Below are 144,179 nucleotides of genomic sequence, written 5' to 3' on the forward strand. Positions count from 1 at the left end.
AGGTGCTACAAGTGAATTCCCCAACCTCACAAATCAGATTAATCACTCTTACTCCTGTGCAGAGAGTGGCGTAACTGGAAATATTATTCTAATACTGTTCCCCCTTGAGAAGTGGAGCACAAGTCTGCTATTAATTTTCTAGGACTACTATTAGAAATTACCACCAGTTTCGTGTCTTAAAACAACAGTAATCTGGCAGCGTGGGCGGAAAGAGGCAAGCAATTGGCGCAGCGCCAGAGCAAGTGGAGCGCTCAGGCCCGGAGGGCCGCGAGAAGGAGGAAGCCATGTCCAGCTCTGGCTCAGGTCTCCCGCGCGCCCAGACCCAGGGCCCTTGCATCACACCAAGGCCCGGCCACCAGTGCCCAGCTCAAAGGGTCGCAAGAGGGGACAGGGGAGGGCTGCTGGGTGACCCTAGTGGACAGGGCGACGTGTACAACTGGGAGGTGGCCATTTTCGGGCCCAACACCTACCACGAGGGCAGCTACTTCAAGGCGCGCCTCAAGTTTCCCGACTACTACCTAACTCCCGCAACCACCGCCGGACTTTCGTTTCCTGACCAAGGTGACATCTACAGTGACATCTACAAGACGGTGACATGCGCGTCTCCAGGCTCCACACACCGTGTCGGGTGAGGAGCCCCGGGCGGGCAGCTGCCCTCAAAACACCGGAACCGCACCTGAGCCTCAAGACCACCCTCCTGCGCGTCACCTCCCTCCTCAACAACCCGACACCTCCTCACCAGCTGTCATGATGTGCAGGAAGTGGAAAGAGAGCAAAGGCAAGGAGCCGGAGCACAGAGGCTGAATCATCCCGAAGCAAATCCTATGACCCAGATGGACGCGGAGCGCGGCGGCACGAAAGTCTCTGTCACGCCGGCGGTGAGCGGGGCGTGAAGACCAAGGCGCACGCGCACGCGCACGCGCAGTCGCAGGAGGAGGCTTTGCGCTCTTACGCCCGCCCCGCTGCTGCGAGGACCGCGAGGCCGAGGCCAGGCCCAAGGCTGCTAACGGGAGGATGAAGATGACTCCGCAACCAGGAGTCCTGACTCTGAGTCCTCCACCAAATAAACTTACAAGTTTTACCTAAAACAAACAAAACAACAAACAGAAATGTACTTTGAAAGTTCTAGAGTCCAGAAGTCCAAAATCAAGGTGTCAGCAGCATTGGTACCTTCTGGAGGCTCTGAAAGAGAATCCATTCCTTACCTTTTTACTACTTTTTTCATGGTTGATAGCAATCCTTGGCATTCCTCAACTTGTAATTACATAACTCTAGTCCCTGCCGGCATCTTCACATGGCTTCCCCCTGTAACCCTGTGTCAAACCTCCCTCCCCTTTCTCCTACAAGGATACCAGTCATTGGATTCATAGCCTATCCTAAATCTTAGATAATCGCATCCCAAGATCTTTAATTTAATTACATCTGCAAAGATCCTATTTCAAAATAAGATCACATTCACAAGTCACAAAGACTTGGACAGATCTTTGGGGGGCATACTAAACAACCCTTATGGAAGCATGAGAACAGGATTCTCCCCCTACCTCTCTTTTATTCCAGGAACTGTGCCAGGTACCAGAGATCCATAAATTCCCTACTGCCAATGGCCTATTAGAATGGTCTCCTAATTTTTCTCCCAGCCTCAAGTCTAACTGATCTGTCAGATCTGAAACAAAATGAAGCAAGACAAAGAAACCCTATAATAGCAGAAACAGGCAAGATTTTGCTACAATAACCACTGTATCTCAGTGTCTTATAACAACAAAGATTTGTATCTTATTCATGTCTGTGACAAATAGCTGAGGGTTTTCTTTATGTCATTCTCACTCAAGGACCAAGGTTCATGCTTCCATAAGACCTAAGGCAGGAAAAGACTCAATGGCAAATCAGATAGTGTCTCTTAAAGTTTCCGTGCAGATGTGGCATACATTAGTATTGGTCACAGTAAGTTATGTGGCCATGCCTAGATTCAAAGGCAGATGGGGAAGTACAATCCTAATATAGGCTTAGAATTGGGAAGAACTGAAAATATTTGGTGAATAGCTCAAATAACTACCATAATCATGCTACCGTTTAAATATTTTTAATGGATTTATCTCACCTACCAGCTCAAGTTTACACTCTTTAGTGTGGCATTCCAGGCTCTGTAGAGGGATCCCAATCTCGATTTTCAGCCTCATTTCTCCCTCCTTCACTGCCACATATATATGCTTCAGCTACACTAAATTTGACTACTCACAATTCCCTGCCATGCCATGCTCTCTCTAGTCTCCAGGCATTTGTTCACACTGTTCCCTTTACCTGGAACAACCTTTGCCTTAATTCATTCTCCAAGTTTTTTCTTAAAGGTGTCTTTCTCTTTGAAGCTGTCTCCTTAGGTAGAATTAATCCCTCCATCTGCGAACACATTTCATTTTTACTTATCTCATTCCTTCACTGATTTATTTACTCAAGAAGTAAATCATGTGCCAGGCACTGTGCTGCAATAAGAGAAAAGTACATAGCTCCGGTCCTGGAACAGTTATCATGTAGTGGGGGAGAAAGAAAAGTAACAGGTAATTACAACTCAAATTTGTACATGCCACTCTAGGAGAAGTATGAGGTGCTATGGGAACCCCTGGCACAGTGGCAGTTTCCCAGAGGATAGGATGGTTGAAATGAGATCAGAGGTATTATAGTTAGCCAAGAAAAGGAGTGGGGAGGAGAAAGATCTGGGTAGAGAGAAAAGCCTGTATGAAGCTCAAGAAGAGAGAACACATGGTGAGTTTGGAGAACTGAAAATATGTACTTAAAAAATACAGGGGAAATATGTGGCATACGCTGTAAAGCAAATTGAAGACCGAACCACAGTTCCTGAATTGGAGAACAAGTCAGTGCCTATTTCCTACTTTTGTGATTCAACATGGGGATTGTTTCCTTAATTTAGCTTCCTTAACTTATCAATTTTTCTAAAAGAGATATTTCTCTTTGTCCCTTAATGCTACCTCCTACCATTATGTTTCCTTCTTTTTTCGCTTTGCATTTTCTTGCTTAGTATTTTAGTAGTATTCTATTAATATTATTCAATATTAATATTGTTACATCAACTTTTTTGTATATAATTCTCTTTTCATTTTTAATCATTCCATATCATTTTGTGTAAGACATACCTATAAATAGCTTATATTTTACTTTTTTAACCAGATTTTTTAATCCAGTATTAGAAAAGTGAGTTTAATCTGAGGCTATTTACTGTAATTATTGATATATTTGGATTTCTACCATCTTACTCTATATGTATATATTTTTTAATTTGGCTGCACCGGGCCTTAGTTGCAGCACGTGGGATCTTTGTTGCTGCATGCGGTATCTTTAGTTGCGACATGTGAACTCTTAGTTGCAGCACGTGTGATCTAGTTCCCTGACCAGGGATCGAACCCAGGCCCCCTGAATTGGGAGCATGGAGTCTTAGCCACTGGACCACCAGAGAAGTCCCTATGTCTTATTTTTTGCTATTTATTTATACTTTTTTGCTATCTTTCATTAAATAGATTTCTCAAACTTTTTTCTTTTTGCTTTCCAGTTTGGAAGTTATGCATTTGTGCTTTTTTTTTTTTTTTGCGGTACGCGGGCCTCTCACTGTTGTGGCCTCTCCCGTTGCGGAGCACAGGCTCCGGACGCGCAGGCCCAGCAGCCATGGCTCACGAGCCCAACCGCTCCGCGGCATGCGGGATCCTCCTGGACCGGGGCACGAACCCGTGTCCCCTGCATCTGCAGGCGGACTTTCAACCACTGCGCCACCAGGGAAGCCCCTGTGCTTATTTTTTTTAGCAAGCATTTATAATATGATGACAAAGCCAATCAGTATCTCTTTTCTCTATTGAAAAAAAGACCTTAGCACATAATAACTTCCTCTGCCTCATAACTTCCAAGTTATTATGTGGTATTTTATTTCTAGTCTGTTTTCAAACACAAACACAAATACGGTTATGCTTGTTACTTTATGGAAAGTATTTTTTATAATTATATTCTATGTTTTACTGCTTCCTTTGTTTATCATCACTTCTTTTACCCCATAGCTTCACTCTACAATCATTTTTCTTTTTCCTGAAGTATAGTCCACATGGCTATTTAGAGTACCACCCTCAGACCTAGGTATATGGCCCTGATGTCTGACCTAGCACTTTAAAGGGTCCCTCTGGCCCTCCCTCCAGTGTGCCCATCTTTAAGAACTAAGGAATCCAGGAGCCGAAGAAGATATGCCCATCTGGGCATATGTACCTCTTGTTTTCTTCTGGACCATTTTCCAAAGATTCAGGACCCTGGAATTTCTTGCCTGCCTGGGTGGCAAATGTTAGGGGCAGACTTCTGGTCCCCATGGAACTTTAGCTCCTGCTCTTTGTTACTAGTTCCTTTCCAGTTTCCAATATGTATAAGTTTTCCAGTATTCATTTTGAGCTCAGCTGTGTGTGTATGTGGGGGGGGGGGTGTATGAAAAATATGTTACTTAATAAATCTATATGTTTTGAGTAGAAGGATTGTGGAGGGCAAGGGGACACTGGACTTTGCAAGTGCTAAGTGCACTTCCTTAACCTTAATTTTAACATGTAAATTAAGTGTAAAATTTAAGTGAAGTAAAATTAATTGAAGCACATTGATTAATTTAAAAATTAAATTAAATTGCTATACATTAAGTAATCCTCTTACTGTGGCCCAAATCATACCTTGGACTAGGTATGATTAACTGTATGACTTAGGGCAAATTACTTTATCATTCTCAGCTTCGGTTTCTCTTTTCAAAAAGGAGATTGGTATGAGCTGCACATCATGACTTCCTTCCAAAGAGTACAGCATGGAAAGAGGGGACAAAGGGATAACTTTACAGCTGAAAAACCTGACAAACACTATTTCTACCAGGTGATCAAGGTTACCATCAAAGGTGATAACTAATGTTAATAATAGGCACTCTTGATACAACATGATGAGAATGGTACTTTACCTCTATGGTCTTCTTCTCCAAAACTGAATCTAATCATGAGAAAAATATCAGACTCCAATGAGGGACATTCTACCAAATACCTGACCAGCAACTCAAAACTATCAAAGTCATAAAAAAACAAAAAGTCTGAGAAACTGCTACAACCTGGAGGAGCCTAAGGAGACATGACTAATAAATTTAACGTAGTATCCTAGATGGGATTCTAGAACAGATAAAGGAATTAGTTAAAAACTAAGATAATCTGAATAAAATATGAACTTTATTTAACATATTAGTTCATTAATTATAGCAGATATACCATACTCATAATGTAAGATGTTAATAATAGGGGAAACTAGATGTGGGGTATATGGGAACTCTTCACAAATTTTCTATAAATCTAAAACTATTCTAAAATTAAAAGTTCATTTTAAAAGATTTTTAAAAACCAATAAAAAAAGAAAAGATTGGATGAAATAATAAAGTATGAATGATAAAGCAATTTTAGCCTGAATATTGGTATCAAAATATAAAATAAAAAATCTCCAAGGTTAGCAAGAATAGAAAGAAAACCTCTTGTTAGAGATAGGAAATTGGATGGTGCAACTTCAACAATGTTTGTATCCATAAATAGTTATTGTTTCATATGTATCAATTTGTACCTTGTCTACCCAGCATTAGATGTACCTATACTGATACACTAAGACACAATTCATTCATTTTGACTGGAGTATGGTTGTCCCATGTATGAGTATACTATAATGTACTGATGCAGTCCCTCAATGATGAGCATTCACGTTCTTCCCAATTTTTCACCCATATAAGCACAGCAATAAATATCTCTGCACGCCTCCTTGCACATATGAACAAGAGATTCATAGGCACATATATAATTAGGATAGCATACACACAAAGCTATTAGATGCTGCCAATTTGCTCTCCAGAGTGTTTGTACTTGTTTATATCCAGCCAACGTGTCCAAAAGCTTCATTTATCTGCATATTCATGAACCCTTTGAATAGTATTTCACTTTTTAATTGAATTCCCCTTAAATAATAATACAGTTAGACATCTTTTTATACATGTATTTGCCTCAGATTTCCTGTTCTATGAGTTGGATATGATTAAAACCTGCCCATTTTTCCCTTGGTTTGCTTTTATTTTTCTTAAATGATTTAGAGAAGTTTTTAGGTTTGTGATACTAATTCTTTGCTGGTTATACTTGTTAGAAATATCCTATCTGTTTACTGCTTATGCTATTTTATGTGGCGTGTCTCTTGACTGCTTATGGTAATTTTTGTCACACAATATTAGTAAATTGTAATCTAGTAGAATTCTTTTGTTTTTTTAATGATTTGCATTTTTCATGTATTTAAGGTCATTCCAACGTCAAAATTATATTCTTCTATATTTTATCTAAAAGTTTTATTTATTTATTTATTCTTTGGCCATGCCATACGACTTGCAGTATCAAACCCGGGCCCATGACAGTGAAAGCGCTGTCTCAACCACTGGACCGCCAGGGAATTTCCACTCTCTAAAAGTTTTAACACTACTATTTTCCACATTTAAATATTCAATCTACGTGGACTCTTATTTTTCTTCATGGTATAACTGCATTTTTTTCTATGTGGAAAATGAACTTTTCTCACATTATTTATTGAATAGTTTATTCTTTACTCATTGATTGTAATGCCATCTTTGTTACAAATTTATTTCTGGGTTCTGTGATACATTCCACTGGTTATGTCGCTTATTTAAATGCAGACTTCTGGGTTTTAAGCAAAGATTCTAATTCAACCCATCCAGAATGGAACTCATGAATCCAGTTTTAACAGTAAACCCCATGGTTCTGATGGCAACGGCCCACAAAATGCATTTTAAGAAGGATAGGGCTTCCCTGGTGGCACAGTGGTTGAGAGTCCGCCTGCCGATGCAGGGGACATGGGTTCGTGCCCCGGTCTGGGAAGATCCCACATGCCGTGGAGCGGCTAGGCCCATGAGCCATGGCCGCTGAGCCTGCGCGTCCGGAGCCTGTGCTCCGCAACGGGAGAGGCCACAACAGTGAGAGGCCCGCGTACCACAAAAAAAAAAAAAAAGAAAGAAAAAGAAAAGGATAATCCTGTACTTTGGGGAACAATAGAGAATGGCAGAATCCAGGACAGGGATTCCTTCCTCTTTATTTATTTTTAAATTAATTTATTTATATTTTATTTTTGGTTGTGTTGGGTCTTCATTGCTGCCCACGGGCTTTCTCTAGTTGCAGCGAGCGGGGACTACTCTTCATTGGGATGTGCAGGCTACTCAGCGCAGTTGCTTCTCTTGTTGCGGAGCATGGTCTCTAGGCCACGCGGGCTTCAGTACTGCAGCACACAGGCTCAGTAGTCGTGGCTCACGGGCTCCACAGGCTCAGTAGTTGTGGCGCACGGGCTTAGTTGCTCCGCGGCATGTGGTATCTTCCCGGACCAGGGCTCGAACCTGTGTCCCCTGCATTGGCAGGCAGGTTCTTAACCACTGTGCCACCAGGGAAGTCCTGATTCCTTCCTCTTTAAAACCTGTTCTTTTTCTATGTGGTATCTGAAACCTTTTCATAATTCAACAGCCCATTTCAAAGCAATTTGACTCACAGAAGTCTAATCAGAGGGAAAGGTTAAACCCTCTTTCCCTAGTTCTAAACTTAATACCAAGCAGGTGAGTATATCTAAATAGCTAACTTCCCCATGGTAATTAACCGTAGACTTACCTTCACCCTTGAACCACTGACAAAGGCTGTGTCCTTGACCAAGCTTGAATCAGGCTCCTTTAGGTCCTTTTTCTGATGAGGCCCCTGACCTTGGGCTCTGTCCTTGGCCTTTTTAATTCAGTTTTCACAAAACTCCAGTTTAGTGAAAACTCCCCATCCTTGATATCTAATCAAATTTCTCATCCCCCCTCCCTGTTCTCAGGTATCTTATTACCCTGGGCCACCTGCTGCAAAACTCCCTTCAAGCCAGCATCCCCCTACCCCTGCTGTTTTCTTAGTCATTCTACATCCACCAATCCCCACCCTGCTCCTTGGGTATAACTCCTCACTTTTCCTTGGTGTATTTGGAGTTGCACTCCATCTCACTCCCCTACTACAAAACTCCATTATAATAGCCCCCTTGAATAAAGTCTACCTTACCATCTTTAACAAGTGTCCTGAATATTTCTTCTTTAACACCACACTCACAAGTGTAATATTCTCTTTGTAGCTAGCCCTCACCAAAATAATGATATTGGTACAACGAATAAACTTTCAGACATATGAGAGCAACACACACACACACACACACACACACACACACACACACACACACACACTCTAACAAGGAGGGCAGGATTTGTTTAAAATAGTATTATCTCACTAAGCAAACTCAGAAATTCAATGACTAGATAGATTCTACTGGCTCTGACTTGCTAACTTAAGTATGGAAATAGTTAATGGAAAAAGTTAAAGAAAGCCAGGGTGGAGTCATTCTTCTCCCTCCTCATCCTTTACTTCCAAAGTTACTAATCTTTAAGTCTTTCATTGGTTACCCTTATGCTTCATATTCATCATTTACCTTCTGTAAACAGATAAATGACCAAATAAAATTTAAAGGAGCTCTCAGGTTATTTCAATCAAATAGGTAGCAACCATATAGGTATTAAGTTGATAAATTAGAAGTTGACTGTCCAAAATACCCAACAATTATACTTGTCAGTAGATTTTAAATATATTTTAGATATCACATTAAAAATTTATAACTGAAATCAACAAATTAACTCATTGCAAGGAATTGGAAATAAGACACAGTAAGTATAGATCATCAGTATAATAAAATCATACTCCCACCAGCAAAAAAAAATAATTGGGGGTTTGTAATTGACCTTTTTCCTCTGGATAAAACTGCACAGGAAGCCCCCAATCCTCATGATTCCTAATCTTGTTTATGTATCATCTATCCACTTGGATTCTTACTTAACCTTGCTGGCATATGCTTTCAATATAAAGCTGCAACAAAGGAAAGCTATAATTACCAAATCTCTTCCTTTCAGCTATTGAAATAAGGTGATTTACAGAAATGCAGGACACCATAAACAAAAGGGATTTTCCAGTGCTCACAGAGCACGGCTTCCAGGAAGATGCTGGAACAAACACACTTTTTTGCGGCCAAGACCCTGGGCCTGGAATCCAAATGGATTATGTTTCAGAGCCAGGTAGAGTTACTCATCTAGTCTCCATGTTCTGAGAACATTGCTTAAGCAGGAGGAAAATCACAGTATTATTCATAACCTTCCTGAAGATGGTCAAAAGGGACTCTATTCAAATACAAGTGCTCATATCCTGTAGATGGTAGTGACTCCATTACCCAGGGAATGATTATCCAGTTTGTTAATTTTCCAGATTTGTAACTTCCTCCAGGCTTCAATGGAATCAGCCTCATATGTAGGTGAAGTATGTAGGAGGGCAAAATTGCCTTAAAAACTAACCAAATCAGATAAACAAAACTTCCAGCAACATATTACTTTTAGCATATGGGCACTGTGGGCAGATATTAAAATGGCCTTGCTGCCTGAGAGGGAATATGTTTCAGACACGAGGACCAATCTGACTTTGAATTAGTTTACAAAGGGCTAGCTAAGGATGCTGAGGATTGGACATGGAACACGTGAGCGATGATGGGGAATGAAAGGTACAAAGAGGGCTGGGAACATGGTCTTGCCCAGTGTGACAAGGCTGCAGCAGTGGACCCTGGGCAGTGATGAGGAGGTGGGGGTGTGACTAGAAAGAAATGGGGTGCAGAAACATAGGAAGATTTGTTGCCAAAGGCACTCATTTTCCAAGTCCTCTAACTCAGCTTCAGCTCATCATATAAACCTTCACTCTGAACCATTTCATTGCATTGTTAGCATTTTTCCTACTTGGTAAGAAGGAAGAATGAAATGTGGGTAAAGTACCGAGAGAAAACCAGAAATGAGTTGTTTGCATTCCATGTTAGTTTTCGCCAAAAGGAATTGGAAGAGGCAAACCATGAACTGCAGTTTTCCCTCACGAGAATGGAGAGCAGAAAACTGCACACACCAGCTGCAGAACAGGGTGCAGCCACATGTTTTCACTTCATAGTTGTCTTTCCACATTTCATAGCTTGAGTCCGTACACAGCTGTTTGCTGAGTTACGGTGCTAGTGCAAGGAAGGGCCTAAATGCAAACCTCATTCTGGATGCTCAAACCAATTCACTAAACAAGCACTGCCTGGCCTGAGGGCCTCTTCTCTAGATACAAACAACTTAGTAAGGGAAGTCTGTTAAAACTAGGAAAACTAGGGCAGGGGCTTTCATAGGGCATTCTCAGTGGTTCCCAAATCTCGCACTATCTCTGAAGTTTGTTTAAAAGATACAGATTCCCTACAGCAGAAACTAACACAACATTGTAAATTAACTATACTCCAATAAAAATTAATTTAAAAAATAAATTCCCTAATCCTTAGCCCTCAAAAAAAAAAGACTAAATTAGAATACATGGTATAAGCAGATAAGGTAGGGGGTCCTGGGAGAAAGAGAACCAAGCATGGCTTTCTTGACATAAGAGAAGCCATTTTGGGCCTGTCATTTTGTGATCTGAGCCTGTCCACAAAGCTTGGCCTTGAACAGGTCTCAAAAATAATGAACTTAAGGGAACAAAAGAACTGTTATCAGGCAAGAGAAGTAACAACAGCAAAGCTAACAAATCAGTTGTAAAAACTCCCAGATTTGTTTCAATGGTGAAGACTAGCCTGAAGCACTTTCTTGAGTGTTTTGCAGGCATTAAACCCCTCTCAGGCACTCAACCTAGGTCAAGCGGAACCTACAGGACCATGATGTTGACCTTCTCTGACCTTTGTGACTTCAATTAAAGCTGGGGACTCTTGTCAGCCGCCCAAGCTTCTTCATGAATATGCATGTACCCTTAGCTTAAAACTTCCCCAATTTTGCTGTTGGAGGAGACACTGCTTTGGGAAAGATCCCCGGTGTTCTCCTTAATTGACTCAAGTAATAAAGCTTCCTTCTCCCATCTTTGGCTTGGTTGTGTCTTTTAGCTCAACACCCAGCAAGAGGCAAACCCAGTCTTCGGGTAACAAATTGCCTGGAAATCCGATTTTCTTTGTAAACAAAGCACCCAGGTTTGTTGGCTACTCTCATTTGATCCCTTTTGTAATTTTACAAAAGTATTAGTAGTCCCATTTTATATATGAGAAAGCTGAGGACCAGAAGTAGGAAACTACTTGAAGTAACACTGCTAGTAAAGAGCCTTAGGTGGCATCAGACAGAACACCCACCATACCTTCAGCAACGAACTGCATTAGACACTTCACTCTGTCTGGAATCTACTAACTACTCACTGAGCCATTTTCCTTAGAAGAAGACTGTTCACATGCACATTTTTGAAGGAAGCAACAAGTTCTGGCATGGTCTTTCCCTTGTGAGAACTCCCTCCTCCTCCGACCCATATGGAGCTAATGATGTTCCTTGCCTCCTGAGTTTGCAAAGCAGACATTCCCCCACATAGAAACCTATCTGGAAAAAAAAAAAAAAAGAAAGAAAAGAAACCTATCTGACCAAAGCCTTCCTCCCACAGGAACTAGGTGTTCTGATCAGTGTAAGCTGGTGGGAGAAAGTGGAAAAAGATAAACCTCCCATGCCCTCCCAGAGTGTACCACCCTCTTTCCTGGCAAGGACCAATTTCATTATCCCCCTAAAATCCACCCAGCCCCTCCCACCCCCTCCAAGAAGCTCATGTATTAAAAGGCTTTTGTGTACAAAGCAAATTGCTTATATAAAATAATTCATTCTACCTTAAAAAAAAGTAGACCTGCAATTGCCAATCAATACTTCGATAAATGTGAAATAACTAGGGTGAATGCAGTTCCATCCAAAAGCAAAGAAACTTATGTTGTTAGTCTGTGCAGCCTGATTGTGGCTTATTGTACATTTTCCTTTAAACTCCTTAAAATAATAAAAAGAACTCATAAGGATGGATGGGATTTCATTGTAGGAACAATTGTAGCCAAAGGAATAATTCAAACAGAATTTCAGACAGTGGAGAGATTTCATGGGCTCCAAACTTCTGCCCCAGAAACAGCCAGGTACTGTGTTGTGCACCAGATCTGCCCTGCATAAGTGACCAAAAGTTGTGGGGAAGACAGTGTAGATGGAGCTGTTCAAGTTAAAAAAAATAACATTCACATTTGTTCAGATGTATTCTGTTAAAGAAGGAGAGAGATAACAGGGGCTTACTGCATGCTATGGGATTCTCAAATGTTACTGCTCATAAGAAACACCTGGGGAGCTTGTTATACCATTATATTCCCAGCTGCAATTCCCAGAGATGCCAATTCTCCAGTCTGAGTTGGGGCTTGGGATTCTGCATTTTCATCAAGTACCTCAGGTGATTCTGATGGAGGTTTTTCCCTTAACTTTTTATTTTAAAAATTCTCAAGCCTTAGGAAGGTTCCAAGAACAGTACAATGAACACCAATATACCCTTCACCAAGATCAAGGGTCAGCAAACTCTTTCAGTAAAGGAACACTGTTCAGGCATACATAAGAGATACTTCAGGTCTGGTTCCACACCACTGTCATAAAGCAAATATCACAATGAAGCAAGTCACACAAATTTTTGGTTTCCCAGTACATGTTATGTTTACACTATACTGTAGTCTATTAAGTGTGCAATAGCATTGTCTAAAACAACAATGTACATTCCTTAATTTAAAAACTTTATTGCTAAAAAATGCTAATCAACATCTGAGCCTTCGGTGAGTAATCCTTTTGCAGTGGTTAACATCAAACATCACTGATCACAGATCATGATAACAAATATAATAAAAATGAGAAAGTTAGAAATATTGCAAGAATTACCAAAATGTGAGACACAAAGTGAGTAAATGCTACTAGAAAAATGGCACCGATAGACTTGCTCCACGCAGCACTGCCCCAAACCTTCCATTTGTAAAAAACACCATATCTGGGAAACGCAATAAAGTGAAGCACAATAAAACAAGATACACCTGTAAATATTTTCAGCTTTGTAGGCCATACAGTCTCTGTGGCAACTACTTAAACCTGCCATTGCCATATGCGAGCCATAGTCAGTATGTAAGCAAATGAGCATGACTGTCCTCCAACTAGACTTTATTAATGGACACTGAAATTTAAATTTTACATAATTTTCTCATCATAACATATTACCCTTCTTTTGACTTTTTCCAATGTGTTATATTTGAAGATGTGAAACCACTCTTAGATCAAAATTAGTATAAAACCAGTCTGGGGGACAGGTTTGTCCTACAGGTCAGTTTGCCAATTCCTGACTTATCAATTTTGATTATAAAGTCTAAGCTTTTCTGAGGATGAATTTTAAATCTGTTATTGCTTTTCATATCCAGAATAATCACAATATCCATCTTAGAAAATTTTTAAAAATGTATCTGTGAAGTTGCCTTCTGACCCACTATTGGATTTTCAGGTATAACATTTTCACATCTTGCTGTGGCTGATATTTTTGGATGCCCTGTGGGACACAGTTCCTCATTTAGAAATCATCATAGTTCAATCAGTCATTCTCTAATTTTATCACATAAAAATAAAGTGGTGTGTGCCCTTCCCTACAACACCAGTGCCTAATTAGCATCCTTTTTTCAGCTTCTCTCTCATACTGAAGATAAATATGAGTAAAAGACCTTCAATCTTCCAAATGATGCCAAGAGTCCAGCAAGATGTGAACAGCATTTTGCTATTTGTGAACAAGGGACTGGAGATGCCTTTTCTTGATTTTTTTTCCTCCCTGAATTTTTGTTGAAAATGAGCTCCAATCCAGAGTGTGTGCTCATATTTCTAAAAGACTGGGTTATTACCAAGTTAAGACCAACTATAGTGATACAATCTGTTACCCAGTTACTCCCATTCATGGTCTTCACTTCTAGGGGAATTTCTCAAGTTATTAAACATGATTTCATAAGTATCTGAAAGCCAAACAAGAATTCTGGAGGGTAAACTCCAACTCTGCATCATGAAATCAACAAACATTGTCACAATGGAATCTAAGTACTTACCTGTTAGGACCAAATGAAAAAACAAACAAACACGAATCAAGCACATTCCTGCTTATTGAAATGCCTTTCAACTGGACTTATCCAAACATTACTGCATCCCTTAAGGAATGAAAACTTAGTTACGTGAAGCATTCAAGTCTCTATCCATCACTTCATTGCGCAGCCCTCCTCCCAAACCAAGTACTCCATTTAATAGCATGAGGGTATGTTCTCTTCTGATCGAGCCAGAGAACAGAGAAGTCATAAATACCTCCTCCCCACACCCAGGTCTAAACATCAGTTTAGCGGCTGCTTTGGAGTCATATTCTACAAGACCATGAGCCTGCCTTTCATCTTCTCACAAGCACTCTCTTCCAGCCTCTGAAGATAATATATGGCACACTGATTCAGGGGGAGAGGCAGAAATCTCACAGGAAAGACTTAAAACCCAGGTCTGTCGACATATGAGAAGGCCCTGCGTTTCTCATCAGCTGGCTGATTTGTGCACGGCCACATTTCTGGAGCTCAACCAATTGCCTCCCCTGACGGAAAATGCTTACGAACTTATAAATCATCTTTGAACACATTTTCTCAGTAAAAATAAAACAGATTGCTAGCTCCCAAGTGCTGAAACGTGGCTATCAGCTTCGATAACCAATTTAACAATTTGAAACTATTAAGGACTAAAAATTCTATTTGAAAGTTCGATTAAAAGGAGACCATAGCGAAGTGCTTTGTTTAGGGCTGGGAATTCTGTAAGTAATATAGGAACCGCAAATAAAAAGAATAGATAATCTTAATTTTGTTTTCCTCACAAAAAAATTATAGACTGAAGTTAAACAGTGGGCCTTATTATATGAGTGCAGTGGTTCTTAAACCTGGCTACATGTTATTAGCATCACCCAGAGCTTTAAAAAAAACTGCAATGCCCAAGCTGCACCCCACACCAATTAAATATGAATGTAGGAGCTGGGGGGTGGGGCCCAGGACTTCACAGTTTTTAAAGCTCCTCAGGTGACTCCAATGTGCAGCCAACATTGAGAACCTCTCCATTGGCCTTATGAAGATTACTTATTAGTTTTACAAAATCTACTTAGTGGAGGACCATTTCCCTTCCTTATGTCTGCCCATAGGTTCTTTACAGCTGGGATAGGGAATAAAAAATGACAGATTGGGCTTCCCTGGTGGCGCAGTGGTTGAGAGTCCGCCTGCCAGTGCGGGGGACACGGGTTCGTGCCCCGGCCCGGGAAGATCCCACATGCCGCGGAGCGGCTGGGCCCGTGAGCCATGGCCGCTGAGCCTGAGCGTCCGGAGCCTGTGCTCTGCAAGGGGTGAGGCCACAGCAGTGAGAGGCCCGCGTACCGCAAAAAAAAAAAAAAAAAAAAAAAAAAAAGACAGATTAACTGATTGACTGCTTGCTAGATAAATAGAGTCACACACACATATAAAAAAATATACATGCACGCATATTTTTATTTATTTTACTTAGGCCCTGATCATTAGCATATAAAGCAGAAAAACTGAGTGCCTTAGAACGTACATATCCTCTCCAAATCTTTAAAGAGCCAAACTCTAAAAATCACACATAAAAGATATTGGTCATAAAACACACACACACACACACACACACACACACACACACACACACAAACTTTAATCACCTTGAGGAACGATGATCCAATAATATATTTAATAGGAGATTTCATTCATCGATATACAAAAAAAAAAACACCCCAAAACCTAAACTTTAAGACATGTGCCCTTAGCAAGAGCACTTACAGTTAGAAAGGTTTATCGGTAGCACTTTGAGGTAGCATATTTTATAAAGTAATAGAAGTCACAGAGCTGCTCTGCAGTTTCTCTTGGACAGAAAAGGACAGGCCATCAGCCATTGCTCTTGGTAGAGAAAAGTGAATTTGTCTGTACTCACTGCCAAAGTCAACCTGAACATACTCCCTCCCGTCTTGCCATGGCCATCCCTCCACTACACTTCATGCATTGTGGGTTTAGGAAAAGGTAAAGGCATTACAATGCTTCTTTCCTCTTGGTGTGGTGACATCCCAGGCTGTGGCAGCAATCTTTTTGCCACATGCAGTGCTCACTGGCAGGAGATGCATGCACCTAGGGGGAAGAAAAATATGGCATCACAGTGTCTTTTTTTAATTGGCTCTAACAATTTAGTTAAGAGTAACGGATTCCTCTAAGGCTAAAAAAAGGTTTCTGAATATTCCCTCCATGATTCTGGCCCTTAAAAGGCTCTCCTTTTTTTCTCCCCCTGAGTACAATATTTTGTGGGTATCATTAAGGTTTCTGCAATTGTCCTGCCAGGTTGGTGAGCAGTAAGGCTTAAAAAAAAATCCACACACACACACACAAAAAAAAACTGGGTGCAGGAGAAACTCCAAGAACAGACTTCCTTTGTGCAAGTTGAAATGACCCAAGTTTATAGTTCAGGAAAATGGCCTGCTTCTTTTTTAAAAAAATGTAAATATTTAGCTCAGCTCTGCATTTTAAATACAAATATACAGTCAAAACAGGCTAAAGATTAAAGCTGCAAAAATGGCCCCACCAACATCAGACCATGGTGCAGGTCAAATTTTTTCCCAATGGTCACAGATTAAAGGGATGTCTAACTCCTAAAAGCCCTTTGTCCCAATATATTCCATACTTCTTGTTTGAAAGTTGAACCCTTAGAAGGAATCATATACAAATGAATAAAAATAGCACATGTCCAGGCAAAAAAGGGCATGAGCTGGGCCTGAGTTGCCACTTAAAACTCTACCATTCAGTATCATACCAAATCCTCAAAGGCTGCCTGGAACCAGGGCCCAAGGCATTCCTGAACATGCCAGCCACGCAGGTCAACTGCTGACCCAAAGTCAACAACACAACTGAGCATTAGACTTCAAGTATCCAAGGTGCTACAAGAGCTGGTCCTCTCAAGGACTCAGGCTGACTCTCAGAAGCCCCCTCCCTCCCCCAAGACATCCCATTGTACAAAAGGTGAAGCACTGCTTATGGTCACTACAAAACACAGGAGTGGGAGGTGAGGAATAAGAGAACTGATCTCTGAAATATACCAGCCTAACAAATACAAATAAATTCTTTAACATTTTGTACAACTAGAAGGTGCGTGAGCCCATATTCAAGCAATCACTTTAAATTCTTTCTTTTCTCCCCTTTCTGTATCAAACAGGAAAATAGTTCCGTTGGGTTAACAGTGTCATTTTAAAATGCCATAAATTAAATAAGTTAGTTCACATTTTTTCCCCCAGCTAAGTTACAGTTAGTCTCTAATGTGCTTTTGAAGTTTGCTTCAACAGCTCCAAGTCTCTTCGGCGGACCGTGCCAGCTCTGGGACAACCATATCCGTCCAGCTGCAAAGGTACGAATTGTTCAAGCAGCCCAAGGCCCTCTCTAGCAGGACTAGTAAACAGCTTAGTCCATGATGGTTTGAAGTTTCCACTGAATCCCAAAAATATGGTACTCCCTTAAAAAAAAGAAAAAGAAAAAGTTCAATTTGTACCTCTACTAGTTCCATGCAAGATAATGTGGGAGGTGAAGCGGAGGTGAGCAAAACAAAGATGGCTGTGAAACAAAAACAAAAAGAACTGTACTTCCTTACGTCAGAGAATGAACTCTCACCACCCACCTCTTGCCCCAAATAACAAGCCACGTCCCAACACACTTCCTCTACAACTGTCTCCTGATTTAGAAATTATTTTCATGATACCCACCCCAGCCAAACAAGCTCATGAAAACAGTCTGGTAGCTATACTCCACCGTAAAAATGCATATGTTGCTGGCCTCCTAAGAACTTCACAGAAGAATACAAATACAAACCTTTGTTATAAAGATTGGCTGGTTTGGCTAATCCCAGAGATACTAACGAATCTGAAATATTCAACTGCTTTATCTCTCCTCTTGTGCTCAACAGGACAATTGACCTGTAAAAGTTAGAAAATCAGAGCAAATTTCAGTAATTCAGCATGTATTTACTGAGTACCGTTCTGAACTAAATACAGTATAGAAATACTAGATAAAAGCAGAACTCAAAAAAACAAACAAGGGCTTCCCTGGTGGCACAGTGGTTGAGAGTCTGCCTGCCGATGCAGGGGACATGGGTTCATGCCCCGGTCAGGGAGGATCCCACATGCCGCGGAGCGGCTGGGCCCGTGAGCCATGGCTGCTGACCCTGCGTTTCCAGAGTCTGTGCTCCACAGCGGGAGAGGCCACAACAGTGAGAGGCCCTCGTACCACACACACAAAAAAAACCCCACATTCCTTTTCATCCCTGCTATTACAAGTGTCCCCTTCAATGCCCCACCTAGAGCTTATGTTGCTATTACAAGGGGTCTATAAATGTAGGGAAAGCAAAAGTCATTTAGGTCAGTGGACCTAGTGGATGGCTTGGGACACAGCTCTGTCATGGAACAAACTATTTTAACAGAGGAGGTTAGTTTTGTTAGTTTCAGATGCTCTATATACCTACTTAAGTTCTATTATCTACTTACTAAGTAAATGGATAAATGCCAATTCTAAAAAAAAGTGAAATAAAATCTGTTCTCCATGGTTTGGTTTAAATTGCTACTTTTATTGTGAGTATATCAACATACACATTCAGATCTTTTTGTGGATTCTCTCTTCTGATCTCTCTATCCTCTGCCACTACTACACCGGCTTATTTACTATGGCTTTACGGCTTATTTTAATACATTTTGTGTCTGCCCAACAGAAAAAAAGGAAGATTTCTCTCCTGTGAACCTTTGTTCAGAGACTAACAAAGAAAAATGAATCAGACTAGGGCTCTTAAAAGAGAGACCACACACTCATTCACTTAAAAATCAATTTACTCCTGGGGAATTCCCTGGCAGTCCAGTGGTTAGGACTCCACACTTTCACTGCTGAAGGTGAGGGTTCGATCCCTGGTCAGGGAAATAAGATTCCGCAAGCCACATGGCGCAGCCAAATTAAAAAAAAAAAAAAAAAAAATCAATTTACTCCTTTCCAGTCACTTCCAAGTGACCCAGGTGACAACCTCCTATACCACAGTCATAGCACAATGCTGTCTGAGGGTTCATCAGTGGGAAAGATGGCTGCAAAGGTAAAATTGTCTATAAAACTATCTATAAAATTGTTTTAGGAATCCTAAATACCCTAAAAGGGTAAAAGGGCAGGTAGACAAACCAAAGCTCAGAGTTAACCGGATGTCATCTTTAAGGTACCTTATCCCTCATACAGAGCAAGCTTCACCTACCTTGGAGGGATGCTTGTTTTTAAATACTCTTCCATGAGACTGACATCAGCAAAAGAGAAAACCTTTTTCTCCATCAACCGGAAGGGAACACTGCAGGCATCCACAACCAGGAGGAAGACGCCCTCACTTCGGAAGGTAAAGTCAGTGCCGTTGATCTGAGAATACAAAAACATCTGCGGTCATCACCATTTCGGCATTTCCAGGATGACTCGTCTTTCCAGCCCCTTTCCCTCTGTCTTCTAAACCCATGAATCAAATAATAATTCCCAAACTCAAACTGTATATTCCATTACTCTTCCTCTGCCAACATTTGAGATTGAGCCTGTGTTCTCACAGACTTTTGCCTTCACTGGTCTTTTCTGACTGGCTAAGTTGCTACAAGCAAGGCATGGCAGCCCACACTCAGCTGAGCAGGGTGACTCTCTCTGCAGGCTCAGGGCCTTCATTCTTACACACGTAGTCTCTCAATGGGGTCAGAGCTTTCCAACTCAGTGATCGGGTGGCAGCCTCTATACTGCAGCTCAGATACTGTCACATTGGTTCAGGAAAAATACATGTATCTATATGAAATAGATATCTAGTCAGATAGATAGATAAATAGATAGCATGCTTTAACCCACATAAACCCCCCCATTATAGCTTAGATTTAGAACAACAGAGGAGCCAGATTGCTTCATCTCCTTTGTTCCATATATAGCTCTCCTTTAAAATCAAAATGGAAAAATGGTAATTTTACCAGGATTTAAGCCACAGGGTATTACTATATCTTGTTCACCATTACTGTGAACTGAAATTTCCAGTTGTCCTCTTTAAATTAATGGTGTGAGACCTTTTCAAGAAAAAGGAATTCCAGATACATCCAAATCTCATTAATTCCTCAACCAAAAAGGAAGGGAAAAAAACTTATTAGACTGAAAAATGATTTAACATTAATTTAAGTCATAGGCACTCTTTCTCTTTAAAATGTGTGAAATTATAAACTATGTTAAAAGCTAACAAAGGAGAAGGGCTTCCCTGGTGGCGCAGTGGTTGAGAATCCGCCTGCCGATGCAGGGGACACGGGTTCGTGCCCTGGAGCGGCTGGGCCTGTGAGCCATGGCCGCTGAGCCTGCGCGTCCAGAGCCTGTGCTCCGCAACGGGAGAGGCCACAACAGTGAGAGGCCCCCGTACCGCAAAAAAAAAAAAAAAAAAAGCTAACAAAGGAGAGATGCTCTCTTCACTACACCTGTCCTTCCTTGGAGAAGTTATACTTAAATTTTATTTCTAATCACTAATGATCTCATAGGAATACAAAATGGCTTTTTGCCTATATTTAAATAGCCCTAGTCTAGAGAATAATTCCAGAAGTGCTTGACATAAAGTGCCATTTTATATTTAGAAAGACTGAAAGTGACTCACTTATTTTTAAAAATCTGGATACTTAGAACTGAGACACATTTGATAAAACATATACATAATGATCCCTAACACACCCAAACTGTCCCCTTGAAAAGTACCCCCCCCCCAAAAACCTGTTACTTAAAGGAAACACAAAATTTTCCGTAAAAACTAAAGCAAGGCCATGTCCAGCAAAGACTCTTCAGGTAATGCATGTGAAAAGTATTGGAGGTAAATGTGACAAAACACAGTCCTCTGTGATCTCTTTTAGGGTCCCAGGCACCCAGTGTGCAGCAATGGAATCAAACAATGTCTACAGACCCAGAGGAATACCCTACCTGAGACAGTCTGGGCAAAACAATACCTTCTTTAATTATCTAGTGAGCTAGCAGAGCAGAGAGACTCGGCACCAACTTGCTTACCTTTGCAACTGACACCCACCAGATTCCACGCAAGTAGGCTGGGATGGGTTCCTCATACAGCTGACTGCATTGAGATGTTGAGCTAACAAACTTCATACCAATAAAATTACATCATGAACATACTACAAAATGAAGAAATGCTAATGCAGGGCAATAGGTATATATACTTGAGAAATCTTTGAGTTACATAGGGATCTTTCACTCTTTCTCTCTTTCTAATTGTGGTAAGAACACTAACATGAGATCCATCGTCAAACATTTTAAGTGAACAATATATTACTATTGACTACAGGGACAATGTTGTACAGCAGATTTTGAGAGTTTATGCATTTTACTCAACTGAAACTTTATGCCTTTTGATTAATAACTCCCCATTTCACGCCCCCCCCTTAAGTAGCAGTATTTTTAATTCAGGGTTGTTAAAAAGTTCTTAATTCAGAGTTAAGTTCTAGAGATGGATGGATAATGGTTGCACAACAATATGAATGTATTTCATACCACTGAACTATATAAACTTACAAATGGTTAGGATGGTGAATTTTATGTTATGTGTATTTTAACACAATAAAAGAGATTGGGAAAGAAAAAAAAGAGTAAGATTTAATTTTGCTCACATATATGGGGATTTGTGAATGTGTTGTCCACCACTTAAAAAAAACCGAGCTCCTAAGGAGACCACATGAGACTGAGCCCAGACCCTAGCTGGGTATCAGCTGGATGGCTAGATACCTCCTACCCAAAGAGCTCTTTATATAGATGCACTCGATTTTGGACAGGCCACATGCCTAGAGCTGGTTACCTTGCGGGCTAGCTTGGCTCTTAGCCCAAATTCCAGTATTGATATGAGGCTAAGGCTTTTAACTCCCATTAACCTACTTAAAAAAGACAACTAACACTTTGCATCTTCACTTTCTTCATCTGAAAAAAATGGGAACCAGGCAACTTCAAAATAAAATGCCGAGGAAATTTTAAAACCTTCACTTCCCATATTTTAAACAAATAACTGCGGAACTTCTTTTAAGCTTCAAAATCCAAGGTTAAAATTTCTGCATATTGATTATCTATGACAATTTTTTTTTTTTTTTTTTTTTGCGGTACGCAGGCCTCTCACTGCTGCGGCCTCTCCCGCCGCGGAGCACAGGCTCCAGACGCGCAGGCTCAGTGGCCATGGCTCACGGGTCCAGCCGCTCCGCGGCATGCGGGACCCTCCTGGACCGGGGCACGAACCCGCGTCCCCTGCATTGGCAGGTGGACTCCCAACCACTGCACCACCAGGGAAGCCCCTATGACAATTTTTTTAAACCAAAAACGCCTTGTCTCCTACAGAAAAGAAATCTGAATAATTACCTGAATAATTTTAACATTCGCCTAAAAGTAATCAATAAACATAACTGAGAAAAAAATTTAATAAATTTATCTTATTTATTTAAAACGCAAATGTTTAGGAGGTATTTACACCTCTACTGTATTGCTCACCACTAATAATCAAAATGTGATTATAAACAAGTGAATGTTGCCAGAGAGAATTCATGTTACCAGGATAAAATGTAAAACTGAGAAGCTGAGGCAATGTACACACCAGATGGTACTCACAGAAATAACAGACAGGTCTCCACGCTGAGTCTCTGCTTGACTGGGTGACTGGAATTGCACAGGGAGGTAGCTTTTATGAGGATCACTTGTAAACACCACCTAGACAGGGAAGAAGTTCCATATCTATGTCAACTGCATCTTCCTCCAAAAAGATCCTTCAAAATAAACTCAACTATACCAAAGCCAGTGAGTGGGTTTTTGTTTTTATTTCTGTTTTCTCTGAACTTTCTGTACGTATTTCATGACCTGGAATTCTATCTTTTGATACAGGCTTTATACGAGAACTGTATGTTCCTAACTTTCTGGAGCAATCTCAGTTTCAAATCATTGTAATCTTGTTAATAAAATCAGTTCTACAAATGACTACATAAATATGCTTTATATCTAAATCTTTGTAAACATTTCATGCAAAAACAGTCACAAATCTTTTCAAAGGTCCTTTTCAGACTAGTTATTCTGAATTGGGACTCAGTCACTCCAGAACTGAGGAAAGAAGTGTAGATGACAAGGACTACCCTGTTTAAAAACTTTCAGGGGCCTGTACATCACCAGGTCTAAATTCCTCCACCAGACCTGCAAAATGTTCCACAAATAGAGCCACGTCTTATACACTCAGGACCCTATTTCCCACTATTCTATCACATTCAACATGCAGGGCAGTTCCCTCACTTTCCCACAAGCACTTTACCTCCTCTTCTGCTACCCTGCCTTTTCCAATGCTGTTCCCTTCCCAAGAACACCCTTCCCTTTTTCCTTCTACTCCAAATCACTGCCAGTCTCCAAACCCCAACACCCACCTCCTCCCTAAAGGCTGTCTTTTCATTCAAAAGCACTCTTAACTCTTCACACAATTTAGCACGTAAAAGCATATGCCCTGGGGAATTCCCTGGTGGTCCAGTGGTTAGGTCCAGCGTTTTCACTACCATGGCCCAGTTTCAATCCCTGGTCAGGGAACTAAGATCCCGCAGGTCACGCAGCATGGCCCAAAAAAAAAAAAGTGTATGTCCTTATAAATCGATGCCAACAAGAGCAAATAATCATGGCAAGAGCAGATAATCATGATATTAGGCACTCAGAAGCTGGACATTGCTTTGAAGTCTCAGGTCTGAAGTCAAAAAATTCATGTGAATTTTCCTACTTATTTCTAATACACATGTGTTTTTGACATTCAAAACAAAAATTCCCCTCAAATTTCCAAGTAAAAGTGATGTCCCCAGATGCTTCAAATACTTCTCAACTGCCAGGTCACTAGTCGATACAGCTTTAAGAAATGAATCCTGATCAATGTTTTAAGCCCAAAGAATAAAGAACGCTAAATGTCAATGCATGGAACCATTTAACAAGATAGGCCCAGAATAGTTCTGAAAATGATTAAATTATTTTATAAATTGTAGTAATTCTTATAATAATTATAAATTATTTGAAGTCTTTTCAGTAATGAAGGACTTTCTTAACAAATTCAACTTAAGAATTAGGCTGGAAAATTTACTTCCCCACAAAGACTATCTGAAAATTTCACTTTAACAGTCAAAATATTACATAGGACAGGCAAGGATTCATGTAAACTTCTTCATGTACCTGGTTTATTTTTTTGTCTGTTCGTTGGTTGGTTGGTTTAGTTGAATTGGAGAATAGAGGTGGCTCAAGGGTATGAGCAACCAAGACTATGAGAGTGAGTTGTCATCAGAAAAATACTTATCATATATCATGATAGGAAGCATAAAACCCCCTTCCTTTCCCTGTTCTTACTGCCTCCAATGGACAGAAACAAGAAAAATTAGAAATAAAGAACCTGTGCAATGGAAGAATTTTTGTTTTCTCAAATCACTTATAATGATAAGAAATAAAGATTTAGAGGTTTTCTCCATATTAATAGCAAGCATTTCTGTGGCAATAAGGACTTTTTAAAAACTCCTCTAGGCCAGTGAAACTAAAATGTGAACATGTATCAGAATGATCTCCAGGGCTTGTTAAAGCACAGACTGCTAAGCCCCATCCCTGAAGTTTCTGATACAGTAGAACTGGGTGGGACCCAAGATTTAGAATTTTTCATAAGTTCCCAGGTGATGCTGATGCTGCTAGCTTGGGGACCACAAGTTGAGAACCATTCTTCTTGACCCATGTTTGTTTATATAGAGGTCAAAGATCAATTAGGGCAATATTAATTCTGTATTTCTTTTTCACCTGGAATTAGTCTGACTTCCTTCGGAAACCCCATGCCTGATTTTAGCTCATACTTTGGATTTACTTTCATTGCCATGTTTTCTCAAGATCTAGAAGGAGACCATCTCATTAAGAATATGTCACAAGGGCTTCCCTGGCGGCGCAGTGGTTAAGAGTCTGCCTGCCGATGCAGGGGCACGAACAGGACACGGGTTCGTGCCCCGGTCCGGGAAGATCCCACATGCCGTGGAGCGGCTAGTCCCATGAGCCACGGCCGCTGGGCCTGCGCATCCAGAGCCTGTGCTCCAGGGAGAGGCCACAACGGTGAGAGGCCCGCGTACCGCAAAAAAAAAAAAAAAAAAGAATATGTCACAAGAAGCATTTCACTTCTAGCCAAAGTCAGTTTGTACTTTTAATTACAGGTAAACATAATAGCACATGCTTCAAATTAATGACTTTTCATCTTGAAGGAAACAATTTTCATACAAGTGCCTTTTCTGAAGATAAATTTCACACTTCCAAGAAAACAAATTATTTTTTGATATCACTGACATGCAAACGAAATAGCGATACTGTAATGGAATCACATCTGAGAAAGAAAAGATGACAACCAATAAACCCACAATCATCCAGGGCAAACTGATATATCACAGGGGGAAGGTAGTTTTATTATAAATTTGGACTGGTTTGCTTCTTATGAGCATCACATTCTAGAATGGGCCAAAATTCAGGGGAAACCATGCAATATTTATAAATTGGCAGCACAGATGTTTCAAAAAAAAAAATGTGCTGATTACACAGAACCTTTTGACTTTTTCTCCTGGACCACAGACCACTTTTATTCCCTGTTTACCTGACGGGTTCCGCAGCCTTGACAGCGTCCCTTGAGCATGGATGGCATCGGCTTGAGTGCTGATGGCTTTCTGTAATACTGGGGATACGCTTTGGCCATGCAGTTACTGATGTCTTTGGAGTCTGTTGCTGCCTGGATCTTGACTCTTTCGCATCCCTGAGATGAACAGTAACTGTGACCATCCCTGTGGCTTTTGGCTTTTAGATACAAAAACAGCAACCTGCACAAAACAGAAACCAGTCCAACGGATGTTAGATTAACTCTCAAAAACTTACAAAAATTCCTCAAATAAACTCACGGCCAGAAGGGATATTCCTCCAATAAATTAAATTTTTTTTTAAAGAAAAATAAACTACAAAACCAATAAAGTTGCTTCCCTTTCCTTTCTACCCTCCTAGGGTTCTAAGTCAAATGCAATACCACTTTAGAAAATATTTTGATAACCTGATTCAGTCGTTATGGGCAGTATCAAAGTCGATTTCTGGTTTGAATTAGTTCAATTGGTAATTTAGGAGGACGGAATTTGGCTTGGCTCAAGAATTCCTTGGAAAACTTTACACTTGAGTTTAGGATTTGGTGAATTAGTGTGGTTTATTCTTTTTTTTTTCTTTTGGTTTACAAATTGTTTTGGTTTAAGGCACAAAACTGGAATAATTAAAACACCAACTGTGAGACTTGTTTGGTTAAGGCCAAGATATGGTATCAAATCAATTCCTGTGATATTTACTAAGAGCAGATGGGCCTGGGGTCCTTCTGTCTGTACTTTGGCCAAAGTCAAGCGAAATGAACAGTCCTACCCATTCTGAATTCTCCTCCTACTGCCAAGATGAAAGGAAAAGCAAGTTCCAGGCAGTAGTCCAATGTCTGTCAGCAAACCTAGGCCTTCTAAACCAAAGGAAGTCAAGATTCTAAAAAGCACTTGATCAAATGCGATTGATTACTGGAGTTCAAGAGTTCACATTTTATTTATTTGTTTGTTTATTTATTTATAACAGTAAACTTTTATTGAGGACGTACAACATCCCAGGCCCTATGCTGAATGATTTGCATGAACTGTGTGCTCTTCAACCTCACAACAACCATATAATATATAGCGTTTTTATTATTCCCAAATAACAGATAAGGAAACTGGGGCACAGAAATATTCACTAAATTGCCCAAGATCACACAATTAAGTAAGGCAGAATATTATATAAAGTCACACAATCAACTGCAATTCTCCAATTGCAGTCATGAAGAACCTTCTATTTATAAACTCAGCTCTGCTTGGCAAAGTAAGAACCAACAAAATAGAAGATCACCCTGGATCAGTAGAATTTCCTGGTAATAACTGCTTTCCCAGAGGGGAACCCACACTAGCTCAACTTTCAGAATTGAGGAAGGCAATGCAACATCTAAAGTGCCTGGTTTACTGAACCCTTACATAACAGCCCATAGCAGTCCTTTCTTTGGAGACATCACTCTTAAAGAGTTCACATTTTAATATGAGGTCAGTGAACAACACAAAGTTGTGATGAGGTGAAAATCAGCCACTGTTCCAACATCCAGTAATTTTAACATATATATAAGGAATGACAGGGACTTGATTAGGCATGGGACTTTTGATATATAATTTAAATCATCAAAATGAATAGAATTAAAAAAGAATTTGAACCTCAAAGGCTGAAGGACTCTAGAAATATCCAGATGAAGAAATACTTCCCATCCTTTTACATATCAATCATTAATTTGTGATCACCAGACTGTCCTTACAAATTTGGGCGTTCCATTTATTTTTGTGGAAAATCAACTGAGAATGTGGCAGTTCTATCATCTATAGAATAAAAGCCCAACTAGGTTGCTGAAGTTGAAATCAGAGATAATGATGATAAAAAAAAAAAAAGACTTAAGCTGATAACACTGGCTGCTGCACCAGCCCTGAAGGGCAAATGAGTTGCATCTTCTTCAAAGGTTAACAAGACACTTGACTGAACCCTAACCTCATTCCCCCACAGTCAATCTTGCCACCCTTCTCTCCAGTAGGAAATTTTGTCTTTCCCCAAACATGCCGTGCCATGTTCTTCATGCCTCCATGCATTTATCCACACTGTCCTTGGAACACCTTCCTCCTAGTCACTCCTCAAGAGTCAGCTCCAGTGTTATCTTCTTGGGTTGTCACTGGCCACCCAAGGCTGAACCTCTGGGTTACCTCAAAAGGCACACTATAGGACTTGCAGCATTTAAACCTTTCGCCCTCTGATTACTTGCTTTACATGCCCACATCCTTCAATGGACAGTGAATTTGCAGAAGAAATGTGCCTTATTTACATTAGTGTCTTTATAGTACCTAGACAATGACATAGAGTAGAAATGCCAGGTTAAGGGATGGATATTGAAGGAAGGAGCATGCTACTTTCTGGAAGAGTACAGGAGAGAGAGCCTACCATAACCCAAAGGCTGAGAGACTGTAACTGGATAAAAGCAGACAAAGCCAACAGGACCCCAGGTGAACAGGATTAGAACTAAAAAGTAGAAAGATGCAGGCTAGAGAAAGTTGAAAGCAAATATGCCATGGTTACACAGTGATTTTTTTTAAAACCCAAGGTCAACTTGAGAGATAGTCTTAAAGGAAGAGAAAAATGAGCTTTCACTAAAATATGAACTATATCATATGGAAATAATCATCTTTAGAGTCGTTATGGAAAAAACTATTTTAATTTTCAATTGGGCCTACTGGTTCTTTATTGACAAGGATAATTTCTCTTTCTAAATCGCCTTAATAGGTAAACAGCAAACATCTCACTCGATTCCTACTGCCAACTGTAATTACGAGTCATTCTAGTTCTCTTCTAAACCTCTAATGGTGATGAGCAGAGAATTACCCACATCAGCTGCTTTTCTAAGCAGCCGTCACATCACAATCTATTCTTAGTTACACTGAAGAACTAGTAATTTCACCACTAAAGAAAAACAGCAATAATTCTCATTCACTGGTTGCCCTGAATTACCCCGTGCTGGAGTCAAAATAGAATTTCCTCTCAGACTGTTTCCTCTGCAATTCCTCCAGCGAATGCAAGGGCTCATACTCTTCCATTTTGGATAATGAGCCATTATGCCGCTGAAGAAAGCCAAAGGTAACCTGAAAACTTGTGTTTGACGGATAGCAGAGCCCAACTCGAATCCAGTCATTCCTATAAAGGAGAGACAATAAAAACATGAATTCACATTTGAGCCAGTACATTTTGAGTATTACAGCATATGTAAATTTTAGCCATGGTCTTCTCCTTAAATTTCTGCTGTGTATGGAGCCACTAACAATGCAAGTCCTGAATCCTAACACACTAATGAATCATCGACTTTTACATGTTACCCAAATTCCGCTCCTCAATATATGTACAACAATGATATGGCTTATAAAAAATTCTTGGTTTCAACAGGACTTTAGGGAATGTGAAGAGAAGCTGGATAAAATGTACTTAGATACTGCAAGCAGATAATAAAATTGAGACAGTTGGGTATGGGTATACTAAGATGGAAGAAACACTAATAGCCTGATAGTGGAAGCGTACGCTGGTAAAATCTTTCCAAAGAATTTTTTAATTCATAAATATATTTTTATCTTTTATAATTACATTAGGATAAATTGTTAGTGGTAAATTTGCTAGAGATAAAGGTGTATGCATTTTTAAAGTCTTTGATGAATATTACCAAATTGCCATAGTGTTGTTTCTTACCTAATGTTCTAAGATATAAAATTAATACTTTTTGAAAACCATTAAGAATATTTTCCCCTTTTTTATCATTTCTTTTTTTGGCATTCTTTAAGTTATGGCAAAATATACATGTGGTAACATATAAAATTTACCATTTTAGACCTTTTTTCACTTTACAGTTTAGTGACATTAAGTACATTCACAAGGTTGTACAACCATCACCACTATCCATTTCCAGAACTTCTTAATCATTCAAAACAATTTTAAAACAATATGTAACAATGCCTTAAAATTGTTCACACAGATTTCATCCAGTAATCCCACTAAGAAATTAGAAATACAGACCAAAAATGTATAAGAAAAGATGCTCTATCCAGTATCATTTGTAATACCAAAAGGGGGAGAGGGGCAGGAGAAAAATAATCTAAATGTTCATAGGGGAATGGAGTAGTTAAATAAATTTTGGCATCTTTATATGCTCAGAGAACACTTGAGGGTGGAGAGACACGAGAACCCTATAAATGTTTATAATGCCTCAATTTGATTAGAAGAATTACAGGTTATTGTAATTTTTTAATGTTTTTCTGTATTTCCTTATTTTGTTTAATGCATAAGTACAGCTTTTATAACTTTTAAACTGTTATTTTCATAAGTGCCACTATGACAAAATCCATGACCTCTCTATAATTATATTGAATTTGGAAAAAAATTATCCATCTCCTCCTCTTGCTTCTGCCCATGATGTAACTTTTACAAACTTTTAGATAATTAAACAAGGAAAGTTGGACTGAATTTCAAGCCCATATAGAGTTTTGAAACTTCTGAGCTCATCCTTTTTTTCACTTTAAAATCTTTTTACTTTCTTAGTATTTATTCAAAAGTTATGCCTTGTATGTGCAGAACTCTGCATACCATTTGATTATAATACCTCACCTCAGATTCATAACCTGCCAGATATAACTTTTTGTATTGCGGATCACTCTTTCATATATCTCCTCCACCCTCTCTGACAATCGTTTGTTCCTTCATTGACTTCTAGGCAGCTCACTGATGGGGGTGACGATATCAGATTGGCTTTTAGAACCCACACCCTGGACACAATGTGGACCAAGGATTGAAGGTGGAGGGAGGTGGGGAGACCGAATAGGAGGCTGCTGCAGGGATCCAGGCAAGAGAGGCTAATGACCTAAACGCAGTCACAAGCAGTGACGGTGGAAAGAAGTGGAGAGATTTGAAAACATTAAGCACATAGGATCAACAGGGCTTGGCCACTGATAGGATGGAGAAATGAGAGAAATGAAAGAGGAAAGGATGAGTCCTGAGATTTTTTTGGCTTGGTTGACTCAGTAAGTGAAGGTGCAATTGTCCAGGAAGGGCATAGAGAAGCAGCAGCCAGTGTTACAGGAAAATAGTAATGGTTCAGTTTAGAGCATGTGCCAGAGGCCTATCATCTCAGAATAAAAGCATCTACCATGATGTTCAGCCATCCTTGGAGGGGAATTCCTATACGTTCTATGTCCATCTCTGTTCATTCCAATTGGGTATTTTAAGAGAGTTCTGACGAGTCAGCCTTTATGAACCGTCAGGTGAACAAACCAATTTTTCAGGTACATATCTGAGCAGTTTCATGGAGTCCCATGGGTTAACCATCACACGTCTAGATAGTCCCAGCTCTTGTTTCTAGTCTCATCTTCTGTAACTTCCCCCACCTACGCTTCCATCACACTCAATCTATCAGTCCCTGAGCAGAACTAGCCCTTTCCCAACTCTGCTGCTTTTGTAACAAAACTGATCGCTTGTTATCACTTCTCAGTGCAGCCTGGCCCAACTCCCTTAGGCAGAATAGCTGCTCTTATCTTTTGTCCTTTAAAAAATAGTACTGGTTTATTTACTTAAATTTTGTTCTACCTGTATACTGTGAGCTCCTGAAGGGCAAGTACTTCTCTCAGTCATCTTTATATCAACTGGCACACAGTAAACGCTTAAATAAATTAATGTAAAAATAGAGCCCTTGATTGAAAGTAATATTATTAGAGCAGACAACTGAGAAATCAAGAAGGGATAGAAAGGTGCTTTCACATTCTGGCAGGGATGGCAAATACCTGGCATTATCCATGCCACAGTTCTTCCACTTCTTGCCCATTGCTGACATGAATAATCAGTCATACTACTCTCCTCTGTCAAGTCTAAACTTGGCCTCAAAAATCTTTTTACTTTCTAGGTAACCGAGTGCTCAGTTGGAACACCAGATAAAATTTATTCCCATCCCAGCTACAGAGAATTAAAGTATTCAGCAGACGGTATTAAAACCTACCGTTAAATGGCTTTCTGCCCACAATTCCTTGACCATAGAGAAAAAGACATGCTTTTAATAGGACAGAATTCAATTTATACAATCTCTTAATTCCATCAATATAACATATATAGCCTCCCCACAGGAGGAACAAAGTACATAAAGTTGAAGTTCTTTACTTGCTACAAAGGAGATAGGTTGTTTTTCTCCACTAAATTATTAATTGCCCAACTATTTGAAATAACAGTAATAGAAGCATACTTGTTGAAGTTTATGAGGTATAGAAAAGCAGTCTTCGGTGCTGGCCCATTCCAATGGATGGTGTAGCCCTTCTCCAGCATGATCACAGGCTGGTACTGTGGAAAGGTTGCCTTCTGGTTAATTCCCCGGAGCACCATAGGGTAGGCTGGATACTCATCTCGTGTGATGGTCATAGTCAGATTCTGAGTGCTCCATGTCTGCACATAGACCTTCAAAACATAATTAAGGATTAAAGGGAAGAGAATGAAAATTTAAATAGCTAAAGAAAACATATCTAGCACAAAGTCAAACGTCTCTACTTTCAAAACAAAAGAGAGATTCTATGATCCGTGCCAGACTGACTGAGTAGTAGCCAACTTCATCCTAAGCTCCACTTACAATGAAGCCTGCTTAAGCTGAAATAGTAAGAACAGACCATGTGTTCTGGTAGCCAAGATCTTCATCATCTCTTCCACAACAGGCCAGCTTATTCGTTAGAATATAAAACCTTTGTGGGTTTACATAGCCTGTCAAAGAAATCCCTCAATCTGAAGTACACACATACAAAAAATTAGTACATTAATGTGAAAACTGATACCCTCTAGTCAAATCTGAAAGACTTTCCTCTGAAATAAGAGATGGAAATTTAAAATATCTCAGAGCTTTGGCTTTCAATTTTCCATGACCTACATCAGCCCAAGAAGTCATTTTCCACCCATTAAAAAAAAAAAAAAAGTTATAAAGTGTTCTGCAAAAACTGGAAAAACATACTAAACTGAGGCAAATTTGAAAGCCCTGAATTTATTCCAGTGGCATTTGAGCCCCATACTGTGCCAAAACAAAATCTTCCCCAAATGCATCCTCCAAAGAACAAACCTCAGAACAATTTCCTAAAACAAATCAGTATCCTGTAACAGAATCCCCCAGAAGTATTAAAACATTTGCAGAATGTTGCATTTAATCCACGCTACTTCTCTGTGTTTTCTGTTCCTCTGATTTCTGCAGTTTTATCCATATTGATTCCTCAATTATAAATTCTTTGAGCCAGAAAGTCTTCTTAACTCTCATTCATGTTTGACTATAGTACTCTTCTCTACTGACACCACTTAAAGATTAAAATAGAGATAGGAATTTATTGATTGTTTGATTGATTGATTGGTACGTGGGCCTCTCACTGTTGTGGCCTCTCCCATTGCAGAGCACAGGCTCCGGACATGCAGGCTCAGCGGCCATGGCTCACGGGCCCAGCTGCTCCGCGGCACGTGGGATCTTCCTGGACCAGGGCACGAACCCGTGTCCCCTACATCGGCAGGTGGACTCTCAACCCCTGCGCCACCAGGGAAGCCCAGGAAATACATATTTTGAGACTACATTTAAATATATATGCTTAATATATTATATTTATTTATTCTTTATTTAAATGTTTATATTTGATCTGTATTTCATTATATAATAGGTTAAAATATAATAGAATACACCCCCGCACCAAACACATACATATATATATATCCTGCCTTCTTCCAAATCCAAGAAGGATTTGAGGTGGCACATTCTCCTTATGTTACCACCTTTCTCCCTGAGCACCTTTACCCTTGGGTCAGCAAAGAGCAGACATCCCATTAAAATATATTTACAAATAGCTAAAGAATGATTATTCTATCTTGAGATCCAGTTGCTTCTATCTTTTGTTAAAAAAATACAGTATTATACATCATCCAAGAAATAACAAATGGCTACATATCTGGACTCCCAGCCCAAATTCTCAGGAGAAAATTTCTGTCCTACCATTCCCAGAGCCGCCTGGGCAGTATTAGACACTTTTTTCTTTCTTCATCTTCAAATAAAAATAGAATTACTACTTTGCTTTTTAAGTTAGAAGTTATCAGGTTCACATTCTCAAATACCTTAGAAAATCCAAAGACTATATAGAGACATTTATAATAAAATATAAAGTTTTCATGAGTGAGCACATACCACTTTAAGACAGATACATGTACCTTTGAATACACATGGCTAGCAATTTAACTAAAACTGTAGCTACTAAAGAATTAAAAGCTTTTTATCTTTTAATTCTAGAATTTCTATATCTTCTTAGGCATTAATGAGTCAACTTAATTTTAGAGGGCAATTCTGGTTAAGAATAAAACGAATGGAAGAAGAAATCACATTTTCAACCACATTCTTCTTTATTTTACTATAATTATTTCTCCATCCTTTTCTTGTCCTTCCCAGAACTTAGGCAAGTATGACTCCTCTCGCTCCCATGGGGATGAGAAATCCCACAACAAAGAAGCTAATACGCCATTAAAATAAACCAGAAAAAGCTCTCTAATCTTTACCCCTCTTAAGCCCTTTGTCTTGTCTATACCACTAAGCCACCAGGGAAGCCCCCCTCTATTCTTTTATCTCTCTTAACATCTATTATTAAATATGACCATGTAATTGTCTAAAATATGGAAATAAAATTCTGCTCTCTTCAAAATTCTGGGCAACTGGTACCTCCATTCTGCAATCTGTCATCCATCAAATACCACTATTAAAATCATCTTTGCAACTTAGAGCCCTGCTCTTCAAATAATACTAATTGCAGCAAGCACTTCACTATGTGCTAGGCCACGGGTGAAATGCTTTACCAATACTCGTGCATTCTATCCTCACAACAGCCACGTACGAGAGGATCTAATATTACCCTCACTGAGCAGAGGCACAGAGCAATTAATTAACTTACCCACCTCATATTTAAGGAAGTAACAAAGCCAGAATTCAAACCCATGCAATCTGGTTCTGGCATCTGTGCTCTTAACATACTACCTCCCTAATTATTCCATCCTCTTATACTGGGCATCCAGTTAATAAATTGCACACTAGCTTAATGTTTTCAAAGAAGTGTTTCCCAATCTATATCATCCCCTTCATATTTTCATAGACATTATATCATAATATAATTTGCAGAATTTCCTTGGATTCCTTCCTTGTCCACTCATTCCAATTCCTAATTCTGTTTCTGAGAACATCTCACTTTCCGTGTGATCTATTGATATTCTGCCTCACAAGTCAGAGTCCCTAATTTAGAGATAAAATAGAGATAATAACCCTGAAAGCAAAGAGTGAAACACTCTCTCAGGGGACACAGCTGTAGCACAGCAAAAAAACCTGGCCTAGGAACTCAGGAAATATGGGTTCTCACCCCAACTACAATCCAACCATATTTAACCAAGAGCAAGTTATCTTACTTCTCTTGGGCTTACTTTTTCACTTTTAAATTGGTTTGGAGTGGGGGAACTTTAAATAAAATTCTGTGAGTCTGTGATTCCTAATGAATTTTTTTCTTTTTTTTCCCCTAAAGAACCCCCCAAAAAACCCATGCTTTGGAAAGTATCAATCATCCCGAAGAGCTGAAGAGTACTCCTCACAGAAGCAGTGCTGTCAGGAGCTGGTAAGGAATCAGGCATCACGATGTGCTCTGGCCTACCTGGGCATAGTTCCCACTGCACACCACTGCATTCCATTTGGTAACATTTACACAGCTTGGATGGCGGATCAGGTAGTTGTCAATTCTTCCCACGTAAACATCCTTGTATCCTGTCACAGAGCCATCAATGTCATGGAATATGGAGTTCTTATCACCATCTAGCTCACAATCTTCAAACCAGGGACCAGGCTTTCCAAAGAAGACATTGAGAGACACCTGAAAACAATGAAAAACAGGGACATCATAAAATGAGGGCTCCTGCCATGTCAGCCAGCATTCCCTGCAAGGACCCAACTTCATATCCATTACAATTACTTTAAGGTTAAAGCAGTTCTGAGTCACAGCATAATTGTCAACCAACATTTTTGATTAATTATGACATGCACGGGGAAAAAAATTTCCCAAAGCCTTGTAGAGTTCAAGCAGCAAGCGTTCAATTTCATCTTCAGTGTTTTCCCTTTTTTTAACTTAAAAACTATTACCTATTCCCCAGATAAAACTAATCCATGGCAAGAGAAACTAGAATAGTTGTGGGAAGGGGAACTATGCAGTCATATGTATTTGTTAAAACTTATAAACTTTATACTTAAGATCTCTGCGTTTCCCTGTATGCAAACTATACCTCAATTAAATAAAAATCTATTATAAGTTCTATCTCCTGAGTTAATCATTTTATTTCACTCCAAATGCTTTAGTTAACTTGTTAATGACTCCTCCCACCAAAAAGTAAGTACAGTTCCAAACTAAAACACAATCTAAGTGTTGCCTTGGTATGGTTGCATGACTCACTACAACTTGTTGAAAAGTGTGTGTTATCTTCTCTCTCCTCAACGTAGACCAAGTCCAGCTCAGTAATTTTCATGTCGGGTAATGTTAATTCAATGCCCTTATCGAACACATAGTACACAGCTGCAAAGCAGGCTGCAGGTTACATGCTTTATTATCTTTAGCTGCTTCTTATTAGTGGTAAGTTATTAATGTTATTCAAGCCATGCAGATACACCTCTATAATGCTTTTATTGGGAAGTTTTAAAATCAGCTGAACATCTAAATGATAAGCAGCTCAATGGAAAATCAGTGATGTGTGGGACAAGTGGCTCTAAATTCTTAGTTCTAGGCTCTTTTCTCTTTTTCCTTATACCTCTTATGGTTAAATCTAAAAGAAGTATAGGGCATACTGTCCACCTCTTTAGGAATAACAAATATGACAGACCATTCCCTTTATGAATGGTTTCAGAGCATTGCCACATTAGAGAATTCTAGGCTGATGAAACACTAAACTTAACCAGCATGGATTCTCTTAGGCTGTTAGAACTCTAGAACTCTGCAACAAACGAAACATCTAAAAACTTTTTTTTTCAGTATGACCATGTCAGTGATCACCAAACTCTGTGCATGGGGAGAGCCACGTGGGCAGTAAGCGAACATCTAACCTCTACACTGGAGAGGTAATCCAAGAACCACCCTATTTATTTACGTGGGACCCTATCCACAGTGTAGCTCTTCCTCTTCCCCTGGAGTTATGTGGCCTAGAAGAGAACCAGTCAACCAAGCTGACAACCCAGCTTGCATGTGGGCCTCTGTTCCATGCCTCAGCTATTCATGAAAACCACATATAGACTTTGGTAAACTATCTTAAGTTCTCTTTAAACTGGGCAACCACAGAGTTTGCCTGTGGACGTGAATGAGAGAACTATGAGCCACTTTCCAATTGTGGCTGTGTCTGTGGGAGCAGAAAGCAATACGGTCTGAGGCTCAATCTCTACACCACTGTCATCTTAGAAGTGGAAAGATGGGGCGAGGCTGGGAGTATATAATCAGATTGTCCTGTGTTTTAATGGTAAAGAGGGTACTGACGAAACTACTAAGAAAACTATTTCTGTGGCCTACGGCATTGTAAACAATTATCTCTAAGTCTTCTTTGCAATCTTCATAAAACCCTTCCAATAGTTCATATAAGAAATAACCTCATTTGTTTCATATCACCCCACTATTCCTCTTCTTTCCCAATCTTTTATCCTCTAGTTCCCCAGAAGAATAGACCCCAGGAAAGTAAAATACCAGGTAAAACCCAAATCTCTTCATGGATTATTATACTGAATTTCAACAAATTATATGTCCTCTTGTTCCTATGAAATTCTACAATTCCCATCCCTGTGTCATCACTTTAAGTCATTTTCCCTTTGAAGATATCACCAGAATATCAGAAATACCCCAGGTCACATGGGACTTCTGTTCTCACCTTGAACTCAGCAGGACAGAGTACCTGGAATTAGGAGTTGCTCTTGCATAGATTTCTCCTCCCAATCGTAAAAACTCAGTGCGAACCCTTCGTTTGTGTTTTCGTCTTTGGAAATGTGCCATCCCTCCTCTACCCACCATACTCACTGTGTAGGAACCATGAGAACATACTTACATGTGGACCAAACTTCACAAGGGAGATGTTATTCCTGGGGGTTATCTGCCAAGAATTCTTCATGAGGAAGCCAATAGCACTGGTATGCCTATCTGGAGTTGGCACATATTGTTTGAAAGTGCACCTGGTGACATGAATGGGCCCATCATAGATCTGAAAGCCTCTAATTGGGAATGTCCTGTTGAGATACAAGATTTTGTTTAATGCATATGGGCCCGTCCCTTTAACAGCACTTCACTTGCATACTTGTTTTATAAATACTGTTGAATATCCCATATACACCAAGCACAATCCTAGGATACAGTGGTAACCAAGCAAGATCTCCAATCAAATGAAACCTACACTGCAGTGAGAAAGGCAAACAGAAAAACAATGGACAATTTCAGATAATAAGTGCTTGAAGAAAGTAAAGACATAGTAATACAATAGACTGGGTAGAAGAGAGATGCTATTTTGGATAGAATGGAGGCTTGTCTAAAAAGGTGACTTGGCTTCCTTGAATCAACTCGGTTAAGGTCTTTTCTTTGATAACTCATACACTTTAGCTTTAGTTCCAAAATTTCTAGCATGAGAACAAAAGACAAATCTGTGCTTAAACAGAGAGAACCTCCTTTCAAGCCACTAAATGATAGTAAGGAGAAATGATATGCTTAAAAGTACAAAAGTGTAAGTCTGCAAGGCTTACTATGTCAAAGGGGATGGCTAGATTGAGAAATTCGTTTTATTCATTTTACTCCTTTCTGTTCCAACACAAACTCCTTAACCTACTAATCATATATTATTAACCGTAATTAATGTACAAAACCCATAATATTCTGGATCCCTTAGGTTTTTCCCCTATTACACTCTTAATGGCATTGCAGAGGACTTCTATAGCAACTAATTAGTTTACAGCTTGGTGGTGTTTTACAATAAAAACATAGATGCTAGCAAGCAAATCAAATAGCCTACTTAAAAATCTATGCCTCTAGACATACATACACTACCAAACGTAAAATAGATAGCTAGTGGGAAGCAGCCGCATAGCACAGGGAGATCAGCTCGGCGCTCTGTGACCACCTAGAGGGGTGGGATAGGGAGGGTGGGAGGGAGGGAGATGCAAGAGGGAAGAGATATGGGAACATATGTATATGTATAACTGATTCACTTTGTTATAAAGCAGAAACTAACACACCATTGTAAAGCAATAATACTCCAATAAAGATGTAAAAAAAAAAAAAACTATGCCTCCTGATGTTTTTCCAAGGATACATCACAAAACGGTCCTCTGCCATAGAAAAGGTTGTAAAGATACAGTAAAATAAAAACTGGATCCATTGACCAACTAGGAATCTTCATTTCGAAAATTCCTCCTTGGCAAAGAAGCAATAGCATTTTGAAATAAAACTAAAGGCCAGTGTAAAATAAAAATAATGGAATTGAATTGGCCACCATTTTTACTGCAGCCCATACCCAACTAATACAGCCTTTTTTCTTTAATTTACATATTAGAAGAGGCAGCTTTAGCCTAATTGTAAAGAGCAGAGCACTGAAGCCAAACTAACAGGGTTCGAGTCCCACCTTAGCTATTTTTAGTAAGTTACTCACTTATAAAGCAGGATGATGACAGCACCTACCTCACTGGGCTTTGCAAGGATTAACTGAATAATAAAGTATTTTAGAACAGGGCCTGATACATCATAAGCATTTAATAAATGTTTGCCATTAAAAATCCATGAAGTTCCTTTCCTAGTGGCTTCCACGGTCTAACAGGAGTTCTACCCATAGCATAGCATATAGTAAAGACGTTCGATATTTCCCAACAACAAACACAGGCGAGAGGAGCCAAGCATAGGCTGCCCTTTGGCAGAAGCTAGTTAAGCCCTTTGGCCAACACTCATTACCTGTCCCCCAAAGCCAACTATGTTTGCCCCATCCCCCTGACCTGTCCTAGCCCAATATCCAGACACAGGGTATAGCTTTAAGGGAATTGATGTTTGATAAATTCTGACATTAGCTCCAATGTAAGGCCTTTAGAACACTAGTTTTTCTCTACCTGGTTTTCCTGCGAGTAAAAGGACACCTCCAAACTGTGTCTCAGAACTGAGGTACAGATTAATTAGGTAATAGTTCCCTAAAAGTTCTGAAGAATCTTTCTAGTACTAAGTACTATTTTAATGACTGTGATTATTTTGGAAGAAAACATGCCAAAAGTCTACCCCCATACCCTTTCAACATCTGAAACATTGTTAATTATACACCTGTGGTTAGGTTTTGGCATCTATCATCTCATTTTCTAGGACTCTTTTCAATAGGTAATTTCCTTTTTCCAGTGGCTATTTCTGAAAACTTACATCACATATTGCGGGAAAACTGACTCAATGTCCATAGTGTTTATGGTTTGGCAGTTCTCTCAAGAAAGAAAAAAAAAAGATTACCAGCTTATATAAGGCCTTATACAGGAAGGATAAACAAGATAGGTTCCTTCATTATAAAATTGATAATGAAATCTATAAAGTGTTTAATAGTTAACGCTCCAGAATTCCAGAGAATACACACAATAGTAATAGCAATAATAACAACAAGAATAATAGTTTTAATAATAATAAGGTCGGAAAAGTGTCACAGTGGGAACCAATCGATACAGGATTATTACAGAAACTTTTGTAAGGGGGTTAGGTTTTCATTTATTGTTTAAATTTAACACTCCTCTGATAAAGCAATGCTTACCTGTTCCTGGGTAACGTCCGAGGCTTCTGGTCTATTCCTCCAGTGCCTACATACTTGTTCTGACCACCCTGAAATCCGTAATTCCTGCTCTCCCCAATAAAGAGAGATTCAGATACCTCTTGGCTGGAACCTTCATCACTTGGGAAGCTTCCGTCACTGTTAAAATGAGAATAATCATTAACCACACATCTCTAGGAAATTTAAATTGACCCTCAAATGAAGGCAAGCTATAACTTTAAAAACCTAAAAATTTTCAAAGTAGCCAGTAGCTTTTTCTGATACGTATTAGTGAGTCACCAAAAGGTGCCTCAAAATTGAACATACCTCTTATAAATTAATATGTGCTTGGCAAATTAGATTTAAACAAATGAGATTTAATTTACAGGAACAACTAATTATTTCAGTCCCAAGCAACAATACTGCAAATGAGGAGAATAAACTTGCCCTGGACAATAATTAGAGGACAAGCATGTTTAAGACGGCAATGAGAATAACTGTTATCTGGAGAAAAATAGATAACATAAAAAGTTTCGTTCTTAAAGACCACTGTGAAATTAGACCAACTTCACAGAAAGAAAATATTTAATCTGCTCCCAACTTTTTTTACTCCCTTCCTCTTTATTCCCCTACTTTTTAAGATCTTTAATCTAAAGATCAAGTGTTTTCTTTTAAGCAAAAAATATGGTGGGCCTACCCTTCTGTGTAATTCCAGCTAGATTCATCTCCTACTCTGGTATAAATTCAATTAATCAATAAAAATGTATTTTTGGCCCTCAAGTGGCATCAGGAAGTGGGTGCTAAGTTTTTTAATGTTAATAAATGATATAACATTCCTGTGTTATCAAAAAATATATATCAAGGTTATTCTACCTTACAGCTTTAAAATAATCAGGTAAGTATTTTTAAAAGTAATTACAAACCTGGCAAAGGTCAGTCCTATTCCATTATCTGCAAATCTATGAGAAAAAAGAGAATGAGGGAACATTTTAATTTATCACATCATATAAGAAGAGGTAATTTGCTCAAAATATTTAATTGTCATAAAATCCAGGAGGTTCCAGTAATGTTTACTGTCCAAGACTACACAAAAATTTCACTTTCCAATAATGAAAAGCATAGGCTCCGCAGTGAAGGCACCTGGTTCCAATCTCAGCTTTGCCTATTACTAGCTGTGTGACCTTGGGCAAGTTATTCAACCTGTTTGCCCCTCAGTTTTCTCACCTAAAGGTTGAAATAATAATATAAGCTTCCTCATAGGATACTTGAAAGCATTAAAATGCTAATTAGTGTCAACCATTTAGAACAGTGTCTGGCACAGAGTAAGCAGCAGGTGTTAGCTGTAATTATAATTTTTATCATTATACTTGGCCCCCATATCTTTGGGTTCTACACCCACAGATTCAACCAACTGTGGATCAGAAATATTAAACAAAAAATTCTGGAAAATTCCAAAAAGCAAAACTTACATTTGTCCAGTGCTGGCAACTATTTACATAGCGTTTACATTGCATTTACAACTATTTAGATAGCATTTACATTGTCTTGGATATAATAAGTAATAGAGATGATTTAAAGTATACAGGAGGATGTGTGTAGGTTATACATACATATGTATATGTATATGTATATGTTATATGTAGGTTATATGTATATAGTATGCAAATACTATGCCATTTTACATAAGGAACTTGAGCATCAGGATTTTGGTACCCATGGGGAGTCCCGGAACCAATCCCCCACGGATACCAAGGAACGACTAATTTTTAACAGTTAGATCATGGTATTCTCTTCAAAACTTTTCAACATTAATACCCAAGCTATTTCTACAGATTTTATACAATATCCATTTTTTTTGCATGATAAAAGTCAGAGATGATGGTAAAATGCCAAGCAGCTAATGTCAGTACCAGCCAGAAAAAAACATTTTTCTAGACTCCTGAACACCAAATCTTACCTCAACATACATCAGACTTCTCCTAAAATTATACAAATGGAAAAGAAGTGAGATGCTTACTGCCTCAAGTCATGTTAACATAAGTCAACAGACTTATTAAGGGAGAATTCAAAACTTTTGTTTTGAATGGCAGTGGAAGAGCATCAGGAAACTGAGTTTCCAAAAGGAAGGAAAAAAATGCAGGTAGTTTCAAAATCTTTATTTAGTGCTCTGACATAGACCATGTTTGTTACATAAAGTTAAAGTCCCAGTTTCTGTTTAATCTCATCAAAAAGCTCTCATGTCACCAGACAAGTTCAGTTCCAATAAAAGCAGCAGAATGAGACAATTCCAAACATTTGCAGTCAGTTAATGCTGGCATATTTCCTCAGAGCTTTTCTATTAGTAATGATACTATGATTCCAGAAACCCCACTGTACTTTCAGTCTACTGGGTTTTTTAAAAAGCCTTAAAAAATAAATACATCAGTGTCATCAGATAATAATTTCATAGACAATACCCACGCTGAATTCTGAACGACAATGTCTCCTCCTCTGACCCAAGCTCCGTTATCATTATTTTTAAAAGCAATGAGCCTGTCAATTAAAGCAGCAACACGTGGCTTTTCAGGGTCTGCATCCTGATGAGGCCGAAACCTTGGGGTTAGGAGAAAAAAAAAAAAAAGGACTTTTAAAAAGAGTAATGAAAAGGCAATGTAAATAAGCTACTTACGATTATAAACTTGTGTCAAAAAGCAGAATTTAACTTTGAACAAAACTAAACTAAAAAAAAAACTCCTTAAGACACAACTTAATTATTTGCATTTCAAATATTGAAAAAAAATACAAATTTGCAGAGAACTGCTTTCATATTTCATAGTTTATTTTTAATCAATTTATATTATAAAAGGGACATTACAGAACACTCTAAGCACTGAAACCATTTCAAAAATAAACAGAAAAACCTCAGACCAGGAAATATAGTATGTTTTCACAAATTCTCAAGCTACATGATATTAATATAAACTTACTGAGTAAATTAATCATATATTTCAACATACATATATGTGAAGCAGAGTATTATTTGAGTTGTGTGCTGGTGAAATGCTTTAGATAGAGAGAAAACTGGATTCAATATCTTTAAAAAGCCTAAATTTTAAATAGATTATACTTATGGAATATTACTCAGCCATAAAAAAGAATGAAATTCTGCCATTTGCAACGTGGATGGTCCTAAAGGGTATTCTACTTAGTGAAATAAGTCAGACAGAGAAAGACAAATACTCTATATTATCACTTATAAGTGTAACCTAAAAAATAAAACAAACAAATGAATATAACAAAACAGAAACAGACTCACAGACACAGAGAACAAACTACTAGTTACCAGTGAGGAGAGAGTAGATGGGGGGGCAACATAAGCGTATGGGATTAAGACATACAAACTACTATGTATGAAATAAATAAGCAACAAGGATATATTGTACAGCACAGGGAAATCTAGCTATTCTTTTATATAACTTTAAATGGAGTATAATCTATAAAAATATTGAATCACTATGTTGTACACCTGAAACTAATATTGTAAATCTACTATAATAAAAAATACAAAGAAAAAATGTATCAGCACTTAAAAAAAGATTGTATTTCATTGACTTATTAATTATAAAGACTGAATGTTACTTTTTCTTTCTTATCCTTGTAAAATATTTACAAGGACCTTATTGAAAAGGCAAAAAAAAATTGGTATCAAAAACTGTTAACCAGGGGCTTCCCTGGTGGCGCAGTTGTTGAGAGTCCCCCTGCTGATGCAGGGGACACAGGTTTGTGCCCCGGTCCGGGAAGATCCCACATGCCGCGGAGCAGATGGGCCCGTGAGCCATGGCCGCTGAGCCTGCGAGTCCAGAGCCTGTGCGCCACAACAGGAGAGGCCACAACAGTGGGAGGCCCGCGTACCACAAAAACAAAACAAAACAAAAAAAACCGTTAACCAGGGAGATTGGTTCAAGATGGCAGAATAGAAGGACGTGCGCTCACTCCCTCCTGCGAGAGCAACGGAATCACAACTAACTGCTAAACAATCAATGACAGGAAGACAATGGCACTCACCAAAAAAGATACCCCACATCCAAAAACAAACGAGAGGCCACAATGATACGGCAGGAAGGGCTCAATCTCAAGAAAATCAAATCCTATAACTGGTGGGTGGTTGACTCAAAAACTGGAGTACACTTATACCACAGAAGTCCACCCACTGGAGTGAAGGTTCTGAGTCCCACGTCAGGCTTCCCAAGCTGGAGGGCTGGCAACGGGAGGAGGAATTCCTAGAGAATCAGACTTTGAAGCCTAGCGGGATTTGACTGCAGGACTTTGACAGGACTGGGAGAAACAGAGACTCCACTCTTGGCGGGCACACACAAAGTAGTGTGCGCATCAGGACCCAGGGGAAGGAGCAGTGACCCCATAGGAGATTGAACCAGACCTACCTGCTAGGGTTGGAGGGTCTCCTGCAGAGGCAGGGGGTGGCTGTGGCTCACCGTGGGGACAAGGACACTGGCAGCAAAAGTTCTGGGAAGTACTCCTTGGCGTGAGCCCTCCCAGAGTCTGCCATTAGCCCCAGCAAAGTCCGGGTAGGGTTTAGTGTTGAGTTGCCTCCGGCCAAACAATGAACAGGGAGGGAACCCAGCTCCACCCATCAGCAGACAAGCAGATTAAAGTTTTACTGAGCTGTGCCCACCAGAGCAACACCCAGCTCTACCCACCACCAGTCCCTCACATCAGGAAACTTGCACAAGCCTCTTAGATAGCGTCATCCACCAGAGGGCAGACAGCAGAAGCAAGAAGAACTACAATTCTGCAGCCTGTGGAACGAAAACCACATTCACAGTAACAGGGACAAAATGAAAAGGCAGAGGACTGTGTAACAGATGAAGGAACAAGATAAAACCCCAGAAAACAACTAAATGAAGTGGAGATATGCAATCTTCTAGAAAAAGAATTCAGAATAATGATAGTGAAGATGATCCAGGACCTCAGAAAAAGAATGGAGGCAAAGATATAGAACATGCAAGAAATGTTTAACAAAGACCTAGAAGAATTAAAGAACAAACAACTAGAAGAATTAAAGAACAAACAAACAGAGATGAACAATACAATAACTGAAATGGAAAATACACTGGAAGGAATCAGTAGCAGAATAACTGAGGCAGAAGAACGCATAAGTGACCTGGAAGACAGAATGGTGGAATTCACTGCCATGGAACAGAATAAAGAAAAAAGAATGAAAAGAAATGAAGACAGCCTAAGAGACCTCTGGGACAACATTAAACGCAACAACATTCACATAATACGGGTCCCAACACAGGAAGACAGAGAGAAAGGACGTGGGAAAATATTTGAAGAGATTATACTTGAAAACTTCCATAACACGAGAAAGGAAATAGCCACCCAAGTCCAGGAAGCGCAGAGAACCCCACGCAGGATAAACCCAAGGAGAAACACAATGAGACACATAGTAATCAAATTCACAAAAATTAAAGAAAAAGAAAAATTATTGAAAGCAACAAGGGAGAAACAACAAATAACATACAAGGGAACTCCCATAAGGTTAACAGCTGATTTCTCAGCAGAAACTCTACAAGCCAGAAGGGAGTGGCATGATATATTTAAAGTGATGAAAGGGAAGAAACTACAACCAAGATTACTCAACCTGGCGAGGATCTCATTCAGATTTGACGGAGAAATCAAAAGCTTTACAGACAAGCAAAAGCTAAGAGAATTCAGCAACACCAAACCAGCTCTACAACAAATGCTAAAGGAACTTCTCTAAGTGGGAAACACAAGAGAAGAAAAGAACCTACAAAAACAAACCCAAAACAATTAAGAAAATGCTAATAGGAACATACATATCGATAATTACCTTAAACGTGAATGGATTACACGTTCCAACCAAAAGACACAGGCTCGCTGAATGGATACAAAAACAAGACCCATATATATGCTGTCTACAAGAGACCCACTTCAGACCTAGGGACACATACGACTGAAAGTGAGGAGACGGAAAAAGAAATCCATGCAAATGGAAATCAAAAGAAAGCTGGAGTAGCAATACTTATATCAGATAAAATAGACTTTAAAATAAAGAATGTTACAAGAGACAAGGAAGGACACTACATAATGATCAAGGAATCAATCCAAGAAGAAGATATAACAATTATAAATATATATGCACCCAACATAGGAGCACCTCAATACATAAGGCAACTGCTAACAGCTATAAAAGAGGAAATGGACAGTAACACAATAATAGTGGGGACATTAACACCTCACTTACACCAATGGATGGATCATCCAAACAGAAAATTAATAAGGAGATAGAAACTTTAAGTGACACAACAGATCAGATAGATTTAATTGATATTTATAGGATATTCCATCCAAAAACAGCAGCTTACACTTTCTTCTCAAGTGCACATGGAACATTCTCCAGGACAGATCACACCTTGGGTCACAAATCAAGCCTCAGTAAATTTAAGAAAATTGAAATCATATCAAGCACCTTTTCTGACCACAACACTATGAAATTAGAAATCAATTACAGGGGAAAAAAATGTAAAAAACACAAACACATGGAGGATAAACAGTATGTTACTATATAACCAAGAGATCACTGAAGAAATCAAAGAGGAAATCAAAAAATACCTAGAGACAAACTACAATGAAAACACGATGATCCAAAACTTATGGGATGCAGCAGTTCTAAGAGGGAAATTTATAGCAATACAAGCCTACCTCAAGAAACAAGAAAAATCTCAAATAAACAACCTAACCTTACACCTAAAGGAACTAGAGAGAGATGAACAAACAAAACCCAAAGTTTGTAGAAGGAAAGAAATCATAAAGATCAGAGCAGAAATAAACGAAGTAGAAAAAAAGAAAACAATAGCAAGGATCAATAAAACTAGAACGTGGTTCTTTGAGAAGATAAACAAACTTGATAAACCATTAGCCAGACTCATCAAGAAAAAGAGTGAGAGGGCTCAAGTCAAAAAAATTAGAAATGAAAAAGGAGAAGTTACAACAGACATCACAGAAATACAAAGCATCCTAAGAGACTACTATAAGCAACTCTATGCCAATAAAATGGACAACCTCAAAGAAATGGACAAATTCTTAGAAAAGCATAACCTTCCAAGACTGAACCAGGAAGAAATAGAAAATATGAACAGACCAATCACAAGTAATGAAATTGAAACTGTGATTAAAAATCTTCCAAAAAAAAAAAAAAAAACTTCCAACAAACAAAAGTCCAGGACCAGATGGCTTCACAGGTGAATTCTATCAAACATTTAGAGAATAGATAACACCAATTCTTCTCAAACTCTTTCAAGAAATTGCAGAGGAAGGAACACTCCCAAACTCATTCTATGAGGCCACCATCACCCTGATACCAAAAACAGACAAATATACTACAAGAAAACAAAATGACAGACCAATATCACCGATGACTATAGATGCAAAAATCCTCAACAAAATACTAGCAAAGAGAATCCAATAACACATTAAAAGGATCATGCACCATGATCAACTGAGATTTATCCCAGGGATGCAAGGATTCTTCAATATACGCAAATCAATCAATGTGATACACCATGTTAACAAACTGAAGAATAAAAACCATATGATCATCTCAATAGATGCTGAAAAAGCATTTGACAAAATTCAATACCCATTTATGATAAAAACTCTCCAGAAAGTGGGCATAGAGGGAATCTATCTCAACATAATAAAGGCCATATACGACACAGCCACGACAAACATCATTCTCAATGGTGAAAAACTGAAAGCATCTCCTCTGAGATCAGGAACAAGACAAGGATGTCCACTCTCACCACTATTATTCAACATAGCACAGTAATTAGAGAAGAAAAATAAATAAAAGGAATATAAATTGGAAAAGAAGAAGTAAAACTGTCACTGTTTGCAGATGACATGATACTATACATAGAGAATCCTAAAGATGCTACCAGAAAACTACTAGAGCTAATCAATGAATTTGGTAAAGTAGCAGGATACAAATTTAATGCAGAAATCTCTTGCATTCCTACACACTAATGATGAAAAATCTGAAAGAGAAATTAAGGAAACACTCCCATTTACCATTGCAACAAAAAATAAAATACTGAGGAGTAAACCTACCTAGGGAGACAAAAGACCTATATGCAGAAAAGTATAAGACACTGATGAAAAAAATTAAAGACGATACAAACTGATGAAGAGATATACCATGTTCTTGGATTGGAAGAATCAATATTGTGAAAATGACTATACTACCCAAAGCAATCGACAGATTCAATGCAATCCCCATCAAATTATCAATGGCATTTTTTACTGAACTAGAACAAAAAATCTTAAAATTTGTATGGAGACACAAAAGACCCTGAATAGCCAAAGCAGTTTTGAGGGAAAAAAATGGAGCTGGAGGAATCAGACTCCCTTATTTCATACTATACTACAAAGCTACAGTAATCAAGACAATATGGTACTGGCACAAAAACAGAAATACAGATCAATGGAACAGAATAGAAAGCCCAGAGATAAACCCATGCACCTATGGTCAACTAATCTATGACAAAGGAGTCAAGGATATACAATGGAAAAAAGACAGTCTCTTCAATAAGTGGTGCTGGGAAAATTGGATAGCTACATGTAAAAGAATGAAATTAGAATACTCCCTAACACCATACACAAAAATAAACTCAAAATGGATTAGAGACCTAAATGTAAGACTAGACACTGTAAAACTCGTAGAGAAAAACACAGGAAGAACACTCTTTGACATAAATCACAGCAATATCTTTTTTGATCCACCTCCTAGAGTAATGGAAATAAAAACAAAAATAAACAAATGGGACCTAATCAAACTTAAAAGCTTTTGCAAAGCAAAGGAAACTACAAACAAGATGAAAAGACAACCCTTAAAATGGGAGAAAATATTTGCAAACGAATCACCAAAGGATTAATCTCCAAAATATATAAACAGCTCATGCAGCTCAATATTAAAAAAACAAACAACCCAATCAAAAAATGGGCAGAAGACGTAAATAGACATTTCTCCAAAGAAGACACACAGATGGCCAAGAAGCACATGAAAAACTGTTCAACATCACTATTAGAGAAATGCAAATCAAAACTACAATGAGGTATCACCTCACACCATTTAGAATGGGTATCATCAGAAAATCTACAAACAACAAATGCTGGAGACGGTGTGGAGAAAAGGGAACACTCTTGCACTGCTGGTGGGAATGTAAATTGATACAGCCACTATGGAGAACAGTATGGAGATTTCTTAAAAAACTAAAAATAGAATTACCATATGACCCAGCAATCCCGCTACTGGACATACACCCAGAGAAAACCATAATTCAAAAAGACACATGCACCCCAATGTTCATCACAGCACTATTTACAATAGCCAAGTCATGGAAGCAACCTAAAAGCCATCAACAGACAAATAGATAAAGAAGTTGTGGTACATATATACAATGGAATATTACTCAGCCATAAAAAGGAACGAAAGTGGGTCATTTATAGAGAGGTGGATGCATCTAGAGACTGTCATACAGAGTGAAGTAAGTCAGAAAGAGAAAAACAAATATTGTATATTAAAGCATACATGTGGAACCTAGAAAAATGGTGCAGATGAACCGGTTTGCAGGGTAGAAACTGATACACAGACGTAGAGAACAAACGTATGGACATCAAGGGGGGAAAGCGGTGGGGGTGTGTGTGTGTGATGAATTGGGAGATTGGGATTGACATGTATACACTGATGTGTATAAAATGGATAACTAATAAGAACCTGCTGTATAAAAAAATAAAATAAAATTCAAAATTTTTTTCTTAAAAAAAAAAACAGAAAACCCTGTTCACCGGGAATTCCCTGGTGGTTCAGTGGTTAGCACTCCGCACTTCCACTGCAGGGGGCACGGGTTCAATCCCTGGTCGGGGAAGTAAGATCCCACATGCTATGCAGCATGGCACCCCCCCACCAAAAAAAACAACAAAAAAACCTCTGTCAACTGTAACAACTCAAATAATTCCATAAGGCCACCTAATTTTTAAAAAGATCATTTCCATCATAATCTTACAGAGCTGGGCAGGTTGGGAGAGAAAAAACTACACAGCTTTACAAAAACCATTTCAGCCAGTTGAGATTTTCAATCATACGTGAAAGAAACATCATTTGCACAAACATCACTATGAAAGTTGCTGGCACATGGTAGGTGCTCATCAAATACGTATGATTTGAGAAGCAGCTATGCCCAGAAGACAGCAAGTGCAAAGGTTCTTAGGCATGAGTGAGCTTGGCATATTCAAGGGACAACAAGCAGATTGGCTGGTAAGTAAGAACCAAGAGGGAGAGGATAGACAGGAAGGCATGTGCCAGGCAAGGGTGTGGTTCTTTATTCTAAATGCAAAGGTAAAAGTAGAATGGTGGTTGCCAGGGGCTGGAGGGAGGAGGAAATGGTGAAGTGATAGTCAAAGGGGCACAAAAGGTTTAGTTATGTAAGATAAATAAAGTCTAGAGATCTACTCTACAGCATAGTGCCTATAGCTAAAAATACTGTATTGTATACTTAAAATTTGCTGAGAGTAGATCTTCAGGTAAGTGATCTTTCCACAAAAAATTTATTTTTTAATTAAAAAAATAATGACCATAAAGGAGGTAGAAGGAAACTTTGGCAGGTGATGGATAAGTCTATGCCCTTGAGAGTTCATGGGTGTGTACTTATCTCCAAACTTACCGAGTTCTACACATTATATATGCACAGCTTTTTACATGTCAATCATACCTCAATAAAGCAGGTGGATAAATAAATAAGTGTGATGGAAAGTCATCAGAAACATGGAGTCAGGGCAGTGATATAACCGGATTTCACTTTTTAACTGGTCACTAGCTGCTACTTGGTGAAAGGATAATGGAGAACGGATGGTAAGGAGACCAATCTAGAAAGCACTACATCCACCCTTAGATTGTGTACATAAGGCCTTACACTAAATGGCTCTGACCTAAGGGGTAAAAAGTCTGACTCTGAGCCATCACCCACTCTTCTGGCATTGTAGTTGCTGCCAAACAGCTTTGCAGTCATCACATAATATCAAGCAGATGGAAGAGTTCTGGTAAAGAAACTACACAATGTTCTAAAAGAAAGCCAAAAAGGAAAAAAAAAAAAAGTACAGTAAAGCAACATCTGATTTTCTGCTGTAGCCGTCTCATTTTTTCTGAAATTTCTATCCATATAAATCACTGACCACTTGCTCAGATAACCTTTATTTTTCATCCTCTTTCCCACTTGGTATGTAGAAAATGCAGTTAATTTTCTATCACCTTCATGTATAAGCCTTCAGCACACTTCCCAACTCTCCCTTAATTGTCCTCTGCTTTAAATGCACTTGTTGGTTCTCATGCTCTTTTACCCTTTTAGATGAAATTTCCCAATCTTAAACTGGGAGCTTTCTGGATTTAAAATATCCCGTCTTTGGATTCCTGTAATTTCATATCTTGAAGACACAAGGAAAGGCTCATCTGATTAACTATTAGGTCAACTTCCCCTTTGTTGAACAGACTAAATATCTTCTGGATCCCATGAGTCTGATGTTTAATTCATGGGCTGGCTTATTACTCATTTGTGTTTAAGTTTTATCATTTTTACTCATGTCTGAACTGCATGAATGCATGAGGGCATATCTTATACATCAGTTTATACAAAATTAAATGTATATACTAGCTGTCAAATGTCTTGTTACTCCTCTCCTATAATCAGTTCTTTTCAATAACAACTTCCAAATGGAGTCTAATTCCTTACCAATATGTATGTATTTATAAACTAGTAACAAAAGTAACAGAGAGCAGAGGAAAGAATACCATTATCATAATATCATACACTCACACACGGTAAAGAACTTCTTAGGCCACTATGAACAAGTTGTTTTATTGTCAAGTATAATGAAAATATCAATAGATTCTGAAATATATTTTCTCATCCATCCATTTATACACACACATGTAATTTTTTAAGGCAGATAAGAGAGTCAATTGTGCTGTGTATAAAGATTTTTCTGTTAATACTAACTTAGCAAAGTACACATTATTAGTTCTACCAGTTATAACAAACTCTTTTAAAAAGCAGCAGCAATCTTCTAGCAAAGATTTGTTTTGTCAGTTAATATTCTCTTTTTGGTTCATAATTTGTTGTCATCTGTATGCTCCTTTTTCATCTCAAGTTTATCTCCTCTTTTTCCATGTCATACCTTGCCCAGCTATTAGGTGTCCAGTACCTTCCTTGTGTTTTATTTAAACAATGCCCACAATTTCTCCACTTGTCCAATGTTTTCTGATCATTGCTTTAATATATTTCAGGCTCATCTTGACCTTTAACAATGACTAATTCTACTAACTTATTTGCCCAGTTTTCTCCTGACCTTTATTACTGTGTCACAAGGATTCTGCTTTACCAACCTCCATTGTGACTCCTACTTTATTCCCTTGTGAACAATAGCGCCTGTCATCCTTTTCGTAAATAACTGTCAACAGAGCCTATTAAATCTAGAACCCTTTCAGATCCTTTAGTTGGTCAATCAACTTGAAGTATAGAAAAATAACATGTACACAACTTCTACTGAATATGACCTTAAGTTGCCATCTTTTCCAGAAAATTTTGTTTCCATTGGAGATATTTTATTTATTTTGGCTCATACACAGCATGTAAAAAAAAAAAACTTTGTTGAAATGCTGATCCATATCCTAACCACATTTTGTGGTTATAAAGGAGAGTAACACATAGCCCAGCTATGATATGCAACTGAGACTACGAAGAACTGAACCAGAACTAGCTTAATCATCAAGTTTGAGACTTTTCCCTTTGAAACAGATTTAACGCGACATTCCACTTTGACCACTAACAATAAATTATATATGCCTTGGTTTTCAGGGATTATATTAAAACATCTTAGCTTAACTTGTTTTTCAATGAATCATGTTCTACTTTTGGCCAAATTTTGAACCCTTTTTCAACATATCTCTCTTCTTTTTCTTTCTCTTTCTACAACTCTCTCTAACGTCAATTTACAACTGTCAAAAAGAGAAAAAGCATCAATTTCTTTGGCATCTCAATAAGATGAAAAGCCCAGCCACAGGACCTAGAACAGCAAAATAAATGTTTTTCCAAAACCCTCCTACAAACCCTGAAAACTTCATTTTAAACATGTTACTGGAGAAAGAGCGCAACAGCTTAACTCAGAAAGTTTTACTTTGGCAAGATATGGCTTGAGTGTGATTTAAAAGGACCAGTTCTACCTTGCACTGTTATCCAAACAGAGGTACTCCCTTGGGTCAGCAGCACTAGCATTGGTTGTTTTGACACCTTTGTCAATAAATAAGCCAGCCTGGAAAATATAATAATGGACTGAAATGAATATGAATCCCAAGTTATAACTATATATATAATGATTCATGAAATAAGTTTTAGCTTATCACATCTACCAAAAAAGGAGGGAGAAGGGAATAAACAGCAAAGCAAAGGTATTACAAAAAGAGCTACTTTACTGTATTTTTTTTAATACTTTTACTCATTCGGTCATTCAGCAAACATTTATTTAGTGCCCACCTTAGGGTAGGCACCAAGCATTATACGTCAACCAGAAAACTATGGTCTTTGCTGTTACTGACACATAAACTAGCAGGATGACATGCAATGAAATAAACAATTACCATCCAATATTATAAGCATATAACAAAGGAAGTAGATGATGCTTTGGCAGCACATAAGAAAAGCACCAAGATAAGAACTTTTGTGAAGGTAAGAGAGAGAGAATTCAGGGAATGTCTCCAAAAAGAAGTGACATCCTAAAGCTGAAACTTAAAGGAACTAACCACACAGAACAGGTCAGAGATGAAGGGCAGGGAGTGGGTGGGAAAGTTGAAGAACCCAGCGGAACGTACTCAAGGGAATCATTTGTACAAAACATCTGGGGATGAGAGAAAGCATGGCACATCTGAGGGAAAAAAATCTTAGCTGGACTAACAGGAAATGTATATAGGGAGGAAAGGTAAGGAAGAAGACTAAAGAGAAGCAAATGCCAGATGGTGCAGAGTTGATACGCTAAAGAGTCAAGACAATGGGACATTTAATAAAGGCAATGGAATCAAGTGCATTTTAAGAAAGAATACTGTGGCTACAAGATGGATAATGAATTAGAAAGGGGCAAAAAGAGAGATAAGAGAAAAAATAGGAGCTGACTACAGTAATCCAGAAGAGAAATAAAGGTGATCTAGACTCGTGACAGTAGTAACAGGTAAAATAGAGTGAGAATTCTTTACTAGGTAGAATTGATACCATTTGTAATTAATAAAATGTCTAAGGATAAGGGAAAGGAAACAAACAATAAAGGTTCATATATTTCTAGTCTGGGCAATTAAGTGGCTAATGGTTTCATTCACTGAAACGAAGACACAGAAATGGGTATGGGGACAAAAATAAGTATTTTCGTGTTGAACACATTTTATTTATGTGTCCCTGAGACACCCAGCAGGCTGGATGTCTGATATCACTCTGGATAGTCAGTCCCAAATTTAATAAGTTAAAACCTAATAATCCACTCATTATTTAGATCTAATACCTTTTATTTTAAATTGATACAGTAGATTACTACATGTCCTCATGGTATATGACATTTAAAAAATTAATTAGAATAAGGTGTTTTTTGTAATACCACTTATAATTAGAAAATTTTGAGGATTTCTGCTTTGAAGTGCTGCTTTCAACAGTTACTAGCCTTAATCAACTATTCAGTTCATAAAAACCACAATTCTTTCTAAGTTTTTTCCTCTCTCAAGTCTTCATCAAGTGATTCTAAGCTCTTCAAAGTACATCACACTTAGGTTTTTAAAGGATCCTCTGAGTATCATAAATGGAAAGTATTAATTCAACTTTGATGGGCACATCAGAGTAAAGAATCTGGGCATTGTAATACATGATGAAAATATCAAGATGCCTTGGGAGCATAAAATGAACCAGATGCATTTATCACCAGGGAGGTGGGGACAAGTGCCAAATATCATGAAAGTTAGAGTTCTTAAATGGCCTTTCGTCTCCTTGACCTATATATCATTTTAAATTGGGTCAAATATTCTTAAACAATATTTCACTATTTACATAACTAGTATTAAGTGTCCAATAGGACACCCTATTAGCACTGAGAGAAGAGAGAAAATATGCTTTTTAAGCTCCAGAAGCATATAATACACTAATGTGTACATCCTTAGAAACATGTAATGATATTAAAGATTGGAAAGAAGGCAAGGGGAGGGAAGGAAGAGGATGAGGATTCATAGGTCAAGTCCATTATTATAATTATTCAGATTGCATGTACATGTGTGCCGTAGCATATATTCCTATGTGTGTATAAACAGAAAGCTGTCTATACATCCTGAATGTGGCAAGGTTAGGAGTCTGCTTATTTAATCACAAATTACTTTCTCTGATGACAAGTTCTATCTAATATTAACATTTCTCAGTTGTAATCACAGTAGTCCATCCTTTACCCTGCAAATCGTTATGTACTGATTGTTAAAATTTAGGAACCTACCTTAAAACTTGAATGGACCCTGTTGTTATAAAATATTCCCAATGGAGTGAGTTCTGGTTTTGCTAAGAGCTGCAATCCACTGGATTCCCCCGTAGGTTCCTTGTGGAATAAATACCATATTCCAGCATCCTATAATTAAAAGGGCAAGATTATTAAAAAGCCTCCTTTTATAAAGCCACTCTATGAAACACTCTCACATAACCTAAGCATTTCACAAACAAGTTTCATCTTTTTAACACTAATTATTCATTGGTTCAGGCTCAGAATTGACTCTAAGAGTTGTGCACTCATCTAGTACACTCAAAGCAGTATATCAGGCTTAAAAAAAAAAGGTATATTTAACTTTGCTTGTAAGATGGGACAAAAGATAGAATTGGCTGATACCAAAATTTATTTTCGAAGTAACTTTCCCATCATTATCTACTTTAAAAACTCATGCAGCCAGGACATGGAAGCAACCTAAATGTCCATCAATAGAGGAATGGATAAAGAAGATGTGGTATGTACATACACACACACACACACACACACACACACACACACACACACACACACACACACACAATGGAATATTACTCAGCAATGAAAAAGAACAAAATAATGCCATTTGTAGCAACATGGCTGGACCTAGAGATTGTTATACTGAGTGAAGTAAGTCAGACACAGAAAGACAAATATCATATGATATCACTTATACGTGGAACCTAAAAAAAAGGGTACAAATGAAGTTATTCACAAAACTGAAGTAGAGTCACGGATGTATTTGGTTGGCCAAAAAGTTCATTTGGCCAATCCAATAGAAAAGAAACTTTTGGTTACCAGGGGATAACGGGTGGGGGGGGTGGGGCAGGGATAAACTGGGAGATTGGGACTGATATATACACACTACTATATATAAAATAGATAACTAATAAGAACCTGCTGTATAGCACAGGGAACTCTACTCAGTTCTCTGTAATGGCCTATATGGGAAAAGAATCTAAAAAAAAAAGAGCGGTTATATGTACATGTATAACTGATTCACCTGAAATTAATACAACATTGTAAATCAACTATACTCCAATAAAAAAATTTTTTAAATCAAAGTATTAAATAACAGCTGGGGGAAAAAAAAAGTCATACAGAACTAGAACCAAATCCTCCCTTCCCTTCCATGTGACCAGGACAGCACAGCCTTTTAGCAATATGGGTTTTTTTCTGTTTACCTCCAAACCTGATCAATAGATGAGTCATACCTATTAAACAACTATCCATCACTGACTTCTTTCAAACAACTCCAGTGCCCTTCTTGTCCCGAGGCAAATTTTTGCCAAACAGAAAAAACCACCACACACATGAATCAGGATGCTGTCTCAGGCTAGGTCCTGTCTGTTCAACTTCAGTGTTACTTACCTTAACCAAAGCAGCAGAACAGTTTGAAAATTTCTGACACTCAAAATGAGATATAAAAATCGAAATGAAATGTTCTTAATCTCTGTGATAATTTTTTATTTTACAATTTAATTAAAAATCAGCCCAATGTGAAGGACAACTTCACATGAAGGAACTCTGATTAAACAGATTGTTAAAACTCAAATATATAGTCCAAAAGTATGGTATCAATTCAAATTTAGCAAACATTTATTTAGTGCCAGGTCTCAAAGAATTCATACTCTAATGGGAAATACAGAGAGAACTAAAATATAATATATGTAATAAATACTATATTAGTTGTAACGAAGTCCTTTAGGAGCATAGAGATATGAATTGTGGAAAACATATCACCAAAACGAATGCAATATGTGGCATTTTTCCATGATAAAACTTTACAGATGGGTCTTAGTAAAACAAACTACTCTGAAAAATGTGCTTGCCACCTCTATTCTTTTGGGCACAAAACAGACTTGGAGGGCTGTGAAGAAGGCTCCATACCATAGCCCTATAAACTGAGGGCAGAGTAAACCCTCCCAAGATGCAATGGAGTTTCAGGTTGGGGGATAGAAAAAGCGGGATAAGGAGGTAGCAGCTGTTTCCTGTTAAAACTCTGTGGTGTCAAAACAGGCAAAGGGAGCTTTGTAAAACGCAGTGGAAAGGTACCAAGAAAAAAGGGTTTGATTTACTTTGGGAGGAAAACCCTTGCCAAAACATGAGCTTTACTGGAACAGTTTTTCTAGAGAGAAGAAAAGAACTCACAGAATGCAAAGGACGAAGAACACACAGGAGATGGAAAAGATAGAGACCTGCTTTCTGCTTTTCTCACATGAGGCCTAATAAGGACGTCTGGCAACCTCACCTTACATATTTTCATGGACTATTTGCAATTTGCTTTGATCCTCTACCCATGACTTCTGAAAACAGCTGAAAGGAAGCTCTGCTCTGACTGTTGATTTGTAATGTAACAGATCACAAGATGATCCTGGGGTAAGACTGCACATCAAACCCTTGGTCACCTTTACCCAAAATCTCATCTTCCAATCAGAAACTCTCAACACAAATCCCGTATGGGCTCAACAAATATTTGATGAAAAATGAATGAATAGAGGCCTGAAATGATTGAATGTCCAGGTCTCTGCTCTGTCAAATAAGAATTTTATGTTTTATGTTTTTAAGAAAAATCACAGGTGTGAATTCTACCATCACCCAGTGATACCTGTTTTCTGGTTATCTTGAAGAAATACTCCCTTCAACTATTTTTTATTTCATCCTGGAAAACAATGCTAGGTATCTCTTTCCTTTTTAAATGTTAATAGCCATGATGTATATATATGAATATTCAGGTTTTGCTTCAAAGCTCATATTTCTGTGCTATAGTTTTCAGCACAGATATACTCATAATAGTATCATGTCTTAAAGATTCATTTTTATGTTATAAATTAGCAGCCCTAAAAACACACAATTACAAATGTAAATTTCTCCAAGCTTATCCAGGAGACATTTCTGTCATCCAAAAACAGTTCATTTATTCTCTTAAATTATCCCTGTGTATGTGTATGTGAAACAATTTAAGGCATACAATTGAGTCCTTGCTTTACCAAAGAGACGAAATCCCTAAGTGTATACAATCCCTGTATTTAACAAAAGGATGTGCCCCTTTGACCAGAATGACCGTTGTCATAATATTCTACAGAATAATCCACTCTCATAAGGCTTTCTTTGCTCATTAATATATGACTGAAATAGGGAAGCCAGAAAGATCGTACATAATACACTAAAAATACACTCTGGAGATGGCATGATAACCCTAGATATGAGCCCATCTCTTTTCTGGCATTTAGCGCCTGTCTTACTACACTCATAAACACTAACTGGCACAAATGATTTAGAAAAAATAGAAGAACCATCTCAGCTATAGCCTGCTCTCAATGAAATAAGCTGTACCAGAAAGCAAGGTGCTTGAGTTAGATTACCACAAACTACAATGCATATATATAAACCAGAATACTTACAAACTTAAATACAAAAAAACTGAAGCACTTTATTATTTACCTGTGAGCCTGCAGCTGCATTATTAATCAGATTATTGTTGGGATGAGCAATCCAGAAAGTTGAAACAGCCCTGAAAGGCATTTTTTAAGGTTATTTAAACATTCATCAGGAAAAATCCCACCTATTAAAAACCTCCCCCAAAACATCTTCCCCAAAAGCCAACAGCCCTTGACCATCACAAGTGAGTTTTTCACTCCGCCAATTACTCACATACAGTCAGTGGCAGGCACAGGGATGTAATTTCCAAACACTTTTTCCCGCATGGTGGTACACATGGAGTTATTCCTATCAGTGGGAAGTAGGGTGCCTGGTTTGGTGAGGAGTCCCAGATTGTGGAACAAAGTGTTTCTCTGTTCAATACCATCTTCCAAAAAGAAACAATGACCTAGTGTGTCAAATCCGATGGTGTCTTTTATCTGCAGAAATACAAGTGTATGATGTCACTGGTAACAAGATTGACTGCGGTTTAAGCGACAAGTGCTATTCATGAGGCATGCTCAGTACAAAAGCAAAAACAAGTTTTGATCTTAGCTGATGGGGCAAAGTCAAATGTCAGGGTTCATTGATCTCTTAAAAGAATAGACAAAAACAGCAGAACTCTCAGTAAAGCAGGATAGAGTAAGACATGTGGTATAACAGCTTACTTATATAAAATTGAGAAGTCATGAGAATGAAGGAGAGTTAACTGTTTCCATAATATGCATCAACATAATGTGAGGCTACTTACCAGCAAGCCATTTGTCCCATGCACAGTGATGCACCTTGAGAAGCTGTGATGAATAGATAGGCCGTCCACAAACGTTGCATGTCTGTACCCTCCTTTATAATCCACGTCTCCACACAGGTGAAAATGAACAGGATACCGCCCCAGGTGCTGCTGACCCATGTGTTTCAATTCCACATGAGAAAGATGGACTGAAGTAAAATTTTTCTTTATCTGTAAGATAACCAAAATCAAACTAATACGTAAGCAAAGTAGCTTCAGCAAAGTAGCTCAGAATAGCAAAGTAGCAAAAAATATTGTTTTAACAGAAAATATCTGAAGGAGACTAGACTAGACTGTTTTCCCAGATCATAATTTAGCAAATGCTTCTTTACATAAGTGAATGCTTTGAAGAGCAATAAAAATAGCCTCTCATTAGGAATAAAGGAAATGTAACATGGAAAACTACAGAAATGGTTTCTGTATATATGTTTGGGTTTGTTCAAATATTTTGGCCATTTCCAGTCTTGTCTTATTCTTTCATTTCTATAATCTCCACCAGAGTTTGATAAATAATTATTTCTAAATCCTCCCTCAATGTTTTAGTTAGCACATACTGTTGTTTACTTGAGTCCTTTTTAAAAACGCCTCTGTTGATCCACCACTGGAGCGATCTCAATATTTACAAACACTGGATTTTTTATCACACTACTAAAAACAAAGAAATGACACTGACCAACATTTTAGAAATCAGTGCAATAGAAACGTAGCCAACAATAATAGCCTACTCAATGCACAAAAACTGATTTTAAGACACATGTAGCCAAAATGCAGCCCAGGAGTCCAATACACTAGTACATAGAGCAATGCTTAGCACACAGTAAGTGTTTAGTACTTTTACAGAGTAAAAATCTGCATACAAAAAATATCTTTACAGAAACATATTTTGAATGTGTACTGCTTACCGTTTCATAATATGTTTTTTAAAAAAAAAACTGATTCTTTCAGAGATTGCATGCATGATACTGAGATTGTTTCTTTGTCTGTATAATTGGTTCTTCCCAATGTAAATTGATTTAATCCTTCACAGGACAATTCTTAAATGGTTTAACTATAGGTCCAGATCAACTAAATAAAGATATAACCTTATCTTTTAATCATCTAAAATCTCATTGTTATTGGATAAAGAAATAAAATATGATTTCAATAGCCATAAAGATCTCATTCCAAAACTTGAAGTTTTTTCAACATGCACTTAGCAGCCAGGGTTTCAAAGAGTTCATTAAATCCTTTTGCCTACCATGACATGTCCCCCAAAGGTATCATAATCAAAGAATTGGCACTGGTTTTCAGCGTAGCACGAGTCTTCCATTTCTCCTCGGATTACGATATTCTGGGTAAGAATTCCAACCTCAGCTCTCATGTCTACACCATCTATAATCTCACCCATGTGCAGGAACTGAGGCGTTTCTGGTTGATGAGAGCAAAGCAAAAATAACATTAGAACAATGAAAACATAAAACTTATGTCAAAAAGATAGTCCTCTTTATTCTGTAACTCCAAGACATTATTATAATTTATTGTTTTCTTCCATTCTTCAATACCTCAGAACCACAGAATCCCAGGAAGTAAAGATTTTAAGGATTATATAGTCTAATCCCCCACTCAATGCCTTAACCCTCACTACCAACTATCAAATCCACACACAGAGACCTTACTCCTCCCTGAAGTAGTTCAGTCCTCTCTTGAACAGCACCAATAATCCAGAATCTAACTAAGAATCCATGCTGTCTCTCTCTCTCTGCTTCCTGTCCATGTGCTCTTGTTCTACTCCCTTGAGGACAACACATGAAGACCCAGATGCATGTTGGATCTAGGAAAACGAATGGTTCTGTACATGTTGATAACAGAGTGTCAAATTGTTTTTGCTTCTACTTCAAAGCTAAAGTAATCTGCATTTGGACATTAACAGTACAGAAATAACCATCTTTCCCTTCCCACTTCTTATTGTAATATTATTATGCACTTTTAAATTCCCACATTTATTGGAAGCTTAGAAACACTTTAATAATGAGTTTTTATCTGATCTTTACTATAAAAACTCAGGAAGGAAAAATACAAATAAATCCAGGAGTTGAGATTATGGAGACTCATTATCACGTAGACTTGTTAACAAGAGTGGGAATTTCCAAATGAAATTAATGCCAGATTGTATCATGGTTTTTTAGCTTTTTGTTTTCTGCTTAAAGTATAACACTGAATGAAACAAGAAAAAATTGCTAAGTGGGCCAATCCCATTTTTTTCTAAAGCAAAAAATTTTCCTTTAACCTTCAAAGCTCTAAATTACCCACTGAGTACTTATTAAATAGTTACTATAAATTATTTTGTTTTGTTTTTATTTTGTTTTGTATCATAAATGTATAATTTTTATTACAGAAGCAAGGAAATATAATGAGTGAAATGCACAATGAATCCCATAATTGAGGCAATGAAGGAAGAAGCTTTGCCTATTACCAGGCTCAAAATAAGTACCTGGTAAATGTCAGTCATCCTTTATAAACACTGCTTACAGTAAGAATCTTATTGTACATTGCTCTTTCTCAAAAAATATATTATTCAATATTATGACAGGAAATGTAGTTTTATGAAAATACCTTTTTTTTTTTTTTTTGCGGTACGCGGGCCTCTCACTGTTGTGGCCTCTCCCGTTGCGGGATGCGCAGGCTTAGCGGCCATGGCTCACGAGCCTAGTCGCTCCGCAGCATGTGGGATCTTCCCGGACCGGGGCACAAACCCATGTCCCCTGCATCGGCAGGCGGACTCTCAACCACTGCGCCACCAGGGAAGCCCTGAAAATACCTTTTTGGTTCCATTTTAAATATATTAGTGAGATCTACTTTTTGCCAAGAAAGTAGACACTCAAAAACCATGAGTTTCATTTTTTTTAATTAAAAAAAGAAAGACTTCTATTAAAAAATGAATCTGGTTTACTATTATTTAATAGTGGAAAATTAATAAGAAAGAAGTTGGAAAGGATCTTGAAAAAAAATCAATCCATCTAGTCTGCATCTTTTTTTTTTTTTTAACATAGAAACTGGCACAAAAACACTGATTTGCCTATAACGCATCATTAACAGCAACATTATTGCTCAATGACTACTTTTATCTAACATCCTCTGGGACTCTTGTGTTCAAAGCACCCCACTACTAAGAACTTCAATATTGATGAAGATGAAGATGAAGATGATGATGATGATGATGACTGAAGGAAAAACAAAGAATTCCAGGAGTCATATCTCAAAAAGAGTGTTTCCCAAGAAGCCTTCTGAGCAGTCTGATACCTTTGACTTTGACCTGGAAGCGGTTGCACTTGGGACAGGGGAGAAGAGTGAACTCCTCTGCTTGGTACATGGAATAGTCCGTGCTTGCGACCACAATCTGATCTCCGGGTTTCCAGCTACTAACGTCATCCAGCAGATGAAGTTTCACTCCATCCACGACCTCTACCCGGAAACCTGAAAGAGAAACACCTAAACCAAAAAGCAAGAAAGAAAGTGATTTTTTTTTTCTAAAATCAACCCCCTCACTGATTCACAAATCAAAAGTTAAAATAAACACAAGTCAGCAATGCTTCAATTTGATCCATGCACAGGATGAAACAGGACATTAGCACATATGTAATCTTAATATTAAGAATAAAAGCTCGCCTTAGGCAATCTCTCATTTCTGTGCCTTTGCTCATCCTTTAGTCTTTATCTACAGTGTCCTTCCACTCTTAATTCATCAACCAAGATACTATTCATCTGATAAAGTTCAGGCGAACCTTTAAGTACTTCCCAAACATCCTTGCTGGAAGTAACCTTTATGTCCGGTATTCTCATTCTGATATTCTCTCTGGTATGATTCGTATCATTCCAATGGGAAGACAGCTCACCTCCTTGGAAGCTACATCAGTAAAGGCAGCAAAGTACATGCATCTGTGTATTCACTGCTCTGTCTCATAGTGCAGACTCATAAATGTCTACTGAAGGGATGAGTATTCCCACTATTATCTGCAATGTGACCTAAAGGCCACATGACAGTGCCCCAGTCCAACTCAGCTCCTTTCCTGGGATAACGTCAGGCTTGCAATCCAGGGACTACTAATTACTGATCTCTCCTAATACCTCCTTTTGAAATTCAGAGTTGGTTCCCAACTAGGCAGATGAAAACTGAAAAGTTGATCCAGCATCTCCATAACTTATACTCTTCAACATGCAACCAAGTGTAGAAGTGTTTCCTACTTCTAAACTGTCCGTGATATAATCTGTCATGGTTTAAAAACTGATTTAATGCAAATGAATATGGAATAGATGGAAGCTATGAAAAATATGGAAATGTGGGAAAACACCACATTTCAAAGATATCTGTTTACTAACTGTTCACTACCATCCTTCTAATTAACTGGCAAACTACTCTGGGGCTACTTTAAGACACTGACTCTAAGAGTCGATGATAGGAGTAAAAAAAACTCATTTACTCAAGTTAGGGGAATAAAAAAGAGGGAAATTTAGGCCAAGGCACAAAGAGTAACACAAATATCCTTACAGTCTTGAGGATATCCTGATAAAACCTAACCTGAGCAAGTCTTGAATTCTGCTCCTTTAGACTCTGATCCACCATGTTTTCCTGTTTCTACAAAGCACCAAAAAAAAAAAAAAAGAACCTAATAAATGTAAAGTGTTTTTTTATATGTTTCTTGCATATAAATACTAAAGCCTATAATGGAATTTTGTCTAAATAATAATAATAACTTTAACAATAACGATAGCTAACAACTGTGGGATTTCACATACATAATAACTTTTCATCAAAACAACTTTGAGATATAGGAACTATTATATGCATTAAAGATAAAGAAAGCAAAGGTCAAGGAGTCTGACTGACAGCTGAAAAATGATAGAGCCCACAAATGAATGCTAATTTAATTCCAGCGTCCAATTTCCTAAAGTCTATATCATTCTGCCTTCCCAAGAATCAAAACAGGCAAGTTAAAAGCAAAGGTAAACAAAAAACTCATAGTAGCAATGACAATCACTACCCAAAATTTCAGATTTTACCAAAAAGAATTATCTAAAAAAAGAGCAACTAAGAAACATTAATTTTTTCATATAAAATGTCAATAATGCTTTTAAAAAAAGATTTCTAGGGCTTCCCTGGTGGCACAGTGCTTGAGAGTCCGCCTGCTGATGCAGGGGACACAGGTTCGTGCCCCGGTCCGGGAAGATCCCACATGCCGTGGAGCGGCTGGGCCCGTGAGCCATGGCCGCTGAGCCTGCGCGTCCGGAGCCTGTGCTCCGCAACGGGAGAGGCCACAGCAGTGAGAGGCCCGGGTACCGCAAAAAAAAAAAAAAAAAAAAAAAAGATTTCTAGATCAATAAGTTTTGGCTTAAAAGACCATCAGAATTTGTTTCTGTTTTAAAAAAAAAAAAGCTAGGTTACATGGGAAAAAATCTGTATTGTTCGATTATTCCTCACTTTTTTCTGGCTGTAGAAGAAAATCCTACCTGAGATATCTCCTACTGAATAGGAAGTATGAAAGGATGTAAGTTTTATCCTCCTTGCTTCCTGGAGAGAATTTCTACCTCTTCCAGAAAATAGGAGCCACTGAGAACATAGAACACAAACAATATCCTATAGTAGATAGCTAGAATGTACCCTCTTCCAGAAGAGAGGAGTCATTGGCAATGTGGAAATGAAAGCAAAATTTCCCACAAAGGAAATGTTGACTCAAGGTTTGTCAGTGTTATCCTCTGCCTGGAGTCTTCCTGGAAGCAGTTCCACTAAACTCTTCATGCAGGTCCAAATTCCTGCTTAGAAATACTCCTCATCTACCTATGCTTTTTGCCAGAGGCAACCATGACGTGGTCAAAAGAGCAGTAGTCTTGCAGGCAGAAAGCTGAGGCATGATTCCAGCTTCCTTATCCATAATAGAAACCATCTCCTCACCTCAGACTCAGAAGGCTGCTTAGATGCAACAAGTGAAAGTCCCTGTTACATACCAGGAACTCTGTTTTAAAGCAAAAGACTTTCTCTCTTTAATTACAAGGACACAAAATACACCCAGGTCATGTTTGCATTATTGTTAAAATAGCTAACCTTTATTTAGTGCTTACTATATACACTGTGCTAAAAAACTTCATATTCTTCACATTTGATACTCACAGCAGCTCTATGTGGTAGTTCCCATTATTATCCCCATTTTTCAAATGAGGAAACTGAGGGTTAGGAAGTTAAAGTCACATGCCCATCATCATATAGTAAGTAAAAGAGCTGGGATATGAACCCAGGCATTCTGTCTCAAAAAATCCATTTCAGTGAATACTTTGCTACAATGCTGCTCAAAACAGAGTTATAAGCTCAATCTAAACTAAACCTTTCTGGCTAATTACAGATGTAATAAAGCACTTTTTAATGACTCATTTCACATTAATTTTGGTGTAATATTGGGTTGGAAAAGAAAGCTGGTGGGCAAGCACAGACAGAAGGCTGCCTATCTACCTGGAGCCAAAAAAATCTAGCAGCAAAGTCGGTAAGTACAGAAATTCTGCAGCGAACATCCTTAAGAGAAAAAATCAGAGCATCAGTGCTAGACATGATAGTTCTTCTGAAAGGTGGATTATGATTTTTTAAAATGTGCTGAAGAAAATGTAAAGACCTAAGGTAACTTTACAATACATTATTTAAGGAGAGGAAAGCAGGTTAAAATAAAATGAACGCTAGGGGAGGCAACATAGATTGAAGAGTACTAATTAACTCTGAATGATAGGGTTAAACATTAATTTTAACTGTACTTTTCTGTGTTTTCCAATTTGTCCATAAGATAAATGTAGTAGCTGGATTATCAAGGAAAAATTGCTAAGAAAATGAGTAATTTGTTTATATAGCATGTGTTCAAAGGTAATATTTGTCGACACTCTATATAACAAGAAAATCTAAAGTACAAGATCATTTCACTGTCACAGAACATAACTTAAGACAGCTCACCCGATCACATCCAGATTGGTTCAATCGGTACCAAATCCAGGAAGCAAATCCATTAACTACACCATATGACTCAAGAATGAAGAACAAAAGTCCAATTGGGGGTGCCTAAACTATATCATTTTCTAGTCCAGAAAAAACCCTTGAGTCTAAAAGATTACGTACAGTAGGGAAACTATAGGTTTCATCTTTAACCAGTTGAGAAATCTAAACAGTCATTTGAATACACTTAAAAAAAAAATCTGTCACAATACTTACCAATGTCTTACAAGAGTATAAACTGTACTCGCCTACCTTCAATCCATTCACTATACGCTGTCACAGAGAACTTCTGACCATCCACAGTATAAAATTCTCTTTGGGCAAGAGCCTTTCCTCCACTACTATGATTCTCATAGTTTCTCACAGATTCATTGCAAGAAGTACTTCCACCATCAATGACACCAACCAAAGCCCAAGCTTGCCTAGAAGGAAAATAAGCAGGTGCATTTGATTATTTGTCATGGTACTGACCAAATTCCCCAACACAGATGTTATGACAGGTGCTGTTAATTCATTTTTTCATTTTTGTCAATCCCTCCACCTCTTTTTCCATATGTGGTTGCAAGTCCAAACTTGACTGAAATAACTGACATCACAGAAGAAAACGCACCTGTATTTTAAATACTTGTTTGTCCAGCTCTGTAACAGGTGAAACACTGATGACTATGACTTCAATTAAGCACTGACTTCCTTCCTCAATGCATACCCATTTCATTCCTATATCATTCTGGGCACAAACCCATTTCTTTTTAAATTATCACCTGGTCTCTTTTCCACTATCCTCTCTGCTATGTTCTCAAATCTAGCTGCATAATAGAATCACATGGAGCTTTAGGAATATATCCATGCTTAGACCCAGCCCACACTGATGCAAACAACATCTCTACAGGTGGGGCCTGGCATTAGTCTGTTTTTAAAGTTCCCCAGATGCCACGATTGTGCAGCCACACTGGAGAACCACTGAGTTAGAACAGTGGTTCTCAAACTTTGTAGGCATCAGAATCATCTGGAGGGCTTGTTAAATCAGATTGCTGGGCCCCACCTTCTGACTGTTTGAGGCTGGGCCATAGAATTTGCATTTATGACAAATTCCCAAGTGATGCTGATGCTGCTGGTCTAGGAACCACACTGAGAACCTGAGTCACAGGTCAGAGGTTAGAGCCGTAGGTATCAACCTTAACTGCACAAATTGCGGGGGGGGGGGGGGGGGGGGGGCGTGTCCTAGCCTTCAGAGATCCTGAGGTAAATCATGTAGGGTGGGCCCTGGGCGTGGGATTTTTTTTTAAGATCTCATGTATGCAAACAAGGCTGAGCACCACTGGATTATTGGTTTCTTAATATTCTTAAATTAAATCTGTAGAATCACTATCCAATAGATTTAAAATTTTACATGCTTTATATCTAGTTGTTGAAAGCAGTATGTTTGAAAAACACCATTTTATTTCTGTGATACTGTGATAAACATCCCAGGGACTTTGCTCAAGCTTGTGGCAAAATCAATTAAAAAAAAAAAAGAAAGAAAGAACAAAGATAAAAAGTCAGAAAATTTGCCTTAAGACTCCTGGTTTCAAACATGAAAAGAAAAATGTCAACTTCCTACTGTAGAAAAAAAAAAAGCCAAATGTAATCTATGCTAGACAGATGGCTGGATACTCACAGATGAAAGTTAATCAGAGCATGCCTACAACCTTACAAATTCTACACCCACCCCTGCGTGGATTAGCTACTCTTTGGCCGACTGTGCTTTATAGCTCTATTTATATTCCTTGATACAGCAGAAAGAATCAAACGAAGAATGTCTCCATTTATTATCTCCTGTGTGAGAGGGAAGAGGAAGAATATCAGAGGCTTCCTTTATTTACCAGAACTGCCTCAGCAACTATAAAACAATGTTCTATTCTATTGATATTATCTCCAAAACACTCCTACTTCCCTCCTCCACTTGAGGAAAATTTCAGCGTGCCAGAACATTATCTTCAAAGGGGCATGTTTATGTACCCTGGAGATAATGTCAATGCAATGGAATGTTGGCAAAAGATCACAACTCTAATTCCTCCATCAAATCAGCAGCAATATTTCTAAATTCTAAAGGGAATTTAGAAACAGTAGGGAGAGGAACCCAAAAAGAGTCAAACAAAATATTCATAGCTAATGAACACACAAAACCTAGAACAATAATGACATAAAGTTGTAATCTCCGGTATTACTGGATAGTGAAACAAAGTAGGTGTCTGACTTTGAACAGACCACACTTCCATTCATAGGTCTATAAATTATAGAAATATGTGCACATGAGCATGAAGGGACGGATAAAAGAACACTCAGAGAAGCACATTTTATGAGAGGTCCGAACTGGACAACCACCCAGATGTCCAGCAGTAAATACACTGTGCTATAGTCATACGATAGAAAATAAACAACGATGAAAATAAGCCACCCTGCATGCACCAACATAAACGACACTCAATAACGAGGTTGAGCAAAGAAGCCAGACACAAAATATAACATATTGTCCGCTTCCATTTATATGAAGTTCAAAGACAGGCAAACCTGAACTTTAGTGTTCTCCACAAATCCAGGGGAGTGGTTTACCTCTGGTGAACAGAGGGAGTGGTCAGTGAACAGGATGGGATAGGATGGGGGCTTCCAGGACACTGGCAACGTTCTCTTTCTTGAACTGGGTGGTCACTACCCCGATATCACATGGTGATAAGTCATTAAACTCTATATTCTTGTTTTTAGCACTTTTCTGTATATGTATAATATTTAATTAAACCACCACCACCATCACCACCCCAAAAGAAACTACCTCTAAGCCCTCCTTCTCTACAGCCTACACAGTATACTCCTAAACTTCCCTCGGGCTTCTCACCTTTGGGGAGCCTCCAAGGCTCCTTCTATTTGCACTCCCATCATACCCTGTAGCTGCACTAAGTTTCTCACTGTATGATCCCCTTCTATTTAGGTCTCTGTTTATCCACCAGATTAAAAGAGGACTCTGAGACAGTGTCCTTTCATCTAAGCATCTATGGGTACCCGGCGCTAAGAATCCCCTAAGTATTCCCTGGGTGAGTAAAAAGCATTTTAAGAACATTACAGATGCTTTTTCTTCACTAATTTTTGTCTTCTTAACTTTCTCTACAATTTCTATAGATAATATTCCATTCCAACACTGACCAAAGAAAAAATAATAACTAGACCAACCAACCATCAAAGGAAAAAAATAATAACTAGATCATTTCAACATGGGAGTTTTGAAGTCCTCTTACTTTTCACTGCAGATATTCCCTGACTTTATTGTGAACAGTAAGCAGAATTAAAACTTGTTTTTTTTTTTAATTAAATGTTGAGCCAGCTGCTTCCCCAGAACCCAGAACTGCATTAGGAAATCATGATTAACTAGACTATGGCACAAGAACACAAGAATAAACTGTAGGGATGAATCCTACTATCTGGATGAACCTCGTAGCCCTCCAACTTGTGCTTCCTCACATGTGCCAGGGCCCCAAAGGCCTGTGCCCATCAAACAAGCAGACTCAAATTAAAGGATTAAAAAAAAAAAAAGAAAGAAAGAAAAAGAAAATTGTGCATGTTCCACCCCTCCTCAATCTTTTCAGACAACTTTTCCACCTTAGCACGGAATTGGGCCCTAACCTTTCAACTCATAAGGTACCTCCAATTAGCCTGAGTTTCATATGATCTTCAGAAGATAATAAAAGAAGGAAATCAATCTCCTTAAACTGCCTGATTGCTTTCAGTACGTTTCTGTTCTTAATTTTTCACAAGCCCAACGCTAAGGTTCACAAAGTGCTTCATAAACCAAAGCCAAGAAAAGAACTTTGTAAACAGTCTTCTGTCCTCCAGTTCAAAGCAAGAGGCAACGAGACTTCCAAATGGTAGTGGCCATTCTGGCCCCTGAAGTCAGACTGTGAAGTATTTTGTTTCCTTCTCCATCCCGCTCTCCTCTCACACAGACAGACGCTAATACATAGCAGGAAGGAAAGTAGAGAGATATGTGTGCCCACCTGTAGCCCAGTCCTTGGATCAGCTTACTTCCCAGCCGGTCCTGGATCATTTGTATGGTTCCTTGTAAGAGGCTTTTGACTGCTGAATCTCCAACAGCTATGGCAACAATCCGTCCTGGATCCTGGTCTCTCAGGAATTTCTGAAGTCGCCTACTTTCATTGTGGTATTCGTGGGTATCAAACCTCTCGATTTCCAAAATTTTGGCTGTGTCTTGGTCAATGACCCTCACATTGAGGCCCCTGGAAAAGTCCTTTTCAAAGGCATGGGAGCCAAAGGTCAAGCCTGAGGAATTCAGAGTTCTCACCAACAGCGTCCACGATGCCTTCTGTGCCCCATGTAATTCCAGTGTCCCGCCGGCTTCCACACCAATAAATTTTTTGCCAAATGTTGGCATACTTTCACCTTCATCTGACTTGCCATACAAGGCAATTGTCGCTTTGGATTTATAGCGGCAATTTTCTGCTCCAATATGAAGCGCCCCACCATCCTTGATCAGGATGTAACGAGTCCGCAAAGTAATATTTCTGGATCCATCTTTATCGTCCCCAAATACAAGCAGTCCTGCAGGGAATAACACACTAAGTAAGCCAACTTCTAAAACATCTTTCTGAGGTACAGAGAAATAAATTTCATCTTAAGAGGGGAAAAAAGCACTTCCGCAGTTAAGTTGGGAAAAAGAATTTACTAGAAGTCTGCTTAGAAAATTGAACCTGTTTTCAAAACATATTAAAGGAAGAAATGGAGAGTTCATATCTCAACACCCTAAAGATGCCCATGTGTATGAATTTCAATCCATTCACTTTAAAGGTACATCATTTCTAGAAAAATATGTAAGACTCTACAAATCTGAATCTCATTTTCACATATGTTAACCCACATTAACTCTCTCATCACTGTTCATAGTTGTAACAAAGATTTAGCTATGAGAGATGACCTTCTGGAACTATTTCCTTTTCTATAAATCAAGGGTCTTGACTTGAGTGATTTCTACGGCCCTTCCAGCTCTTGAATTCTACTGTTCTACCTTAGGAACTTTTCCTGTCTCCATGGTTAGAGTGACACCACATCCTAAAAGCTAAGAATAGTTTTCTACATAAAGAACATCAAACGTTGCCCTGCAGTAAAGAGCAACCTTGCTGTTCCCATAGACAGGGACTGCTACTTACCTCCATCCTTAATGACTATAGAGTTCACCGTGGCATCTGAGGTCAGGCGGAACATATCTCCCTCCTTGATAACAACTTGTTTTGCAGAATCTTGTCCTGGATCCCAGTTCCTGAGACGAGGGTTTTGATCTGGGCAATTCTCTATAAAACAATGCAACGTCGATATCCCATTAACCAACAATATGCAAAAATACCTTTAGCCAAATCCAAGTACTACCATCATTTATTGCAACCTGCAAGTAACGGGCTGACATATTTTAATTTCCTTCCATAAGGATGGAAGTTCCATCCATCCCACCAAGCAGAGATGTGTCAAATCCTTTACTTCCTCAACGCATAAAAAAGGTTTCACCACAGGGCTTCCCTGGTGGCGCAGTGGTCGAGAGTCTGCCTGCCGATGCAGGGGACACGGGCTCGTGTCCCGGTCCAGGAAGATCCCACATGCCGTGGAGCGGCTGGGCCCGTGAGCCATGGCCGCTGGGCCTGTGCGTCCGCAGGCTGTGCTCCGCGGCGGGAGAGGCTGCAACAGTTAGAGGCCCGCGTACCGCAAAAAAAAAAAAAAAAAAAAAAAAAAAAAGGTTTCACCACAAAACCAAGTCGCTATCCACTAGTTTGGGTCAGAGTCCACAAGGTGAAAACAGAGTTCGCCTGAACTATCTACTCTGGAAATAAATCAACTGTAAGAGGCAAAACTCTGAATTGTTCTTGGACCCACTGTAGAAAGCCGTTTTAGAAAAGAAACTATGTTCACAACACACTGATAAATAAAAAATAGAAATTGCTAACCAATATGTATATTAGGTCTTCCCAGGTTCCTTCCTATGCACAGTGAATCATAAAGTAGGTGAAAATAGCAATTCTTTCATTCCAAAGGCAGCCGCTGATAAACATCACTATCTTCAGAAATATACACTTTCCCAGCAAAGCTTCAAGAGGCAAATGGCCAAAGACATGACTTCTCATTTTCAGAGATGAGGAAACGGCAGATTAGAGAAGCCAAACCCTAGATTACTCAGCAAGTTGAGTGATATGGAAGTTCCCCTTTAAGAAATGAGGTTTACTTTCCTTGTAGCGTTTCTTTACTAGAATTATAAATTTCCTCTTGAGGGAATTCCCTGGTGGTATAGTGGGTAACACTTCGTGCTCCCAATGCAGGAGGACCGGGTTCAATCCCTAGTAGGGAAACTAGATCCCACATGCATGCCACAACTTAAGAAGTCCGAACGCAACTAAGACCTGGCACAGCCGAAATAAATAAATATTTTTTTAAAAAAACAGATGTGTGTAGTGTACATAATATGTTAGTAACGTGTAAGATATGTTAAAAAAAAAAAAGGACTTCCCTGGTGGCACAGTGGTTAAGAATCCACCTGCCAATGTAGGGGACACGGGTTTGAGCCCTGGTCCAGGAAGATCCCACATGCCGCGGAGCAACTAAACCTGTGTGCCACAACTACTGAGCCTGCACTCTAGAGCCTGTGAGCCACAACTACTGAGCTCATGCACCACGACTACTGAAGCTCGTGTGCTGCAACTACTGAAGCCCGCGCGCCTAGAGACCGTGCTCTGCAACGAGAAGCCTGCTCACCCCAACGAAGAGTAGCCCCCACTTGCCGCAGCTAGAGAAAGCCCACATGCAGCAACAAAGACCCAACGCAGCCAAAAATGAATAAATTAATCTTAAAAAATAAAATAAAAAATAAATGGAGTGTTTACAAAAAAAGAATTTGCCTCTTGAATAGATGATGATGAAAACATAAAAGTATTTTGCATTGCCACAGCTATTTAATGCAGGAGACATTTAGTTTCTGATATAATTTGGAAGAAAAGAGAGGAAAAAAAAAAAATCACACCAATTTTGACCAACTAATGACCAGGTAGTTATTGAGGATCAATTTGTCCACTCTGGACTAGATAGTGTAAAATTTATAAAGTATATAATTTATAAAATTTAGAATGAGCTCACAGCCCTCAGAGCATATAACCTAGCTTGGGAGAAAAAGCCACCATGTATGAAATAATACTGAACAATGTGGTAGTTACTTTAGATGAAAAAGCTCAGAGAAAGGAGGGGTGGGGCTAGAGTAACCGAGGCAGCTTCAATGGAGCAGATGACACTAGACATAGATCCTCAAAGGGTGGATAGTATTTAAATAAGAGGAGCATGAAGGGGAGATAAGAATACTAGTGATGCAAATATCCCTTACTATCCAAGTCCATTTGGTTGCTCATTTAGAATAGCAAGATACAGCCTACATTTAAACTAAGCCAAGATAAGAATGGACAGGATATGCTTGCAAATCATATGAAGGTGGAAGGTATATGTTGGGGGATAATATGAGAAAAAGTAGAGACACTGGGTACATCACAAAGATATAATTTTTTATAGGAAGAAAATTGTGATCCCTCATTTTGAACTTGCACACCACTAATGCAAGCATCTATTTCTAAGCATTCATGTTGGCTCATGCTTTCTCTTTGAGGTGATAATAACCACTACAGTTAAAATTAGTCCCACTAGTTAAGACCTTGGCAATTATTTCATGGAATTAGTTTTTCTCCTAGCAGTTTCATAATCATTGATATTTAATTCTGATAAATCAATGATCATCACTATTATACTAAGAATAATCCTTAAACTTTTATTCCCATCAAAGAAACAAAAAACATCTTGAATTCGTTCTGACTTAATACTGAGGATTTCTTGAGCTTTTCTTCTACCTCCCTCTCTACCCATAAAACATTTAGCTGGAATGCTCCATGATATCATAAGCAAATGTAGGCCCCAGGTAACAAGCACTGTACCCAGCTACAGAAGGAAATCCAGAAGGAATCTAAGTCTCAAAAGATCTAGAGCCTACTATAATAGTTATATAATTCCTCTTAATTGTTTATAATTATTCCCCAGGAAAGCATGCTTCATTAGAAATTTTTTATCACCAAAAATTCCAGTCTGTTTTTTTCCAGTAAACTACACTTAATGAGAAAATATATAGTCTGCAGAAAGCATCAAAAAACTAGCTTAGCTAGTTCCACCTTCTCAGCTACCCATTTGTTGAGCAGTGGATGCATTATCAAAGTTACATAACAGCAATAACCACAGTGAGGCTGATCCTGAAATATTTCAGCATACCACATCTTTCCACTGATATTCTGCCCTTACACTGCCAAAATGTGAAACTAAACGATGTTGATTCAAGGAACCACATCAGCAATTCAATGTCTTAGCTAGAATATGAAAACATCAATTAAAGCCACAGATTTCAGCTCTGATTTTCCAAAATCTAGCATCCGTTTACTGAAGATTACTTGGAAAGAATGAATCAACAGCAGTGAATTTGGTTATTTCTCTGGAGAAAAGGGGAAAGAAAGTCAATGCTGCGTGCAATGGAAAGCAATGTTGCAAGTTCTTTATGTGGTCTACTGGCTTGGCCAACAAAGATGTTGAATGAACATCTCTCTTACTTTAGGTCTATTTTCTTAGAAGTATTGACATTACCTCCTCCCAAAACCTTAAAGTCTATAAGACCCCTAAATCACCCATGAAAACTAAATAAACTAATATTTCTAAGTCTTATAACTGGTAAAATGCTTCTCAAACATTATACCCATTTAAGGAGGCACTAATTCAACAAAAATCTGTTGCAGACTATAAAAAGAAAATGCAGACCAGTATGGTACCAATCCAGTGGCCTGGTCTGCTTTTTCCACAGTGCTGAGCCCTTTGATTTTCGGAGAGACGGATAGGGTATATTATGAGGTCATTCTTCATTGGTACTATATTGAGGCTGACTGACAATAAACTTTTCAAAATCATTCAAAGTACTGCTATATTACCAACTTGAAAAGCAAAGGCCATTTAAGAAATTAAAATCTCCCTAAATGATGTTTAACTATGAAGACAAGTGTATCAGAACTTATACCTACTAATGGATCTTCTTCTTTAAGGATATGCCTTGTTCCTCAAAAATATTGGAAGCTTCTCTTTTGGAGCTGTCTCCTCAACTGGTTTCAAATGGCAGAACACAAAACGTATCACTTTCACTTATTTTTCAATTAAATATACTTTATCACTGCATTTAGTAATTTTTATTACTAAAAACTTGTGTGAGTCTGAAAATCATACCTACCACAAAAGATGAAATTGTGCTACCACAGGATTTCAGAAAAGACTCTTAAAATTACTATTTTGAAAAGAAATGCTCTAAGAAAGTCTTGAGCCCTGGGACAAAGTGGGAAAATGGAAAGGAAGAGCAGTCCTTTAATTCTGTCATTTCCAGTGGATTCCTTTAACAATTGCTCTCATTCATAAGAAGATACACCTCATATTATCTAATTATATATTAGTAAGCTAGAGCCAAGTTAAAGTAACAAAAGACTTTTCAGAATTTATTCTACTCTTTCCTTCCCTTCTTTCTTCTCCTAGAATGGGTTCTGTATGCACACATGCACACATACGCACTTACCATCTGGAGCATATTTTGAGGATATTCCTAAAATGACTGCAAGTGCAACAAAAAATGAAAAACTAGTAATAGCAAAGCAAATGAAAGTATTTTTGTGCCTCTTCTGCTTTCGGCTTTCTCTCTGGGCTTGTTGTTCCTCAGATGAGAAAGCAAAGGTGGCCCGGGCTTCCGGTCTGGTAGAGGTAAATTTGGCTGAAGCTTGGCTCTTTGGAGGAGGAGGGGGACGCAGTGGGACAACCTTCCCTGGAACATAGCCAGATGAACGATGGCTGTTTCCATTCTGAGGTTGCAGGAAAGCAGGGGAGTGGCCCCTGGAGTTAGTGGCATGCATGATATACTGTCACTGTGAAAAGAAAAGAAAATTAAGGCTCAGAAATGTGAGAATTGTAATGGCTTTTTTTTAGTATTGTGGTAAAATATACATAACATGAAGCTTACCATTTTAACCATTTTTAAACGTAAAATCAGTGGCATTAAGCACATTCACAATGTTGTACAACCATTACAACCATCCATTTCCACAACATTTGCATCATCCCAAACAGAAACTCTATAGCCATTAAGCAATAACATTCCCCACTTCGCCCCAGTCCCTGGTAACCACTGTAATGACTTTTTGAAAATATCAAGTCAGCTTACATCCTGGTATAATAAACTATGTCAACAATCACCTCCACTAATTGTCTTCTAATGCCATGGCTCTTCCACACTGCACATTATAATAAGCCACTAACGTTAATGCCCAGTGCCACACTCCCAAAATTAAGTCAGGAGCCCAGCATCTGTATCTTTTAAATGCCCCCCAAGTGACAGTAATGAGCATCTAGTTTGAGAGCCACTGTTCTGTGGCAACTGTTCTCAATTGTGCATAAGAATCACCAGGGAATCTTGTTAAAAATGTAGATTCCCAGGCTTTCCACCCCAGTGAATCTGGCTCAATTGGTGGAAAGAGTGCCCTGGAGTTCACATTTTTAAAATGTACCTTGGTGACACTGAAGCAGGTGGTCACACCTTGAGTATCATTACTGTAAAAATCTCTTCAAATTGAAGTTAGAGTCCATGTGTCATATGAGAACCATAAGGTGGCCCTAACAAGTTCCAGGAGGCAAGCATGCATGTTTAGGTGTCTAACTTTTCCACAAAATTTATCTCCTTGTAAAGCAACTGAACTATTTTTAACCATGTTATCACTTAACAGACTGTGAATTCATTTAATGAGAAACTCTATATTATTCCTTTAAATCCTCAAATTTTGTTTAAAAAATAGTAGCATTCAAAGATTATGGTTAAGATGATTTCAAAAAATAGCTAACATTCATAGAGCACTTTACTGCCAGGCCCTGTTCTAAACACCTTATGTGTGTTAACTCATCTAATACGTTTAATTTGTCGTATTCATCTAACACGACACATCTATGAGTAGGTGCCATTATCCCCATTTTACATATGAGAAAACTGAGGACTAGAAAAGTTGATTCACTAGTTTACAGAGAACCAGGACTTGAACCCAAGAATTTTGAATCTAGAATTCAGGCTCTTAACAGTTACACTCATGTGTCTTCCAAAACAATTGAGAGGCAATAATTTCAAAGAATCAATTCTGCAAGGGTATAACAAGAACTGTGTTGAGTCTGAAAGGGCACCTTAATATTCTCAGAACTTCTTCATGCAGAAGTTTACCAGACTCTACATGATTCTTTCTTATCTAAGAGAAGCTGACATACACACAAAACGGCAGTCCTTTTTACTTTCTATATTCTTTATAGTAAGCATTTACCAGTTTTCGAATAAAAGAATAAGTTTTGAATGAAACCTTACTCTGTAACTTTGCCAAGTTAAAGAAAGAAAGGTAGGGAGGGAGAAAAAGAGAAAGAATGGAAGGAGGGAGGGAGGGAGGGAGGGAAAGAAGCGCTGTCATTTAATGTTCTTATTGCAGCAACTGTGAATAAATAAGAAACATGATGTTCATTACTTCCCTTCCTTAACAACTGCAGCATCTCAGAGTCACCTGACTTCATTCAATACTCTTATAATTAATCCCACTCACCTTCTGCCAAAACAACAAAAAAGGGTACTTCCAAACTACTCTAAATTACAGCAAATCCATTAAACACAAAATGTGGCCATTAAGGAAGCCACAAATAAGTGTTCCCAGGACCCAAACGACCTGGAAATTAATGGGGACAGAAAGGGAATCTAATCAGGAATTGATGCTGATTTTACATGGGGCAAAGAACTTTCTCAGAGTGTGTCTGTCAAAAACACTTGCTTTGTGGGGTTTGATTTCTGAACAAAAGTAATTATTTAGATGAAGCTTAAGCTCTATGACAAAGGGAGAACAACATGATCGAAGGTGCTGTTGAAGAAACTGCTGTATGTGTCAAGCAGCCGACCAAAATAATAGATACATCCTGCTGGAACAAATGAGAGAGTATGACAAAGACCCCTTTATGATCATCTATTAATGAAGAAAGGACTAAACTAGATACTCTTGAGTGCCAGGCTCACCAGGGTGAGAGGGGAATCAGACTATAATCTCCTCTGAAAGGGAGTAGAAATCTTTTGTTTGAAGCTGAAATCACTTGATACTTTATTGTTTCAGGGTGAGAAAGGTTGTTATTACTTAACAGCCGGGGGGCCCCTTTTGTGGGAGATAATGTCTCCAGATGTACCCAAAGCAACAGAAAAAAAGGCAGTGAGAGCCTAAATGAAGTCACCATCCCACTGGGAAAAATATTGGTCTTCACATTCACAAAATGGTATCCTAACATGAAAATTCAGATGGTGTCTGCCACAAACTAACATGACCAATAAATCAATGGTAATCATGGTATGTTTTCCCCAGGACCCTTCTGCAAAATTGTATATATTTTTTTCTACATATTATGAGTCCATTAGCTCTATTTTACTGAAAAACATGTAAATACATAAGCAACAAATACAATCACTATTTTCCTAAGTAACACATTATTGAAACTATGTTAGAATAAATTTACAAGAAAATAATAATATGCAGATTTTCCTCACAATTTATTACAATTTTTAAATAAGACACAAATACATTGCTTTAGGATTTCACTTTACATTTAAGAGCTTGCTTTAGTAGTATTATAAATCAATTACTTTAAAATATATTGATTGCTAGCTAGATTTCAATTATTCATGGGGAAAAATTGTCATTTCACTCATTCAATAAGCACTTGCGAGCTCTTACTGTCATTAGAGAATTGTGGTAGGGACTATGGGGGATAAAGATAAAAGATATACAGCATCCCCAAGAGATGCAATTCCTAAATTCAATTTTATTATTTATTTATTTTTAATTATTCCAAGTATTTATTTTAACAGTATTTGTGTCAATGAAATAGTATAAAAAGTTAAACAATATTATACATAGAGTCCTAAATTCAATTTTAAATCACTTGCTTGAAGGAAGAGTGAAATTGACCAAGGAAATATCATGAAATACTGTGATAGGTTCCCAGGCTGTTCAGTCCATAAGGTTGCTACTACTGGTAGCATTAGTTTGAACATTAGTTTATGTTCCCAAGAACAACAGAGAAACCTAATAGAGGAAAGAGGATGAAGAGTTTCCCCTGGCTTTCAAGCTTTATTCAAGGCTAGCATTAGGTGTCATTTTAAAATTTTTACTACAGATGGAAGTTTTTACTTAATATACTGTTAATTTGTTTATATCACCTGTCATTTTTTAAAGGGCTGTATTTCTAGTGGAAATCACATAGTATACAGAAGGAACACACCAGTATTTTAAGATATATTTTAAGAGTTATTTTGGACTGTGCTAACCCCTAAACACAAACAATCCAAAATGAGGAATAACCCAAGTCATTCATATCAAATTTGGAAATACACTCTACAAAGCTTTTGGAGCATAATTTTTGGTATTTAGATGTTCCTTAGAAGAATTATCTTGTGAGTATTTATTTCCTGGATGATTAAAAACCTAGTAGCCCAAAAGGCTTGGTAATAATTAATTTGAAAATAAAATCACGCAATTAAAAATTTTCACCAGGAATTTAGGCAAAATTTAAAGTAGATATGAAAGAAATGACTAAAAGTATGAAAAAATCATATCAACTTAAAGATATGCAAATACTGAAAAAAGGGGTAGCGTTCAAAACCTAGTACTTTTGTCAAATTCTCAGTTGCCCTCACACAAAAAAATACTTTAAAATTTTGTGGTTATTTTAAATAAAATTCTTCTCTTGGATAAAAAGAATGTATAAACTCAAACAGTAACTGTGGGAGGGGCTTACAGTTGGTAAGAGTATTCAATTAATTAATTTGATTATAAATTACAATAATCACAGAAAGTAATTTATTTTGAAATTTCAACAACATTAAAGGAGATCATAGTTGGGTTTTTTTGACCTACTAAAAAGGGGCATGATTTTAAGAAAACTGAGATAGTCTCCTATAAAGTTTTCAAATACTGTGCTATTTCATCCATGAAGGCTTCTCAGGATTCCACAATAAGTTCCCTGCCTGTTCTTCCCTGTACTCTGTTTAAAACTCTTATTGAATCACCTTGCTGTTTGCCTTATGTTTCGGTTAATGTAAGTACGTGTCCATCTCCTGCAGTTGACCAAAAGCCTCTTGAGAGCAGGGACAACACCTTACTCTTCTTGGTATTCTCACAGGAACTTACACCCAGTAGGAACTCAGTAAGTGCTTACTGAACTTAGAACTTACTGTTTTCCTCTCACGCGCGTGCGCGCGCGCGCTCTCTCTCTCCCTCTCCCTCTCTCTCTCTCTCCCTCTCTCTCTCTCTCTCTCTCTCTCGCTCTCTCGCTCTCTCGCTCTCTCGCTCTCTCGTTCTCGCTCTCGCTCTCGCTCTCGCTCTCGCTCTCGCTCTCTCGCTCTCTCTCTCGCTCTCTGTCACACACACACACACACACACACACACCACACACACACACAGAGACTGGAATTTCCCATTTACTCCTTTTTCAACATCCTTGAGGCTCTGGGAAATTTGTTTAATTTCTATATTAGTTACCCTAATTTGGGAAAAATGGAGAACATTTACTACTTCAAGCAAAAAAGTCAACGCATTAATTTTTACAAAATGCTAATATGCAATCTAGTGGGTGACTAAAAGTTATTATTAACAACTGCAAATAGAAATTCTAAAGATACAGAACAGCAAACCATCTAGACAAGCTCAACTTTTCACAATATTTGTAAGTTTTAACCACACACTATGAAATGCAGTAGGTACTTAGGAAAAAGGAGATGGTCCTTTCCACTTTATATTGTTATGCTGACAGCAAATAAATGCTATGATCAAAGGTAAAGTCTTCTCAATACAGAGATAGTGGCAATTAATTCAAAACTCCTAAGAACCCTTTAAAAGGGTTGAGTTTTCATTTTCTTTCTACTGCTGAGCTACAAATACAGAAGACCAATTGCCTACCACAAGTGCTTATCACTTACACAGTGGTTGAGGACACTTGCCCTATAGCGCAAAATCATCCAGCCCCTCCAACCCAATGTAGGGGTGTCCCACAGCCCATTGCTATGCCATGCATATTGGCCCCATCATACTGAACACCTAATGAAAATGCAATACTTTTGACTCATTTAAGCCCTTTTAAATCCCACCTACACTTGGTATAAAAACTTATTTCTGAATGGAAAATTCAGGCTTGTAGGAACACTCAAGAAACTGGCATGATCTCCTCAAGTTTATCTTTCTTTGATCAAGGACATAATTCTTGAAACAGTATCCAACCTAAAGGTCAGTTCTACAAATTAGTCTACTTTCTGAGAGTTTCAGTACAACTGGCCAAAACCTGGCTAAGGAAACTTTTCCTTTTATTAAGACTTTAGTAGGTCTTTGTAACACACTGACTGGTATGCTCAGTCACGGCAAAAATAAAAGTAAATTATGCCAGGAAAGAGAGGTGTTCGCGAATTATCATGAAAACAAATGATAATTTTGTTTATAATTACTAGTAATCACGACCTAACAAAATTCTTAACCAGCTCCTAATGGCCTTGAACTTTCAATTAATGGTTCTAACTTCCAATCTCCTATTTTTAAGAGAAGGACAAGAGAGAATAACATCAAGGTGATTTTCAGGTTTGGGTTTTTTTTGTGGGGGGGGGGGAGTAGGAGGTAGGATGTTTCATCTAGTTTTGTTTTAGATTCAGATTATGTCTGTAGTTGATAAACAATGAGCTCAACAACTCAATCATGCAAAACTATGCAGTAAGAAACAAACTTAGCAAAGTTGACTTTTAGGATCTTCAATTTCACAAACTGTCAAATATTTAAGTGTGATCAATATTCTCATATAAAGATTTTCAAATGCAAAGGATAAAACAGAGTTTTGGAGAGGGGGAATTCTCTTATACATAGTTTAGCAGAATATACTTTATTACATATTCTATTCCCAGACCAAACAAGATAAAACACATTTTTCTACAACAATGACTGCAAAGGAATTCAGCATAAATGCTAGGTCTATTCCTATAGCTATTTGAGAGAAAATAGACAGATGGTGGGGAAAAAAGTAAGTTCACTTTCATTCAGAGATCTGCTTGGTTTTGTGTAAGCAGAGTCGCAAAGAAATGAATACTCTGAGACTTCTAAACAGGACAGTGCCTTCACACTGTCACATTCACACATTCTCCATTATTACCCAGCGCTTGTCATAGCCCTTCTGTCTTTGTCCTTCAACTCTCCAAATCAGAATGAGTCACTAGCACCTGCAACTGTCTGGCACATTCCCAAGAAATAAGACACTTTGCAGAGTTAGTTTACCTGCATTGATTCCTGCTCATTTCACTAAGCTGATCACACTGAGGCCAATGTTCAGAAATAGAAGGGGAATGCACCAACCTTGAACCATAAACAGCTCCCTATGCAGTAAAAGGATAAGGTACTGAGACACTTTCATTCTAATCTTCCACCTTCTTTTCGCCACTTGGTCAATTTAGACACATATGATGAATGATATACTCAAAAGTTAACCTAGTATTATATATAAACACCAATATGCACCTGACTTCCAGTTTGGTACCATATATTGTTCACATTATCTCCCCCCTCAAAAGGAAATAACTCTCTCAATACACACTAACTCTATTAAACCACAATACCGAGAAATCACAAGGAATATTTCAAACATATAGTCCTAAAAAGACTAAATTTACTAGAAAGAAATTTTTTTCCCACTAAGCATTTGGGTTGGAATAAGTATTATTTAAAGTTAGAAGACATTTTTTTCCCTGCTTAGAAATTCACTTTTCATTTAATCTATACTCTCTTTGCTAGAAAACTATAGCCAGGAAACAGTAAATCCCTGGAAAACAAAAATTAACTACAAATACTAAGAGTTTGCTTTCCTGGAAAACAACGAAACAATATATGCTCATGGGTCTGTATTTAAGGATTTCAGATTAGCAAATTAGCTACAACTTCACTAAAGTGTATATATCCTTGGCAAATTCTATTGGAATCTCCTGTTAAAATATGGTCCATCAAAACAGAGTCTTTATTTATAATATCTAATGCCCAAAGTAAACCCAGTGAACACTTTCCCACTTTAAAGTAAGTGACCTTTAAGAAATAGTTTAATTCATTATTTTACTCCTCTCACTTATGCAAGGTACAGGAGGCAGATGTCTGATTTTTCTGCCACCAAATATACTCATTAATCCTGTCTTTTTTCAGATCCGTCCATGAAAAGCAATGCTTGACCCTAAAGCCAAGATGGCTGATAGAGCGAAAAGGCTGGAGAACATTATCCCGGGAAACAAAAGAGAAACAAAAGGGGCAAAAATACAGATCTACAGACCAAGGCGGGTAGAAAGGGTAACAACTGAACAATATCTCACATTCCTCGCCCAATCAAAAATAAAATTTTTTAAAAACAGCAAAGTACATAGGCCTCTGGGTAGAAGTAAAGAACTAAAGGATAAGCAAAACTAGAGCATGATTGTTCTTCAACTTGGAAAATTGGAGAGAGGAGAGGGTCATTTTACCTACCAGTTCTCTGCTCTTCACTTCTGTTTCCTTTCTTCCGACTATTATTCCTCAGATTCCTTTTTCTCCTTAATTCTTTCTACTGAAAGCTGTTCTTCTTTCTCCCCTCCCTCTCAAGGGTCTTTAGACCATCCCCCTTCGCCCTTTTTCCCCACTGGCTGGGAGGACACAGCAGAGAGACTCCCAACCTGCTGACAGTGACGGATGGCTGTGCAGAGGCACACAATGGCAGACGCAGGCATGTCATCAGCCTTGCAGCTGGCCTTCGAAAGAAAGAACCAAAGCCTAAGTCTGACCTGAGGGAGGCTGATTTAATTAAGGTCATAGCAAAGGGCAGAGCTGCCTGTGGGCTACATTCTCTGCCGAGCGCCAGGGACAAAGCTTTAAGATGCTTTTCCAGAAGAAAAATTCAAGAAAGTCATGTTGGTAGAATGTTGAAAGGTGGGGGAAAAAAAAAAGACAACAGAGATGTGTTTGATAAATCAGTACAGGTGTACCAAAAGTTTATGATCCAGTGACATACAGACATCAAAATGCAATGACAGTAGGAAACATATACCAAGTATGTTTTGACATGCCTTTCAAACTAAGAAATATTCCAGATGAATAATGAGATGCCCAGACTGAAGTGATCCAGGCTACTCAATCCAACAACAAAGCAAAGTTTCTATTAATGGCAGGTGCAGGATCAGAATCCAAATGTATATATATTTTTTAACCTACAACACATAGTCTATTTTTCATACAGTATGTTTAAGAGAAAAGGCTTACCAAACAGGGAATGCGTTCAGGTTTGGGGATTGCTTATGAGACAAGGATTTTGCTAGATGATTGGGACCCAGCGGTGCAAAAAATATACATTATCTCCACCTTCAAGAAGCGCATAGCCTAGCGTTGGGGGGGTGGGTGTCAGACGATGACACAGGTAAACAAGTAATTACAATATATGTTGAGGCAAAGACACTAGGCTGGTGTGTCTAAAGGGGTGATAGCCTGATTTTATTAAATCCCAAACTTACTTACCCAAATGTATACCATCAGACTACTACTAATATCTTCCTTTGCATGTGTGAACTAAAATCTACCACTGAACTCTGCCCCTAAAATGACAACACACTGGGCTTCCCCGGTGGCACAGTAGTTGAGAGTCCGCCTGCCGAGGCAGGGGACACGAGTTCGTGCCCTGGTCCAGGAAGATCCCACATGCCGTGGAGCGGCTGGGCCCGTGAGCCATGGCCGCTGAGCCTGCGCTCCGCAACGGGAGAGGCCACAACAGTGAGAGGCCTGCGTACCACAAAAAAAAAAATGACAACACACTGTCCAACAATAACCGATATAGGGAGAAAACAACAAACTCAGGATATCTTTCATATGCTCCAGAAGGCTGGCTGGCAGGTGTCACCTGCAGATGAGTTCCTGAGTTCCTGGCCAAAACACACAAAAAATCACAGCCCCTGTCCTCCTAGGGCTTGTGAAACCTAGGCCTACCATAGGGACCATATACACCCCTTCCACAGTCTCCTTGACATTTGTCAAATTCAGGGGTACCAGAGAGTCAAAAGGCAGGACCCCCAGTGAACGAGCAATTACTCAGCACCAGAGCAGAGGCTGGACTTTGCATGGCTGAACAGGGATAGAATACTGCCAGCAGTAGCAGGACAGGTAAACAGGGGCTGAGTAATGAGCTCAAGTGATGAGGACTAATGCACAAACAGGGAGCAAGAAGAAATACTTTAAGGCTAAAGCCAAGTTCAGACGACATGGTAACCAGGCAGCCGGGGAAGGTTATCCATGAACTGACCATATATTGTGAAGGGGGGCCATATGGTAAGGATACGCACTTGGACAAACAGCAACTAATATCCATCAAAAGATGTCATTAATCATGCAGATAAGATGATTTCTCTCTCATTTGGCCTTTTCACTTATACCTTCATACACAGCCCACTTGCTACCAAATTGCTAGCTTCTCAACATTACTAGCACTTCAATCTGTCTGAGTATATGGCATTGGATGGCTGGGGAATGGCTATCACCAAGCACCTATTGAACAATTAAAGCCATATCTTTTGCATTAATGAAGTATAATATTTTTTAAATCCTCATACAACGTTGACTTTATAGTGGTGGCACTGGTGGTATTAAAAACAATGGTATGTATGTGGGGGGTTTTTAGCCACAATTTTTAAAAAATGACTCATTTTTCTAATTGATTCTGTAACCGGAATCAGGCATTTGTCCTTGTGCTAAACTTAATCTTTCCAATCTCTTAAGTGTTAATAATGAATTTTCCAACCTCGTTGTGTATTGAAAAACAAAAAAACAAACAAAAAACCTCACTCATTCTTCAGGGAAGTGAGTCACCATTAGCAGAGACCATTATGATAAGAGAAGGCTTGCAGTCTCCAAGCACAAGCCAGTAATTAGGCAAGAGCCCCCAAGTCAATAATAATTTCACTCTTCGGAGAGACTTAGTAATCAGACATGACATCTAGTTTGTGGTGAATATGCATATGTTTTAAGATATTAACATCAAACTCAGAGTCAATGAGGACAATTCTTTTCTCAGTTCCTCAATATGGATTGTCTTAAACTGCAACCTTTTCAGGCAAAAACAATGTTCCAGTCGCACTTCTATGCAATGTTAAAGTCATTTTTAGGGCTTCCCTGGTGGCATAGTGGTTGAGAGTCTGCCTGCCGATGCAGGGGACACGGGTCCGTGCCCCGGTCCAGGAATATTCCACATGCCGCGGATTCCACATGCCATGGGCCTGTGAGCCACGGCCGCTGAGCCTGCGCGTCCGGAGCCTGTGCACCGCAATGGGAGACGCCCCAACAGTGAGAGGCCCACGTACCGCAAAAAAAAAAAAAAGTCATCTTTAAAATACATTAAAGCTAAGACCGCCACAAGCTCTCCCAGGCAAACTTTTCATAATATAAAATCTTATCGAACGTTGCCAAAGTTTTACTTATTGTCCAAACTAAGATGAGGTCCTGATAAAGTAAATAAAGTGAAAGGTTTATCACTTGTCACCATGTAATGAAAATAAATATCTTGTTACAAGTCTGGTTAGTCTAATAATAACAATTTCAGAGCAGATTTGCCTACTAGATCAAAGGACTGATTTGCTGGGAGATAGCAATTCTAAGTTTTAAGTCATACACAGCTTTGAGTCTGTTTCACTTTTTGTAAAGAGACATTTTAATAAAGACCCTATGCCTCACACATCTTTGTATCATTCACAGCAACTTGCACAGTGCCTTGTACATCTTGGGAATGTAACAAAATATTTGCTGGGCATAGTTTCTAACAATCAGCATTAAAGGCTTCCCAAAACAAGTACAGGAAAAACGAAAGAACATGCAAACCTATTTCTAATATGCTTTTATCATATGTTTCACAACACAAATCTGAGTAATGTTTCTTACTCAGAAGAACTTGCTTCTTTTAAAAAATGTGCACTTCGACAATATTTTAAATTAGTAGACTATTTATAGAAAATGCAAGTAAAGTTAACGTTACTTTTACACTTAGTTCCTTATCTGACAAACTTATTACAAGTAGCTTCACCCCACTCTGTGCACCATATCACATCCAGATTCTCCCAAACAAAACAGAAGGTACAGTGTCTGCCTTAAACTTGGGCGCAGTGGATTTCTAAGCCAGAATGCAAATTATTTCACTATTAAAACATTAAAATAACTAAATTGCTAACAAAACCAAAGAGTAACAAATTAGAGTATATTGGAGAAAAAAATATGCTGGCTGGAAATTAGGGACAAAGGGGTTCTTGTCCCTGCTCAGCCATTAATTTACTACATGACCTTACCTAATTAGTTAGCCTCTCTGGGTCTCAACTTCCTCATTTTAATATTATTTTTGAGGCCCATTCAAACTGCATACTAAGATTCAGCATGTGTAACTGTCCTGCGAACTGATTTACAGTCATATCACCCTTCCCCCAAAAAGTCACATTTAACATGGCAGTTTTAAATACTGAGTATGGATTTCTATCAAAGGCAATTTATTAAAATGTCAGATGAGCTGAAGTCCATTTCAAGCAGAGAATTAAGGCAAGTATATTAAAGCAAGTACTGCTTACAGATTCAAGTTTCACCTAGACAGCAGCTGTTGCTATTGAGAGCACAGCCTTTCTTTAATAGTGTAGTTGAAAAATTACACCTCTATACAAATGGAGAAAACTATTAAGGGTGATTTTCATGGTCTCAAAAACGCAGATGTATAGTTTTTCTTGTCCTTTCTTTTTCCTTTTCTATATTCATTTTGTTAGGATCAAGACAAACAGAAGGACTAGCCTGACTTGGGAGGGAGGGAGGAGAGTACGGACATTACAGTACAGACCCAGACAAGCCCCTCTCAATTGATGTACTGTACTAGACAGCCCATCCTTCTAATTAGCGTTCACAACCCAAACGCGATGAAAAGATTTCCTGTGGCTGAGATGAAAATGCCTGAACAAGTGAGACTCACCATATGACAACAGCTGAAGACTTGCACTCAAGATGAGATTCAGCACACTCAGGAAAGGGCCAATAAAATAGAAATCTGTGACTGAGACCAATTAGACTAAGTTATAAACTGTATCTATTTACAGCTTTTAAAAAGAACATATTTTGAAAGTACCAAATAGCATTAGCTTGTATGGTACTTTATCATACACACAGCAAATTAAATCAAAGTTAATCCTCAAAGAATTCCATAAAGTTATTTTACAGATGAAGAAACAATATGTGAAGAATTTGGGGATCTGCCCAATAAGCAAATGGTTAACAATTGTCAGAGCTTTGTTTTAAACTCAATTCTGACTTCAAGTCCTCCAATCTTTACATTTCAAAATGGTACGTCTAACACCAGTTTTCAGTCCCTACTATTACGTCTGATTTAGTAAATTTTACTTTTCACTAAATTGCTTCCCCCTCCCATTCCCAATCTGATCCTCCTCTGGGTTCTTAAAGCATTCTATGCATAATTCTCCAAACACTTATTGGGCTTTCTAATTGTTCATTCCCTTTCGTACCTGAATAGACTCATTTCTTCAACAGCAGAGATTGTTTTATCTTTCTTTATAGATGGAAGCCACCAGGTTATCTTTGCTCCTTGTTTTTTGTGCGTTTTTTTTTTTGGCCTCGAGGCACGTGGGACCTTAGTTCCCTGACCAGGGATCGAACAGGCGCCCCCAGCACTGGCAGCGAGGCGTCTTAACCACTGGACCCCCAGGGAAGTCCCTATCTTTGCTCCTTGTGACCTCTGGAATTTCAACCAATTCATCCAACTCCCTCTCCCTACCAAAAAGAACACTCCACAAAGAGAGTGGGCAATCAGATTGCTTCTAGAAAGCCTGACACACAATAGGTGATTAATAATTGTTAGCTGAAGGGATGGTGGGTGGGTGGATGACGCAATACTCATAAATATTTTACAGCACTTTACAAGGTACACATTTACATACAGCAACCCATGTGAGTAAAACTGTTAACTTGACAATGGTAATTTAAATTTTCTCTTTCTGACATGTGGTTCATCATTCTCAATTTCAGAAACTTGCCCAGAGGCACATAGCTAGTAAGTAGTAACTTTTCAAATTCAGAAATGGCCCACAAGACTACCTTACTCTCTTTGTTTCCTCTTCATTTCCAAGATAGCTGGTTGAGAACAGGCTTGATTATTTCTATTAGAACATGAATGAAGTGTTGCCCCATTCTGGTTTCCTGTTGTGAAAGTTTCCTGACTTTTGAAAATTTGAGGGGTTATAGGCCAAACCAAGGAAAGAGACTCATGGGACTTCCCTAGTGGCGCAGTGGTTAAGAATCTGCCTGCCAATGCTGAGGGTTCGAGCCCTGGTCCAGGAAGATCCCACATGCCGCCCAGCAACTAAGCCCGTGCGCCACAACTACTGAGCCTGCACTCTAGAGCCCACGAACCACAACTACTGAGCTTGCGCTCTAGAGCCCACAAGCCACAACTACTGAGCTTGCGTTCTGCAACTACTGAAGCCTGAGCGCCTAGAGCCCATGCTCCGCAGCAAGAGAAGCCACCGCAATGAGAAGTCCGCGCACCATAACGAAGAATAGCCCCCACTCGCCTAGCCCCCACTCGCCTAGACCCCGCTCGCCGCAACTAGAGAAAGCCCGCGTGCAGCAACCAAGACCCAATGCAGCCAAAATTAATAAATAAACATAAAAAACCCAATAATCCTTAAAAAACAAAAAGAGACTTTTACTCAATTAGCTGTGACAAAGGAAATCTAGACAAGTACCATGTAAGAATTCACTGATTCAATTTTCCTGTCCACACACACATACAGTGCCCAGTCCTCCCCTTGCTTGCTCATTCACAGACTGTTAAAGGGAAACAGGTGATGACTCAGAGTTCACTTCTAACCTTACTTTTCTGGGCCTGTAAACACATTCAGATAAGACAGCGTCAGGTGGACTGAACTGAAAACCACAAGACTTCCAGTTACACACACACACACACACACACACACACACACACCCTGTAGTGCAGGTACACAGAAAATTGAGAGGAGTAGTTTTAATGTAAAGGATAAAGCATCAAAAGGTGCTAGCCAATGTTTACTAAGCAGAGGAAGTGCACTACCTTCTGCTTTGCCCAGAAATGCACACTCAAAAGAACCCTTTGCATAGCTAATCAAAGACACAACCAAAGTATGATGCCCAGACCAATTCTGAAAACAGCAAGTTTCCTTCAACAGTCAAACAAACATTAATAGTTCCTTTCTAGACAACCAAAGAACCATAAGGCTAAATATTTTAAATGTATTTGTTTTTATTTTATTTTTTAACATCTTTATTGGAGTATAATTGCTTTACAGTGCTGTGTTAGTTTCTGCTTTATAACAAAATGAATCAGCTATGCATATACAAAAACCCGATATCCCCTCCCTCTTGCGTCTCCCTCCCAACCTCCCTATCCCACCCCTACCCTCTAGGTGGTCACAAAGCACCGAGCTGATCTCCCAGTGCGAGGCAACGGCTTCCCACTAGCTAGCTATTTTACATTTGGTAGTGTATATATGTCAATTCTACTCTTACTTCGTCCCAGCTTACCCTTCCCCCTCCCGGTGTCCTCAAGTGCATTCTCTATGTCTGCGTCTTTATTCCTGTCCTGCCCATAGGTTCATCAGAACCTAAATGCATTTGTTTTTAAAACAGAGACATTTCCAACAGGTAAGCCTGGCTGCTTTGAGGACTCAGTCTTCACTCAGCTCAGGTGAAACCTCCCTCCATCCCCCTTCCTCTAAATTCTTCTCACTTTGTACTGGGAAGAGCTCACGAAGATAGTATCTGCACACCCTCAACACGCGTAATTATGCAACATCGCATCACAGTCACACTGAAACAAGGGGAGTGAACACAAGCCAGTGAGTGGCTCCTGTGCGGAATGAAAGTTCTTAAAATTATTAAGCACTCTATCCTTAACCCTTACTGCTGATGAAAGGAGACATATATCAAAGTCTGTTTTCCTAACCTAATGCGGACAATTTAAGTGAGCGGCTTCCGCTCCACGGGAAATCTGGGGACACAAATCAACCCTCAGCAGACAGCATCCAGGGACGTCAGAACCTTGGTTTTATTACAAGGGGTGTAGCAACCAGCATTAACCGCAGCACTTAGGGGTCCTCACAGAGCCGGACCCCCTTCCTTTGCCAAGACCTCCCAACTTTGCAGAGGAAAGCTGGAAGTGGGGGCCAGTGCTAAGCCTTTCCCCAGCTTTAAAGAAAGCTGCACGAGACCTTAAAGAGTCGCCTTACCTTAACTAAAAGAAACTGGGGTGGGAGACGGGGGGGGCACCAACCCAGGGTAATAAAGAGACAAAGATCACCCCAAACGCGTACGCGCGCGCTCACTGAAGCCGAAACTCTGCAATGCACATTCCACCAACCTTTCACTGTAGTCGGCTTCCTGTGGGGTTTATTCCCCCAAGCCAGCCCTCTCCAGAAAGTTTAAGACTGTTCACACCGACTTTCAAAGGTCCATTGTTTGGTTCCCCGTAAAAGCAATGAAAAGAGCGAGGGAGAGAAAGAAATCAAGATGTGGTTCCCAAAGACCCTTTCTTATGGACAGGACTTACTCGGAGGAGTCTTGTTACTCCTAATCCAAAGAGGAGAAAGGCGGCGCGCGGTGGGAGGGGGGGAAGGTGCTGTGGGAGGCGGGAGGATTTTGCCGTTTCAATAGAAATGCCCCAATGCCTGACTGCCGGGAGCCGGGAAGGAGCGGAGGACCATGGTCCGCGTACTGGCAGTGGCCCCCAGCGGGCAGCAAGGGAGGCAGAGCGGAGGGGGCGGGGGCTGGTGACCCCGTTGCTTCTTACCTTCCCCTCCCCCGCTTAGCGTCGGCTAATTCAGGTGCCTACACAGCAGTCCAAAGACACAGAGCCGAGCTCCTGGCGTCCCAGGGTCTGGATCTTCCCTCCATGGCCAGGGAGCCCCTCCAGCCCCGGCCTGCCGCCGCTGCCGCTTTTACGCAACTGGCAGCCGCAGCCTCTGCCAGGAGGTGAAACACTCTCCTCCCGGGAATGACGCGCACTTCCCTCCGCCTCCGCCTCCTCCTCCTCCAGTCCCGAGCCTCAGGGGCAAGGGCCTCAGCTTGCTCTCTCCGGAGCAGCTACTCCGCCGTCTCCGTTCCTTCCCCTCCGGGAGGAAGAGGAGGAGAATCGTGGCCCAGGCGGCTCGGGCCGAAGCGTCCGCGCGACAGTGAAGTGGGGGGCAGCCGCGCGGGGCAAAGCGGGGTTCCGGGAGTCCCGCCTGTCCCTGGTCGGCGGGCGCCGCGGCTCGCTTGGGTCGCGCTCAGCCTCCGCCGCCCAGACAAGCAACCCGGCTCTGCGGGGCCGAGGGCTGCTGATTGGGCGCTCGGGCAGGCGAGACGAAGAAGGCGGGGGGAGAGGAGGAGCCTGTGGCCGGAGGAGGCGGTGACCGCGCAGGGCTCCTCCCGCTGCCCCAGCTCAGGGCGAGCTGCGAACGTCGGCGCTCAGCGCCTCTCGCTGCGGCGCCCAGGAACAGCACCTGACCGCCCGGTTGCCGGAGCAGGCCCCCCAAGCAGCGCCTCCACGCTGCGGCACCCATCAACCCCAGGTTGAGCCTAACTCAGAGGCCCCATAACCTCCCAGCTGAGCTTGACTCTGCACCTTCATCACTTCCCGGCTGGGCCTGACACTGCGCCCCCCATCACTCCAAGGCTGGCCTGGACATTATACTCCTGTCACCTCCCGAGGGAGCCTGACTTTGCGCCCCAACATCTCACGGCTGAGCTGGACATGCCCCTTCATCGCTCCTGGCTGAGCCAAACTGCGCCCCATCATCCCCGAAGGGACTTCCACAACTCCCGAAATTTTTCTGTGCGTTCGGCCACCGCACTACGGCTGCCCCCACCTGGCCAATCACCGGCGCTGGTTTCTTAGCCTTTTCGGGAGAACTGTCTGCTCTCGACTCAGGACAGCTCCTCCGGCAGCGTAGAGCGGTCCCAGCATCCCGCTCTCACGCCAGAATAAATATACCTACGTCTCCCCACGCCCCCTGCCCGCGCCACTCTGGAGTGGCTGCCACTTGCAGGAGTGGCGCTGCAGGCCACTCCCCCGCCCACCCCAACTGCGATGTACCTCTCTATGGACACCCACACTAGGGCTGGAATAGCCTGGCCGCCACCACAGCTGGAGCTGCTCTCAACGAGGGAAAGCTTGGCTCCCGCTGAGGGCGCGGCCGGGGCTTTATCACTCAGACCTACGAGGTCCCGGGCTAGTGACAGCAGCAGGACTGCCAAATCCAGGCTGTCGCCATCCGCCACTTAATCCAGAATTGGAAGTTTTCCCGCTAGGGAGCTCTTTCAGGGAATACTGTACAGATAGACTGTTCAGTTTTCAGGGTTGCTCTTTTCTTTTTTCTCCACCCTTTTAAAAAAACCTCAGTCATGCAACCATGACACACCCAGCAGGCGGGAAGGGGAATTCCCTATTTCGAGGGTTTTGGTTCAGGACTTTGCTGGAATCAATGTTTCTAAATCTTGGCTGATAAAATTCCTGTGGGACACTTTGAAAATTTTAGATTGCCAAACCTCACACCATCTACGGAATTAGAGATGCTGGGAATATGCAAGTTTGAGAAACAGTGCTAGAGTGCATCCCAGAATTAAATAAAACCTTGGAAAGATGCCTCTAAAACAGCAACACTGTCTAGTGCTGAGACCTTAAAGAAACCACCCAACCCTGGGAGCCACTGTCCCCTCTGGGAGAGGGAGGAATGTTCTTAAAATAAGGCAGATGGTTTTGAACCACAAACTGGGGGGAACAAAGGACTATTTTAGTAATCTAAAGGTGAGATGTCCAGGACCATGCCTTGTAAGGACAGGACAGGAACTGTGTGACCCTGTGTGGTAGGCTAAAAAATAGTCCCCCTAAGATATCAGATCTTCATCACTAGAACCTGGAAATGTCCCCTTACAGAGAAACAGGGCCCATGCAGATTAAATTAAGGATCTTGAGTTGAGGAGATTTTCCTGGGTTTTCAGGGTGGCCCTAGCTGCAATCACATGTACCCTTATAAAAGGAAGGCAGAGAGGAAAAGGCAATGTGTCCAGGAAGGCAGGGATTGGAGTGATGCAGTCAAGGAATGCCAGCAGCCACCAGAAGCTGGAAGAGGCAAGAAAGGATTCTCCCCTAGAGCCTCCAGAGGGACAGCAGTCCTGCTCACACCTTGATTTCAGACTTCTGGCCTCCAGGAGCCTGAGAGAATAAATTTCTCTTGTCTTAAGCCACCAAGTCTGTGGTAATGCGTTAGAGCAGCCACAGGAAACAAATATACCCTGTGACCTGTGCAGTGCCAACTTTATGTTAAAAGGCCCATTTTCTTAAGCTTTATTATGTGCCAGGCACTTTGCTTAGAGTTGGGACATCTCATTTAATCCTCCCAATAATTACTATTCCAATTTTAGAGATGAGGATACTGGGACTCAAAGTTTAAGGAGCCTGCCAAGTTCACACAGCAAGAGCCTATTGGAATAAAGTCAGCCAACAACTCAAACATCAAAAATAACAATGAAAAGTTCACATAAACTATTTTAATGAAAGTTTTGGTTTTAAAGAGATCTTACTTCCATAACCTATATCTATTGCCAAAACCAAAGCAAATGGATGCTGCTAGTAGGGGAGACTGTGCATGTGGGAGAAGGGCAGGGGATATAGGGGAACTCTCTGCACCTTCTGCTTTTTGTTGTGCACCTAATACAGCTCTAAATAAGTTCTATTAACAACAATAACAACCAAAAGAGGGGGACTGAATCTTTGTGTAAGCTACCTTTGAGAATTTTAAAACTTTTGTTCTTAGATATTTATCTGGAACATGGAAAATCAAAGGTCCTTTAAAAATGAAAGGCGCATGGTTTTGAAACTAACATGAAAGGAAGTTACAAAGGAGACAAAGTGAGAGGTCACAGAATGGAATTAATGTTGTCACCAATTGGGTCCCCAGGGAAGCAGGCTCTGAGACAGAGTGGTGGGACGGTCATTAAGGAATGCCCATGGGGTTGACACCTGTGGAGGGAGGGACAGGAAGCAGGATGGGACAGAAGGAGAAGTGGAGCTTCAGTGTAAACCCAACAACAGGCTCAGCAGACCTCCCCTAGAGGCCCTGCAGCTAGCCTGACTCATCAGAGTTTTGGGCCTACATGGCTGGACCTTTATATCGGTTCCTGAATTAGTCATTGGATGTGGTACATTCTGGGAAGTAGTACGACTTTGGGAAGGTGACTCAGCAACTGAGGCAGTCCCTGAGAGGGCCAGCTGTCAACAGCACTCAGAGCTGAGTAGCATGTCCTCCCTTGAAGGCAGATCTGGCTGGCGAACTCCATGTTACCCACTCACACCGTAGGTGACACCCTCACCCTCACCATTGTGCTGTCTTTTCCATATGAGGAGGGAAGGCCCCAGGCTGGGTGGGATGCTCATAGGATATTTTTTGATTCCTGGTGGTGGCAGTGCTCACACTTTTGAGGCAGGATAGCACACTGACTAAGACCCGAGTCCCTTCGGTCAGATTGCCTGGGTTAGAAGCAGACTGCATAGCTCACTTGCCATATAACTTTGAACAAGATGCCTCTAAGCCTCAGTTGTTTTATTTAAAAATGGGAATAATAATAGTACCTAGCCCACAGAGTCATTATGAGAATTAAATACGGTAATGCTGTAAGGCAGGCGTCCCCAACCCCGGGTCCACGGCCTGGTGGGAACTGGGCCGCACAGCAGGAGGTGAGTGGCGGGCTAGCGAGTGAAGCTTCACGCGCCGCTCCCGACCCCTCGCCTTACCGCGTGAACCATCCCGCCGCCCGCCACCCCCCCACTCCACTCCACCGCCCTCCCCTAGAAAACTCGCCTTCCATGAAACCAGTCCCTGGTGCCAAAAACGTTGGGGACCGCTGCTCTAAGGGCCTTAGCTGCACACCTCATAAGTGTTCAGCAAATTGCATTACGGGTGCCTCAGGTCATCTCTTCTTTAGCCCTCCGTAATTCACTAAATTGGAAAATATATCAGGTTACACTCACAACCTGGGGACAGGAAACTGAATGCTCTTTGGATCCAGGTTGGAGGTGAAGGCCATGAGATACATAGAATGAGCATTACCTAAAGGAAACTAGAATTTTCTTTTTAATGGTGAGAAACTACAGCCAGACTCCAAACATGTCTTATTCTTGCAAACCTCTCTGGTTCTGTATGTGCTTCCCTTTCCCAATCTCTCTGAAATGCCAGTTCTCCCATTCTGTACCTTGGCTGGCCCAACACTTTACCACACTTGCCACTGTCCTTTTTGTCCCCTAAGCTGTATCAAATGTCACCCTCTCTGTGAACGTTCTAGGGTCACCATTTGGGGCTTCCCCTCAGCTTCAATGGCTCTGCACACACATCTGCTACAACCATTACCACACGGCACTGTGATTATTAAACAGGTCTTACCACCAGCTATTCCCATCCTGCCCACTCCCTCATAGCTGGTGAATTGGGGACCTGAAGATTCAGAGATTCACTCATTAAAAGTGAACTTCATTCATTTTTAAATCCTCAGGGCCTAGCACTGTTGTTGAGTGACACTGCTTACTGACTGGATGACAAAGGAGTTCACAGAGCCCTTCGAGAGAGGGCAGAGGACAAAATACCATGATTTGGAAAGCGTTTGTGCACCTCCATGCTCAGCATTTTAGTGCCTCTGCTTGCTTTGCATTTTCCAGCTCCCCCTTTTAAGACAGAACCTTGCTTGACTATCACCCACTCTTTCCCTTCTGTTTTCCCCCAAGCTGTAGAAAGTAATTCCTACGGTGTTTCATTCTGAGGGTCTGAACAGATCGTTTTTAAATCATGTTTTTCTATTCATACTTGCTCCCAGTTACATTTGGTAGAGGGTGTGGAAATGATTCTCCAGGTGATTAATGCTTCACTAGGAAGGTGTTGATATGCTGTTTGCCATCCTCACATTAATTAAAAGTCTTAGAGGAACTTTCCCCCTCAGTGACCCAGTGCAACAACATTACAGAACGTTAGTGTGAACTTTCTCTGCTGTGGTACAGCTGAGTGTCTACAAAACCATCTTTCCTTTCTTTATGTCCTTCCATCCAGCTAACCTCATTCTCACACTTCATCAGCTTGTTATGAGGACTGTACATATTTCCAGTTCAACTCTCTGGATACTTGCTTTAAAGTATGATGTAAGCAATTCTGATATAGCTAAAATTCTGACACAGTCATTTCAGAGAAAGGAAAAAAATATTTATTTTATTTTAAGCCTCTAAATTCTGTTAATTAATTAGGAATTCATTGTCTTTTCTTTTTCCTGTTAAATAACTTGACATTTTACTCTGAAAAAAGTGATATCCCATCCTGATTTCTACCTTCAAATTTTGTACAAAACCCTCTTAAGTTATATACCCTTAGTATTTTTCTGTTTTAAGGACCTTTATAGGCATCTTTTTTTTTTTTTTTTGCAGTACGCGGGCCTCTCACTGTTGTGGCCTCTCCCGTTGTGGAGCACAGGCTCCGGACGCGCAGGCTCAGCAGCCATGGCTCACGGGCCCAGCCGCTCCGCAGCACGTGGGATCTTCCCGGACCGGGGCACAAACCTGTGTCCCCTGCATCAGCAGGTGGACTCTCAACCGCTGCGCCACCAGTGAAGCCCAACAGGCATCTTTATATAAATTATATTGCTTTGCTGCTGGCACCCAAACCCAAGAACTAGATGGGACATTTCCCCAGTCGTCTTATTTCACAATTGAGGACACTGTTCCTAATGTTCCTAAGAAGAGAAATGAGTAGCCTGAGGTCACTCAGCTAGAATGAAGTTGCTACTACAAGAGTTGCTACCGTCGGTTTTGATTAAGATTTTCTTATATGATGCCTAAGATATATACAATATTGCCACCACTATCTTACGTTTGCTGTATGGGGATTGCAAGATATATGTAAACTGAAAAAACACATATGAGAAATGTAGCATCTTTTAATTATATTCACACATAGATGTGTACTGATAGATTTTAAAGAGTGAATTTGTGTAAGAATTGAGAAAGCTGGTTATGTACATAGATTTTAATTTGAAATAATGCCAGTATCCTGATATCATGCATTATCTCCTGGGTTTTATCCCTTCTTTCCTGTTCCTTCCTTCCAGGCAACCAGCAAAGAAGCATAAACTCACTCTATTTTAAAAGATTAAGAATCCTGTGAACTCTTCAAAGGAGCATAATTAGAAAGAAAAAGCAAAATCAGGAGTACCTTATCTGCATACATTTATAGCTACCAAATTCCCCAAAGTATATTGCATAAAAGCTCTCTGCATTTTCCATAGATATTATTAAAGACTAAGTAAACTACAAGAAAAACAAAAAAATCCCTGTAGTCTCAGGGCCACCAGGATGACAAAAGACCTCTTCAGGAAACTTGAAATCACCAGTGATTTGAAAATCCATAGTTAACAACTTGGATTTTCAGAAGTTACCATCAGTCCCGCTCAATTCCACAAATCCCTTTTGTAACATTTCTACATTCCTCGCTAAAGAAATGAGAGACTATTTCGAAAGATAATCAAGATTACTTGAGGGTTTCCCTGGTGGCGCAGTGGTTACGAATCCGCTTGCCAATGCAGGGGACACGGGCTTGAGCCCTGGTCCAGGAAGATCCCACACGCTGAGGAGCAACTAAGCCCGTGTGCCACAACTACTGAGCCTGCACTCTAGAGCCCGCAAGCCACAACTACTGAAGCCTGCGCCTAGAGCTCATGCTCCACAACAAGAGAAGCCCCCGCAATGAGAAGCCCGCGCACCACAATGAAGAGTAGTCCCCGCTTGACGCAACTAAAGAAAAGCCCACGTGCAGAAACGAAGACCTAATGCAGCCAAAAATTAATTAATTAATTAATTTTAAAAGATTACTTGAGATAGTATAAACTAACAAAAGTCATCAAATATACCCCAAGTTTCTAAGAGTACAATGGAAAAATGACGAAAATGACAGAAGTAGAAAAATCTGATTTTATGTTCCATTCAGATGTAAGAATTTACCACACTTAAAGGTGTGTCAGTTTAAAGACTGAGACATTGTCTTCAGAAAACCACTGTTAAAATGTACAAGGTGCTTAAAAATGGAGGAAGGAATTTCAACCCACTCCCTGGTCACATCACCACAGGGTCTTTTGTAAAATGAGCTGAACATAGCTTAGAAAACTCAGAGCTCAGTTATTTATTCAACAAATACTTATTATTGGCCTGTGTGCCAAACACTGAGAGATTCTGGAAGAGAACAAGGTATCAGACACCAGTGCACTTCAGTACATATTCCTCTCACTAATAGAAGGAAACAGACAAGTAAATCAATAAGCAAATGATAATATAGGTTGTGATAAACTCTCTAAAGGAGATAAACAAAATTATGAATAATGAGTGGTATAGAAGTTACATCAAAAGTCCTCAATGAACCACACCTCCCAGTATTCATGTCCTTGGAAGTCCCCTCGCATGATGACTCTCAACTTGGCCACGTGACTTGCTTTGGCCAACGCAACAATGGAAAAGTGATGTCAGAAGGGGCTTCAAAAGCACTTCACAAGTTGTTGGAGGTGGGGTAGGGTAGGAGGTATTTAAGATAATACAGTCACGGAATACAGTGAACCTTGGAACGACACAGGTTTAAACTGCATGGATCCAGTTATAGGTGGATTTTTTTTCAATAAATACATACTGCAGTACTACATGATCCAAGATTGGTTGAATCTACGGATGTGGAACCTTGGCATACTGAGGGTCGACTGCAAAGTTATACCAGAATTTTCAACTGCATATAGGGTGAGCACCCCTAACCTCCAAATTATTCAAGGGTCAACTGAACACAGGAAGTGATAGTTAAACTGAGATCTAAAGGATGTTAACCCTAAGAACAGAAATTTCAGAAGGGGGACTTCCCTGGTGGCGCAGTGGTTGGGAGTCTGCCGGCCAAGGCAGGGGACATGGGTTTGGGCCCTGGTCCGGGAAGATCCCACATGCCACAGAGCAGCTGAGACCGTGTGCCACAGCTACTGAGTCTGCGCTTTGGGGCCTGTGGGCCACAACTACTGTAGCCCGTGAGCCTACATCCCATGCTCCACAACAGGAGAGGCCACCGCCATGAGGGGCCCGTGCACCACGGCAGAGAGTGGCCCCTGCTCGCTGCAGCTAGAGAAAGCCCGCGCACAACAATGAAGACCCAAGGCTGCAAAAAATGAATGAATAAATAAATTAATTTTTTTAAAAAAAATAAATTTCAGGGGCTTCCCTGGTGGCGCAGTGGTTGAGAGTCCACCTGCCGATGCAGGGGACACGGGTTAGTGCCCCGGTCTGGGAAGATCCCACATGCTGCGGAGCGGCTGGGCCCGTGGGCCCGTGGGCCATGGCCGCTGAGCCTGCGTGTCCGGAGCCTGTGCTCCACAACGCGAGAGGCCACAATAGCGGGAGGCCACAACAGGGAGAGGCCCGCGTACCGCAAAAAAAAAAAAAAAAGAAAAAAAAGAAATTTCAGAAGGAAGATTACTTATAATGGTGAAAAAGGAAGGACCAGGACAGGCTTAGCCTTAAAGAGCAGGGAATCTAGGCTTTGGAATATTATGGACTCAGGAGAGGCCAATGGCAAATGCTTTGCATAACCTCTCCTTGGACTGGCCTTATCCAGATACGAAATAAATCAAAAGTAGTCATTAAGGTCCAAGAATTTTCTGGACAGATTCTTCACTTTATATAGAAATGTAGAAAACTGCTTAGCTGAACATAAGCAACAGTTTTAAGAAGGCCTGGCAGCTTTCACTTTTTTTTTTTTTTCTGTACGCGGGCCTCTCACTGTTGTGGCCTCTCCCATTGGGAGCACAGGCTCGGGACGCACAGGCTCAGTGGCCATGGCTCACGGGCCCAGCCGCTCCGTGGCATGTGGGATCTTCCCAGACCGGGGCACGAACCCGTGTCCCCTGCATCGGCAGCCGGACTCTCAACCACTGAGCCACCAGGGAAGCCCCAGCTTTCACTTTTGTGTCCTTGGTATCCCTGAGCTGCCAGGTAAAAATCTGCCTACGCCGCTGGAGAAACCACACACAGAGAGTGTTGTACCTTCACCTTCTCTTTATACCGAGAGACCATGTGTAGGGAAAGAGGACCAGAGATGATCTTAGAGAGAAAAGAGCCAGCCACCTCACTATCCCAGCTGAGGTCAGCCCCACCTGCCACACCAAATACATACAGCCATATGAGCGACCACTGGCAAGAACAGCAGAGGAACTGCCCAGCTGAGTGCAATCCAGATCTCAGAATCACAAGCAAATCAAATAGTTGTTGTTTTAAGCCATTAAGTTTGTTGTTATGCAGTAATAAGAAAACCCTCAACCAGTGGTTCTTGACTAAGGGGAATTTTGTCCCCCATAGATATTTGGCAACGTCTGGAAGCAATTTTGGTTGCCACACTGGAGGGAGAGGTACTACAGGTATCCAGTGGGTAGAGGCCAGGCCTGCTGCTAAACATCCTGCAATGCACAGAGTAAGAATTATCTGGCCCAACATGTCAATAATGCCCAAGTTGAGAAACTATGACCTAAACAAGGGTACATGCACTTATGATTTTGATAGGTAATTGTCAAACAGTATTTCATAGAAGCTATGCCAATGTATTTTTCCAAGAGCAATGTATGAGAATACCTATTTTCCTATTACCCCACCAGCAAAATATATTACCAGATATACGTAGATATAAATACAGACATAGATAGAAATATGTACCCATCTTTACCATAGGAAAAATGTCATAACTTTAACATATATTTACCTAATAATAACCAAGGATTAGTACACACATACAAGAGCCATTTGTAGTTCCTTTTCTGCAACTTGTCTGTTCATAACCTTTGCTCATTTTTCTCCTGGGCTGTTTTCCTTATTCTCATTAATTTGTAAAAGCTCTATAAGTATTAAGGAAATTATCCTTTTGTTTGTTATTTTTAGTTGAAACTATGGTTTCCCAGTTTAGCAGACTGATTTAGAAATGGTAAATAGCTAAAAACCAAGCTATACCAAAAAACACACTTAAGTGAAAAAGTACGTTTGTAAGCTTCAATTTGAACCAGTGCAAAGAAACTAACAAATGATGTGTTGAGGAAAGAAAAGTACTATTTTCTGCCAAGAACCACACAATGGGGTACAGAGGGAACCAGCACACGTGAGTAGGGGGCTGAATGGATGGATTGCTGCAATCAGGGAAGAAGGGAGCCTCCTTTGAGGCTAGACTGTGAACCCGAGAGACTGCATTTCAAACTGTAGGCAATTATTTAAAATACTAGATGATACCACAGGTCAAAAATCAGGCTCCAAGTTCAGTCTCAGCTCCACTTCACCTTCTGGACCATTTGACTCTTGTCCCTCTCTCAGTCCTTCCTGATATAAAAACGGCTACCAACCAGGGAGCCTTAAACAAGGGTCTGGAGTCACACTGTTTCAGATCCTTAGCAATATCACTTACTTGCTGTTTGACTTTGGACAAGTTACTTAAGCTCTCTGTGCCCGTTTCCTTATCTGTAAAATAGGAATAATCTCCTACCCCCACCCCCTTCACAGAGCTGTTATGACAGTAAATGAGATAATAAATGTGAGGCATTTAGAAGAGTACCTGGTACATGTAGGCATACAGTTAAGGTTATTTAATGCTATTAATACGCACTAATACACACACATACTTACTCTATTTCAGATAAGTAACACAATATCTCAAAATTTCAGTCACCTGCATTTCTCCAAAGAAGACATACAGATTGTCAACAAACACATGAAAGGATGCTCAACATCACTAGAGAAATGCAAATCAAAACTACAATGAGGTATCACCTCACATGGTCAGAATGGCCATCATCAAAAAATCTACAAACAATAAACGCTGGAGAGGGTGTGGAGAAAAGGGAACCCTCTTGCACTGTTGGTGGAAATGTAAATTGATACAGCCACTATGGAGAACAGTATGGAGGTTCCTTACAAAACTAATAATAGAACTACCATATGACCCAGCAATCCCACTACTGGGCATATACCCCGAGAAAACCATAATTTACGAAGAGTCATGTGGGCTTCTCTGGTGGCGCAGTGGTTAAGAATCTGCCTGCCCATGCAGGTGACACGGGTTTGAGCCCTGGTCCGGGAAGATCCCACATGCTAAGGAGCAACTAAGCCCGTGCGCCACAACTACTGAGCCTGTTCTCTAGAGCCCGCGAGGCACAACTACTGAGCCCATGTGCCACAACTACTTAAGCCCGTGCACCTACGGCCTGTGCTCTGCAACAAGAGAAGCCACCACAATGAGAAGCCCATGCACTTCAACAAAGAGTAGCCCCCGCTCGCCACAACTAGATAGAAAGCCCGCGTGCAGCAACAAAGACCCAATGCAGCCAAAAATAAATAAATAAATAAAATTTTGAAAAAAACCAAGAGTCATGTACCACAATGTTCATTGCAGCCCTCTTCACAATACCCAGGACATGGAACAACCTAAGTGTCCATCGAAAGATGAATGGATAAAGATGTGGCACATATATACAACGGATTATTACTCAGCCATAAAAAGAAACGAAATTGAGTTATTTGTAATGAGGTGGATGGACCTGGAGGCTGTCATACAGAGTGAAGTAAGTCAGAAAGAGAAAAACAAATACCGTGTGCTAACACATATATATGGAATCTAAAAAAAAAAACAAAAAAATGGTTCTGAAGAACCTAGGGGCAAGACAGGAATAAAGATGCAGACATAGAGAATGGACTTGAGGACACAGGGAGGGGGAAGGGTAAGCTGGGACAAACTGAGAGAGTGGCATGGACATATATACACTACCAAATGTAAAATAGATAGCTAGTGGGAAGCAGCCGCATAGCACAGGGAGATCAGCTCGGTGCTTTGTGCCCACCTAGAGGGCTGGGATAGGGAGGGTGGGAGGGAGACGCAAGAGGGAGGAGATATGGGGATATATATATATATGTATGGCTGATTCACTTTGTTATACAGCAGAAACTAACACACCATTGTAAAGCAATTATACTCCAATAAAGATGTTAAAAATAAATAAATACTTTAAAAAAATTTTCAGTTACCTGTTGTGGATATATTATCTTCATTTCACAAATAAGGAAACTGAGGCTAGGAGAAAGTAAATAAGACCCATTTTTTCATCACCTTTAGGTCACCTGCCAATATTAAAGAAAGTAGTATCTTTACAAAGAAAGCTTGGAGAAAAAAATCTTAGTTACACAGGCAACTGGAAAACCATCTTCAAGTATATGAAGGATTATTGTGAGGACCAGAAATTAACCTTGTTCTGTTACTCCAGAGGGCAGAAGTTATACATCAATAGGTAGAAAGTCAAGGGATGCAGAATATGGTCCAGTCTTATGAAGAAATTGCTGTTTTTACTTTCCATTGTATCCTTAGTCCCTAGCTCAGGGGGTTGGCAACAGCTCTCAGCTCTCAATAAATATTTGTTGAATAAATAAATGAATTAAATAATAAGAGTTATCCAAAATGAAACAGGCTGCCTCAGGAGCACTCCATCCTGGCCATGTGTAAGAAGAGGCTACAGCTAAGCAGCTGATGGACAGTTAGACTAAATGCCTGTTGGTACCTAATTATTCTAGCTGAGTCTTCAGGAAGAAAAACGATGCTAGTGAAAATGCAGGAAGAGAAGTTCTTCTCAGAGCTACTAGGGGACTGACTTCTGACCTTAAAACTTTCTGTACTACAGGAGAAACTAACTTGAAAAGGGATTCTTGTCAAGTATTTCTCTACCTGGTGAGTCATTGTCTTTGTGAACACAGGTGACCAGGGGCAAGACTATGCTACTGATATTTTATACAGGTAAAACCTAGTAGAGAAGAATGTTGTAAGCAGCCTACCTCAGCAAGGGAAAAAAAAAAAAAAAAAAGAGGGAAAGAATGGTTCAAACATATAAAGTATTAATAGAAATTAACAATAATAATCCCTATCATTTGAGAACTTACTATGTGCCAACCACTGTGAAAAACCAAAGTCTCAGTGGGAAAAGGGCAGTTACCTTCCAATAATTAAAGATATTGGAGCCTAAGAGGCCCAAGTTCAAATTCTGACAGGATCATTTAATCATTGTTTGACTCTGGGCAAATTTCTCAAATCCCCTGTGCTTCAGTTTTGTCACGTGTAAATCAATAAAATGAGAATAAATAATTCCACAGGGTAACAACACAATATATCCAAAAAATCTACCATAGGACCCAGTATATTTTTGGCGCTCCCTTTCTCTTCCTACTCCCACAATATAAGGAGCTTGTACATGATAGTTGGAATAGACCAATGATTAAATGGCTCGCTTCATGAGCTAGGGAGTTCTCCATCCCTGGAGCTGTTTATGCAGAGGCTGGACAGGTACGTGAAAATTGCAACACATATAATGCTTCCTATGAGCCAGGAACTGCTGTGTGTGTTTTACGGATATAGATAGACAGATATAGATACAGATATAGATATAGATATAGATATAGATATAGATAGATACGAAGACAGAGATATATAGATATATTCTGCTGATCTTCATACAAGAACGCTGGGTAAATACTATTATTATCCATACTTTATAGATGAGGGAACTAAGACAGAGCAGTTAAGTAATTTGTATGAGATGATACAACTAGTAGGTGCCAGGAGTTTGAACCCAGGGAGTCTTGCTCTTAACCACTTCACTGAGTGTACATAAGCAATAGTATGAAGGACATTTGACTATTAACTGAGTGGGTGCTGGCATCAATGACCTTGACATTCCTTCCAGCACAGAGATCCCAAGAGCTCCTAATCTTAGCACGGTGTGAACAGCTAAAGGGATTCAACCTGGATAGACAGAAGAGACAAATTTAAAACGGGAAGCAATATATGCCCACACGTGGTGCGGCCAAAGGCAGCCTCTATCTCCCAAGCTCAGAAGAGCACTTCATTCACTCTGGCTCAAGCCTAAAAAACACTTGGCTTTACAAGGCAGGACAGTGAATCAAGGATGTTTCCTAAAGCCAGACCCTAGGTGCTACCCGTGTGACAGGACGACCAGTCATCCTTGCATCCTTTTGCACTTTCATTCACACAGGAAATAACACTGTCAGCATTGCTGTGGTTCCGGCCTGCGTTGAGGGGCGCTGACGCACACAGGGCGGAAAGGGAGTAGGTGAGAAGGTGAGAGAGCAGGTGGTTTGTGCCCACACGTCTCAGCTGGTCATGGAGCTCTGCCTGCTCCGGGCCTCGGGCCTTTCTTCCGGCCCCGGGCCTTGTCTGCCGGCTGCTTATACAAGGCTCAGGCTGTTTGGAGGGGGGCATATTTGAAACTATGGTTTGAAAAGTTATTTCCATGGACTTAGGTTTGGGGTTTGGATTCTGAAGGAAACAGGAGGATTAATTGGTCGTAACAGAACTTTTCTCCCTTTGCTCCCCTCTGCCTGTGGCAGTGTTTAGACTTATGTCTCATGCTAACTCTCAAGTTAAAAAGCCATTCTTCTGGAGAAAATGATAATAATAATGCTGACTTACATGTGCATGCTAGTAAAAAGAATGCTTTCACAGACTCGGTCTTGTTTGATCCTCATGACACACCTATGGAATAGACATGACAAGGATTATCATCCCCATTATATAGATGAGAAAAGTGAGGTTCAAGGAGCCTGTAAATACTATTCAAAACAGTATTCAGTTTGTCTCTAAGAAATCGGGGGCTTCCCTGGTGGCACAGTGGTTGAGAGTCCGCCTGCCAATGCAGGGGACACGGGTTCGTGCCCCAGTCCAGGAAGATCCCACATGCCGTGGAGTGGCTAGGCCCGTGAGCCATGGCCGCTGAGCCTGCACGTCCGGAGCCTGTGCTCCACAATGGGAGAGGCCACAACAGTGAGAGGCCCATGTACCAAAAAATAATAATAATACTAAATAAATAAATAAAAACATCACCTATTTTTTTTAATTAAATATTTCTGGGGACTTCCCTGGTGGTCCAGTGGGTAAGACTCCATGCTCCCAGCGCAGGGGGCCCGGGTTTGATCCCTGGTGGGGGAACTAGGTCCCACATGCATGCAGCAACTGAGAATCCGCATGCCGCAACTACAACCCGGCCCAGCCTAAATTGATTAATTAATTAAATAATAAAATAAATAAATGTTTTTAAAAATTCAATACTTTGGTATGATTAGCCCATATTGTATACAAAGACTCAGCCTTATTCAAACTCCTTATTTAACAACCCCCCCCCAAAGATTATATTTGCTGGACACAAGAGGAAAAAAGTTACAACCCAGAGCAAAGAGGGAGACAGTCATAGATTAAAAGAGACTTAAAATACACAATAAGCAAGTGTAATGTGTGGTCCTTGATTGGATTCTGATTTGAACGAATCAGTGAAAGACACATCTGGGAGTAAATGGGAAAATTTGAATATGGACTAGAAATTAGGTGACATTTATTGCTAATTTTCTTAGGTGTGTTAATGGTGTTGTAGTTATAAAGAACATTTTTCTTATTTTTAGAGCTTCCCACTGAAGGATCAGGCATGAAATGTCATGACATCTTTCAAAAAGTTAACAAAAAATAATAATGAAGCATATGTGACAGTATATTGACAATTGTTCACTCTAGGTTACAGATTTATAGGTGTTTATCTCACTAATTCTATTTTTCTATGGACTTAAATTTTCACAGTAAGTTAAAGAAAAACTGTTGAGGAAAACAGTGACTCATTCTTCCTTTTACATGTAAACATCTTTGTCTTTTTTAAATTTTTTTTGTATTTTTAACTTTTCCTTGGCTTCCTTTCAGTGTATAAAAAATTTTGTGACACGTAAATGGAGGAAAAGGCCTGACCTCACATTTGACTGAAATTTTACAGCTATAACTGTCTTTGGTCACATTCCACCCTGCATCACTCCAGATTACAAATGGGAGCCCAATACATAGACTGTGAAAAAGATTTCTCAGAAAAGAAAAAAAAAAGATGCTCTAAAGTTTTTTGGGTTTTTTTTGCTTTTTGCTTTTCATTTTGAAATCATTTCAAACTTACAGGAGTTGCAAGAATATTAGGAACTCCTGTGTATTCTTCACTTACATTCATCAATTGTTAACACTTTCCCACATTTGCTCATCTCTCTATCTACACAGTTAAATGTATTTTCTCTGAATCATTTGAAAATAAAGGAGACCTTCAAGATGGTGGAAGAGTAAGAAGTGGAGATCACCTTTCTCACCACAAATACATCAAAAATACATCTACATGTGGAACAACTCTTACAGAACACTTACTGAACACTGGCAGAAGACCTCAGACCTCCTAAAAGGCAAGAATATCCCCACGTACCTGCGTAGGGCAAAAGAAAAAAGAATAAACAGAGACAAAAGAATAAGGACGGGACCTGCACCAGCGGGAGGGAGCCGTGAAGGAGGAAAGGTTTCCACACACTAGGAAGCCCCTTCACTGGTGGAGACGGTGGGGTTGGCCAGAGGGAAGCTTCAGAGCCACGGGGAGAGCACAGCAACAGGGGTGCAGAGGGCAAAGCAGAGAGATTTCCGCACAGAGGATTGGTGCCGACCAGCACTCACCAGCCCAAGAGGCTTGTCTGCTCACCCGCCGGGGCGGGCGGGGGCTGGGAGCTGAGGCTCGGGCTTCGGTCAGAGCGCAGGGAGAGGACTGGGGTTGGCGGCATGAACACAGCCTGCAGAGGGTTAGTGCACCACGGCTAGCCGGGAGGGAGTCAGAGGAAAAGTCTGGACCTGCTGAAAAGGCAAGAGACCACTGTTTTGGGGTGCGCGAGGAGAGGGGATTCCTTCCCCGTGTGCCCACAGAAGGCAGAGCATCACCTAAGCAAGCTCCAGAGACAGGCTCAGGCCGTGCCTATCAGCTTGGACCCCAGGAACGGGCATGAAACGTTAACGCTGCTGCTGCTGCCACCAACAATCCTGTGTGCAAGCACAGGTCACTATCCACACACACACACACACACATACATACACACACACACACACACACACACACACACCCTCCAGGAGCCTGTGCAGCCTGTCACTGCCAGGGTCTGGATATCCAGGGACGACTTCCCCAGGAGAACACATGGTGCCTCAGGCTGTTGCAATGTCACATCAGCCTCTGCCACCGCAGGCTCACCCCACATTCTAATTATGACTACCGTACCCTTCCCTCCCCCCGGCCTGAATGAGCAAGAGAGCCCAAATCAGCCGCTGCTTTAACCCCCTCCTGTCTGGGCAGGGAACAAACACCTGAGGGCGACCTACACGCAGAGGTGGAGCCAAAACCAAAGCTGAATCCCAGGAGCTGTGCAAACAAAGAAGAGAAAGGGAAATTTCTCCATGCAGCCTCAGGAGCAGCAGATTATATCCCCACAATCAACTTGATGTACCCTGCATCTGTGGAATACCTGAATCGCCAACAAATGCTCCGAAAATTGAGGCAGTGGCCATTGGGAGCAACTGTAGACTTGGGGTTTGCTTTCTGCATCTGATTTGTTTCTGAGTTTTATGTTTATCTTAGTTTAGTTTTTAGTGCTTGTTATCATTGGTGGATTTGTTTATTGGTTTGGTTGCTATCTTCCTTTTTATTTTTTTATTTTATTATTTATTTATTTTTAATTTTAATTTTTTTTTCCTTTTTTCTCTTTTCGTGAGTGTGTATGTGTATCTTTCTTTGTGTGATTTTGTCTGTTTAGGTTTGCTTTTACCATTTGTCCAAGGGTTCTGTTTGTTTTTTTGTTTGTTTGTTTTCTTTTTATGAGTGTGTGTGTGTATGTTTCTTTGTGTGATTTTGTCTGTTTAGTTTTGCTTTTACCATTTGGTTTGGGGTTCCATCCATTCTTTTTTTTTTTTCTTCCTTTTCTTCCAAGCCATGTGGCTGGCAGGGACTCTGTGCTCCAGCTGGGTGTCAGGCCTGAGCCATTTATGTGGGAGAACCAATTCCAGGACATTGGTACACCAGACAACTCCCGGCCCCACGTAATATCAATAGGCAAGAGCTCTCCCAGAGATCTCCTTCTCAACACTAAGACCCAGCTCAACTAACGGCCAGTAAGCTCCAATGCTGGATGCCCCATGCCAAACAACTAGCAAGACAGGAACACAACCCCACCCATTAGCAGAGAGGCTGTTTAAAGTCATACTAAGTTCACAGACACCTCAAAACATACCACCGGATGCAGCCCTGCCCACCAGAAGTACAAGATCCAGCTCCACCCACTAGAACACAGGCACCAGTCCCCTCCACCAGGAAGCCTACACAAGCCACTGAACCAACCTCACCTACTGGGGGCAGACACCAAAAATAACAGGAACTACGAACATGCAGGCTGTGAAAAGCAGACCCCAAACACAGTAAATTAAATAAAATGAGAACACAGAGAAATATGCAGCAGATGAATGGCCAAGGTAAAAACTCACCAGACCAAACAAATGAAGAGGAAATAGGCAGTCTACCTGAAAAAGAATTCACAGTAATGATAGTAAAGATGATACAAAATCTTGGAAATAGAATGGAGAAAATACAAGAAATGTTTAACAAGGACCTAGAAGAACTAAAGAGCAAACAAACAATGATGAGCAACACAATAAATGAAATTTAAAATTCTCTAGAAGGAATCAATAGCAGAATAACTGAGGCAAAAGAACGGATAAGTGACCTGAAAGATAAAATAGTGGAAATATCTGTGGCGGAGCAGAATAAAAAAAAAAGAATGAAAAGAACTGAGGACAGTCTCAGAGACCTCTGGGAAAACGCTAAACGCACCAACATTAAAATTATAGGGGTCCCAGAAGAAGAAGAGAAAAAGAAAGGGTTTGAGAAAATATTTGAAGAGATTATAGTTGAAAACTTCCTTAACATGGGAAAGAAAATAGTCAATCAAGTCCAGGAAGCCCAGAGAGTCCCATACAGGATAAATCCAAGGAGAAACACACCAAGACATATATTAATCAAACCATCAAAAATTAAATACAAAGAAAAAATATTAAAAGCAGCAAGGGAAAAGCAACAAATAACACACAAGGGACTCCTCATAAGGTTAACAGCTGATCTTTCAGCAGAAGCTCTGCAGGCCAGAAGGCAGTGGCAGGGCATATTTAAAGTGATGAAAGGGAAAAACCTACAACCAAGATCACTCTACGCAGCAAGGATTTCATTCAGTTTCGATGAAGAAATTAAAAACTTTACAGACAAGCAAAAGTTAAGAGAATCCAGCACCACAAAACCAGCTTTACAACAAATGCTAAAGGAACTTTTCTAGGCAGGAAATGCAAGAGAAGGAAAAGATCTACAAAAACAAACACAAAACAATTAAGAAAAGGGTAATAGGAACATACATATTGATAATTACCTTAAATGTAAATGGATTAAAGGCTCCAGGCAAAAGACACAGAATGGCTGAACAGATACAAAAACAAGACCTGTATATATGCTGCCTACAAGAGACCCACATCAGACCTAGGGACATATACAGACTGAAAGTGAGTGGATGGAAAAAGGTATTCCATGCAAACGGAAATCAAAAGAAAGCTGGAGTAGCAATATTCATATCAGACAAAAGAGACTTTAAAACAAAGACTGTTACAAGAGACAAGGACACTACATAATGATCAATGGATCAGTTCAAGAGGAAGATATAACAGGGCTTCCCTGATGGCGCAGTGGTTAAGAATCTGCCTGCCAATGAAGGGGAAACAGGTTCGAGCCCTGGTTCAGGAAGATCCCACATGCCACGGAGCAACTGGGCCTGTGCACCACAACTTCTGAGCCTGCACTCTCGAGCCCACGAGCTACAACTACTGAGCTCTTGCACTGCAACTATTGAAGCCCGTGAGCCCTAGAGCCCATGCTCTGCAACAAGAGAAGCCACTGCATGGAGAGGCCCGTGCACTGAAACAAGGAGTGGCCCCCACTCGATCAACTAGAGAAAGCCCATGCAGAGCAATGAAGACCCAGCGCAGCTAAAAATTAATTAATTAATTAATTTTTTTAAAAAAGAAGATATAACAATTGTAAATATTTATGCACCCAACATAGGAGCACCTCAATACATAAGGCAAATGCTAACAGCCATAAAAGAGGGAATTGACGGTAACACAATCATAGTACAGGACTTTTAACACCCCACTTTCACCAACGGACAGGTCATCCAAAATGAAAATAAATAAGGAAACACAAGCTTTAAATGATACATTAAACAAGATGGACTTAATTGATATTTAAAGTACATTCCATCCAAAAACAACAGAATACACTTTCTTCTCAAGTGCTCATGGAACATTCTCCAGGATAGATCATAATGTGGGTCACAAATCAAGCCTTTGGTAAATTTAAGAAAATTGAAATCGTATCAAGTATCTTTTCTGACCACAATGCTATGAGACTAGATATCAATTACAGGAAAAAACCTGTAAAATATACAAACACATGGAAGCTAAACAATATGCTACTAAATAACCAAGAGGTCACTGAAGAAATCAAAGAGGAAATCAAAAAATACCTAGAAACAAATGACAATGAAAACATGACAGCCCAAAACCTATGGGATGCAGCAAAAGCAGTTCTAAGAGGGAAGTTTACAGCAATACAATCCTACCTCATGAAACAAGAAAAATCTCAAATAAACAACCTAACCTTACACCTAAAGCAATTAGAGAAAGAAGAACAAAAAACCCCCAAAGTTAGCAGAAGGAAAGAAATCATAAAGATCAGATCAGAAATAAGTGAAAAAGAAATGAAGGAAATGATAGCAAAGATCAATAAAATTAAAAGCTGGTTTCTGAGAAGATAAACAAAATTGATAAACCATTTGCCAGACTCATCAAAAAAAAAAAAAAAGAAGACTCAAATCAACAGAATTAGAAATGAAAAAGGAAAAGTAACAACGGACACTGCAGAAATACAAAGGATCATGAGAGATTACTATAAGCAACTATATGCCAATAAAATGAACAACCTGGAAGAAATGGACAAATTCTTAGAAATGTACAACCTTCCAAGACTGGACCAGGAAGAAACAGAAAATATGAACAGACCAATCACAAGTAATGAAATTGAAACTGTGATTAAAAATCTTCCAACAGGGCTTCCCTGGTGGCGCAGTGGTTGAGAGTCCGCCTGCCGATGCAGGGGACACAGGTTCGTGCCCCGGTCCGGAAAGATCCCACATGCCGCGGAGCGGCTGGGCCCGTGAGCCATGGCCGCTGAGCCTGTGCGCCTGGTGCCTGTGCTCCGCAACGGGAGAGGCCACAACAGTGAGAGGCCCGCGTACCACAAAAAAAAAAGAAGAAGAAGAAGAAAAAATCTTCCAACAAACAAAAGCCCAGGATCAGATGGCTTCACAGGCGAATTCTATCAAACATTTAGAAAAGAGCTAACACCTATCCTTCTCAAACTCTTCCAAAATATAGCAGAGGGAGGAACACTCCCAAACTCATTCTACGAGGCCACCATCACCCTGATACCAAAGCCAGACAAAGATGTCACAAAGAAAGAAAACTACAGGCCAATATCACTGATGAACATAGATACAAAAATCCTCAACAAAATACTAGCAAACAGGATCCAACACACATTAAAAGGATCATACACCATGATCAAGTGGGATTTACCCCAGGAATGCAAGGATTCTTCAATATACGCAAATCAATCAATGTGATACACCATATTAACAAGTTGAAGGATAAAAACCATATGATAATTTCAATAGATGCAGAAAAAGCTTTTGATAAAATTCAACACCCATTTATGATAAAAACTCTCCAGAAAGTAGGCATAGAGGGAATCTACCTCAACATAATAAAGGCCATATATGACACACCTACAGCCAACATCGTTCTCAATGGTGAAAAACTGAAAGCATTTCCTCTAAGATCAGGAACAAGACAAGGCTGCCCACTCTCACCACTATTAGTCAACATAGTTTTGGAAGTTTTAGCCTCAGCAATCAGAGAAGAAAAAGAAATAAAAGGACTCCAAATCGGAAAAGAAGAAGTAAAACTGTCACTGTTTGCAGATGACATGATACTATACATAGAGAATCCTAAAGATGCTACCAGAAAACTACTAGAGCTAATCAATGATTTGGTAAAGTCACAGGACACAAAATTAACGCACAGAAATCTCTTGCATTCGTATACACTACTGATGAAACAACCGAAAGAGAAATTAGGAAACACTCCCGTTTACCATTGCAAGAAAAAGAATAAAATACGTAGGAATAAACCTACCTAAGGAGACAAAAGACCTGTATGCAGAAAACTATAAGACACTGATGAAAGAAATAAAAGATGATACAAACTGATGAAGAGATATACCATGTTCTTGGATTGGAAGAATCAACATTGTGAAAATGACTATACTACCCAAAGCAATCTACAGATTCAATGCAATCCCTATCAAACTACCACTGGCATTTTTCACAGAACTAGAACAAAAAATCGCACAATTTGTATGGAAACACAAAAGACCCTGAATAGCCAAAGCAATATTGAGAAAGGAAAACAGAGCTGGAGGAATCAGGCTCCCTGACTTCAGACTATACTACAAAGCTACAGTAATCAAGACAGTATGGTACTGGCACAAAAACAGAAATATAGATCAATGTGAACAGGATAGAAAGCTCAGAGGTAAACCCACGCACATATGGTCACCTTATCTTTGATAAAGGATGCAAGAATATACAGTGGAGAAAAGACAGCCTCTTCAATAAGTGGTGCTGGGAAAACTGGACAGCTACATGGAAAAGAATGAAATTAGAACACTTCCTAACACCATACATAAAAATAAACTCAAAATGGATTAAAGACCTAAATGTAAGGCCAGACACTATAATACTCTTAGAGGAAAACACAGGCAAAACACTCCATGACATAAATCACAGCAAGATCCTTTTTGACCCACCTCCTAGAGAAATGGAAATAAAAACAAAAATAAACAAATGGGACCTAATGAAACTTAAAAGCTTTTGCACAGCAAAGGAAAGCATAAACAGGATGAAAAGACAACCCTCAGAATGGGAGAATGTATTTGCAAATGAAGCAACTGACAAAGGATTAATCTCCAAAATACACAAGAAACTCATGCTGCTCAATATCAAAAAAACAAACAACCCAATCCAAAAATGGGCAGAAGGCCTAAATAAACATTTCTCCAAAGAAGATATACAGATAGCCAACAAACACATAAAAGGATGCTCAACATCACTAATCATTAGAGAAATGCAAAGCAAAACCACAATGCGGTATCACCCCACACTTATCAGAATGGCCATCATCAAAAATCTACAGACAATAAATGCCGGAGAGGGTGTGGAGAGAAGGGGACCCCCTTTCAGTGTTGCTGGGAATGTAAACTGAAACAGCCACTCTGGAGAACAGTATGGAAGTTCCTTAAAAAACTAAAAATAGAGCTACCATATGACCCAGCAATCCCACTCCTGGGCATATACCCTGAGAAAACCATAATTCAAAAAGAGACATGTGGGCTTCCCTGGTGGCGCAGTGGCTGAGAGTCCTCTTGCCGATGCAGGGGACGCGGGTTCATGCCCCGGTCTGGGAGGATTCCACGTACCGTGGAGTGGCTGGGCCCGTGAGCCATGGTGGCTGGGCCTGCGCGTCCGGAGCCTGTGCTCCGCAACGGGGGAGGCCGCGGTGGTGAGAGGCCCACGTACCGCAAAAAAAAAAAAAAAAAGAGAGACATGTGGGCTTCCTTGGTGGTGCAGTGGTTGAGAGTCCGCCTGCCGATGCAGGGGACACAGGTTCGTGCCCCGGTCTGGGAAGATCCCACATGCCACAGAGCGGCTAGGCCCGTGAGCCATGGCCACTGAGCCTGCGCATCCAGAGCCTGTGCTCCGCAATGGGAGAGGCCACAACAGTGAGAGTGCCGCATACTGCAAAAAAAAATAAAAAGAGAGAGAGAGAGACATGTACCACAATTTTCACTGCAGCACTATTTACAATAGCCAGGACATGGAAGCAACCTAATTGTCCATCAACAGATAAATGGATAAAGAAGGTGTGGCATGTATATACAATGGAATATTACTCAGCCATAAAAATGGAAAGGAATTGAGTTATTTGTAGTGAGGTGGATGGACCTAGAGTCTGTCATACAGAGTGAAGTATGTCAGAAAGAGAAAAACAAATACCGTATGCCAACACATATATACGGAATCTAAAAAAAAATGGTTCTGATGAACCTAGGGGCAGGACAGGAATAAAGACACAGACGTAGAGAATGGACTTGAGGACACGGGGAGGGAGAAGGGTAAGCTGGGACTAAGTGAGAGAGTAGCATTGACATATGTACACTACCAAATGTAAAATAGCTAGTGGGAAGCAGCTGCATAGTACAGGGAGATCAGCTCAGCACTTTGTGACCACCTAGAGGGCTGGGATAGGGAGGGCGGGTGGGAGGCACAAGACGGAGGGGATATGGGGATACATGTATACACATAGCTGATTCACTTTGTTACACTGCAGAAACTAACACAACATTGTAAAGCAATTATAGTCCAATAGAGATGTCTAAAAAAAAAGAAAAGAAATGGCAAACATCATTCCCTTTTACTCCTATATACTTCATTGTGTATCTCATGGAAACAGAGACTTTTTTTTCATAACAACAACATAATGATCAAATTCAGAAATTTTAGCATACACAGTCTGTATTCTAACTTTGCCAGTTAGCCAAACAATGTCACATACAGAATTTCCCCCCATCGGAATCCAAGATCCAATCCAGGATCATCCATAGCCTTTGCTTGCCATGTTGCTTTAGTTTCTCCTATTCTGGAGCAGTCCATTGCCTTTTTCTCTCTTTCAGGATGTGAACAATGAAGAGTATAGGTGAGTTGTTTTGTATAATCTCCCTTTATTTAGGCAAAAAAAGTAATAATTCTCTTTAACTATAATAATGAGTATTTTATCAATTCAACCTCTCTCTTCCCCCAAGAAAAGCTAGAATTATATTTATAGAGGAGAAAGTTTTACCTGTTAAACCTTGAAAGTATATATAATGAGCATTATTCACCAGCAGAAGGTTCAGAAGACTCCACTGGTGAATAAGATTAGTTAAATAAATTTACATGGCAATATCAGGTTTAAACTAGGCCAAAAGATACCTGGTGACTGTAACAATTCAGCACTAAAACACACTACTAAGTGAATCTCTAGTGATCTCTAAAGGGGTTTCTTTTCTTTTAATTGAATTAATTTTAATTGTTTTACTTTTAAAAATAGCATAAATATTTCCTTATCTGGGATGTGTAAGAAATGTTTATAGAAAAGCAAGAAATCAAATTATAACTTAAGATAATCTTTCAGAATTTGAATTCTTAGAACCTTAGAGATCTTCAAGTTCTTGTTTTACAGAAAAAGAGACCAAAACCCAAACTATATCCTACAGAAATAATCAGATAAGTGCACGTGGGTGTTTTACAAGGATGTTCACCCAGCACTGTTTTGAATAAGGAGAATGGGGAAAAGGAAATGATCTAAATGTCCATCAATAGGAGGTCGGTTTTTAAAATTGTTTAGGCAATACATTAGATTCTGTGTAGCCATTAAATAATAATGGAAATATATATTTAATGAAAGATGGCCATCATATATGAAATGGAAAAGCAAACTGTAAAATAACATATGTAGTATAATCTATTTTTGTAAAAGTAAACGTGTATATGTGTGTGTGAGAGTTGAAAAAGTCTGGAAATAAATACACCAGAATATCACTAGAAATAGCCTCTAGGTAAGACTAGAATTGATTTCAATTGACATTTTCATACTTAGTAAAGCGTGAATTTTTGTATCAATTATTACTTCACTAAACAGGAAAAATAAAGTTATTTTCATTGCAGGAAAGAGCAGGTAACTTTTTTTGATTTTCGCTTTTACTGGTGAACATTAACCACCCCCAAAAGTGTGTTGAACAATGTTATGAAATTGTTATTGGAGGCATTATTCTTAATGTCCAAGATCAGAATTGCAGTAAAGATAGCAGGGAAGAAAGCCATACCAACAGTGTATTTGAAAATGCAATTATGTCACTGGGATTAGAATCTGAAGAGAAAACAGAATGTATCTCTCTCATTTGAGTATGACATGCTGTGGGGAATTTTTTGGAGGGATGGATAGAAGGAAGGAAGGATGGATGGATGAACGGAAGGATGATGGTTGGATGGACTTCAATATGTATAAACGTGCATGACCTATCATTCCATAAAAAACTGGAGGTGGCTGGGAGGAGAGATGGACTGCTAGATTTGATCTTAGGTTTTCATCCTTTAGTATTTACAGCCAACTTTTACAGTAACTATATATTTTTTGTGTTATTATACTCTCTTATGGAAGAAAAGGGAGAAATTCAGGCCTCTGCTACTCCTCAAGCCCCTGCCCAATCAATAGTCCTATATTGGCAACAAAGATGGATGAAGACACAGTGAACGGTGCTAACTGTCATGATTTGAGGAGTTCTTAATCTCTGTAGGAGGTGTTGGGTCTCCTTTAAAATCCAGAAAAATGCACACACAATTCTGACTCAACTTCAGGAGATTCTTGAGTCCCCAGAATCTCATCCATTAATTTCACTGAGGTTCAGCAACTCCATATTAAGAACCTCTGAACTAAGTTGTAGCAGGAGATGACTAGACCTGATGATGACAGGCAGAACTGACTGTAAAAGCTTTGGGGGTCAAGCCCATGTGTTTCTATTTGGAATCTTGGCTGCTTTAAATGTAGCCGAAGCAACTGGAACTTAAAATTAAAAAGGAAGAAAATGGAAGTTTATATATTTTTCTAATTAATATTTTGAGTTCAAACAATGCCTTTCAGAATAAATAATTCACCATAGTCCCAAGTGGTGAATTAAGGACAAGAGTTCATGATTCCTTACAAAGAAAAAGAAAGAAAACTGAGGATGCATTCATTTATTCAACAAATCTATATTGAGTTCCCACGATATGCCAGGCCTTGTTCCAGGAGCTGGAGACAGCAAAATAGACAAAGTGCCTGCCACGTGGACTAGCTTTCTTGTTGAGGTGGGGGAGGGAGACAATAAACAAGCAAATAAATAATTACATGCTATAGTGTCATACTGTAATAAGTGCCAGAAAGAAAAATGCAGCAAAAGAAAGCTAGCAATGGGGAGGCTGTTTGGCAGAGGGCAGTTAGGGAAGGCTGAGAAAGACACACTTGAACAGGTGCCAGAATGGAGTGAAGGAGCGAGCCATGCAAGCGTCTGGGGAGTTTTCCAGGAAAACAGAACAGGAAATGCAAAGGCCCTGAAGAAGGAATGTGCTCCATGTGTCTGAGAAACAGCTATGAGGCCACTGTAGTTGGAGGGAGGTGAATAAGGGAGAGAGTGGTGGGAGGTTCGGGAGGCATCCTGGAGTCTGAGGCCACAGGAGGGACTCTTGAGTTGTCTTCTAAGAATTGTGGGAAGCTACCAGAAGGTTTTCAGGAGGGCAGTATCATACCTGACTTATAGTTATAGTTTATAGTTTATGAAGCCACCAGAAGGTTTTCAGGAGGGCAGTATCATACCTGACTTATAGTTTATGATGGGTCATTCCAGCTGCTATGTGGAAAAGAGACAGTAGGAGGATGAGTGTGAAAGCAGAGGAGAGGAAAGAGAATGCTTTCATTCCATTCCCACATGGTACCCAGAGGTTTTTGTTGGCCCTGGAAAGAAAACATAGATACAAAGATTATCAGTATCAAACTGCACCCTTTATATCAGTTCATTCTACCCAGTATGTCACCAGCATCCAGTTGGTGGGTCCTGGAAATGAGACAGCAATCACCTACCTAACATAGCTGTGATATTGTGACTTATAATAAGAAATAAATATTTGGTCTTTGGCCAGTTCCTGGCATAGGATTCCTAAAAACCCTTAGAATTTCATAAATGATGAGAATGAGTGTCTTTTTTTATGTTAATGGCTTTGGGGCGGAAAAACCTAAGGGTGGGGGCTGCTAGCCTGGAGAACCAACCATGTGATTAGAGGATTGAAACTTTAAATCCCACCCTCCCTGACTTGGGGAAGGGAAGAGGGGCTGCAGTTTGAATCAATCATCAATGGCCAATGCTTTAATCAACCATGTCTATGTAATGAAGCCTCCATAAAAACAGACAGGGTTCAGAGAGCTTCCAGGTTGGTGAACATATGGAGATATGGAGAGAGTGGTGAGCTCAGGGGAGAGCATGGAAGCTCTGAACACTTTCCCCACACCTCCCCTATGCATTCCTTCCATCTGGCTGTTCCTGACATATCCTTGTTTATAATAAACTAGTAACCTAGTAAGTAAAATGTTTCTCTGAGTTCTGTGAAGCCCTCTTGCAAATTAATCCAAACTAAGATGGGGGCTGTGGGAACCTTCGATCTATAGCTGGCCGGTCAGAAGCCCAGGTGGCAAACTGGAGTTGCCAGCAGTTTGAAGTGGGGTGTGGAGGGAAGTCTTGTAGGACTGAGCCCTTAACCTGTGGGATATGACAGTATCTATAGGTAGATAGTGTCAGTATGAGTTGAATTGCAGGGCGCCCATGTCAGCACGTCTGAAAAGTGCTTGGTGATATGTGGGAAACCACCCCCTGACACTGGTTTCCAGAATTAGTACCAGAATACTATTAGCGCTTATCTTCTTTATGCAAATAATTGCTTGTCTTTTCCTCAGTCTTCCCACTGGGAGGTAGATACGGTAGCTAAGACATAGTAGCCAAAGCCCCGGACTTGGGATCAAAAGACCTGGGTCCAACACTCCATAGGACCTGTATAGATTGGGTAAGTCCTCAGATTCTTCATCTGTAAGATGAGGATAATGCTAGCTTCTTCACAGAGTGGTTGTGAGAAGTAAAATTCAAAAATGTTTTTGAAAGGGCTTTGTGAATCCTATGCAAATATAAGGAATTATTTTAAAAAACTTACTCTCCTCCAATTCAATCTTAACCCAGCTCAGACCTAGCAGCCACTAAAAGAAGGAAGTGACAAAACAAAGAAATGGTTCTCCCACTACTCTCTTGGACTCATCTCTTGGAGATGGGGGATGGGGTGCGGGGAGGAGGTGTTGGAGGGCAGGCTAGGATTTTGCAGAGTAAGGACAAAGAGAAGAGAAAAGAGAAGTGAATGGAAGAGAGAGAGGTTTGGAGGCAGTGCATGAAGAAAAGTGAGTCTGTGTAGCAGACAAGCACTGCTCAAATCCTCCTTCAAGTCTTGTAATCAGCAGACAGCATCCAATTATCAGTCCCTCAGGGTCTGCCTTAGCTGCAGAGAGCCACCTCATCCAGGGGTTCCTGGGGCAGCATGCATCTGGTGACTGATAGACAAGTGTTATAAAGGCCTACCCATTTTGGCCCACTGATGGAAAAATATGACAGGCAAATTCACACCAACATTGCCAGCTGAGCTGCTGGAAACATTGTCAGGCCTACATCACAGATAAATTTCTCCCGCTGCTTCTCCTTCCTTACAAAAGTGTTGACTCCAACAAATATCTTGCAACCCAAACTCTATCTCAGCATCTGCTTCTGGAGAACCTGGACTGCACCAGGACGGGTCTGAAAGAGCACATGATAAGATTGGGTTTACAGCCAGATCACTCTGCCCAGACTGGAGATAAGGACTCCATCAGTGAAGCACAGATAATCTCTGTCATAAACTTTCACTGGTGGTGAATTGAGAAGGTGGATCTGTGAAAGGGAATGCACTAGCAGGTGTGATGAATCAGGCATTTGAGACATATAGAGGAAATAGAAGCTATAAGGAAAACAATATTGGATAGCTATTGCTAAGGACCACTGTTGTGCTACAGAAAAACAAGGAATAACTGAAGGTAAGAAACAAGGAATTGGGGAGACGCAAGAGGGAAGAGATATGGGAACATATGTATATGTATAACTGATTCACTTTGCTATAAAGCAGAAACTAATACACCATTGTAAAGTAATTATACCCCAATAAAGATGTTAAAAAAATAAAATAAAAATAAAAATTTAAAAAATTTAAAAAAAAAGAAACAAGGAATTGAAAGCCAGATGTGAAAGGAGGAGGGTCTCTTTGGTTGCAGAGAAGTTCTCATCTTCTGCAGCTGGAAAATAGAGAAAGTCAAGGTCCAAGCCTAGGTCATAATGGAATGGCTGAACTTCAGAGATGATTAAAAGCCTAATCAAGGAAACTCTGTTATGCTAAGGTCAGAGCCCTGTTTGGGGAACTAGGGACTCTGACACATGGGCTGGGACATCTGGGCAAACACCCCCAAAGATTTTGATTCCTTAGATTTCTTTGAATTTTCTGAAGCTGCAGATGTTGGCCATATCTCCTTATTAAGAAACAAACAATATTGCATCTTAGGACCTAAAGGATTTAGGGATTGTGGTCCTTATCACATCTCCATTAATTCACTGGTCTGTCACCTGTAGAATGGATCTAGTAGGATGATTGTAGACTACTGATAGTAGTCTAATCACAGATGCCAGGCCAGATGTGATATTTTTGATAGAGGAGATTAATATGGCCTCAGGAATACAGACTGAAGAGGACCTATCAGTAGATTTTGGTAGACACTTCTGTTGGACACATGTACCCAGCAACATCAGTTGTAAGCATAAATGATGATCTAGCTTGACTTCTGAGACAAGTCTCGACCTTTGAGGTCTAAACCAATAAAACCCCACTTTGGGATAGTACCTGAGCCAGCAGCTGAAGTCTCTTTCTTCCTCCAGTCTGGAAGAATATCAAAATATCTTTGCATGGATCAAGCTTGTATGCTTGATCATTTTTATATTACTTTCATAAATACTCCTGTCTGCATTCTACTTCACATTTGGCTGTGGTTACCAAGTATCTGTAACCCTTAAATTTCTAGACAGTATCGTACTTTCCCTAGAAAGCCATATGCCAGCAAACTTGTGCTATAGTGTGTACCACTTGTACATACATTGTATAGGATATGTGTAAATATCCCCCCAAAACCCACTATTTTTAAGCACTTAGGAAACATTTCTATGTAAATTATTGTAAACTTTTTCAATAGTTGGGACAATGGCAATTTAAAAATTGACTTTGATTTTGCAAATATGTTCTTTTCTCTCAATCAGAAAAGATGAACCAGAAACAGTTTGAGTTCACATGTAGTAGACAAAAATATATATTTTCAGTTTTCCCCCACGGATATATTAATTCTCCTTCTGTCACAATATAGTCCAAAGAGATCTGGACCACCTGGGTATCCCACAGAACATCACATTGATCCATTACACTGGTAGCAATGTGTTGATTGGACTGGATGAGTAAGAAACGGCTAGCACTTCAGAGAACTTGCTAAGATATATGTGTTCCAGGGAATGAAAGAGAAACCCTGTGAAGATTCAGGGCTTGCCTTATCTATAAAATTTAAAGGAGCCCAATAGAAAGGGGTATGCTAGGATACCCCTCCAAAGTAAAAGATTAATTATTGTGGGACTTCTCTGGTGGTCCACTGGTAAAGAATCTGCCTCCCAATGCAGGGGACGTGGGTTTGATCCCTGGTCCCTGGGGAAATAAGACCCCACATACTGTGGGGCAACTAAGCCCACACACCACAACTACTGAGCTCGTGTGCCTCAACTAGAGAGAGAAAACCCACACACCACAACTAGAGAGAAACATGGTGCTGCAACAAAGATCCCACATGCCACAACTAAGACCCAACTCAGCCAAAATAAAAATAAATAAATAAAATATTTTAAAAAAAGATTAATTATTGCATACTGGGGCTTCCCTGGTGGCACAGTGGTTGAGAGTCCGCCTGCCGACGCAGGGGACACGGGTTCATGCCCCGGTCCGGGAAGATCCCACATGCCGCAGAGCAGCTGGGCCCGTGAGCCATGGCCGCCGAGCCTGTGCTCCACAATGGGAGAGGCCACAACAGTGAGAGGCCCGCATACCGAAAAAAAAAAAAAAATTATTGCATATTATCTCCTACCATGAAGAAGGCAGCACAATGCCTGCTGGGCCTCTTTGGGTTCTGAAGGCAACACATTCCACACCTAGAGGTATGGCTTTGGCCCATGTATAGGGTGACCCAATAGGCTGCCAGCCTTGAGTGAGGCCCAGAGCAGGAAAAAGCTCTGCATCAAATCTGAGCAGTGGTGCTAGCAGCCCTACTGCTGGGCCATGTGATTCACCAGACCCTAGGGTGTCAAAAATACAGGGATGAATTTAGAGCAAGTCCCAGTGGAGAATCCCAGCTCAGGCTATCCTCCTCACAGAGTACAGAGTACAGTGCTGTGAAGCTGGTCGTCAAGCTGTGCCTTCAGCAGGCTATTCCAACACTGCCTCAGTGTAGCAGCTTCTCAGTGGCATGGTAGGTGATAGGACGATGGTCAGGGACCCACTCCCACATCTCCTTTGCTGTAAAGTGAGTCCCTGGTCTGATAAAAAGTTACGTGCGATCCCATACCAGTGAGTTAAACACTTTGAAAGCCCTCAGAGAGTGGTTCTGAGGCCCAGAATGCAGGAAAAGGCAAACCCATACCCAGAATATGTCTACTCCTGAGGATGAACTGCTGGCCCTTCCAGGATAAAAGGGGCCCAATATAGTCAATTTCTTCTTCAGTCTCTGTTGCTAGCAGGTGGACATTCAGCAGTGGCAGTCTTGGTAAATGGGAATCAACAATGCTTGTTCCCTGCATGGTGTCCATCCCCACTACTACAGCCACTTGATTCATGTATCCATCATGGCAGCACTGAGGTAGCTGATGACAGGGGCTGGCTGTCAGTCAACTGGCCAGGTCATTTTGTCTATTTGGTTGTTTAGTGTCTCTTCTGTAGATTTTCTCTGGTAGATGTTAACATTTGATGCATTTCATGCCCACTCCTGTGTCTATCCACATGCCTCTACTCCAGACCTCCTTGTCTACAAACTTCCAATCTTATTTAACCTTCCATCCAGACCACTGGCCAACTGGCCATGCTATTTGCCACTGCCCATGAATTCACATATATTTTAAATTCAGGTTACTTCTCTTTCCATACAAAATGGATGACCAAGTGCACTACTCAACACTCTACCCACTGGAGGATCTTCCGTTTCCATTGTCTTTCAAGGCCACCTCTGAGGGGACTGTAGAGAAGCCACTGTCCATTTCCAGCTTGCATTTGCATTCAGAATGGACCCATCTGCAAAGCAAACCCTGACTATTTTCTCCTCCTTCAGTTGGTCATGCACAATCCCCCATACAGCTATGTGTGTGAGCTGAGGAGGGGCACTGGAGCGACAGTGGGAGGTACCATGTGTCTGGGGTACTGTTCATGCAGCTTAGTTGTGCCCTCTGGTCCTGCTTATGCTCAGTCCTGGATGTAGCACCTTTTAAAATCATGGATTGCTTATCTTATGACTTGGTTGATCGGCCGCAGCTCATGATGGGATGTTTCACTGCCTGGTCACTTGGTGACCACTGACAGGCTTTCTGTCTCTACTAGAGCCTTAAAGCATGACAGGAGTACTTTTTCAAAGGGATGTGATTCTCTACCGCAGATAGCATGGCCTTGTTACCAATTCCCAAGGCCCTGAATTACGATTCTCGCACTGGGGCTTGCCACAAAAACCATACAGCATCTTTTCTCACCACTGATACCTCCAACACCGTGGGGTCTGCAGGATCATATGGCCCAAGTGACAGGGTTGCTCACACCTCAGCCTGGACCTGCTGTAAAGTGCTTTCTTGCACAAGGCCCCACACACACCTGGCAGTCTTTCATGTCACTGAGCATATGAGCTGCAGCAGTAACCAAAACATACATATGGCTTCAAGCTTTCATCTATTTTTGATAAACATGAGAGTGAAGGTGGTTGAAAGCCGGGGGACCCAGCAGAAGAACTTCAATTTGCATGTAGGGACCTAGCCAGAGTAAGTAAAAACTATAGAATACAACCCCAAAGCCACCTAGGACCTTTTCTTCCTGAGGCATGCAAAAATCAAACTTTCTAGTTGATTAGCCAGGTGTGAGAGTTCTACCTTGACAAGAAAAAAGTACATCCTGTTGTCTTCATTTCTTGGTCTCAAATGGGCTCTTGTCACACACTAATACATTACAATCCTTTAAACGGGGAAGTGGCTAGGAGAAGTTATTTTCTCAAAGGCTCAGAATGGTATAATGCTTGTTCCTCCCCACTCCCCTTCCCCCAACACACAAAAGATATCTGAGAATATACCTGGCTGTTATGTGTAAGTTTTCATTGACTCAAGTCTAGTAGAAGGGCCTAAACAGTATATAGCATTGTTCTATTATAAATAAAAGCTCAGTACTTATTTTTAATTATTTTAAGGGAATTCACTTTGAAAAGTGTTCAGAAAGTTCAAGGGTAGTTAGTGCCATTTTTCTGTCCCATGTCCTTTAGCATAAGACTCAAATCTACCAGGTTATCACAAGATAAATAATACTCCTAGCTATCATTTATTAGTATTTATTATTATTTATTACCATAATATTATGTTAAGTATAATTACATTTAATAATTGGAAAAATCTAGTAAAGGAGGATGTGTGAGGGGTCCACAAGGCCACTCCCAATTTCAGCAATTTGCTAGCAGGATTCACAAACTCAGCTTATAGTCATATTCATGGCTATGATTTATTATAGTAAAGAGATACAAGGAGAAATCAGCAAAGGGAAAAGGTGCTTGGGGTGAAGTTTGGAGGAAACCACAAGCTTTCAAGAGTCCTCTCCTAGTAGAGTCACACAGGACTCCGCAATGAGTTGTGACAACGCATGTAATATGGTATCTGCCAGGGTAGCTCATTAGAGACTTGGTGCCCAGAATTTTTATTGGGGCTATTCATACAGGCATTCTCTGCCCAGCGTGTACGAAAATTCCAGACTCTGGAAGGAAAACAGGCGTCCAGCATAAACCATATCATTTGCACAAACAGTTAAAGCAAAGTGAGCCACTGTTGGAAGAGAATGGTGGAAGCACCCTCCCCAAATCCAATTTCCCAGGTACCAACCAACAGCCAGCCTTGCAAGCAGGCCTTTCAAAGGATAGATTTCTTGGGACTTCTATGTCTTTCTACACTACATCTTTTAACTCTTTTCTGTATACCGGCACTATTATCTTTTTCTTTTTTTTTTTTTCTTTTTGGCCACACCACACGGCACGTGGGATCTTAGTTCCAACCAAGGATTGAACCCCCACCCCCTGCAGTGGAAGTGTGGAGTCCTAACCACTGGACCGCCAGGGAAGTCCCTATTATCCTTTTTAAAATATATTTTGTATTTTCAAACTTTATATTTTTATATGCTATTTTACTTATATATTTATTTTAAATATTTATATTTTATTTTTATACTTATATATATTATCCATTTTTAAAAAGAACGCAGAACAAACTCAAATAGGTTAAATATCTTGCTTAAGACCATACAGGTCATATATGGCAAAGCCAATATTCAAACCACAGTATGTCTGCCTCCAAAAGCCATACAGTTCACTAGGTTGTAATATCTCAAATCATAGCATCCAACACGTAAACTGTGTGTCTTCTTACATAGTAAGATTAACTTACATACATTCTTCTTCATAGGTTCTTCTATGAATAAATTCTTTTTTTTAATTAATTAACTTATTTATTTTTGGCTGCATTGGGTCCTCACTGCTGCGTATGGGCCCTCTCCAGTCGCGGCGAAAGGGGGCCACCCTTCCCTGCGGTGGACGGGCTTCTCATTGCAGTGGCCTCTCCCGCCGCGGAGCATGGACTCTAGGCACACGTGCCCCAGCAGCCGTGGCTCGCGGGCTCCAGAGCTCAGGCTCAGCACCTGTGGCGCATGGGCCCAGCTGCTCCGCGGCACGCGGGATCCTCCCGGACCAGGGCTCAAACCCGCGTCCCCTGCACTGGCAGGCGGACTCCCAACCACTGCGCCACCAGGGAAGCCCCTAATAAATTCTTTCACTGATAATTATGCCTGCTACAAATTTATAGATGGAAAGAAGAAAGGAAACAGGTTTTAATATCAGTATTTCTCATTTCTAAAAGATGTATGGGGACTTCTGGTTTCAGATCCTGCACGTAAGAAGCCTGGAAGTTGCTACTTTATCTTAACAAGTAAAAAAAGCTAAACAAACTGTAAATCAACAACTTTTCTCAGATTCATTAGAGAAGTGAAGCCACAGGGCAAACCACTGCTTTCCAAATTGTAGAGACCAATAGGTGGATACAAAGAATTATAACTTACCAGAGCAGAAACCTCTGTGGGAACCAGTGCCAGGGTAGGGAAACCTGAACAGTAATTGACAAATTGCTGGAAGCTCAATGTGGACAAGTCTGAGAGATAAAAACTCCAGAGAACCTAGTCATCAGGAGGACACCACACTTTTATAAGTTTTACCTACTGGAACTCTACCAGGGTCTCCACTGGCAGGGGAGGGGAAAGGAACCCATTTTGAAATATACCAGATCACTGTGTTCTTCTTAACAGGAGTGACTCTTTGACCAGACCCTAATCTCCTGGGATTTTATCAGAATAGAGGGCCCAGAAATAAACCCATATTAATCTATTGGGAGGGCCAAAAAGTTCATTCATTTAGTGAATACGTTGCTCAATAAAATTCTTCATGAAAATGAAAAATGTCTTTTATTTTTACTTAAAATCAAACAAATGTTTTGGCCAACCCAATAGTCATGGAACTATAAGGGATTAGCAGATACAAACTACTATGTATAAAATAGATAAACAACAAGGTCCGATTGTATAGCACAGGGAACTATATTCAATATCCTGCAATAAAGCATAATGGAAAAGAATATGAAAAAGAATATATATATACATATGTATAATTGAATCATTTTGCTGTACACCAGAAACTAACACAACATTGTAAATCAACTATACTTCAATTAAAAAAATATATATATATATATATGTACACATATAGTTCACTGATTTTTTTTTTTTTTTTTTTTTTTAGTTCACTGATTTTTGACAAAGGGGCAAAAGCAGTACAATGGAGGCAAAGATAGGCTTTTCAACAAATAGTGCTGAAACAACTAGACATCCACATGCAAAAAAGTGAATCCAGATACAGACTTTATACCCATCACAAAAATAAACTCAAAATGGATCACAGACCTAATGTAAAACACAAAACTATAAAACTCCTAGAAGATAACATAGGAGAAAATCTAGATTACCATGGATTTGGCAATGACTTTTTAATGCACATCAAAGACATGAATCATGAAAGAAATAATTGGTAAACTGGATTTCATTAAATTAAAAACTTCTGCTCTGTGAAAGATTCTATCAAGAGAATGAAGAGACAAGCCACAGACTGGGAGAAAATATTTGCAAAATATATATCTGATAAAGGACTATTATCCAAAATATACAAAGAATTCTTAAAACTTAACAATAAATAATAAACCAATTAAAAAATGAGCCAAAGACCTTAACAGATACCTCACCAAAGAAAATATACAGATGGCAAATTAGAAAAAAAAAGATCATGTATCATCAGGGGAATGCAAATTAAAACAACGAGATACCACTACATACCTATTAGAATGGCCAAAATCCAGAATACTGACAACACCAAATGCTGGGAAGGGTGTAGAGCAACAGGAACTCTCATTCATTGCTGGTGGGAATGAAAAATGGTACAGACACTTTGGAAGACAGTTTGATGGTTTCTTACAAAACTAAACATACTCTTACCATATGGTCCAGCAATTGTGTTACTTGGTATTTACCCAAAGGAGATGAAAACTTATGTCCACACAAAACCTGCACTTGAATGTTCAGAGCAGCTTTACTTAGAATTGCCAAAGCTTGGAAGCAACCAAGATATCATTCAGTAGGTGGCTGGATAATTAAAACTGCGGTACATCCATATAATGGAACATTATTCAGTGATAAAAAGAAATGAGCTATCAAACCATAAAAAAAATGGGGAAATCTTAAAAATGTATATTACTAAGTGGAAGAAGCCAATCTGAAACAGCTACATAGGTGTGACTCCAATTATATGACATTCTGGAAAAGGCAAAACTATGGAAATAGTAAAAAAGATTAGTGGTTGCCAGAGGTTGAGGGGTAGGGAGGGATGAATAGGCAGAGCACGTAGAATTTTTATGGCAGCGAAACTAATATGTACGATAATAAAAGGTAGATGGGTGTCATTATACATTTGTCTAAACTCATAGACCGTAAAGCAACAAGAGTGAACTCTAGTGTAAACCATGGACTTTGAGTGATAATGATGTATCAGTGTAGGTTCATCAATTGTAACAAACTCTGGTTGGGGATGCTGATAATGCTGGAGGCTATGAATGTGTGGGGCAGAGGGTGTATCAGAAATCCCTGTACCTTCCACTCAGTTTGGTTGTGAACCTAAAACTGCTCTAAAAAATAAGGTCTATTAGGTGTTCCCTGGTGGTGCAGTGGTTGAGAGTCCGCCTGCTGATGCAGGGGACATGGGTTCGTGCCCCGGTCTGGGAAGATCCCACATGCCGCAGAGCAGCTGGGCCCGTGAGCCATGGCCGCTGAGCCTGCGCGTCCGGAGCCTGTGCTCCGCAACGGGAGAGGCCACAGCAGTAAGAGGCCTGCGTAACGCCAAAAAAATAAAAAATAAGGTCTATTATACACTCTAAAGAAAAGTCTGTGAGTGAACATATACTTAATGAAAATGTTATACCAATAAACAAATTTTAAAAATAATATATTAAGGAAAAGTAAGGAAATTCAGCTATGTAGTTTTGTTTATTAGTTTCTTTGTTTACTTGTTTTTATTTTCTTCTATGAAAAAAAGCACCAAATAGAGGTACCCAAAAGCAAGTTCCCAGATTGGGTATCCTTTACTACTTTTCAGAAAACTGTCTTTGCTACTTTTCAGCAGAGGAACAAGAGAGAGAGGTAATGCATCAAAGCTTGTGTGTGAGAGGCAACTCTTCCTTTTTCAATTTCTTCCCAGGACTGGAGGATTCTCCCTCTGAGTCATAGCCCACTAAATGTCTACAGGACCAACAGCTATTTCAACTTCAGTAGCTTCACATGGGTAAAATCCCTGACACAGCTCTCAAGTTGAAATGAATGCAGAAATAATGTGTATTTGTGAGCCTTTTAGACACAAAAATAAGGCCACCTATGAAAACTGTTTCATGGGTATTAAAGGACAAATACAAAAGGATAAACATATTATCTAAAAAAAAAACAAACCTCAATGTACTCTCACCTGCTTTTACAGTGCAAAGAAACTACTTTGTAGCACAGTCTAAACTGCATGTTTGTCCTGAAAGCTTCTTGCATTTGATTTGCATGGCAGATAAAGATGTTCTCATAGGGCATTATTTATATAACAACACAACAAATATTTGATCTATTACCCAATCCTAATAAAATTCGGGCCCATTCATGATTCATCTCAGTCTCACTTGTTTCCTATCAAATCATAGAAGCTTTATATAAATGAAATCAGGTTTAAGGAAGTCAGTGGTTACTTCAACCACCCCTTGGCCCATATGTCCTTCCTTTTGTCTCCCCAAACGATGCTTTTATAACCAATATCCTGCTCTAAGTCTTGGTGAAAATTTCAGTTCCTTAATTTACAAGTGAAGTGAGTGTTGGCAAGCTACTTTAACTTTCTGGGACTTAAGTTTCTTCATCTGTAAAATGGGGATAAGAGTAATACTTATCTCATGACATGGCTCTAAGGATTAAATAATATAATGCATGTTAAGCTCTTAGCACACTCCCTGGCATATAAAAAATGCTCAATAAATTTTGTTTTTCATTATTACCATAAGGGCCATTCAGTGATAAATAGCAATCCTTTCCGAGCTGTGTGTAATCTATTAGGACAGAAATCTTTTCCTTTACTTTTTTTTTTTTTTACCAGTAGCAGTTATGCAATATTAGCATCATTCTTATCTATGGGGGCTGGATATTGAGAAAGTCATGAAAAAATCCATGTGAGACCTTTGGTGCCAAATGTTGGGAGCATGGGGATCCATCTGGGACTTTTCCAGTGCTCATGGGTGAAAGCTGAATGTCACACGATGCCAGGAAGCAAGGAGACTGAGCACCAGCTGAGATCCTGGAAATAATTTTGGAACTAGGAATGGAGGTTCCATTTGCTGGCACTTTCTTGTAAGCTTTCCTGATAAACTTTTGCTTATTTGTCATGTGGGTTTCTATGGTGATGGGATGATGGGAAGGAATTGTACAACAGATGGTCCTAATCTATTTAAACTTTACTACAGTTTACTCCTTTGAGGTAAAACTGTGACAGCACATACCTAGCTGCCAAGATTCCAGACTTGCCTCTGTCTTTCCTTCTTTTCCTTGTGACCCAGGAAGGCCACCACTCAGGCCCAGTAGTAGGGTTTGGTAAGAGGTGAAGGGTACTGGCAGCAATAAGAGTTTGCTTATGAAAGACTCTAGCTTTTTATTGTGGGGATCATTTCATAATGTATACAAATATCAAATCATTATGTTATACAACTGAAGCTAATGTATGTTAATTATACCTCAATTTAAAAAAGGAATCTAGGGAGTTCCCTGGTAGTCCAGTGGTTAGGACTCCACAATTTCACTGCTGTGGCCCAGGTTCAATCCCTGGTCTGGGAACTAAGATCCCACAGGCTGCACAGCATGGCCCAAAAAATAAGGAAAAAAAAAAAAAGGAATCTAGAACATTTTACTCTCAGTTTATAAAAAGAGCTTGAGATTCACAAAATTAGGAGTTCAAAGTTTGCCTCTACCTCTTAATAGCTCTGTATCCTTACATATGTTAGTTTACCTCTGGAACCTTATAAAACAGGACAATTATGTCTATTTTCACTACTTTAGGGTTCTTAAGAGAATCAAATGAATTAACAAATGTGGAAACGTATTATAAACTGTCACACGTTATAACAATATTACAGCACTATCTAAACGATAGCCTTGGAGTAAAATTTCCTGCAGTCTTTTTGGAGAAAGGAGCTTCCTGCCTCCCAGAATGAGCTAAGTGAGCTGAGTTAGAAGGTGACACTCCCCAACAATCCACAATTTAATGGGTACCCCAAATGAGAACTTTGGAAAAGTACTACATTCAGTATAATTTCTTTTAAACCTGTTATATACCTTCTATCAAAAGTTTCTAGTAGGAAACACTACATTCGGAATTAAAACTCTAGAAATTAAAAGTTTACCTGATGTTTAAAATTACTCACAGCATGGTCATTTATTTATTAAAAAAAAAAAAAAACAGAGATGGAAATGAGTACAGTCCCTTCATACCTTACCTAAACAGAAAGAACCAAGCTGTGAAATTTAGTGACAGTTCGAAATAGGATTCGTAGGAATAATGGTATGATATGTAAGCCACTTAGGCTTCCCTCTATGAAAGGGAAGTATGGATAAGGTTACTAAATATTTTTCAAGCTGATTTTTTTAAAAAGTTTGACAGGCTATGCCTCAGTTTCCTTGCAGTAGGTATTCCAACTTGTTACCAGGCAAAGCTCAAGATTTTTGTACTTGGGCTTTCAATTTTTAATAACATGCCTCCAGTTTTGAGATTTTTTTCAAATGAGGATATTAAGACAGAGAGACTTTTATTTTTATTAATATTATTAATGGTTTGTCTTTGAATATTTATTCGACCATGTGAGATATATAAATGTTGTGAGGGCTTAAATTTGCCTGAGCCCTTTAACAAGAGCAGAGCAAGCCAAATTTCAGCATATGTGATGTTTGTAGTTGCCTCAGATCATTTTTTTAAACATATGCTTCCATTTTCTATCTGTTCTATCTTTGAAGATGTCACATTCTTTGTAAAGAGCATGAATAAAATATAAAGTGTGGCATACTTCCATCATTGTAGAATATTTTTTACTTCATTGAAACCTAATACATAGACTTCTAAAATTATTAGTGTCTATATTAAGTTTTAATCTTTTTAAAATTGTTTTTCTCATTGAAAAGAAAACAATTTTTTTATAATATGTGGTATTTTACAAGGTTTGAAACATTTATTAAAAATGTTTTTTGGGGGATCAAACCATTTTATTGAGGTGCTTTGGGGGAGGGTTGAAGGACTGGGAGAACAATGAGATCTGAAAATGAGGACAATGGGATCCAAAAACCACAACAACATTTTTGTTTTTGTTTTTTGCGGTACGTGGCCCTCTCACTGTTGTGGCCTCTCCCGTTGTGGAGCACAGGCTCCGGATGTGCAGGCTCAGCGGCCATGGCTCACGGGCCCAGCCGCTCCGCGGCATGTGGGATCTTCCCAGACCGGGGCACGAACCCGCGTCCCCTGCATCGGCAGGCGGACTCTCAACCACTGCACCACCTGGGAAGCCCAGTGGCAGGTAGGCCCTTGAATTAGAATATCTTATATAGATAAAGAGAGCCCTTTTTCAAGGAAGTGTTTCATGATATGTATGGGAAATAAAAATAAGATGGAAGCAATTCGTACCACACAGTGATGTCAGGCTGCTTGTGGCAAACCCTTCACGTCTCAGAATGCCATAGTCCTCAGAGGCGGGCTGTGGGATGATGTTAGGCCTCTACTGGCAATGACATCATAAAGGAAAATACAAAGTGAGTATCGTTATTTTGCTGCGCTTTAGTAATAAATGGCATGCAGATTGCCTCTCCAAATCTGGTTCATTGTCAAATGAGTCCTCATCTTTGGCTATTATGCTAATACATGTCTATACCAGCACAAAAGAGCTAGGTACTCATGATTAAGAAGAACAGAATAGTTTAATTAAAAAAAAATGGAAAGTGGCATCTATTTCTTTGTATAGAATGGAGTTTGGGATGTTGCATCTAAATTTGTAGCATCCCTCAAGCTACTCTGTGAATAATTGCAAGTTCAGAAGCTAGTGTTGTGTATGTGGTCAACTAATAACTCAAGATAAAACAGGGGACTTTTCTCTCTGAAAGAGCTATCTGGTGTTCCTATTGCTCCAGCATCAGAAGAGTCTGTCAGTCCGCTGGGTGTACTAATATATATCATTAGTATTGTTGGCGAGGAAACTTTCCTCTCCCCTTCTAGGTTCTTCTGGCTGGTTTAAGAATTAATTAAATTGACATGAGACAGATTAACAGGAGAAAATAAAATTTAGTTTTGTACATATGAGAATCCCACATACATGAGAGGGTCAGAGACCTCACATACATGAGAGGTTTCAAGACAGAAAAGTAAAATGAGGTCTATATGCCATCCTGAGCTAAGGAATGGAATAGGGGCCTGGGGCTTCCAAGGACAGGAGGGTCATTCACAGGATGATAAGAAGAGCAGATGTTTGGTAATTAGCTGTTCACCCTGCCATAAAGATGCGGCCACTTAGATAAAATGTATCTCTGGTAATGACTCTTTTTCTGGGAAAAATCCCCATTTAAATTAATCTAGGTAGTTAAGGGAGGGGCAGTAGTTTCTCTGAGTTCACAGAGTCTTCATTGCTTTTCGCTCAAAATAATCCATATGCCAAGGTGGCACATCTTGGGGAGGCCTGTTGCAAATGCCTACAAGTATCTTATCAAAAATCTAATAGAACATCAGAAGAATGGAGACCTTTTTTTCAAATATGTAAAGATATCTAACATGCACGAAAGTATAGAATTTCCCAGCAATCATCCCGAAAGCTACCATTCTTTCTTTTTCTCTTTTTCTTTCTTTTTTTTTTTTTGGCCACGTGGCATGCAGGACCTTAGGTCCCTGACCAGGGATCAAATCCAGGCCCCCTGCAGTGGAAGCGCCAGGGAATTCCCCTGAAAGCTACCATTCTTACATGTGGAGTAACTTTTTTAAACACATTGACATAGATCTTAAGAATACTCATATCTTTGATGGGAATGCTGCAGATTTACAAACAGAATGTAATGCATTTGAAAAGAAAATATAAATAAGCTGGAGGAATAGATCTATATTTTGGAGGTAATGATCCTCCTAACAGACACACATGAGGCATTTGTCCTGCACAAGGCAATGGAGGAAGGAGTCTGGCACATGTGGATGGTTTCCCCTTTCCATCAGCATCCCTGAACTATTTTTGTGTATGATGAAGATGTTATTTTAGAACTAAGAGTTAAAACTGTGAACTGCTTAAAGGTTTAATGTATGTACCCAATAAACTTGTGGATTCACTATACACTATGATAGAATTTGAAGTGGATTGGAGCAAAATTTTGCTTGAATAAACAGAATACTTTTTATAAGATGTAGATGAATTTCAGCTATGCAGTATGATGAAACATGGGGGATTTCTAAGATTGTCATTTTTAAAAGTCCAATTATCTATATGTTAAGCATTCCATATTTAGAATATATCTATTTTACACTAGGACTTAGGAGTTAGCTTTCATGACTGATCAGCTGTTTATTATGAATACCTTAATTACAAATAAACATTATTATACGTAGTCAGCCTATAAAACAACACAGAAGTGAAATATCTGCCAGTGTAATAGATTTTAAAAGTCACTTTAAAGGTGGAAATTCTGTACATCAAGTACTATTCAGGATGTAACTCCAGTGGCATAATATATATAGGTGTATATTTTTAAATTATATGAAGGCACTACAAGCCTTTCAGGTATCAACTATCATTGCAAACCTTAATTTTGGAATGATATCTTTATATTTTCTCTGCATTATACACAAACTTTTTGCTACATAATTGCCTTAGTCATCTGCCTACAGCGGCATCTGGACATAGAATATATTGTTGGTAAAGGAAAGCTGAAGAGAAGACAGTACCTAAAAGTACAGTTTATGTCCTTTTTTTTGGGGGGGGGTAGGTGCGCGGGCCTCTCACTGCTGTGGCCTCTCCCGTTGCGGAGCACAGGCTCCGCACACGCAGGCTCAGCGGCCATGGCTGATGGGCCCAGCCGCTCCGCGGCATGTGGGATCTTCCCGGACAGGGGCATGAACCCGTGTCCCCTGCATTGGCAGATGGAGGCTCAACCACTGCGCCACCAGGGAAGCCCTCTTTAGCATCTTTTTAAGAAATGTGCTTTTATTTTTATTTAATGACTTGGGATCATGCCCTTAATATAAATAGCTTGGCTATTATGAGCTCTATACTAATACCACACTAAGGAAATTCTTTTGATGAAAAATTTCTGATTGTTGTTAAACTTCATAAATGATTAATTTTATTCCTTATATACTGAAAAATGTCTAAAAGAATAATATCATGAAGTATTCATAAAAGGAATTACTGTAAACTACTTTCGACTGCCATAGCAATTTGCATTTTAAATTGCAAATATATTGTTTTCTACCTTTAACTCAAAGCTGATAATAAATAAAGAGCTAGCTGGAAGATCTTAGGGTGTGCTATAAAATGATCTATTCCAGTACCCAAAGCCATCAGCAGTCAGATTCTACGTCCCCCTTCTGGAAATGCTCTGCTCTGCCAGGAGAGGGCACCATTGCCTACCAGGCAAAGAGAGCCAAAGGCTTATTATTAAGTACATCTGCTTCTAGCTCTTGGTTTCTTTCTCTTTGAAGAAATAACCCAGCCAGTGTAGGTATGATTGGGGGTAGGTTGCTATAGCACTTGCGTGGAAATTCAAGCTTTTCTATAATGCCCCTGATCATTTCAATACCCAGAAGAGCCTGAGTTCAGCCTTATCCCTGCTGGGAACACAGAGTATAATTATAATTCAATGTTTGTTTTTAGAGGCTGCTGGCAAAACGGAGAGTGAGAGTTGAGGACATGATTTTATGTTTGAGGCAGGTCATGCAACAAAAATAAGACAAGGCCTGGGGGTCAGGAGACCTGGTTCTATTTTCAGCTAGACCAATTCCTGAGTAACTTCATACAAGCAAAGAGAGGGAAACAAGTTCTGTATATATTTAGAAGCTTTGCCCTGGATTTTATTATGCATGCTCAATATAAGGGCTCATATTTCTTTTACTTTGCCATCATAATTATGAAAATTGGTGTTTCTATCACTTAAATATTAATTAAATATTTGATATGGAAGAATACATTCATATTTTTTATGCATAGTATGCTTAAACTGCAGTTACCATTCACAATGTAATATTAATATAATTCAGAATTCCCTAATTTTTTTTTTTTTTTTTCCCGGCACGCGGGCCTCTCACTGTTGTGGCCTCTCCCGCCGCTCCGCGGCATGTGGGATCTTCCCGGACCGGGGCACAAACCCGTGTCCCCTGCGTCGGCAGGCGGACTCTCAACCACTGCGCCACCAGGGAAGCCCCAGAATTCCCTAATTTTTAATCTAGCAAAGAACAGATAGCAATGGCTGAGGTACTGAAGAAACTTGAAAACTTGTGCATATTTGATTCAATATTTCTTTGAGACTCTCCTAAAAATAGGCATGCAATGCCTCAAGATAAAAATGCCCAAGTTGGGACTTCTCCAGTTTGTCCAGTGGTAAAGAATCCACCTTCCAATACAGAGGATATGGGTTTGATCCCTGGTCGGGGAACTAAGATCCCACATGCCATGGGGCAACTAAGCCCACATGCCACAACTACCAAGGCCGTGCGCCTCACTGAGAGACACCGGGTGCCGCAAACTACAGAGCCCACGCACTCTGGAGCCCACATGCCACAACTAGAGAGAAGCCCACGCGCCTCAACGAAGATCCCGGGTGCTGCAACTAAGACCTGAAGCAGCCACAAATAAATAAATAACAATTTTTTTAAAAAAGCCCAAGTTTCCAGAGGCAGAGTTTTATATGGAGGGAAAACAACCCACGTTGGTGAATTGTTCAAAATATTAGACAAAATATATGTGAAGGGGCTGGCATGTAATAAATGGTCTGTTTTTCTGTTTATTCATAACATTTTATGAGTGACGGTTGCAGTTGAAGTAGCTCTCTCTAGCTCATAAGTCTATAGGACTATCTCAGGTGCAGGTTCATCACATTGTCATGTCTGAAAGAAAGGCATATCCTGCTCCGAAGAGCAATAAAGAGTTATACAGATCTTAACTCTGGGTCTCATTGCACAACACACAACAAAACTTTATAAACCTCTTCCTTAGCAAACACCCACTTCTCCTTTCCTTTCCCCCAATATCAGTTTCTCTAACTTCTTCAATCATTCTCCTTAAAACACTCACCATTCCAGCCTTCCTTCTGTAGTATAATTCACATTTCTTCAGCATTGCATCTTTTCCATTTCATCTCTCAGCAAAAGATATCCCTTGGAAAGTGAAGGAAAGGGAAAGACTGCATTTCTATCTATACAACATAAGAAGTGATGGGGGAAATTCCCTGGCAGTCCAGTGGTTAGGACTCCACGCTTCCACTGGAGGGGGCACGGGTTCAATCCCTGGTTGCAGAACTAAGACCCCATGAGCTGTACGGTGCAGCCAAAAAAAAAAGTGATGGGAATATCATACGGCCAAAAAGAGAAGGGAAAGAACAGGAGAGAAAGAAACTACTTCTGTAAAGAGATACTTGGCAAAATGATGTTTACTTTTGTTAGATTTGACATCAGCCAAATTTGACACTACCTGGCTAAACTACATTATCAAAATCACAAATAGAGTCATAAACTCCTTGACCTGGAAGAGATCATTAAGTTCAAATCCAACATTTTACAGATCAGAAGCTGAGACTCAGAAGGGTATTGGATTGCCCATAATTCCCTCATTGGTCACAAAGGTAGGATCAGAATTCAGATCCATTTACCCCGACCTCCTTTGCCCATTACGGCATACTTTCTTGAGCTAAGTGTTTAGCTATAGCATTTGCATTTTAGTGAGATCTTACGTAAGAAAAGCCAAAATCTTAAAACAGAAATAAAATCATCTTTCTTAGGATTTTCTCCCCCTGCTGCAATTATAGAAAAACTTTTCTGCTTACACAGAGAATAAACATTCAATATTAAAGTATTTATTAATTGCAAATATTTTTCATCCAAGTGAAACACTATAAATAATTCAGAAAAATAGTGTATATATTTTAATCAAAGGTGATTTTGCAAATATTTGGGAAACCAAAGGTAGGTAACATTACATTAGTTTACTTAAAATAAAATACAACTACAGAAATTTTTAAAATTAATCATCTCCATTTCTTTGATAAGAAACATAATGAACTTCTTTGTTTCTCCTTTACCATCGATGGTTTTGTTCTCAGATCAAGTACAGACCTTCATGAGAAGCAGTAAATTCTGAGTAGAACATATTTTCCAGCACAGCTATAGGCACTAGAAATACAAAGATGAGTGTGTCATTCTCTTGAGCACAACAACCTAGCCATACTTACTCTTGATTATTGAAACCATCTGACCAACCAGAATGACTTGCTCCTCTCTAACAACCTGTAAATAATTTCACAAAAATGTTTCAAGTTTTTCTTCCCAGAAAGTGAAAAACAAGTCTGCTCCAACAATACCTCTACTGTATGAAACACAAAATATGATACATTTCATTCTTATCAAAATATTGCTGCACAAAAGCATTTACCTTGACTTTCCTGGCAGCATACTTAGGATACCCATTAAATAAACAGTTATTGGAAATATTCCTTATCATAACTGCAAAAGGCAGGATAACTACTTTTCTTCCCTGAGGAAAAAAAAAAAAAAGATATAAAGGTTTTCTGCTCCAGGATGAGCATTATCATCTACAAGCTGAAAAACTGAGTCTGGGATGGCATCATAGCTTTTGTGCAAGTAACAAGAAAAAAAATTATACATGCACAAATGGCTTAATTGTGATTATCTTCATCTGGGAACAAATCTGACTGTATACGAATCTTTGCAACTTTAGCTTGGTTTAAATTAAGGCAATGTGTGGTGGTCAACCGCCTGTATTTAAGTGTAAAGGTGAAATGCTAACATTTTTCACTTACCACATTGGCAAAGACTGTACATGCTAACTCCCTATGTTAGTCGGGACACTGAGAAACTGGCTCTCTAATACACCATTGGTGGGAATGTAAACTGGCATAACCTTGCTGGAAGGCAATTTGGCAGTAGATATCAAAGCTTTAAAAGTAGGACCTAATGCTATGTTTCAAAAATTGTGCTTTTTAAGACTTTGCTTTTGAATACAATCACGGTTAAGCAAAAAAGAGGTTTATCACCACATTACATAAAAAAGCAAAAAGCTGAAGAGCGCTTAAACATCCAGCAATAGGGTTATAAGCATAGGACGGCATACTATGCAGCTGCTAAAAATAGTGTTAAATAAGATTTAATGGTATACAAAAATGTCTATGAAGTATTTTAAGAAAAAAATAATACACACAAGTAGAATCCATATACATATGTTTTAAAATCTGTAAAGAATATATATAACAGGGAATTCCCTGGTGGTCCAGTGGTTAGGGCTCCGCACTCTCACTGCCAAGGGCCCAATCCTTGGTCAGGGAACTAATACCCCACAAGCCTCGCGGGGTGGCCAAAAATAAAACAATAAATAACGTTAAAAAAAAAAAAAGAGGGACTTCCCTGGTGGTCCAGTGGGTAAGACCCTGTGCTCCCAGTGCAGGGGGCCTGGGTTCAATCCCTGGTCAGGAAACTAGATCCCACGTGCATACCGCCACTAAGAAGTCCACACGCTGCAACTAAGAAGCCCGCATGCCGCAACCAACATCCTGCGTACCACAACTAAGACATGGGGCAGCCTAAATAAATAAATTTTATATATATATATATATATATATATATATATATATATATATATATATATATATAAAACAAAAACTTCCTGATGAGTCCCCCAGGATGGTAATCTAATAGTTGGCATTTAGTTTCTTCTTTGTATTTGTCTGTACTTTCTAAGTTTTCTACAATAAATATGTAGTACTTTTGCAATTAAGAAAAATAATATTTCTTTTCTTTAAAGCCTGGTCTTTCTCAGTTGATTGTTCCAATGTGATGACATGTATTTAGGAGAAAGTTTGCAACAGTGTGCAACTGTCTTCACATTACACTTGCTGTTGCACATTTATGCAAGCCATTTGTCACCCTTGGCTCTGGAGCTCAGCACAGAGCTTCCTTTCCTTTAGCAACATACAATCAATCCAAGGAGGAGTGCCTCAGTGGACTGGCCCCAAGCCATCTACCCTTCCAAAACCCTGTTAGAGGAGCAGAAAGGCCAGTTCCCCCACTAATAGGCAGATGGTGAAACATCCTCTTGGCTCTTGTAAATCCAGCCATATTGGTTCACACAGCTGAAAAAAAGGCAAGCAAGTTCCCTAAGGCCAGGCAAAACTAGTGCTCTCTTAAGGGAGTGTTGTTCCATGCCAGCTGGCATTTCCTGCAATGCCCTCAGCTTTTTTCAAGAATGAACAATGGGCAAAAAAGTAGAGGCTGTAAACTTGAGACCTGAGCATCTCAACTGGAGAGGAGATAGGCATTGAGCCCTGTGAATACACTGTCAGGAAGCAAAGGATTCCATATGACAGCAAAGTAGAAAGAGCTCTGGATTACGAATTAGGAGCCCTGGGTGCTAGTGATGTCTTCCTTACTCCCCTCTTCGAATTTCAGTTCCTTCTATAAAGTAGTGGGGTGGGAAGTAGATAGATTAAAAGAGCTATAAAGTTGCTTCTAGCCTTCAAAACCTTTATAAGATTTACAATGAGGTGAAACAATATACATTTCATTCAATAAAAATTTACTCAATGCCTACTGTA

General features: G+C 39.8%; 1 protein-coding gene and 1 pseudogene across 3 annotated transcripts; one reads left to right on the forward strand and one right to left on the reverse strand.

The window, feature by feature from the left end:
* Positions 1-15,473: 15,473 nt before the first annotated feature.
* Positions 15,474-93,876, reverse strand: CEMIP2 (cell migration inducing hyaluronidase 2). 3 transcript variants are annotated; one of them, XM_049710772.1, is made up of 25 exons: positions 93,363-93,876; positions 76,993-77,335; positions 72,527-72,667; positions 71,360-71,921; positions 67,587-67,756; positions 63,611-63,799; positions 61,569-61,738; positions 60,293-60,502; positions 59,776-59,981; positions 59,566-59,635; positions 56,101-56,229; positions 53,810-53,898; positions 42,973-43,104; positions 41,436-41,471; positions 40,516-40,671; positions 37,807-37,984; positions 35,391-35,606; positions 31,940-32,148; positions 28,681-28,863; positions 25,694-25,913; positions 22,678-22,776; positions 21,085-21,174; positions 19,286-19,440; positions 17,872-17,975; positions 15,474-17,518 (listed from the first exon to the last, which is right to left on the reverse strand). In XM_049710772.1, exons 2-25 carry the CDS (start codon positions 77,321-77,323, stop codon positions 17,322-17,324), a joined length of 4,242 nt encoding a protein of 1,413 aa, XP_049566729.1. In that variant the 5' UTR covers positions 77,324-77,335; positions 93,363-93,876; the 3' UTR covers positions 15,474-17,321. The 3 variants fall into 3 exon arrangements, with proteins under 3 accessions (XP_049566729.1, XP_004276439.1, XP_049566730.1); XM_004276391.3 differs by lacking the exon at positions 21,085-21,174 and having other exon boundaries at positions 93,363-93,875; XM_049710773.1 differs by lacking the exon at positions 76,993-77,335 and having other exon boundaries at positions 93,363-93,874.
* A 43,155-nt stretch (positions 93,877-137,031) lies between these two features.
* LOC117203883 (glucosamine-6-phosphate isomerase 2-like) lies at positions 137,032-137,747 on the forward strand (annotated as a pseudogene).
* Positions 137,748-144,179: the final 6,432 nt, after the last annotated feature.

This window comes from Orcinus orca, chromosome 6 (assembly GCF_937001465.1).
Source record: "Orcinus orca chromosome 6, mOrcOrc1.1, whole genome shotgun sequence".
Taxonomy (NCBI): Eukaryota; Metazoa; Chordata; class Mammalia; order Artiodactyla; family Delphinidae; genus Orcinus; species Orcinus orca.

Excerpts from the sequence above, each read along its gene's own strand:
- CEMIP2 (XM_049710772.1), bottom strand. The coding sequence starts at position 77,323 with ATGCATGCCACTAACTCCAGGGGCCACTCCCCTGCTTTCCTGCAACCT. Across the intron at positions 59,636-59,775 it reads GTGCCTGCCACTGACTGTAT|GGCTGTTTCAACTTTCTGGA; the intron begins GTGAGTAATTGG and ends AATGCCTTTCAG. Across the intron at positions 25,914-28,680 it reads TATTTTGACTCCAGCACGGG|GTTGCTGTTTTTGTATCTAA; the intron begins GTAATTCAGGGC and ends TGTTTTGTGCAG.